At 29.5% G+C, this 144179-nt stretch overlaps 7 protein-coding genes across 8 annotated transcripts; 6 read left to right on the forward strand and 1 right to left on the reverse strand.

Annotated features, from left to right (window-relative positions):
• Window positions 1-2303: 2303 nt before the first annotated feature.
• LOC145842560 (E3 ubiquitin-protein ligase XIAP-like) lies at window positions 2304-11045 on the reverse strand. Of its 2 annotated transcripts, none has more exons than XM_082950021.1 (14): window positions 10947-11045; window positions 10151-10313; window positions 9684-9865; window positions 9109-9265; window positions 8640-8800; window positions 8186-8343; window positions 8045-8127; window positions 7710-7895; window positions 5885-6135; window positions 5267-5366; window positions 4741-4922; window positions 4228-4441; window positions 3722-3846; window positions 2304-3210 (listed from the first exon to the last, which is right to left on the reverse strand). In XM_082950021.1, the coding sequence occupies exons 1-14, from the start codon at window positions 10999-11001 to the stop codon at window positions 3008-3010; spliced, it is 2220 nt and encodes a 739-aa protein (XP_082806147.1). In that variant the 5' UTR covers window positions 11002-11045; the 3' UTR covers window positions 2304-3007. The 2 variants fall into 2 exon arrangements, with proteins under 2 accessions (XP_082806147.1, XP_082806146.1); XM_082950020.1 differs by having other exon boundaries at window positions 8186-8346.
• Window positions 11046-23564: 12519 nt separating this feature from the next.
• On the forward strand, window positions 23565-24456 carry LOC145842465 (thiosulfate sulfurtransferase/rhodanese-like domain-containing protein 3). Its single transcript, XM_082949919.1, has one exon. It carries the CDS (start codon window positions 23582-23584, stop codon window positions 24095-24097), a length of 516 nt encoding a protein of 171 aa, XP_082806045.1. The 5' UTR covers window positions 23565-23581; the 3' UTR covers window positions 24098-24456.
• A 413-nt stretch (window positions 24457-24869) lies between these two features.
• Window positions 24870-33960, forward strand: LOC145842648 (cytosolic non-specific dipeptidase-like). The gene is made up of 10 exons (XM_082950121.1): window positions 24870-25099; window positions 25674-25840; window positions 26107-26285; window positions 26573-26723; window positions 27014-27127; window positions 27373-27532; window positions 28003-28109; window positions 28781-28922; window positions 31773-31920; window positions 33557-33960. The coding sequence occupies exons 1-10, from the start codon at window positions 24904-24906 to the stop codon at window positions 33615-33617; spliced, it is 1425 nt and encodes a 474-aa protein (XP_082806247.1). The 5' UTR covers window positions 24870-24903; the 3' UTR covers window positions 33618-33960.
• Window positions 33961-52618: 18658 nt separating this feature from the next.
• LOC145842388 (beta-glucuronidase-like) lies at window positions 52619-66805 on the forward strand. Its single transcript, XM_082949817.1, has 9 exons — window positions 52619-52899; window positions 53451-53562; window positions 54568-54744; window positions 54857-55627; window positions 56761-56958; window positions 62938-63071; window positions 64954-65096; window positions 65659-66220; window positions 66301-66805. The coding sequence occupies exons 1-9, from the start codon at window positions 52619-52621 to the stop codon at window positions 66803-66805; spliced, it is 2883 nt and encodes a 960-aa protein (XP_082805943.1).
• A 14639-nt stretch (window positions 66806-81444) lies between these two features.
• On the forward strand, window positions 81445-87068 carry LOC145842392 (beta-glucuronidase-like). The gene is made up of 6 exons (XM_082949821.1): window positions 81445-81729; window positions 82287-82398; window positions 83833-84009; window positions 84222-84992; window positions 86126-86323; window positions 86664-87068. Exons 1-6 carry the CDS (start codon window positions 81449-81451, stop codon window positions 87066-87068), a joined length of 1944 nt encoding a protein of 647 aa, XP_082805947.1. The 5' UTR covers window positions 81445-81448.
• An 8543-nt stretch (window positions 87069-95611) lies between these two features.
• On the forward strand, window positions 95612-99041 carry LOC145842394 (beta-glucuronidase-like). Its single transcript, XM_082949823.1, has 4 exons — window positions 95612-95634; window positions 96426-96948; window positions 98084-98281; window positions 98637-99041. Exons 1-4 carry the CDS (start codon window positions 95612-95614, stop codon window positions 99039-99041), a joined length of 1149 nt encoding a protein of 382 aa, XP_082805949.1.
• Window positions 99042-106404: 7363 nt separating this feature from the next.
• On the forward strand, window positions 106405-108934 carry LOC145842396 (beta-glucuronidase-like). Its single transcript, XM_082949827.1, has 3 exons — window positions 106405-106878; window positions 107974-108171; window positions 108530-108934. The coding sequence occupies exons 1-3, from the start codon at window positions 106405-106407 to the stop codon at window positions 108932-108934; spliced, it is 1077 nt and encodes a 358-aa protein (XP_082805953.1).
• Window positions 108935-144179: the final 35245 nt, after the last annotated feature.

Genomic DNA, 144179 nt, shown 5'->3' on the forward strand with positions numbered 1-144179 from the left:
TATTGTTTTAAAGTTAGCTCAAAGAATTAGTTACAAGTAAATGGTGTGCAGCTCGATGACCGAAAGGTCTTTCTCCACACCAATCCATTGACCTTAGTTGTGAGCGTTCACATTTTTCTTTCTTTCTACTGTGCAAAACAACAAAGCAAACTAAAAAAGTTAAATAATGAATTAAGCCTTGAGTGACTGATTTTTCTCACAAAACCATTTTTTATTTTTTATACACAACTAATATAACTTTTTCATGCTAAATGTGTATACTAAAAGCTAAACAAAAACATTATAAGCTAACAATGAAAGTAGTTCTTTCAAAGTATTAAATACACATTAAAAATCTTTCTAGGGTAAATTCTTAAGACATACAACATCAAACAATGTTTTGTTTAAATCAGGGGTCGGTAGTGTTTTATACCGAAAACCGGTTTTCACCAAAAGTCATCTGTGGGCAGCACTTGTTTGAGATAAATGTAATAATTCTTAAATAAATTACTGTTTTAAATCACAATGGGTCAGCAAAATTAAAGCGCTAGTAATCAACAGTTATTAGAATAAAGTTGTAAGTTTATACGACAAAAATACTTTTTATTTTGTTTAAAAAGGTATGTTTTCAGTTTGAAAGTACAAACCGCAAATTTGTCCTTTTCGGGCCGAATTTGGTTCGTGGGTTGCAAACGACTCATGGCTTAAATTTTAGTTGCATTTGTAATTTTTATTTATCTGTATCGATATGTACTATACTCAAAAATTTAAAATTTTCTATTTTTGTTGACCATATACTGTTTATTGCGAGACAAAAAAAGCTCTCAAAAAGTTTAATAAAAAAACCTCGTTTGCAAAAATATTTAGATAACTGAGTCTTGTTCCATGAAAAAAGTTAAATTTTTCTCCAGCACATTAAAAACAAATGTGTCTAATTATAGTTGTGCATAGGTTGAAGTAAGATGATCTAAAACATAAATTATAACTTTTTGAGTTAGTATCTAATTTTTACGATCGTTTCTATACTTTCTTTACAAGTAGTTTAATTATTTTGTTCTAGAAAAACTGGAGATTTTAGCTATCATTTTTGTATTTTTTTTATAAAATAACTATTATTAAATTTTTTTTTTAATTAAATGTTTCCACTTTAAGAAAACTTTCTATTTAATTAGATTTTAGTACAAATTATATTTGTCAACTTTGAACACAAATGCTCTTTCTATATTTCTCAATTCTTATATTCAAACATTTTAAAAATTAAGTGTGTTCGAAAACACATTTTGTACAAAATATTTTTCTTGGAATTCCCCAATTTTAATGAAAAAATAAATTCTAAACTTTATGAGAAAAAAAATTAAATAGTTTAGTTTCTAAGGAGAATATGACTTACAAACATCGTAAATAATACTGTTACTATTTTCAAAATTTCGCAAATTTTATAACTTTTGATATGTAAAAATATTTGCATATTTCGTAAAAAAATTGAACTTTGAGTAATTAAAAGTTAGATTCATTTAAACTTACGTACAATTTGATCAATAGAACTTATTATTACAAACATATCAAATTTTTTTAACAAGAACTTAGGAAAATTTATTTGTTGGAACCTACAAGATTTAGTTCGTAGGTTTAGACTTTTAATAAACTACTATAAACTTTTACTAAAGAACGGACTTTTATCTGAAAATCTTTTGAAGTATGCAATAAATTTGTGGATTTTTCAAAACTATCTATTGATTTTTTATAATTATTGACGCAGAAGAAAAATCACAAATAAAAAATTGACTGTGTCCTGGGACTGATTTAAGAATTTTTATATAAATCCCATCCAGAGAATATATGTGTCATAAAATATCTGGTCTGTCATCATATCATAATGAATCATAAAATCATTATCATAAAACCATCTCATAAAAATATCATAAAATGGTCTGTACAGTCCACTAACAAGCAAAAATAGATAATATTTGCAAACTGAAGAAATATTATTGAAATAATAAAAAACTTATTTTTCTGCAACTTTTATCATGAAGTAACGTGGCAGGCCACAGTGTATCGGTTTTTTCATTAACACTTTTTTTATATATACAGCGCTCTTGTGGTAATTTTAATAATACTTTTTTTTTCGAAATATTTAAACAAAAAGAGTTAACTTACTAAAAAGTAAACCTAAAATTTTTTTCTCTTATTGAGAATAAAATATACTTATTTTGCTCTTTAAAGCGTTAAGCAGTTATGAAGATTTGTACATGATTAATATTAAAATATAGATAACTATTTTTTCTTATAAATACTTTAAATTTCAACAAAACAGAAAATAATACAAGCTATAGTTTATTCACAAAAAAAAAACAGTTGGAAGACAGCACTGTGAAGTACATTTATCATTAAAACTTCAGTTGACAAGCGGCATAGCTTGAAAATTGCTTTTGAGATAATACATTGTTGTTTCTACAAATTTAATCAGCCTTAAGGTTTATGAAAATGCACGTGGTATGTGATGTTTTCTATAACTCTCATCAGTTGCGCAGTTCAATGACTTAAAAGTGCCGATATTGAATGTATGAAGCGCCGATTGACCAAAAGAAAGTGCATTGAAAGTGCAGTTGAGTCATTGAACTGCACAACTGATAAAAGTTATGGAAAGCATCACATACCAGGTGCATTGTGATGGGTTTTACAAAACCTCCTTCGAATCCGATTATATTTTATAGAAACAACAATCATCTTTTAAATGACCCAGATGAACTTGTAATAACTTGATTGAGATGAATGTAGGATAAAAGTTCACAAAAAGTCATAGAAAAATATTTATGTTGAGACTATTTTACAACATTATAAATTCACACCGATCGAAATTTTTTAAATTGAATAATAAAAAGTAAAAAAAAAACGGTTTTCAACGTTAAAAAGTTACTTTTGCTGTTTGAAAGGTCGAATTTAAGAGTAAAAGTGAATAACTTTACAAACAAACACGACTTGACAGGATTTACAATGTTACTATTTTTTATTAGAACTACCAATGAATTCAAGCACTGAATGTTTTAATGATCTGGTTGATTTTCTTACCGCACAGCGGGCACTTGTCGGGGTTTTCACCGGCGCAGTTTCCGCAGAAAACAAGATGTCCGCAAGGTAGCGCCAGGTGGTCTGCCTCGACTTTCTTGCACTTCTTGCACATCCTCTCCTGCTGAAGCTTCAGTATCTTCAACTTCGTTTCCTCCGTCGCTTCTGTGTGAGAGTTTTGGAGGTTTTTAACATGAGAATATAGAATATGACAATAAAATACTTTAGATTTTTAATTACATGTTTTACTTGAAAAAGGGCTGAGAGTTGTCTTACTAATCTTTGTATGAAGAGCTTGTAAAAATTTGCACTAAAGTACTCCCAGGGAAACTTTATTGTTTAACTTAACATGAACTTAATGTTTGAAAAAAATACAACAAACTGTCTCTGAATTACTCGGGTCTAGTGGTTAATTGTAAATTTAAAAAAACAAATAACTTTTCAAAAATTATTGGAAGTAACATTAAAGCCATAAGAATAATATGTTTAATAACTTTTTCATTAGTACTATTTATTTTGTAGCAAAAAAAAACAACTTAATTAGAAAAGTTATATTACATTTGATCACATTCACAGTTATTAAAAAAGTTTGTAAAAATTATGTGGTAAGAAGAAAAAAGTAAAAATTAATCTTTTTTAGAGCGAAATAATTTCAACAAAATATTAATAAACTGACCAGGTTTATTGTTATTTTCATTTTCCTCTTCGGGTTTAACTTCTACTTGTGGACATTCTGTTTTTTCTTCTTTGTTGTTTTCCAAAAGAGCATCTAGCAACTCCCCAAATGTAAAGTTTTCCTTCCTAAAGTTTTCAATAAATAAAATAATGTATACTGTAATCTACTTTGAAGCTTTGAAACTATATTAAAACTATGCCGTTTTTAAGAATAGATTGTTTTATTTAAAGTAAAAAATTATGGAAATTAAAAAACTCAGTAAAAAGTTAAACATTTTTAAATGGAAATTTGAAACAGATTTTCGCCTCAATGAAACAGTTAATATACATCAAATATTGTAACTAAATAAAGACTGCGGACTTCAATAGACTTTTGATTTATTTTAGAGTAATTTTATATTAAATCATATACAATATTTTAAATATGGCTGAGCTTTGAGATTCAGTATTTGTTATTGTTTGCTAATACTACTTAATCATAAAGTTTAAAACAAATATGCAACCAACTTGAGCAGTGTGGACGAAATGACCATTTCGCTGAATCCCAACTGCTTGGCTTGCTCCCTCATCTGCGATATGTTTGGCTTGTGCTTCTTGATTGGTACTTCGCTGGAGCTTCCGGCTTCGTGATTGGTCGATTCACTCGGTTGGTTTGTTGGTTCGCTTGTTTGATTTGTTGAGCTCGGCAGGTTGCTCGGAGATGTTGACATCAGAAGTTCACCTATTAATTTTTTTTTTAATTTTAAGTTTGAAAGGATAAAAACATATTAGGTATAAGTAATCAAAATATATGTTTTGAAATTAAAATCTTAATTTTTTATATATTCATCTTTGAAAAAAAATGCACAATAACTATGCTTCACTAAATGCAACCAACGAACTAAATTTATGTCTTTCAGGCAACATATAAAAAATAAACTAAAGTTATTTATCTAGTGAAATTTTGTATTAAGAAATGTAACTATTTATATAGAACTAAAAATATGGACATGTAATCAAATTAAACTCAACAAATCAAACCTGCAGACGGCTGCCTCTCCAAATTTCTTCTCTCGTTGAGCTTGCTGCTGATCTTCTGCTGGTCCCTCATCATCTTGTTCATGGAGTGCGCTCCCTGTATGCTGGGTCGGTGGGAACCCGGGTTCTGGCGGACCAGGGACACCACGAAACTCGGTCCGTAGTTCTTCAGCACGTGCTCGCAACTGGAAGAAATTTTATATTTATTTATAATTTGATATATATAAATTAAAAATAAATATTGTACAAAATAGTGTATTAACAAAAATATTATATGGTTTTACATGCTGAACGAAGATATAACTGAAATACTAATGACTTATGTATTTATTAAACTAAATAACTAAAGGTTAAAATTGCTTGTTCAAAAAAAAAGAAGATTTTGTAACACTTGTTAATTGGATATTAATTGAAATATTTTGATACAATCATATCAAATATAATAAACTATTTTAATAATCAAAAATCCTACTATAGTATATAGTGTGATTTGTTTATGTTAGAAAACAATTTAAATATTAAAACAAACCCAGGAAACCACTTTGCGTGTTCTGTCCACGGTTCGTCTTCGAAATCCCAGTTTTGCAATCCTCCGTTGCAATAATAACATTTCGCTTTGTCGCTTGTACCTTTTATTGTTTCGTTGTTGAGAAAATGTTTACCAAATACTATGAAGAACAGCTATAATACTTATAGTTTAGGCAAAACTCCTAAACTTATACATTTTTATAACTTTAATATATGTAACTAATTACTTTAAGAAAAAGATATGTTTCTTTTAAAAAAGTTTATAAAAAAATGGTATGAGAAGTAAATTTATTCAACTGACAAAATTGTTGTTAGCTCACATGAGACTATAAAATTTAATTGCAGTGAAGCAAAAAAGTAAGTAAATAAAATAGGTGATATAAAATTTTATTTTGACACGCAATGTTAGTTCTGCTGGAAAATATCATGTGAACTAATTAAAATTAAAACATACAGATAAGTTTAAACTTATTAAAAAACTTGTGTAATAAATGATATACAAGGTTATAAACTCGGAAAATTAAAACAAAATACAGATCACAACTTTCTAGGTATGCAAAAACTATTTTACAAAAACCAATTAATAAAAACACTGCAAAATTCACTTAATCACACCAACCGAGACTGTAGAATCCGGCTCTGGCGATTTGTTCGGGAGTGGCCTTGGTCTTACTCAATGGCCACCTGCCGATGAAACTCCGCAACCTCCTCTCGTATGCCCCCATCTCAGGGTTGTGCGGTTCGCGGCACTTGTACATGTCGCACAGTATGCTGCGAGTTTCCTGGTTCGGTTGCACGGGAGGGGTTTTACCTGATGTGATTCCCCTGCTCCATCCGGGCTTGTTGCGCGTGTCGTTTCCTCTCACCATCCTGTATATTATTCATTGTTTTATTAATTTTTGTTTATGTTTATTTCCAAAAAAAAATTAACTGATATTTTGTTGTGTTAACAAACTAACATATATTGTTTGAAAACTGTCCTAATATTATAATTACTTTACTATTTTTTTGTTTATGTTTGTTTCCAAACAAATAAATATTATATACAAAAAAATCACCATTAGATTTAACATTCAATATGTTGTATATTAGTTGCGTAACTGATATTAAGATGGTATTAAGTTGTGTTAACTAAAATAAATTGTTTGAAGACATTAACAAGTTTGATGAGTATTAACTTAGCAATTACAATGAATATCCAAGATCAAAAGATACTTAGTATAAACTAAAATGCGTAGTAAAACGCTGGGAAACTTTAAAAAAGAATTAAAATGCATAGGAAAAATAGTATATACATTATTTATTTTTCAAAAACAGTATCTTGTAACAATATAATACGTAGTTAGTAACGATAGCTGTTCTTCTCTTATGTTTTTTAAGAAGATAAATACAATAAGTATCATTGTTGAATTTTGACATGTTGAGAAAATATGTTTACTAAATTACCTTTTAAAACTAATATTTAATTTGTATTTTATGAAATATTTCAAAATGGGTAACAAAAAAACATTGAAATTACAAAATAAAATAAAATCTAATAAACGAAAATCTTTAATTATATTTAGATATTGTATAAGATAATGTTTTGTAAGTTTTTGTGTATTTAAAAAAATTTCAAAAGAAAAGCAATTTAGGGTCATTTAAAAAGTACAAAAAACAAAGTAAACAGTGTTAAAAAGTAAATTTTAAAGAGAAAAATATCAAAAATAAGTAACTAAGGAAAAAAAAATATGTAGAAAACAATATGTATCACACAAAATAATATTTGTTTTCAAAGGGAGAAATAAACTTTAATTTCAACTTTTTTATAAAGTTTGACTTTGAACATACAATATAAGTAAATAAAACAGAGTTTACAGTAAATTTATTAATATTTAACAGAACGGTGTAAATAATGTTTATTTACATAGCAAAAAACTTAAACTTTAACAATTTGAATTAAACTTAAAAATTTTTAGCAACATACACTAACAAAAAACATTTTTTTTAATATACGTTCATCAAATAACAATTGTTCAGTAAAAATATGATATTTATAAATTGTTGAAATACTATTTAAACAACTCTTATAATCAAAAATACCTATTGCACACTAATTATTACAAAAGACTAATTATGGCATAAAAAATTTGTAAACTGTAAAACACAGCGAATAATTTTATTATCAACAAACAATGAATCATACAACTTTATTCTTTACCAGAAAAATTATACTGAATATATTGTATCATGATAACTAATACTTCAAACAAAAGTTTAAACAGTTAAGACTAACAATTGTAAAATACTGTAAACATAACTTTAAATTATGAAAACTGATCCAAAATTCATATAACTTTATTCTCGCCAAGTAAGTCATAAAACTTTATACTGTTCACACCGTTGAAATAAAACTAATTTTGCAAAACAGCAAAATATGATCTTAAAAAAAAAAAACAACTCACGAGCATTCAGAGAAGTTGGATCTGTGCTCGAAGTAAGGGCTGTCCGCTCCCCCCCAACTTCTCAGCACCCCCTGACACGAGAAACACTGCGTTCTGTCCTTGTCTCCCAAGTAGAAGAAACCGTTGGCCGCCAGATTGTTGAAGCCCACTTGTGTGAGAGGGTGGCCAGCGTTGCGAAAAGTTTTCCTGGATTTATAAATGTTGTTTTATTTAGAAATGCTTCAATGCTATTATGAGGTACTAAGATAACTTTAACAATTATAAAATTGAAAAATAATAATTTAGAGTTAAAATTAGATTTCACAAGCTAATAAAATATTAATTATAATATAAACCTCCTATCTTCTTCTTTGCAAAGATCCAAAGTTTTCAAAAATCTCAGATGATCTTTATTGACTACCTTTGCAAGGCGCACTCCCTGTAAATTACAAACATTTAATTTCTTTGCATATTTTGTTTTATTAATAATATCTTACGGAAACAACAATGGGCTCCTGAATGGAAACAGCAACGTGGTTGCAGTAGTGAGGTTGCCTTGGTGGATCATTAGTTGGTGGGTTGGTGAAGACTGCAGTTTGCAGCGAAGCGTTGTTGTGGTTCTCAGTTTCATCATCTACTTCCATCTCCTCTTCATCTACTGCAAGAAAAAATTCAAATATTGTTGCTGTACAAATACAAGTATTTACACTAAAAACAACAAACAACAATATGTAAGAAAACAAAAGCAAATATAATTTAACTTATAAGAACACAAAACAGCTTAAGAATGTTTAAAACTTTTAGTTACAACACTTATTTTCAAAATGTATCAACAACACTTAGTATTCATATTTATCAAGTAAAAAGGAAGCAAAAACTAATCTTGTTGAAATTGTAAAATTAATAAAGATAATTAAACTATTTTTTACTAGATTAAAATAAAATAAAAACCTTGTTCATTTTTGTAATCAATGTACTGATTTCTGAAACTCATCAAGTTGTTCAAAGGAATGTTGGCTTTGTGCAGCCCTCTTGCATGCTCACATCTTGGTTTGTGAAAAATTCTATTCCCTGATTGGTATGGTGCAATGCCGTGTTTTGTCACTCCACAACTGTAAAAATTTATTTAAATATAGTTTAAGTAAAATATGATTCATAGCTTTAGTTAAAATAATCTACTGTATATAAAATGTTAATATTCTTAAACATAAATTATAAATAAATATAAACAACTATTATTTTGATTATTAAAAAGTCTTTAATTTTTTTAAAATTAAAGCAAGAAATTAAGTCAACTGTAAAAACTTGTAGTTTCAATATAAAACTTTATTTATATTGTAAATCATTTAATAATTAGTAAACATCAAGCGAATTTAATTACAAAAGATTAATATTTTCATTTTTATTTAATTGAACCAACCTAAAACATCTTATTTTAGATTTATCTCCAGTGTAGTAAAATCCATTCATGGCAAGTATGGAAGCCTCAATAGTTTTTGCAGGAAACTTTGCAAAAGTTGCTAATCTGTATTTTTCACAGCACAAATTTCCAGGTGGAATGTACACCTTATAGTCAGCTGTTGAAATAAATTGACAGTTTATAGTTATTAAACTGACATTGTTATACATTAAATTTTGAAAGTTAAATTAACAATGTTTATAATGAATAACGTTTTTAAATTAGATTATAACTTGTGACTTATTATTAGTCTTTGCTGAAGATAAAGTGTAGATTTTCTCTCAGCATTTTATTCCTTTTATTGTTAAAATTTTTTAAAGTCTTTTAAAACCAAATAGCACCTAAGATTTCATCTAAAAACAAAAAAAGTAAAAGAAAAAAAAGTTATGCTGAAAATTTGTTATCAATGCTCATTTTTTATTGTTTTCCAAAACTTAATCAGTTAAATCAACATGATGAAACAGTAACTATAAAATTAAAAAAAATATATAATAATCAAAGTTTTGTATCTGTAACTATCCAAACACACAACTAACAAAAATCGACTTTAGATCCATTAAAAAAGTTTTTCATTTTCAAAAACTTCAAGCTTTTTTCAATATGGCTTCTTTTCAAGTTTCTAGTATCTTTTCCTTTTAAATGAAGACAATTTGTATAATGAAAATCTGAGTGGGCCGGATCATCGGTTTCATTCCAACTTTCAACATACATTCCACAACTAAATATTTGTTTCATACTTGTAAAATGTGTACAATTACATATATTATCAAGAATAAATAAAAAGTAAAATCGAAAAACATACCTAAAAATTTTATTTATACTTATGTTTAAATATGAACACTAAAGTTGTTGAATGGGTCTAACTGTTATTAGATTTATAATTATAATAATTTATAACTTAAAAAATATCAATAAATACAAGTTCTGCATCTTATTGAATTATGTATTTATTATGTTAAATAAGTAAAATAAAACTCTAGTGATGGTTAAATAATTAATTTACCTGTAGCATTTGAGTCTATCCTTGTATCCAGTGTAACTAAAACCACATTTAGCAAAGTAAGTTAAATTTAAATTTTGTTTTTGATATGGGAAATGTTCAAAAGTTGATAGCCTATATCTTTCATCATAGTCATCTCCTGGTAATATGTAAATGCTTTTTTGACCTGTGTAAATATTATTCTTATTATATGAAAATAACGCATATAGTACAGGAATATAAACACCATGACAGAAAAAGCTCTACTTTTTTTATTTTATTTTGTAATAAAATTTACTAATACAATATAATTTTCAATTTTATATGGAACAGAAGTACATGTAGTACAATTAAGATTAAACAACTAAAATGAATTAATTTACAATAAAATTCATTTCATTCTCTGATTTATTTTATGAAACTTTATTAAAGTTTTTGGTTTTACAATATATAGTAACAACTTTATAAGTTTATACATTTTTTCTAATATTACTAAATAGTTAAATAAAATGTGATTTAGATTTTTTATAAACATTTAAGTTTAATTTTAGAGTGGCTTTTGAACTTGTATGCTTACAGAAATATAAATCTAAATATGAATTTAATTTATAACAAACGTAGTAAAAACTATATAAAACTTTGATATAAAATAATTACTGCAAAAAAAAGGCTTAAAGTATCGCTTAGAAGATAATAAACTAAAATAAACAGTTTTAATTATAAATCAAACCTAACCATTACTATAATATTTTACTTAAAATATTTAACATATCATTAAAGAACTATGAAAAAATTAGAGTAAGTAAAGAAATTTAATAACCAGGAGGATCTCTGTGTTTTTTGTACAATTGACCATCATGTTCTACATCTATCATATCTTTATTGTAATTATTTTTTTTTAATTTTTATTGATTCCACTGTTGAAATATTAAACTAAATTATAGCTCAAAAGTTATTTATGTAAATGTTTGTAAGATAAAAGGTATAATTTTAAATATGAGTATATTAAAAGTTAACATTTTAGCTGAAGTGAAAACAAAAAACAACTACAACCAACTTGTACAAGAATTCACTCTTAAAAAAAATATTAACTATCTAAAATTAAATTTTTTGTGAAAAAAACCTAGAAAGTTTATTTTTTCTAGGTGACTTATTTTATAAATGAGAGAAAACATGATTTCATTTACTGTTAACTGAAAGAATAGGGTATGTTGTAATGTAAAAAACAAGCTTCTTCACTGAGAAAAAATAGTCAAAAACATGAAACAAATATATTAAGCAATATTTTACATTCTTTTTATTCAACTACAATAGCATTTTTACATAAGTGAAATCATTATGTAGACTTTCCCCTTCGGAAATTCCCATGGTAATAGTATAAGAAAAATTTTGTAAAAGAAAGTTTTTAGTAAAACTAAAAACAAACAAATGACGTTTATTAGACTAAATATTTTTATAACGGGTTGTGAACTTAAGTATAAAGCTTTTGTATTATTAAAAAAAAAGCTTAGTTAAAGAAGAGTAGTTAAAAAAAACTAGTATTCCTTGAAACTTTTGTACCCAAAATTTTTAACTTAAACTTTTTGTCGCAAAAAACACATCACAAAAATATATATTAAGCATAGCAATACTGCATTACTATTGAACAAGGTAGCTAGAAACACAGAACTCTTTAAAAACATAATAAACCTTTGTATGTATAAACTTGAAATATTGTGTTTAAGTAAAAATGGTAATAGGCTTTTTATTAAACTTAAATTTGATTGGAATTATGTTTAAAGTCCAATTTTAAGAAGAATTCAATTTTTATTCAACAATATAGACAACTACATATATCGACGCACTACTGCATTTAAAACAATTAAAGAATTGTTATTAAAGGTGTAAAAACTAATTATATTAAAAGCATTTAGTTAGTTAGTTTTGCACTGAGGCGCTACATATAATCACTTAGAAATACACAGTTTATAGTTACTGTGATAATTAAAACGAGACTTGGCAGAATGAATTAATTTTATTATTTCTAAAACTTTTTTCTAAGTTGGCTAAAACAACTTAATACTTTCAATTATTTAATAAAATGTACATACAGAAAAAAAACATGCTAAATTGAACAGTTATAAACAATTTATTTTAAGCAAAGCTTTCTAAAAAAATTTACTCAAAATTAATGCTAATAGTTTGTTAGTAGAGGTCCTAACGAAACAAATTTGTTGGAATAAACAAAATTATAGCATTTTGAACATTACTTTTATTTTCTACTGAAATATGTTCTCTGTATTAAACAAATAATGTTTAACCTAGCTACACGAAGTTCTGTGAAAAAAGTACTGTAAAAAATATGATGAATCTGTAAATTTACTAAAAAATAAAAACCTCACCTTGTAAGAATGTTGGCTCTATTCAGACCTCACCTTTTTTAGTAGAAGGCATTACTTAATATATTAATTACTAAAGCTACTTTTTTTTCTTATTTAAAAAAAAACGTAAATTTTCATCTTATTTATCTTTTTATTACTTTTTGCAGTACTTATTTTTAGATAACTCCGTAAAACTGTTTTAACAGACAAAACGTCACTTAAATAGAGAAAGTATTGTTGCAAAATGTTTTTGTTAATGAGTTATTATGTTGTTTAAAGTAAATATAGTTTTAAATTATTTACGATTGAAAAAGGCTATGATGCTCTAAATATTAAATAAAAGATTTATAAGTTAGTCAGTTTTTTATAATAATAAAGACTTTCTTGTTTACTTCTTTTAGAAATTTTGTTTTTTCGAATGATTGTAGTAAAACCTATATTTTTTTATAATGAAGAAATAAACCTTTTAAAAAGTTCTTAGTAAAAATTACAGCTAATTAAGTATATGGTATTAATAAGTAAACTTAATTAATTTTTTTTAAATTTACCCTTAGCTTTATATTTTTTTGTAAAACTCAAACGTATAGCCTTTAGTAATATTTCTTTTTTTTCTAGCGTAGTTGATAAAAACAAACTTAATTCTTAAAACTCTTGTTATTTTATTTTATTGATAGAAGTAAAACATTTTATATAATTTTTAAAATCATTAGTTGTTTAATTATAAAGTGTTTAATTAGGTATAAGTGTATGTGATAACTTCTTCCCTAAAAAATGCAAAAATATTTATACTTTATAGTAACATGAAAAAAAGAAAGGCTTTATAAACTAAAAAAACCTGTTAACTAACAATCATAACACATAAAATTTGTTTTACACAACACTGTATATTTTAAAAAGGCATTATTCTGTATTTTGATTTATGAAAATAAAAAAATAAACCTTTTGACCAAGTATAAACTTGAACCTAAAGCTATTTTAATTCAGTAGTATAAATAAGTAAACAAACAAATTTTTAAGGTCCTAAGAGTCTTGACTCAAATTCATAAAGTGCAGAAGAGAATGACTTTAAGTTTAAGTTAAACATCATCAAATCGAATAAATAAAGTTTCAAATTCAGTTTAAAATTGTTAAGTAAAGCTATCATTTCAAGTTTATTATGCAAAAAAATTTGCTAATAGTTTATTAATTAAACCTTAAAATGTTTATACTACTGTAGAGTAGATAGTTTTCAGACTTCAAAATCTTGCTTTTTCGCTTTTGAACAAAAATATTATTGGGCAGCAAAGCAAAAAAATATTATAAAAAAGTTTGTATCGATCCTTAAAACTTTCATTTGTTTAATGAAATTACTTTTTTTAAACTGTTTTACTTTTAGTCTCAGTAAACTTATACTGTCTATTACTCGTTGTCTTTATTGTATCTAATAAGTAATCAGTTTTAAAACTTAGATACTAATTTTTTATTAAAGTTTATTTATTGTATATTTATACATTTTTGCTATAGCAAAAACTTATAAGCTTTTTAAAAGAAATATCAAGAAAATTGTTATAATATTTCCTTAAATTTAGGTATTTTAATTATATTAACTTATAAAAAACGTGGAAATTTTAATTGAGAAAATATTCAAATTTTCATTTATCTGAAAAATTGAGGCTACACCGTACTCATACACATTAGTTATAAATCAAATACTTGCAGCTTACTTTTATTATAAAATCTTAAAAGTGATAAAATTATATTGTTATAGACTCCTTGAATTTTTGTAATTTATTTTAAAAATAAATGAAAAATTTAAAATAAACTACAATGTGCTTAGAGACTTTATACTCTTATTCGTTTAGCAAAGTTACTGCAACACAATATTTTTTATTAACTCGTTAAGGCCTTTGAGCGATGTATTTGTAAAATGTTAAAACTTAACTTCAAGTCGAAATGAACTTTCTTTTTAGATGTTAATTGTTTGAAATAATAATTCAATGTTTTTCTTAGAAATATACTTCTAAAAAATCAACTTATTATATGATATTTATATGTATTAAATTAACATAATTTAAAAAAAATATATATATAAAATATCTTTCATTAAATTAAAATTTTTCTTTTTAAATTTAGTCACGTTTATTAATCAATTTAAAAATTAAAATTTTATTAACAAAACAATGTTTCACTCGTTTTAACTACATCAAATGAGATCATTAGTTGAATAAAGTATGTAAGATTTGTTTTACATAAACATGCAAGAAGATATAGGCCAAACTTAAAACAAAACTGGCATATATGCGTAAAAATACAAACAAAATACAAAATAAAACTTATAGATTAAAGCTATAAATTTAGGAAAATCATAATGCTACCAGGTTAGTTTATGTTAACGTTTGAAAAATGTAAGCTATTTAATAATATTATAATTCTAAAAATTTAACAAGTAAATAAATAAACTTACTATTAGCAGGCTTGTAAAACTTGAGAACAAAAAAAAAACTCTTGTAATTAAAGCATTATACTGAACAACTGTATTTACTGTTTGAAAAAATCAACTATCGTATTGTAAAGTAATTACAATTTAGGCTTATAAAATCTAATAGCGCTATGAATTTGGACTTTTAAAGTTGGTTACACTTGTTTGTTTTAATATTTGCTTGTGCAAGTTAAATTAGTAATGTATTTATCAAATTTTCTTAAGTTTTAAAATAAAGCTTTTTAAATTCAACACATGAACATATTAACTTGTTCCTTTTATTTAAAGAAGTTCTCCCGTCAGCGTTTGCTATATAATGAACTACTGCTATACTTGCATTGTTCATTATTTAAACGTTAAGATCAAGAGAGTGTTTAGAGCTTGATACGGTTGAATGCACGAGCCAGACAACAAACGACCATATTCTTACACTGACGTAATGTTTCAAATTAAATACTGATGCAATGAAACATCAACATAACGATACAAATTTCATGAGAGCAGTTAGTCAGTTAGTTTTGTGTGCAGCTGGAAGCAACAACTTATTTTGAACTTATCTGTGAATGTTTATTGTAAGTATTGTTTTGTTATAAAGTTAACATTTCAACTGGTGTTTAATTGCTTAAATATTTTAGCCAGATTTATATGTTTAATAGTTTATTAAACCTTTTACAGTTTATTTCTCACTAAAGTTTTGTTTAATTTTTAGTTTATTGTTTCAAGTCTTTTAATATAGATTTGAATAGCTACAAGCTCATAAAGTGTTTATGATAGTAATTTATATTTTAATGTTTGGTTTGTTTTGTTTTGTGGTTCTTTATATAATAGAATTATCACTTCAAAATATCTTGTCTGATTATATAAAGTAGTTTAAAATAGAATTTAGTATTTATTAGATAGTAATTAAATAAGGTAGGATTTAATTATGATGGGTAGTACTAGTAAGTTAAGTGCACCACAATCCATACCGCCTAGCTATTTCCATCTTCTAGTAGTACAAGTCAAGCAGATTCTCTGCGGATTTCTTATTTGTCCGATGTGATAAAAATTTTCCAGTTAATGTAGGAATCAGTATTTTTTTTTTATTTACAGATGTATTTTAATAGTTCGGTGGTGAAGTTTTTAATATGGCTATAGTATAGCCGCTATACCACCTTGTTTTAAAAGGTCCCCCAGTGCTTCCTACGTATTTCTTTATTTATTTTTTTGTGGTAACCGTAGCTTTATAATTTACGTTCTTGGTGAGGCATTCTCTTTGATTGGACATTAGTTTTTGCTTCTGCAATTGCAGAGTGACTCTTTTGTGTTAGTGCTTTCAGTTTTCTACATTATTCAAAGTTTTTTTTTATTGTTTCCTTGAATTAGAATTTTTATGTTACACATACAACTATACGACAACTTGCAATTGTTTTTATTTATTAAGTTGTTTATACCGTTGTTTTGTTTAAAATACTTTTTTATTAATTTAAAAAATGTTTTTCTACATTTGTTTTTACTGTTTCGCAAAGTGGAAGATTAAAATAATTTATTTTTGGTCTGTTTCTTCTGTTTTTATGTTTGTTAAAATCTTCCTTATAAGTCAGTTTGTGTTTAAAGTTTGTTTTGTCTAACGCTTTTGGTATGTGCATACATTGTCGTCAAAAATAATTTGGTTTATAGATATTATAATCAGTGTATTTTCTAACATTGCTAGTAGGTTTTTTTTTCAATAATTTTAGGTTGATAGGAATTTTTATTGATTTATGTAATTTCAATATTTTCTTTTTTGTACGGTTTAAATACATTGTTTGTAAAGTCAAATTTTATTTCCAAAAAGTTACATATAGTTGCATCGGTACCTATCTTTATTTTGAAACCAATGTCTTTAAATATTTTATTATTTTCTGTTTGTTTTCTAAATCTTAGTTGTTTTTTAGTTGGATAATTGCAAGGCTGTCGTTTCTGTATAAGCCTATCTCTTTAGGATCATATAGCTATAGCCCGATTAGATCGCACAACTCGGAACTGAAGAAGCAGCCCATAGGAACGTTGTAGATTGCTGTTACGTTTTAGATCCAGGTTTTTTCGTTCAATATTAAATTATTTTTATTAATTAAGTTAGGCTTAATTAATTTAATGTCCCTGTCCTCTATTGTAGTGCATTTTTTTTGCAAAGTTTATAGCGTTTATCAAATGGTTTTCAAAAATTAAACTATTAAGCAGCTTACATTTTCAAACTAAAACATTATTATATTCCTAAAATGATATTTTTAAACTATAAGTTTAAAAAGTACACGTTTATAAAATTACTAAAACTTTCAAACTTAAAGTAGGTTTGGGCAACTTTAAAATTCTTTTTAGAGTTGTAGTAGCAATACAGGTTTAACCTCATTATTTTCTAAGACATAAAGTAGATGTTGTAAGTTAGACCTGCATTCTTCATTGTGTTTTTCGTTGCAAGAATGAAGCAGTACAATTTCTTATTATATCCTTTTATGTTTTATTTTTATTTCATTGTAGTTTTGACGAACTTATACAGTGTTAAAACAACAACTAAACAAAGCTTGTATAAAAAATCAAATTAAGAATATTATTATTTTAAGCATGATAGGGCTTAAATTATTGAAAATTATTACTAACTGTTTAAATTTTTAATTAGTATATAGGTTATAGAGAGCAAGTAAACACTCAATTAAAAAAATAAATAAGAAAATAACTACAAACTAATTTTAACAAATACATATTAAAAGAATAAACAGTTATCAATTTAATTAAATACTCTTAAATCGGTTAGACTATTAGAATTAGAAGAACTATTTTGTTAAACTTATAAATTTGTAAGTACTCATCAACGATTAATTTTACCGATTATCTTAATAAGCAGTTTTGTTTAATATATGATATTTTAATTCTATTAAAATAATTCATTTGTCTTGAACAAAAGTGTACTATAGACTCAGGTAATGTTCAAAATGACAACTTTTTATCGTTTTTAATTTGTGTTAATAGAATTTTTTTAGCAGATAGCTTAAAGTCCATTCAAAGAAAACGTAAGATAAATTGTTCACCGTACAATAAAGAAATTACTTTTAAATATTTAGCTTATAATATGCTTTCTGTATAAGCATTTTCTTCCATAATTATAAAATATTTACTCAGCTTACAAATATTGCAAAATTTAGAATATTTACGTCATATTAGTCTATCAAGTTTTTTGCAATTTAATTTATAATGTATCTGACTATTCTGCTTTTCTGTTAAGGTTTTAATTTGTTATATGATCAAGTTCATTTTTATCAAGTTTTAAATTATCAAGCTGATAAAGTAAATTATTGCAAGTTAAAAATTATCGGCTCTTGTCATTAAAAATACTGTCCTGGAAAATACGCTAAACTGTATTCAAGTAGTATACAACTCGGTAACCGAACGGTTATACACACAGAAGGTCATAACTCATAGAACCTATTTTATTGAGCGCTTGTCTTGTGGTTCAAAAAATAATTAATTCATTAACAGATAAAAAGTTTAAATAAAATTGTTAACTATTGTTCGAAACTAACGTTTATAAGTATGTGACCTACGAAGTGTTTTTAGCTGAAAAGAAAAAAATTCAAATCAAAAAAAATTCATTAAAAAAAATTGTTTTTATTTGATCTAAAATAGATTTAATTCCAGATTGCTTTCTAAATTGAAAAAAAAAAATTTCTTTTAACTTTTCTAATGTATAAATTTGTAAACTTTATTTAAAATAACGGGGTCTGCACTCTACAAAATCTTTAATAATAAGCCTTTTGTAGACCAAACTATAATAATTTAAATACAAACAAAGTTAAAAATGTTTTATTAAATTCGAAGGTTTAAACTTTGTTAAGGCAATGGTATAACTATTAATTACCAATTATAACTGCTGGGAAGTCCCTAAGTACTGAACATTTCATTTGACAAAATTGACAACAACTAGTTTTTTTAACAGAATTTCTGCTGTATTATAATATGCTCAAAAGGTTTGGTCCAAGGACCTGGTGTAAAAAAAACCTTTCGGTTATCGAGTCAGTTTAACGTCATGCCCAGGACTGTCCATAGTTTAGGATCTTGGCTTGAAAATAAAACAGCTTAACTTGAGAAAAAAAGCTAAATCTAAAGAATTTACAATCTTAAAACTATAAAAGAATGTATGACCTCTGGTTATATAATCTAAATAACTTAATTTTTTTCACAAATTTTCATATAAGTTTTTTAAATGATCATAAACATCAAAATATAAGGGAGGAGACGGTGTGAAGCCCATGGTAGATTGTGGTTTTCGTAGTCAATTTTAGCCTAAACAGATAAAAAAGAGTGCTTACAATTGTTTTAACATAAAATTATTTCTTAATTAGTTAAAAATTGTATATATAATTACATTAAATTTTGTTTTATATATTTATTGTTTATTTTTTAAAAATTCATTCCAACAAAATTTTCTGAAAATATCAAGGAACACTTCCTGAAATTTTGAGGTAGTTATCTCAAAAAACCTAGGAAAAGATAGATTTTTAGTGAAATAGTCTATCTTTGCTGTTTTAGTTTGATCCTCCCACAAGGATCCTATTGCTTTCTCTGACTTTGACCAGCTATATCTCAAAAATTACTATGAATTTTTATAATCTGTAAAAAGCATCTTGTAGCTTAGTAAGAACTATATAAAACAATATCAAATTTCAAAAAAAAAAGGGGTTTACCTATGCCCTTAATCTTGTCTTGTTCAATTTCCATTTTTTGATAACTTGTTATTCTTGTTAAATAATCAATATATTATATCAATAAAAAGTAAATCACTCAAGGGCATAGGGGGGAAGGTAAATACCTTTTTTTGAAATTTGATCTTGTTTTGTATAGGTTTTACTAAGCTACAAGATGCTTTTTACAGATTTTAAAAGTTCAAAATAATTTTTGAGATATAGCTGGTCAAAGTCGGAGGCATTCTTATTGGAGGTGCAAACTAAAACAGCAAATAACTATAAATCACTAAAATCTATCTCCTCCTACGTTTTTTGAGAAAACTACCTCAAATTTTCAGGTAATATTCCTTGCAATATTAAGAAAATTCTGTCAGAACAAAATTTAAAAAATTTAAAAAATAAAACTTTATTATAAAAAAAAAAAACTATTTTTATTGTTTATTTTTTATTTAAAATTTTAATTTTTAAGAATACTTTTGGACAGAACTTTCTAAATATATCAAGGAACATTTCCTAAAAGTTTGAGGTAGTTATCTCAAAAAACTTAGGAGAGGATAGATTTTTAGTGAAATAGTCTATTTTTGTTGTTTTAGTTTGCGCCTCCTACAAGGAACCTATTGTTGCCTCCAACTTTGACTGGCTATATCTCAAAAATTATTTTAAATTTATCAAATCTGTAAAAAGCATTTTGTAGCTTAGTAAAAACTGTATATATTAGGACTAAATTTCAAAAAAGGTGTTCACCCCCTTATGCCCTTAAATATTCCACCAAGCATCTTCCATTATGTCAAACTTTTAACATATTAGTTTTTAAAAGTAAGTTTATACATTTACTAAATCAAACTAGTTGCATTAAGAAATTTACAGTTATATTAGGTTAAGTTTTGAACTTTAATTAACAGATACATTTTAAGTAATTTGTCTATCAACTGAAATAATGTCTTTCAATCAATATCCTAAAACACACAGTCAGAATAACAATTAAAAATAGAATTTACACTAAGATCAAAGGTACACTAGCAAAATGTATCCAGCCTACACCTACCCTCTATTTAAAACACACAAACTGGAAAATTCTAAGATAATTAAAACAAGAATATTTGACATACCCATACACACCTAGTACAATCTGCAGGTAAAATAACAACCACCAAAGTAACCAGTTTTTAAAAATTTGTTTTAGACCAATTTCAACAATTTTTTTTTTGAAAACAACTTTAATAAATATCTTAAAGATTGTAAACCATATTTAGAAGTACTAGCTAACTGGAAAATTATTTAACTACCACAAAAAAAATCCTTGCTTAGTATCTGCAGACGTTTAAGGTTTTTACCCTTACTTATGTTGAGAACTATTAAAAACTATTTCTAATGCTCTTCAAAAATACACAAATAAAAACTTAAAATTTCTAATCATCTCACAATTTTTGGTCTTGAACATATTGTAATTCAAAACAGCAATACCTTATACACACAATCTAAAGGAACTCTAACTGGTGTCAACAACTCAGTATTCATTGCAAATATTGTACTGCACCACATTATAATGCCAATTGTAACTACAATAAAAACTCTCCAAACGCTAAATTGATGATGTTGTATTTTTATCTTAGACATTAGAAGTTACAGATAATGTTAAAAGCAAGTTAAAATGTGTGTTTGAAGAACACAATCTAAAACTTGTTTCAAGATAAATTTCAACTGAAAACTTTGTTGACCAACTGGAGTTTATTGATGTCAACCACGTTGTTGAAAACACAGAAAAAATTGCTTTTATGTAAAAAATTAAATATGACCAACAGCAGATGTTTTCGTCAAACCATTGACAAATGTCATCACATTTTCACATTCTGACATTTCCAAATGGAAAGCTACACTATTCACGCTCCATTTACAAATAAATTGTATTCGGATGTCAATTAGACTAAGGATATTATGCAAATGTGACTTGATTATTGAGAAGCAATAAAGGCATTAAAAGATAAATGTTTAAATTCTGCAAAGTCTTTATAGTTGACAATATGGTTAAAATTACAGCAGATTGGGGAGATTGGTTTGGAAGAAGGCAAGAGAAGTTAACAAGAATCTAACTTTTAAAACTTTTAAAACTAACAAAGAAAAAAAGACAACTGAACCTAAATGTAATAGTAGAATATAAATGTCCACATACAATTGCAACTATAAGATCCAAGCCCATGAAGACAGTGTTGTAATTGGTGGTTCACACCCTTGTTGAAAATGTTTACAACTGAGGGAGAGAAGATGGAACGGTCAAAAAAAACTAGTTTCAAAAAATAAAAAATTGTAAAAAAATTAATTAAAAAGAAAAAAAAGTTGCAAAAACTTTGCAGTTTATGCGGCAAAGTGAAATGTCTGTGATAAGCACTACGTGGGACAGACACCTTTTTCCAAAGATGGTGCTCTCACAGACATAACTAAAATAATATAACCATCATTGAGAAAAATAATCAAGGTGCACTTAAACTACACTATGCCAACAAACATCTAACATCGAGCAAAAACTTTTAAGAAGCATATTCAATCATTTTTACAGACGAAACAAACAACCATACGAACTTGGATTATTTAGGAAGCAAATGTGTTAACTTGTTACAAGCAAGCATAAATGAAATAACATTTCCTATTTATAAATAGAAGTAAACTTATAAAAACACTAATTTACAACAACCAGTTTTTTATTAAGATATATTTATTTAGTTTTGTTACAGAAAAGATTTTAATTGTTTGTTTATTTTATAATAGTATTACCATAATACTAATAGTTTAGAAAAAGATAGTTTCTTGTTAAAATTTTTATTTCATTTTTATTTAAAGTTTTGTTTCAAACAAGATATTTTTATTCATCAATAATACTCAAATTTTAAGATGAGAAGTTTGTAACAGACAGCTTATTATTAAGATAGCTTTTTATACTTAATTTATGTTTTTTTTAGAAGTGATTTTCATCTTTATTTCATTGATAACAGTAAGTTTTTATTAACAAAAATTTACATCAGATAGTTAATTACTAAAATATTTTTTTAAGCTTATATGGGAAAAGTTTTTGTTTTTATTTCAATTTCATTTAAATTTACTTTTACATACCGTTGTATTATACTAAAAACCTTCTACCTTTTTACAAATTAAGTTTTTACACAGTTTTGAATTACTATGTCATGATATATTTTTTCATTATTTATAACTTATTTGGAAAAATATGTTTTATTTCTAAATGTTTATTGACAAAGCATTTTAAACTTATAGGTGCATTAAAGATTTGTATATTTTTTTAAACAATCATTTGATTATTTAATCTTGACATGCTTAAAAATATTTATGCTGGTGTATTGAGATAAATACACCTGTTTCACACAATCTTCAATTAAAGTTTTAAAAAGATTCAATTTTTATATTTTAAATGTTTAACAGAGTTAAGTTTTTAGATGGTTTAAAAAAGTACTTACATAATGTCAGTCTTGTTTGAAACAGTTTTGAAAAAGTTTTATTTAAAAGATAATTGCAATCAAAGTATTAAGCATTTGAAAAACTATAAAATACTATACTTGTATCCTAAGAAGTAAACATAGTTGATAGTTCAGTTTTTTTCAAATAAAGAACATTTTTATAACTCTTGAAAGAAAAGCTATTCTCGCAAAAATATAATTAAGTTTAAATTACTTAATTTGTTCTAGCTTAAAATTTACAATGCACATATTTTTTAATATCTTTTCAAAAAACATTAAATATTACTAAAAAACTTGTAATTTTTTATTCACTGCAAATTAGCTCTAAAATTTGATCATTCTAACCTTAATAATTTTACATGATAATATTGTTCTATAATTACAAAGCTGTTAAGTTTTATAAAATTTGATAATATTTAAGTTGGTTGATTTTTAATAATTTTTACTAATAGGTATCAAAAATTAAAATTAAAATGATTCGTTTAACAAAGCTTACTTCTTCCCTAACAAACACAAATCTGAGTAAAGTGAGCAAAACTTTCAAAGCAAGATCACCTTTGGCCAGTTTCCAATTTAACTTTACATCTGCCAGCGACGATCCACCCAAGATTGAACGCGACATGAGAGCAGAATGGACCGTCGACACTCCCGATGAATTGAAAGAACTGATCAAAAACAACAAAGTGTACATAGTCGACGTGAGGGAACCGTTCGAAGTGTCTCAGGGCAGAGTGAACTCTGAAAAGTACGTGAACGTGCCGATTGGTCAGGTCTTTCAAAGCATGAGGTTGAGTGACGAGGAGTTTTTGGAAAAGTACGGGGCACCGAGACCGGACAAGGACAGTGAGGAGATAGTTGCCATGTGCCTCGGGGGAGTCAGGTCCACCTGGGCCATGCAGACGTTTCACCATTTCGGGTTCAGCAAAACGAGACACTACCCTGGTGGCTGGAGCGAGTGGAGAAAAGTTTTTCCAAAAGAAAAAGTGTAAACTATGTATGTGTGAAACTAAAAACTATAAAGTTTTAGAAGTTGATAAACAAGTAATTATTGTTTTGTAATTGTACTTAAGGTAATTTTTTTAACTTTAAAGATTTTTAGGCTTTTAATTGAATTGTACTATGTTTTAATAACTTAGTGATTTGTTTTTTAGCTTTTCAATATTATTAATCACTTATGTGACTTAGGTTAGCACAATTTTATAAAAGTTTTACTAAACTAGTCTATTATTTACACAAATAGATCTAGTGTTTAGTATTACTTATGTTTTTAAATTACTGAATCATTAATTTGTTTAAATATATAATATTAAATTATATTAAATTTTTTTAAATTTTGTTAACAATTGATAGCAGCATATATTTAATTTTGTTTAATTTTATTAGTAAACTAGTTATGTTCTACAGTTTTAATTGTTAGTTTGTTTCCATATATATTTTTATCTTAGTTAAAATATTATGAACATGTATATTTTAATTTAGAATTTTTTTTATAAATATTTAAAGTTTGACTTCCTTTAAATTATAACTTCTACTTTTTTTACTATAAAACCAGATTAATGATCATATCAATAATTTTAGCTTGTCTAAAAGAAATTAAAAGATGTTGCACAAAATAATGTATTAATTATTTGTATTTTTGATCAAATTTTGTAAATTTTAAGTAAAAATAATTTTTAAACCATTATTTTAAAGCTTTAAACATTACTTTAAAGTTGACTTACACGCGTTTTAAAAACTAAAAATATACATTTTTTAGGTGTTTTGATAAACAAACTTTAATTAACAAAAAGAAGTCATGTCAGTATTGGAGAAAATTTTCAAATACGTCGACGACCACCAGGACTTGTACATCAAGAGGCTTTCCGACTCTGTTGCCATCCAGAGTGTGAGTGCCATCCCGGAGAAGCGCGGAGAGTGCAAGAGAATGATGGAGGTGACCGCCGATCAGCTGAGGGATCAACTCGGATGCACTGTTGAACTTCGTGATCTTGGTAAGCAATTTTTATGTAAAAAATCTAGTGTTAATATGTTTATTAGTAATTTATTAAAGTTTACACTACGATTTTAGGTAAATATTTTTATTATCAGTTTGTGTTTTTAATCTACAGAAATCCGATTTTTTAGACTTTTTGATGTTTTTCTATTTATCTACTTTATTACTCATAATTCTTTAAATAAATCTAGGCCTTTACTTTTAAATTTACTCGTTTGTGAAGTGTAAAATAACATAATTAAATAACTCTCAAACTTATAGAATTAAACTAAAAAAAAATCATCAGTATTTTTTTTTTTGATAATTTGCAATATCTATAAATTCTAAAATTTTTATGATAAGTATTAAAAGTTTACTTCTGTAAGATAAAAGTAAAGTGTATAAAGGAGATTTGACAATCCCATTAAAATTTTTGAAGTCTTTTAAGTTTATGTAAAAGTAATATGTTCCAAACCTTAAAAACATAAAAAATCTAAAGGGCATAATACTACTGAAGAAAATCGTAAAGTGTTAGTTAGACCTACTTATAATTAATAAAATCATTCGTGTAATTGCAAAACTTGAATTCACAGGAGACGAAACACTGCCGAATGGTACCAAGCAGCCTCTACCGCCTGCAATACTAGCATCGCTGGGAAACGATCCGAACAAACCCACGTTGTGCGTGTACGGGCATTTGGACGTTCAACCGGCCGCCATTGAGGATGGGTGGGACACCGAACCGTTCGTTCTCACTGAAGTAAGTGGTTTTCAATTACTTTGCTTTGGTTTGTAAAGTGAAAAGAAATCCAGTTTTGGAATGAAGTTAAATCATGTATTAAAATAATAAATTTATTTGATAGAAAATAACACAATTTATGTTTAATTTGATTGAAAAAACAATTGTAATTAGTGTAAAGTTTAAGTTACAGATACTTATGAATTTATAAAATATTTCAAAGTGTTTATATTTTTTAAAACAAAAAAAAAATAATTGATGTATTTCTATAAAAAATTACATTTTAGGTGGATGGTAAGCTTTATGGTCGAGGATCGACGGACGACAAAGGGCCGGTTTTGTGCTGGTTCAACTGTATCGAGGCTTACCAGAAACTAGGCATAGACCTCCCGTGCAACATGAAGTTCATATTTGAAGGCATGGAGGAATCAGGTTCAGTTGGGCTCGATGAACTCGTGATGAGCCTGTAAGTATAATTTTGAATAATATTTATTTAGAATAATATTGTATATCCGCTGTAAAAATGTTTCTACATTTAGTATTATCTATGTTTAAATATGTTAGTTTAATATAGAAAGAGTACTGTGAAAATTTGTTTGTATTATATATTCTAGTTAAATCTAGTGAATTTGCTTCGTTAGAATCTTTATTAACAAACAATTAGCTTGAAGTTTTGAGTATTTAAATTAACTTTTATCTATGTCCACCAGTTAGTTTTATGGTTTGTGTAACTTATCAAAATGTTCTTACCAGCAAAGACACGTGGTTGAAAGGAACGGATTACGTGTGCATATCCGACAACTACTGGCTCGGAAAGAAGAAGCCGTGCATCACGTACGGACTGCGCGGGTTGACCTACTTCATGGTCGAAATTGAGTGCTCCACTAAAGACTTGCATTCCGGAGTGAGTGTTTGATGCCCTCTAAGTTTTAACATTGAAACTTAATTGTCGTTTTTTCCTTATGGATTAGTCTTTATACGTAGCATCTTGTTTGTATGTTTTAAATGTATCATATGTTTCCTTTCATGTTAGTACTTAGTTTTTTTTAAGTCTGATATGTGTATGGTATAATTTTAGTAAAAAGTTTGAACCACAAACAGGTCTATGAAGATTTCTAAATTTTGATAACAACTTAATTGTCGTGTGTTTCCTTTTGTTTTAGTCTTTATATGTTTTATTAAAATTAATAACAGGTATACGGAGGCAGCGTGTTTGAAGCGATGAACGATCTGGTGTACCTGATGAGCAAGCTTGCCGATGTTAACGGAAAAATTCTCATTCCTGGCGTTAATGATTCCGTAGCAAAGGTAGGTATTTTGTTTATAGTGTAAATAAACGCAAGTTCAAAAATATTGATATTAATTTTTCATTCTCACACCTTTAGTTTTATTAAAAGTTGTATTCGATTTAAAAAGCAATTAATTTACTTTTTAAGTTTTACTTGGTGAAAAAGTTTATACAGTACGATATAAACGTTTTCCAAAGTTATACAAAATTCTAGCATTTCTTTCTTCCCATTCTTTGATTATAATTACTTGTACAATTATTGTAGGTAACAGAGGAAGAGTTGAAGACGTATGAGAAGATAGATTTCGATCCGGAAGAATACAAGAAGGACATTGGCGTTAAATCGAGGATGCTCAGCGACACGAAAGCGGGGCTTCTCATGAACAGGTGGAGATTCCCCTCGCTCAGCCTGCACGGTATTGAAGGTATATATAGTTACTTGTCTTAACTTGAAAAATATTTTTCAATTTACTGTAATGTAAAGAGCTTATTTAAACAATAATCTACCAGGTTTCAGTAAGAAAAAATGTCAAGTATAATAAAATAGTAAACTGCACTTAACAATCTTCCTTATCTATAATTTCAAAATTAATTCATGAATGAAAATATGAACATAACTAAATTGTATCATTTTTAAAAACTAAAATGTTGCAAATGTTTCATATTCAAACTTGTAAGTGTATAATTGGGTAAAACTTGTACTAATTTTAAAGCAAATTAAATTAGTGTAACGAGTCAAAATTTAAGTGGCATTAAGGAAGGTATTTGTTATAAATAATCAACTGAGTCTTAAAACTATGTCGTTATATTGCTATTGTATGTACTAATAAATATTTATTTGTATATTTTCATTTTAAGTGCTTATGACATTTTTTAAAGTTACCAATAATTCTAGGTGCGTTTTCTGGATCAGGAGCGAAGACTGTCATTCCTCGCAAAGTGATTGGCAAGTTTTCAATAAGACTTGTGCCAAATCAGCAACCAGAAGAAATTAAGAAGCATGTAAGTAAAATTGAAATACATATAAAACTAATTCTGCTGTTTCTATGGTGCTTATTGATGAATTTTTGTGTTCAAAGTTATAAATTTAATAAAACTTTTTTGTAAGCAATTTTAAAGGATATTGTGGTGGATTTACTAGGTTGTTTCAAATTTAACTTATTAAAATTTAATTATTATATTTACATTTAGAATGTCTACTTTCATATAACTTGAGCAAGATGAAAACAAATAGTTATAAAAAACTTAATGAGCTAGTAGACAACCAATTAATATTTTTTTCTAACAAAAGTTGAAATATTTTTTTTCAATATTTAATGAAAACATGTACTTCTTCTTTTTGTCATTAGAATTCAATAAGTGTGTATTATATTCATTCAGAACGTGTAGTTACCATTTAACTTGAACTTGTATAAAGCTTAACGAACCGGTAAACAACCAATTACAAGTAATTATATCATAACAAAAATAAGTTGTTGCCAAGATAAACATATATATTTTAAACTTTTATTATTGTATTTACATTTAGAATGTCTACTTTCATATAACTTGAGCAAAATAAAAACAACTAGTTATAAAAAAATTAATGAGCTAGCAAACAACCAATTAAAAAAAAAATCTAACAAAAGTAAATTTTTTTTTTCAAGCCTTTATAAGCATATCAATACTTGTAGGTAGAAGATTACTTGAACAAGCTGCACAAGGATCGAGGCACCCCGAACCAGCTGAAAATTTCCATGGAGCACGCCGGAAAACCGTGGGTTTCCGATTTCAACAACAAGAACTACCTCGCCGGACGGAACGCCATGAAAAAAGGTTTCTATTTAAGTTTGAACCGAAATGATAATTGCTAGTATAATTAGGATTTTACTAGATTTTTAAAGCACTTGAGTTTCACATTTTTTATAAAAAGTAGTTTATTTTAAAGTAGATTATTTGTAAATAAAGTTGTTTTTATGTAGTAATATACCTTTTTTTATAATCAGAACTTTTAGTTTTATAAGAATCAAAAAGGGTAAGTTTTGATTTAAAAGATTTAGTTTTCGGTATCAAAAGCAGTGTGTTTTTTTTTGACTGATAAAAACGAACTTTGGTTATTCTAAAACAATCAAGTTTTTAACTGTAAAAACTTAATTTTTTATTTGAGCTTTCAAAATTTATTAAATGATCATTACCTTTATACTTATTTTTATGTTTTTAACGCTTCCTAATAGTTCTATATACAATTTTTCGTCACAAATATTGCTACTACTAACATTAAGTGTTTAGTTGATAAATAAACAACTTATGAAGCTGTTAATTTTATTGTAAATATTTATACTTTCTGTTGTTCAACGTTTAAAGTTAATTATTTACAACTTTTGCGCAATGTTTGTTAAGTATTTTCATTAATAATACGGTAGAAGGTCATTATTGCAGTACAGTGCTCAGTAACTTTAAAACATAATATATTTATTATGGTATTATATGGTTTTTAGTGTGTAAAACTTAAACGTTTAGTTAATACTAGTAGCGTTAAAGAAATCTTAAAGTTATATATTTAAAAAATTAATTATTAATATTCAAAATCAAAAGCTTTAAAGAGCTTTTTTACTTATACCATATTACCTAAAAGCAAACTATTTTATTTGAACTTTAAAACAATTAACACGACCAATTAGTTTTCTAGTTTTTAATATAAATATAACCATATGTAGTGATTTTATTGTAACTGACGGGCACTGGTAGTACTACCACTATTTGCGAAACTATGGTTTTGCAAATTAACGTAGAATTACTGACTTGTTCAAGATTAAATATTATTGAAAATTTGTAATTAACTCCTTTTAAATATAGAACTTGAATAGTATAATAATTATCTTACTTTAAAATAACTATTATAAAAATACTTTATTATACTGACGACGTTTCGCTGCCAAAAATAAAATATGAACATGATAAACAGAAAGAAAAATTGAAATAAAGTTTGCAATTTTTTTTTATTTTTGTTTACCTTTTTATAATAAAATTTTTTAAAATGAATGAAAACTAATATCTATAGGATTTCAATAAAAAACTATTAGTATAAATCTTTTTAACCTACAAAACTGTTTTCTCAACTGAAAACATATTAAATAATAATGTATCGTACACATAGTAGACATCACTTAAGTTTGTCAAGTAGTTGTTACGTTTATGTAATAAATTATACTATAAAATCTAAAAATATAGTTTAATAGTTGAAATTTTGTACAAACATGTTTCATCGTAAAAGTGTTTCAATTACCATTTAAAAGTTATAATTAGGTCCGCAAGTATTTTGTATACAACATTTAATGTATCGTGCGAAAATTATTAAAAAGTTATTTTTGTCTTATAAAGGTTTTTTATGATGAGGTTGTAAAAATTTTTTGTTGTTATTTGCACTGTTTCAACAAATAATAAAAATTATTTTGAATTTTTTTTTATGTAGTGACAAGAAACTGCTTGCTATTGATGTTAGATTTTAAAATATTGTTAATTTTTTATGTTGATTGCAACAAGCTAGTTTGTTATTTTTATTGAAGAAGTCTCGTTAAAAATATTATAGTATACAACAATTCACAAGCAAAATAGTTTTTTCAGTTTTTCACTTGCAGAAAAGCAATTTAATTTGAACAAAAGTATGATCTTTTTCCGTCATGCCCATATTTTAGGAATTTGTACTTTAAGACCTTAAGCGAACGATTTATTTTAAGCATTTTTTAATGCGTTATACATTTTTATTCATGCATTAGTATTTTAAACTTTTATATGTACATATATATTATACATGATAAGTTACCTAAGTAAAAGAAAAAAAAAATTCTCAAATATTATTTTAAATTTTTTATATTCTACATATGCCTTTTATATTTTTAAATGGATTTATTTTAATTAAAGTCTTTTAATAGTATAACTTTCAATACAACTTTTATAAGCTCTTAAGTTTTTTAAACTTAAGAGATATTTTTAAAGTTTTATAATATATTTTATTCAGTATACATAGGAAATATTTTTTTTTTGTTTAAAGCAATTTCAACCAAAATATGTTAACGTTTTAGTGTATGTTTTTTGTTTAGGTATTTTATTACGCCCATCACACCATATTCAATAATATAGTTTCCTTCTCAAAATGTGAATATGACGAAATACTGTTGTAAATTACTGAGTGCTGATTATTACATAAATTAAGATAATAACTGACAAACAGTGGTCGAAGTTCTTTATTTCTTATTCATAAATATTCATCGGATTCGATGTAACTTTTACATAAAATATTCAAAACTTTTTTAAAACTGAAAGTTTTACAAAAATAAAAACTATTATCAACAATCAATACATAAATAGTAAAAGTGGATGGTTTCTTTTTAATTAACTCTGTACTTTTTTGACTCGATGTAGTTTTTACATAATATATTCAAAACTTTTATGTTTCAACAATTCAAACTGTAAATTTAACACTATTAATGTATTGTTTATTACAACCAACAAGCAAAAAAAACTCTCATGATTATTTTTATTTTATAAACTTTTATTTTTTTCTAACTTAGGTGATATGATTATAATTTATAATTCTTTTATTTCTTTTTATTGAGTATGCATAGGAAATAAATTTTTTTTCAAGCATTAAATCATTGAATACTGTTTATTACAACCAACATTCAGTGTTCGGAGTGGAGCCTGATTTAACGCGGGAAGGCGGCAGCATTCCGTTCACACTGACCTTTCAGAACGCCACCGGTTGCTCCGTCATGCTGCTGCCTGTTGGCGCTTGCGACGACGGCGCTCACTCCCAGAACGAGAAGTTCGACAGGTACAGAAATATTACTTAATTTATTAAATTTTCTAAGTTTAAAGAATACAGTACAAGTTTCTTGTAAAATATTACACGATTTTACAAAAAAAACTTTGGTATGATATGTAGATGTATTTTATTTTGTCTAAAACTACTTTTTACTTATTTCAGGGTTGCCACTTTACCTGGAAACATGGAATTTGCAATTTAAGCAAACATAACCTGGAAATACCTGTAATTTTAAACAATTTTAACATTTTCAGTACTAAAATTTCAATTTGACAAAAAAAATCTATCATATAAATAAGATTTTTTTGTCATCATCAAAAATTTTTTTTATTAAAAAACACATTTAAAGTAACTTTACAGCATCTTTTAATAGATTTTGTACTATTTAACACAGTTTCTTTTATAGAAATTAACTTAAACTAAAAATAGACCCAAAAGTGTTTACTTTTAAAAACCTGGAAGAAGTTTGGAAAACCTGGAAAAAATTTAGAAAAAAACGAATGGCAACCCTGAAGTATGAAGAGTACTGTACAATTATCAAGTAAAATATTACACGATTTTACAAAGAAACTATAGAGATATGTAGATGTACTTTTTTTGTCTAAAATTACTTATTACTTATTTGCTATGTCTTGAACAAGTGCTATTAAGTTGTAAGTTTATTATTAAAAAAATTTTTGTAGTTACTTTAAGTTTACACGTTGGAATCGTTAGTTAATTAAGTAATCCAAACAAGAAAAAAATTATATTCTACATATGATTATTTTTTTAGACATATACATAACGTTTTCAATTTAATACATAGAACTTACTAAAAAATACATATTTAAAGTTTTAATAGTAAAAAGTACTAAATATTAATTAATTTTAAATAATGTACATATTCTTTTCTGAATTTTTCAACTAAGTTTAGTTTGAACTTTCATAAACATTTGTTTAACCAATAATGCTTTTTTGTATAAAGAATAAAATAATTGTTTGCACACGCTACAAGTGAAGATGCCGCACATCTATTCTTTGTTTGCAAACTTTCGCAAACAAATAACAAGAAATCACGTATATTGTACAATCTCTTGACTGATACTAATGTTCTTTAAATTAGAAAATTAAAATTTATAGCAGAATAAAACGAATAATAACCAAATTAAACTAATAAGGTTAAACAAAGATTTGTTTTTTAGTAGTTCACTTTAATTTTTTAAATGTGTATAGGCTGTATAGTGACTTTGTTTCTTGTTATGATCCAATAAGTACAAGTCTCTTAATCGAAAAAAGTTTTAGACTTAGAGATTAAACATGTCTTCAACGCGATTTTAATTGTTTAATACATTTGCAATGTGGTAATACGTTGAATAAGCAGGTCAAATATTCACGGGGGTCATTATTGCACTTTTGTGGACTTTTGGGAAAGTAAATTAGAATGACCCTTGAGCGCTCGTTCCTGTATTTACCCGAAGTTACCTGGTCTTTTAACTGGTCTGGAAGTATGTAGTCACTAAGGGACGGTTTTCAACGAGCTCTGATCCGCCCTGATACATTAAGACATATACCCGTCTCATAGGCTAAGATAAATTTAGAATCTCCAAGATAACTGTATTAAACCTATTAAGTTTACAATTATCTACATTGTTTGATATACTTTTAGATTGAACTACATGAACGGAATCAAAGTGATGGCTGCCTATTTGGAAGAACTTAAGAAGTAAGAATAAAACATTTTATTTTTATTAGCTTTCTTCGTTTGTTCTTATTTTTTAAAGCAAAGTGCAATTAGCCAGCTAGATTGAAAGAATTAATTTTTCATCATTTTTTTTGATTTAAATAAAAGCGTTTTTTCTCTTCGATCTTAAACATAAATGCATTTCCTAGAAGCTTAAAACAAAGCAGTTATACTTTTCATGAAATTCTTTATTAATTTTTTTAATGACAAAGCAATCTTTCTATTGTGTCTTTCAATATTAACTCCCAATGAAAATGTATATGTCTATACTTATATAAGTCGAAAACTGTTGTCATTTAAGTTTAACCTTAATAAACTTTTTAATAGTTTGTTAGTTGTTATATACTCAAATTTGTTGTGAAAAATTTGAAACCATACTTAATGTCGTTACTAAAAGCAATTTGAAGGATAGGCTAAAAATCACACATGTTCTGTTTTTATTTTAATTAAAACTAAAAAACAAAAAAATATTAAGTTGAAAATATTCATGAATGTTAAAAAGTATTTAATTGTTATCTACATAATTATTATTGTTTTTATAAAAATGATTCTGCTTACAAAACAGTCAAGTTTAAACCTTTAAGTATATATTTAAATTTTACTAGCTTTAAATTAAATACATTTTTTATTATTTTTAAAACTAAGTTTACAGCTTTTTAACTAAAAGTAAAATAAAATTGCCTATTATAAATGTTTTATAAGTCATCTAAAATTTTCCAATTTATAAAACATTTTTAATCGACCTTAAAATAACTTATTCGACAAAAGACTTGTTATTTAATAATAACTTGTTTCTAAAATGTGTGAACTAAACAATATTGAACATTTTTATGATCTTGAGGAGTTTTCAATATAATATTTCTTGGCGTTACAAAGTAAAACAATTACAGTCAAAAACTAAGTTGGTCTATTTTTGAATTCAATAGTCTAAAAATGTTGTTATTATAAAAATAATATAAGTATGTGTATGTAATTTTATAAAAAAAGTTTTAGTAAAATTTTAGTTTGGCAGAATATGGTAGATTCCGAAATTAAATTATTTCTTACTTTTTGTGAAATAACAGTTTGTTAGTTTTTATAGTTATAAGGTATATAACATAGTTTGATAATAAAAAGTTAATAATTTAATAACAATTTTAGAATGATTATTTTAGTGCTTAAAACTACAACTGCGGCCTGCGAATACTTTTGTTTTTGAAATTTGATTCGCCTGCCGATCCTTGTTTAATATAACAAATAGTTTTATAAAATATAAAAAGTAAAACAAATTTGTTTTTTGAAGAAACGGAGTCCATCAAAAATGTTAGACTTTAAAAGCAACTATTTAAAACTATGGTGTTCCATTTTTTAAACTCTTAGTATTTTCGTCTTAAACAATTTAGGGATAAGCAAGTTCAGTTCATTGATAATAATTGCTTACTTATTCATTTTACAGCTCGTAATAAAATGTTTCAAATAAACTTTAAAAAATATTGCTCTTCTCTTCATTAGAGTTGCTGCAAATTTTGCTATATATTGATGTCAAATAACTCTTTGAACAAAAAGCAATCTTGTGCTTAATTTCAAATTTGAAGATACTTTTCTGATAGATGGTTTTTCTGGTCTCAATCATATGATGTTCTTACAATATTTTATATCTTGTTGACTAAAGTTAGCTTATTTATTTATGTAGGGTTTCATTATAAGTAAGTATTTATATAAATGTTTTTTTTCTTTCACGCAATAAATTTAGACTCTTAAGTGTTTGCATACGTTCTACAATTGAAGTAATTTAAACTGTAGCATGTTTAGTATGAAAGAGAACGTTTTTACATGTTTTAGAAATAACTTTTTTTTTTGTAGTTATAAGATGTAAAACTGCTTAAAACTACTTTACCTTTGTTAGATTATACGAAACAAAAAGAATATTATAACTAGTGATGTACCGGACTCACTATCCGGGTCCGGCCGGATATTGCCATTTTTGTCTGATATCCGGATCCGGCCGGATTCTAATTTGAAAAAAAAGTCCGGGTCCGGTTCCGGCCGGATTCTAATTTTAAAAAAAGTCCGGATCCGGGTCCGGCCGGATCTCTGTTAGGATCCGGCCAGATTAAAAATTTTACAGTTTCTTGTTTACTAAAAGTGTTATTTAATTTTTATTTTTTTGTTTTAAGTCTTTTGATATAGATTTAAATAGCTTCCAGTTTTTAAAGTGTTACCAAAGTAAATAATAATTTTGTATATGCTAGTATTTCTTGTTGTGTTTTATATAAAAGACTCATCACTCAAAACTATCGTGTCTGATTATAGAAAGTAGTCTCAGTTAGAATTTAGTATTTGTTGGATATTAGTTAAATTAGGTAGGATTTAATTATGATGGGTAGTAATAATAAGTTAAGTGTACCACAATCAGTCCACAACTTTACTACCAAATTGTCAACCTTTCCTAGCTGTTCTACTGATTATTAGATTAAAGTAATTTTTTCAGTTTTTAAAAACCTCATTCTGACTCAGGCTTGTTTATACTCACTCTAGCTAGTTTTATTGACTTAAACAGTGGCAACCCTGCTAGTTTGAAAATTTTTGGGAATTTTAGAAAATCTTGGACTGCATCAGGCTAGTTTAGTTTTTTATTAAAACTCAGGCTAGTTTTCTTTTAGATTTTGAATGAGTTTGAGCTGATCCAGTTTTCAATATTTTGTTATTTTCTAGTGTATTTTGTTTAAGAACTTGATTTCAGATTTTTAATTGTAAATAACACCTAAATTTGTAAACCTTGTGGCTAGCTGTTCTACTTATTACTAGATCAAGGTTCTTTTTTTCAGTTTTTAAAAACCTCATTCTGACTCAGGCTAGTTTATTCTAGTGATGTACCGGACTCACTATCCGGGTCCGGGTTCGGCCGGATATTGCCATTTTTGTCTGATATCCGGATCCGGCCGAATTCTAATTTGAAAAAAAAAGTCCGGATCCGGTTCCGGCCGGACTCTAATTTGAAAAAAAAGTCCGGTTCCGGCCGGATTCTAATTTGAAAAAAAAGTCCGGATCCGGGTCCGGCCGGACCCGAAATTGTGGGTCCGGTACATCACTAATTATAACTGAGTAAACAGTTTTGGATCATATTTAAAAATATAAGCAAACTTAAGCATAGAAACAAACAAAACTAATTGAAAATTCTTATGTATATTTTTTCGTTTACCAAGTTTTACATAATTTCTTGTGTAAAGTAACTGACATAAAAATTACTACGCAATACACCTATATATAAGTTCACAATGGACACTTTGATTATTACTTTCAATAATAAAAAGTTACATAAATTTATAAGCTCCTAATTTTTTTTAATTCAAAATTTCAGATCAAATGGCAACACTGCATTGTATTACTAATAATCAAAATATCTTGACACAGTGTATATAAACCTAATTTATTTTAGACTGATGATAGAAACGTCTTTATACCAACTAACCTTGACACTTTTTGTACGCATACACAACTTTTCAGAGTTTAAAACAATGAAAAGAAAATTAAACATTCTTGTGAAAAGCACACACCTTTAAGAGTTAAAGGAACATGTTAGTATTATATGACTACTGGGTTTGATTCTAAAAATTTAACTCAGAAAGTTTTTAAAATATACGCCATTAAACCACACGATTTTTTTTAGAAAATGACTTTATGAAGAAAAATACTTTCAAAAATAGTTGTGATGTATATCTTAAACTGTTTTTTCTTCAGTTTTCAGATGTTTTTGTAGAGTTATTGTAGCTCATTGTATTGTATTTTATCATACACTACTAACTTTAGAAATATTTCATTAGCTAAAGATAAATAAACTTAACAATTTAAATAAGGAGCTACTCTTAATACTTAAAGTACTCTTTTTTTTTTAATAACCATAACAGTTTTATATGTAAAAAGTCTGTGTCGAACATTCACATAATTTTTCTAAGTAATTTACACAGATCACAAATTTTGAGAGTCACTGGTGTGTACAACTTTTCTGAAGATTTATCATAGAAATTTGAGTTATGCTTAATTTAATTATGGAAATTATTAAAATTAGCAAAAGAAGAGTTATGCATTTATACAAGTTTATTAACTTTTACTCGAGGTTTTAATCTTAAAACGTTTTTGAACAAAATTATTCAAACTTTTACCATAATAAAAAATTACCTTTAAATTAAGTTTTGTAGTTGTTTTATTGCTCTTAAATATATTACTTGATAGGTTGCATAAAATTAAGCGTTTTCGAAGTTCAAAAATAAATTCTTAAAAACATTCACCAGTAAGGATTCTTTAATTTTTTAGCAATCATTTTATTTTAAGTTATTATTTACGTAAATAAAGCATAAGATAATCTTAATAAAAAATAAACGCATCGTCACAAAGATTTTATTTAAAGTATAAATATTAAAGTGTCTGCCAGCGGTATTGTTGCAGCTGCTTACTCAAGCGTGGTTTGTTTTATTTTTATCGAAACTTTTTTGGTCAGTTAATGAGTAACTTTAAAAACTTTAATGCTTTCTGGCAACATCAGTCGGCAGGCATTTATTGGCCGAAAAGACAAAATTGAAAAAGAAATGCGGGAAACAGATATAGTTTTACTTTTTATAAAAGACCCCGAAACATCTAGTGCAAGTTTCAAATTTTCAGCAAATTGCACCTGAGAACTTTTTTTTTTATTCGAATGCTTTTTCAAACCCCAGAACATAGGTATACTTAAAGATCATTTTTGTTTATTGAACGATGAAAAAAATGCTCAAAAAGTTTGGTTCAAGGAGACTTGGTGCACGAAAAAAACCTTTCGGTTCTCGAGTCATGCACCAAAACAGTTTAACGTCATGTTCAGGTGGATAAGTCTGAGTTGTAAAAAAACAAAAAAGTTTTTATTTTATTCTAATCTATACCCTTATCCCTAACCGACCTTACGCGATTATATTAAAAAATAATCAAAACATAAAGTTTAAATAATTAATATTATAATAACTAGAAAAAAACTTCTTTTCACCTTTTGTTGCGCCGCAAGTCCATTTAAAACTAAAACATACTTGCGGTTGAACTTTACTACTGTATTCAAACTTGAAGAACTGATTATTAAAGTAGTAATTAATTATTTAATTATAAGATAATTTAACATCAACGCTAAATTTGTGACCCGTGAGGTAATTTTCAGATCAAAAAACTGTTTTTAAAAACAGTAATAAGAGAATATTATGTGGTTAAAGCTTACCATTAAGGGTCTTAATTTAATAATTGTTCATAAATAGTGCTGTACTATTGCTTATTTAATCACTTTTTGGTTTAAAATAGCATTTCTATGTTGGTTAAAACAAATATTTTTAAATAACAGTAGTAATTAATAACAAAATTGGCAGTTTAATCAACCCCAAAAAATGGTATCAATATTTAAGTTTGATTGTAAGGCTATAATGTGTAGAAACATTGTCGGTTCTGAAATAAATAAAAAGAACATTTAAAATGTTTTAACATTTAAAAAGTCTAGATTTCATTTAGCGTAGGATAACTCTCTATATATTGTAAATTTGACACCTTAACTTCTGTTTTAGTTGTTAAAAATATATAAATAGTGTCAGTTTAGTTCAAAGAGAAGGTTTGTAAATTATTATTTTTAAGTTATTGTTAGGCAAAACTTAGTTGTCTGCAATATCAGTCTAACCTCTAGAACTACCTAACGATACTTAATTGTTGAACAATTCTTGTTTTTAAACAGTTAACGGAGTTTCATACATAAAAATAAAACTGTATTTTAGTTTTTTATTCTAACTGCTACTGCTTATGATGTCTCAGCGTGTCACCAACAAACGGAAACCGGTGAACTTGGACGAGCCTCGCAACCGCGGTGCTGACGGCGAAGTGTCTCAAGCCACAGGCGGCAGGGCATCACGTGAAAGGTTGAGAGCAGAAAAAGAGCTCGTTCGCGAAATCCGATCAAAGTTTTACGGCGAGGAGAAACTCGCGGTGAGTTCGAAAGCTTTCAAAGAAGAATTTACCGACGTGGCTTCAACTGTTGAAATGTTTGCGGATATGACAAGCTATTGGTTCGACCAATATTCTGAAAGTTTTCACAAACTGTGTGAGGCTGTTGAACGCTCGAGTGAAGAAGAAACCGAAGTTACGAGATCAGTTGGCTGCTCTAAAGATCATGTAGATCGGGGAGAATCGAAAAGTTCAAAAGATTTAGAGAGTTCAGACAATAATAAAAAGCGTTTTAGTTTTAATATCGATGTGGACGGTATTATTGATTCAGAAAAGATCCGAAATTTAGCTCGATACTGCCGTGCAATGGCCTATGAACTTATTCAATTCAAACAAATGTTCTGTTTCTCGCTGCCTTCAAACTACAGTTTGAATCGGTACAAACGTTTGAGGAGGCTGGTATTGAAAACCTATTACGGGAAAATCCAAACATACCCCAGTTACTACAAGCTCGTAGACCAGCTGGCAAATTCAGAAAAATTGGAAATATTTCTGAAAAGCTCCTTTGATTTGTTTTCAAATCTTGTTAGTGATCTTACTTCTGCGAATTCGGAGAACGCTGATGAAGCTATAAAGAATCGGGCTGTTAACTTTTTAAGCACTTCTAGAGGCATGGGATTTTTTCTACTTAAAGTTTGCCTATCCTTGAAACAGCTTGCGCGTGTGGTTACAGCTGGAAGTAAAAACGCTGATGATCATAAAGATGCCTTGAAAAAATGTTTGATGGACATCTTCAATACGGTGCCCTACTTCCAAACTGTTCTCCACGGTGACCTGCCTTATTATGACGATCTGATCAAGTGGGCTTGTGATCTGCGAAAATATGCGTTTGAGTTGTGCCGTTGCGAACCCTGCTATTATTCTTAAGTTATTGCTTAACTTTCAAAGTTGTTGTAAAATTTTCATGTAGAATTTAAGTTGCCTGTCTTCATCTAAGTTTAATTGTAACGTTACTCGTTTAATCTTGTTCGCGTTTAGTTGCTAATAAAATTAAAAAAAAGTTCTTTGTTGTTGTATAGAATGTAATTTCAAGTTATTATAAAAATATAAACAATAAATTATTTATGTTCGTAGTTTTAAGAAGGGCTTATATAACATAAAATAAAATATTGTGATATATACTTCAGTTGGTTTGATTCTAACTAAAGTTACTAAATTTAAATTCCTTAAAAATATCTAATTGACTGTAGTTCGCAGACCCCTTAAGATAGTACCTAATATAAGAAAACAAACTACTAAGAATTTAACTTATAATAATCAAATTAAAAATTTTTTACCAACTGAATTCAGAAATCCAAGTTTGCGGGTTTTAAATCAGCTTTAAATATCGAAACTGATGTATTAATATACTAACCGAAAAAAAAAATGTGTAAGTACATACTTTTTCCAAATAACTAGAAACGTTAGCAACTAATGAGTATATAGAGATGCGGAAACAAATTAAACTTCAATAAGTATCATAATTCCAACAGCGCTAAAAATATTGATGTTTTTGTGTAGCTTATTATTCTGCCAAATTAATGTGCTAGTTGTTTATAAATTTTAGATTATGAAACCTACCAATTAAATTTTATAGACATGGTAGCAAAATTTAGAAAAACACTGTTAACACATTTATAGTAAAAACTTACATGTTATAATAACATTAATTTAGAAGTTTTACGAAGATGAATTTTTCATCATGTCATTTTACATTATTAACATTCTTTTAAAGTTTAATACTTAAAGTTTGGTAAATTTTTTCTAGATGGAACGCCATGCTCCATTTTCTGTAGTTTGTTTTGACATATACTGTAAACGATAAGATAAGACTTTAAATTTTTAAATAAAAACTAGCAAAATATGTTTGGTATTATAGAAATCTTATACAAAGCTCAGTGGTATAACGGCCTAATGACGACACTGAAACAATACTTATTGTTGTAAGTTCGCCGCTATTCGGCTATAAAAAAATCAAGTTTCAAACGGTTTGTAATAATAAGTTACGCATGCATAGATAGATCACTAAAACATATACTTTTTATTAAACTTAGTAGAGTTTGACCGTATCAAGCAAAATCAAAGATATTTTAAAACAATAACTTTATTTATTTTTCAATTTTTTCTTAATTTATAATAAAGTATGTTAAGAAAAAAAAGAAAATTTGCTGTGTTAATAATATATTTACCTAATAAATTGTTATGAGGGCTTTATATAAACGTAATATTTTTGTTATTTCATATATTATAAAGCAATATTATTTTAACAATTTATTTAACTTACCTGGATAGATACCAATACTTATCTTATTTATTAGAATTAACTTTCAATTTTTTATTTTTAGAAAAGTGGGGTTTATTAGAATTTGTTAGTATATTATATTGTACATTTTAAGAACAAACATATTAAAGTGAAGCATTACTTTATTAATTTTTAAAAGCAATGCTAATTAAATATAAACAAGTGTTTATAGAAGAAGTTTGTAAACTTTGGTATACTTTTCAACAAATTTTGAACAAAAAGACCAGTGCGAACTACAACTTTCGATGAAAGTAATAATTTACTCAACCTGGTATCTAATGAAACATCATTAAGTTTTAAATTTTCAACATCAACATTTTTAACTCTTTACTCATCCCAAGGTGCTTTGTGACTAAACAAAGCTCGAATATGGTCAGAAAAACAAGTGCTCTCTCCAAAACGTTCAATGAAGTTACTTATTTTTTGTACCATGCCGGGTACATCATCAAAATTTTTTTTTCCAATTAGGATTTATAAATTATTGAACTCAACTCCTCCTCTGTATAGGATGATCTGTATAGGTCAAGGTTAGAGTTAGTTTAGGATTAGTTAATGCTAATACGTAGATCAAAAGTGACCTTGTTCCTCCGAGCAAACACCTTTTAGGGGTCTGCTGCATTCATTATGTTCTTTTAGGGGTCAAATGTTTTCATTCGTAACATTGTGCAATGAAGTAAAGTGATAATACAGCAGAATATTGAAAGCGCCCTTATCCCTAACCCACCTTACCTAAATATATAAAAAATGCTCCAGAAAAAAGTTTTATACCTTGAAACAAAAACAAGTAAAATATTCGCCAATCGGAAGCTACCTTAGAAAAGCAGCCTACGCCCTTTTAGGGACTTTGAAATTGTTATCAATGTTGTAGTTTTGGCACTGTAAATAATGATGTACGTGTTCAAAAATAGCACTGTGTTTGTCCTGTATGATCAGCAACTCTTATTCACAAATATCTAAAAAAAATCAAAAAAACAAATTTTATTTAAATTAAAGTAAACGGTATACAGTTTTAAGGTTATATGTACTATTAAATACTAAAAAAGTAAAGTAAAAAGTAAAAACTATTAATATATAAATTGTAAAGAACATACTGTAAACATACTAAGTCGAATCAAAGTATAAGTTTTAAGTTTGTAGATTAAAAAATACTTCGAAAAAAAACAAAATTTATTTTAAATAATCAAAAAATTTTTTTTTTAATTTGCAATGCTTAGGTTGTATTGTGTTATGTAAAGTTTGTAAACGAAACAGGCGAATTCAATAACTTGCTTGTAAAAATAAAGAAAGGTCACAACCACAAGTACTTTATTTTTATAAAGGCCGGATGAAACCTAATAACTTTTTTTTGTAAAAGCTGCATAAGTAAATAAATCTAAATCAAGTTTTACATAAAGTTTCATTTTTTGAGATAAATTTAAAAGCAGATACTAGTAAAGTAACAAAGCTGATACTTTTAAAAACAAATTATCATTTTATCTGTAAAGGATATGTAAAAGACAATAATTCATTTTGCAGTATATTTTATTTTTGTTAACTAAAAATTTTTCAATCTACCCTTTTCAATAGTTTTTGTAGATAACTAAATAGATTTTTCTAAAATAGTAAAATTAATAAAATTGTAAGATTATGCGTCATAATAGGTAAATAAAATTACATGTACTAGACGATGCTATTTAAAGTTGTTTAACAAAATTTAAAGTATAAAGCTTAAGTACTAGAAATTGAAAGTATTAATAGCAATTTTAATAAGAGGAAACCGACTTATTTAAACTTTCTTAAAATAAAATTAAACAACAAAAACAAAACTTAGTAGCGAATTTACAATAATTTAAACAAATTAGAGTTATAAACAAAAATTTGTTTATAACTCTAATTTGTTTAAATTATTGTAAATTCGCTACTAAGTTTTGTTTTTGTTGTTTAATTTTATTTTAAGAAAGTTTAAATAAGTCGGTTTCCTCTTATTAAAATTGCTATTAATACTTTCAATTTCTAGTACTTAAGCTTTATACTTTAAATTTTGTTAAACAACTTTAAATAGCATCGTCTAGTACATGTAATTTTATTTACCTATTATGACGCATAATCTTACAATTTTATTAATTTTACTATTTTAGAAAAATCTATTTAGTTATCTACAAAAACTATTGAAAAGGGTAGATTGAAAAATTTTTAGTTAACAAAAATAAAATATACTGCAAAATGAATTATTGTCTTAAATTTTTATATATGTAAAAGAATTAATAAAAAGTTCGAAATTTTTTTATTTGTCATGTAACATAAGTAAAAAAATTTAAGAACTCGAATGAAAAATTGTTATTTAAAAATCTAAATGGTTACTAAAAGAAATTTATATATTTTTTCACTTCTTTATTTCATTTTTAGAAACTTTCTTTTTTAACTGGTCTGTAATAGTTTGACACCATTAAGTTACTTCATCAAGGTAAAAAATGTATATTTTAGTTAAACTTACAAGCAAAATTGCAGACTTAAAAATATTTTTTACTTGTTGGTTTCATTTTAATTCTCTTTCTTTTAGTTATAGTTCCTTTTACCTTTTTTTATTATTATAAAGTTAGCTTTCGAAATAAAAAGTACAACGTTAAATGGTTTGTTAGGTTTCTTCTGAAAAAGCTAAATTATAAATTGAAAACAATCTTTCCATTTAAAGTATTTCTTCCTTTACACTTTTTGAGCATGCGTTCTTAATATTTTTTAGTCTAATACTTTTTTATAAATTTTGTAAAAAAAAAAGATCGTAGGAATTTTAAAAGTTTCAAAAAAAAAAATGTAACTTTTCTTTCTTAATTTATAAAATTCTTATTTTGAACTTTCAAATATCATTAAGTTGAAATGAATTCTTAAATTGCATTTCCCGAAAATTAAGGTTAAATGTTTAAAAATAGAAAAGAAGACAAATACTAAGATTTTTTTTCAATTTTGAGAAACTTTATATATTAAATTACGATTTGTATATATGTATCTCTATTTTTTAAATTGATTGGATGTAATTCAGAACCTACTAAACTAAAGTAAAACTTTATTCAAAAAAATCTAACCTGTAGTTTTTATTTTAAGCTCTAATATCAGAGCACTACTTTTAATTTTCTTATAAAAATTTCTTTTACCTCATATTCCTTTAAATAAAACTAAGTACAAAATTAATGATAAAGCACAAATTTTTAACAGGTACCTTAAAAAACTTTTGTTGACTCAGTAAACATGGTTTGCTACTTTTGTTCAAATATTTGCGAGTTTTTCAAGCTACCCTTTTTAACAAGTAATTGTTTTTAATAGGGGTATTAACCTATTAAGAAACTAAAAAGCTTGTTTAAACAGAAAAATTTTCAATGGTCTTAAAAATAAAAAAAATAAAAACAAATTTAGCACTTTCAAATAATATATGACAAAAATAATTTTTTCTACATATGATTTTTTTTCGAAAAAAAAAGGGATAAAGAAAAATAAGATTTTTTTTTCAGTTTGTTTACTAGCTTAAGTTGTAGTTTTTGAAAAAAGTATTCTTTCTCTTCATAAAGCTTTGTTTTTTCTAATTCTATTGTTATAGCTAAACCAAAAATAATGACTAGAAAAGTACTAAAAAACTAAATAAAATGCTTGTTGATGTAACTTCTTATAAATATTTGTTAAGAGTATGAATGTAATATTCAGGGTGCCACTCGGTCAAGAAAAGTCAGGAAATCAGGAAAAGTCAGGAAAAAATGGGGGGTTTTGAAAAAAAGTCAGGAAAAGTCAGGAAATTTGATAAAATAAAAAAAAAAAGTCATATTTTGTCAGTTAAAATTTACAAAATTCCTTGTTTTCCAAAGCCTTCAAATGGTAAAAATTAATTAAAAGTCCTTTAAAGTCAGAAAAAAATTCCAAAATTTTCATATAAATTTACAAAAATATTTAATTTTATTTCCAATGCATTCATTTGGGATAAATAAGTAAAATATCCTTTATAAAACTGCAAAAATTTTCTATTATCATATTGAACAAGTACCCTCCTTGGACAAGCAGATTTTGTAAGCTTTTTAGTATTGATGATCTTTAGCTTTCATAGTGAAAATGTGATATATACACAAAAGTTAATCTAGCATAATTTTAGAATCAAAGTGTTTTTTGCTTAAGTAAATAACTGAGTTCTTTATTATTACTAAGCAGTTAGTTTAGTATTTTATGTAATAAGTTAATGTGTATACTGAAGCGGAAAGCAGACCAGGTGAAAAAAACCATATCTTCATTAGATGAAGAGGTTGAAGTGCTAATAACAAACAGAGAAAATAAATTTTAGTACATGCATTTAAAAAAACAGTATTTGATTAAGTTCTTTATTGTTTTAATGTTTAAACTGTAAAAGTTCGTTATTGTTTTAAGGTTTGAGTTGTGAAAGTTCCTTATTGATTTAAGGTTTTAATTGTAAAAGTTCCTTATATGTTGTTTTGTTTATTTAGATACATTTATGCTAGGAAATTCTAAAAAAATGTGTTCTTTATTGTTTAAAGGTTTCAACTGTAAAAATTTGTTATTGTTTTAAGATTTTAGTTGTGATAGTTTGTTATTAATTCAATGTTTTAATTGTAAAAGTTTTTATATATCTAGATACATTTATGCTAGGAAATGCTAAAAGATTGTGTCTTTTTATAGACAAGCTGTGTTTAGTAATAAAACAAGTATTTTGCTGATAGAGCTGTTTATTACAAACATCAATCATACACAAATGATTTAAGTGATGTACTGGAAGTTTGATGATAGAATTCAGCAAAAAACTGTTATTTTCAACCAAATTTGATTGAAAGCTTTATGTTTATATAGTTTCAAGTGTTAGATTATGTATTTTAGAATTAAGTTTAATTTAAAAGTTTGATTTAGAAAAGTCAGGAAAATTTTGGTAAAAAGTCAGGAAAAGTCAGGAAATTTTTCTCAGCTTGATCAGTGGCAACTATGAATATTTGAGCTTTAATTCAAAAAAGTAAATCATTATAAACTCATTTTAGATTTTGTTTTGAAAATATGGATAAATTGAGTTTTAAAATTATTATGTAAATTGATTATTATGGAAATTATGTTGTAACATTATTATGTAAATTGAGTATTTAATTACAATTTTCCATTTTTAAATTAGAAACACTTTGTTGTTGGGCAAGCTATAAACAAATGAGATATTGACAAGTTATACTACAATAAGTTTTAAATTGTTGCTACAACAACTGTTATCACTCTGAGGAATTACTACTGTGAGCTTAGGATTGTCAAGAGAGGAGTCTAAGTTCTGAGGAAAGAATTGGAGTGGAGTTGATTGTCATCAAGTAGATTCACCTTTTCCTGTGTGCTAGTTAAAATTTTATAACACTATCTATTAAATTTTATTGACTTTTAAAAACCAAGTTACTTAAATTGACATTAGACAAGTTTAAGTGTTTTCTTGATTTTTGATAATATTGTTTTAAAATCTTATAACAGTTTATAAAATTTTAAAACAATGTTATCAAAAATCAAGAAAACACTTAATTTTGTTTAATTTTAGCTACTTTATTCATTTTAAGTTTTTTATATTTAGTTGCAAACTGGTTTACTTTTGAGTTTTTAGAATATAAATTTATCCCAACTGCTTTGTGTTTGAAATTATTAAATAGTTTTTGTTAAAGTAAATTTAAGTTATGTCACGAGTCAGTCTAAATCCAGAGTGTCTTCCAGACACTTTGATTCAAACTCGGGCTAAGAGTGCTTGATTCAGAGCCTAAGACCTTTTAGCTGTGATTCAACCATTAAACCCCCTACCCTTCTAAACAAACCCTTGGAAGTTGGTGTGCCAACCTCCTCTGGTTTCAGAGAAACTAAAATCTTAAATTTTTTTATTTTATTTTTTGGTTGTAAATCTCTTCTACCTATTGAGTTTAAATTTTATATTGTTTAAACTTCTGTGTTATATGTAGCTCAAATCAGTTAAAACTAGTGATGTACCGGAACCACAATTTCGGGTCCGGCCGGACCCGGATCCGGACTTTTTTTTCAAATTAGAATCCGGCCGGAACCGGATCCGGACTTTTTTTTTCAAATTAGAATCCGGCCGGAACCGGATCCGGACTTTTTTTTCAAATTAGAGTCCGGCCGGAACCGGATCCGGACTTTTTTTTAAAATTAGAATCCGGCCGGATCCGGATATCAGACAAAAATGGCAATATCCGGCCGGACCCGGACAGTGAGTCCGGTACATCACTAGAATAAACTAGCCTGAGTCAGAATGAGGTTTTTAAAAACTGAAAAAAAAGAACTTTTATCTTATAATAAGTAGAACAGCTAGCCACAAGGTTTACAAATTTAGGAGTTATTTACAATTAAAAATCTGAAATCAAGTTCTTGAACAAAATACACTAGAAAATTACAAAATATTGAAAACTGGATCAGCTCAAACTCTTTTAAAATCTAAAAAACTAGCCTGAGTTTTTATAAAAAACCAAACTAGCCTGAGGCAGTCCAAGATTTTCTAAAATTCCCAAAAATTTTCAAACTAGCAGGGTTGCCACTGTTTAAGTAAATAAAACTAGCTAGAGTGAGTATAAACAAGCCTGAGTCAGAATGAGGTTTTCAAAAACTGAAAAATTACTTTAATCTAATAATCAGTAGAACAGCTAGCAAAGGTTAACAATTTGGTAGTAAAGTTGTGGACTGATTGTGGTACACTTAACTTATTAGTACTACCCATCATAATTAAATCCTACCTTATTTAATTAATATATAACAAATACTGAATTCTAACTGAGACTACTTTCTATAATCAGACACGTCAGTTTTGAGTGATGGATCTTTTATATAAAACACAACAAGAAGTACTAGCATGTACAAAATTATTAATTACTTTGGTAACACTTTAAAAACTGGAAGGTATTTAAATCTATATCAAAAGACTTAAAACAAAAAACTAAAAATTAAATAAAACTTTTAGTAAACAAGAAACTGTAAAATTTTTAACAAACTATTAAACTATAAACCTGGCTTAAATGTTTAAACAATTAAACACCTGTTGAAATATTCACTTTTAAGACAAAACACTACTTACAATAAGCATTTACAAAAACGTTCAAGATATTTTGTTGCTTTAAGCTACACACTAAACTAACTAACTGCTTACATATAAACTGCCTGTCATGTTCTGATGTTTTGTTGCATCAGTATTTAGTTTGAAACATTTCGTCATATGATTCTCATTGGCTCGTACATTCAACCGTATCAACTCTAAATATTCTCTGAGCTCAATTTTAAACAATAAATAATGCAAGTATTCATTCCAAAGTTTTCAATTTTACAACATATGTAAAGAGTTGCATTTCATGAAATGTTTATTTCATAGTTTAAATGTAAACAAATGTAAGTTAGTCACGTGTAAAAAATGAGCCAATCACGGTAGGTGTTTAATTTTAACTGACGAAAATGACTCTTATTAATTTACACAGGGTTTGTTTTTGAAAAAATACTTTTCAGTATGCTCTTTTTTATTAACTAGATCCGGGTCCGGACTTTTTTCTCAAATTAGAATCCGGCCGGAACCGGACCCGGACTTTTTTTTCAAATTAGAATCCGGCCGGAACCGGATCCGGACTTTTTTTTCAAATTAGAGTCCGGCCGGATCCGGATATCAGACAAAAATGGCAATATCCGGCCGGACCCGGATAGTGAGTCCGGTACATCACTAGTTAAAACTGATAATAAATGACCATAAGATCTTTCTCAACACTAGTCCTTTGACCATGTTTATGATTGTTGTTTTATTTTTTAATTTTTATGATTATTAGTACAGATCATTTTAAGTATTTAACAAACTATCAAACCTATAAACTTAATTCAGAGCTCTAAACAATAAAAACAATAGATTTCTCTGAATTTAACTTCTTTTTGGCTAGTTGTCCACCAAATTTTTATTAGATGTAGATCTGTTTATAATAAAACTATTTAGTTTTTAAAGTTTAAAATAACACCAAGTTTCATAAATAGCATTTGTCAGATAAAAAAATCAAATTTGTTAGTATTCAAAGCAAGCTTTTCTAATTGTGGAATATAAACATTTTTTTAGTAATAATAACTTGAGTCTATTGTAATTTAATCAAAACATATAAAAGAAATAAAATATTCTTTTATAAATGTTTTAATATATTTCCACTGCATATCATCAGAAAATTATTACAAAACAAAAAAAATTAAAACATTGTTTTTTATTATAACCAACAAAAGCTTTCAAAGCTAATTAGTCAATAATGAGAGTAACAGAAGTAAAAAAAAATTAATCAACGCAAAAACATATATTAAACTAAGCATCATACATACAAAACAAAATGGTCAATTTAAAACAAATTAAGACACTTTAAATCTAATAATTTCTTTTTTATTTACATTATTCTTTTTTTTTAATATTGGAATAGTATTTTATGTTATTAAACTAAATTAGTAAAGTTATTTATAATTTTAAATCTAGATAGCTTATAGTTATCTAGCAATCTATGTTATTAATCAAATGTTCCACTATCAAACATCTTTTTATAGCATTGGTGACTGCTTTTGTCTTACTGTAAGCCTTTTCTTTCACGAAGTTTAATAAACATTTAGGTAAGTGCTCTTTAACTTTAGTTTTAAGATGCCTGGAAGCCTGTCTAATATAATTACTTGTACAGAAGCAGTTTAACCTGTATACTACACAACTTTTTTCTAGGTGGGATATTGAGCTCCGATTTTATAACCTGGTTTGAAAAAATTACTACTCTAAGTTTTGTCTAATTGTAAATAGATTGCTCTTGCAATATTTTCTCAAATAACTCAGATACAATATCCTAATATGGTAGTTTAAAACGTTTATCTTGTCCAAACAACCTACAATTTTCATCATGCAATTTTAAAAATCTCTAAATCAATTTTAATAAGTTACTATTTTCACAAAAATTCCTTAATTTTCTTTGTTTTTTAGGAACATTTCAGGAGAACAAATCATACAACCTAGGTGGTATAAAGTTTCCAAAAAATTAACTTTTTGTCTTTTAGAACAAAATGACTGATAATGCAAGTTTTGTCCAGAGAGTGATTGTTTTCTAAAGACATTAGTAAGAAATTTTTCTTTACCCTTAGTTATTAGTATATCAAAACTGGGAACTAACAATATTGCTTTAATTCTAATTTTAAACGTTTTTAACAAACATAAAATTTAATCTAGTTAAAATTTCTTATTAGGGTTTTAAAAAAAGTGAGCGTAGTTAAATATGTTACATACTATTGAAATGAAGTAGAACTGTTAGATTTAAATATTAATAAACTGTTATCTCCCATCTAAGTTGTTTGAAATCTAATTAGTTTCCATCTAAATCTAATTAGTCAGTTTTGAAAACTATTCAAAGAATTTTGAATAGAGGTACTAGAAAGCAAATTAAAAATAGTTTGGGGTTGACTTTGACAGATACTGGTTGCAAATAAGAAATATAAAATTTCTTTAAATTACCCAGTTTTTCTAGTGATAAGTCAAGTGCAGTAATATTTATAAAAATAAGACCAAAAGGTTAAAAATAAGGTAACTTTGAAATAAGTGTTTGAAATTGTACAACAGGCCTTTGATACTTGTTACTTATTTGGTCCTATAAAGAACTAAAAAGACCTTTAAAACGAGAATAAAATATAATGTTTTTTGATCCTTTTATGATATATTTAAACTACCATTGATAAGAAGTTGAAAAAAATTAAATTATAAAATGTTTCTTGTAATGTTAATAAATAAGTAGTGTAAGAAAGCTTTTACATCAAATTTCACCCATACTTCTACTAATCAATGTACACTAGAATGGGAACATAAATAAAGTTTTGTCACGTATTTACCTTGAAAGAAACTTAGTTATAATAAAACATGAAATACTTATTAATATTACATTTTAAATAAGTTTTCTTAGTAATGTTATTAAAATAAACAAATTAGTTTTTAGTTAAAATTATACTTATTTGTTAAATATTTCAGCAATATAATAAAACACCTAACTGTACTAATATTTTGATTATTATGAGTACAAAAGTACATATTTTAAATAAAATTATTTTTTTTAAAAAAGTTAACAATAATAATAACTTGGATAAAAAAAGCTAAACAAAAATAACTCATATTTATTTAAGATAATTAATATAGAAAATCACTATGTACTTGAAATACAAATATAATATTCTGAAAAGAACTTGCTATTTTGAACTGATGTTTGATTGAACTGAACCGTTTTTCTGTGTTAGACTTATAAGACTTCCACAAACAAAGTTATTAAAATTTTCATGAAAAACTTTGTAGATCAGTAGTTATCCATTATTAAACAAAAAAGTTTATCACAAATTTATGCTTTTCTGATTGTAGTTAGTGATTTATAACAGAAAAGAAATTTGTTTGTTGTTCTTAATAATACTTTCTTTAAACATGCCTGCAAATTTACTTAAATAATATGTTTGAAAAACATCTTCAACAACAATAAAAATAAGCAGCAGTCTAGTACAAGTTTTTGTTAACTTATTAACATACATTATGAACATATAATAACCTAGTACTATTGATATTTGTGTTACACTAATGTTATGTAGCAGAATATGCTGCTAAATTTTATATTTAACCATAATTGAATACATATAACAAATCTGTACTGTTATAATATTTGTAGTTTAATTTATCAAGTTTTTTTTTGTCACTTGCAGATACCTTAAAGTTATGAGAAATGATAATAAAACTAAGTTACACACTTTTAATATTCTGCTGTGTAAAAGTAGATGCCATTCTTTTTCCAATTGAAACTTCGTCAAGAGAAGTAAAAGACATTAGTGGCAGATGGAAGTTCGCAGTTGATAATTCTACATCACGAAATGAAAGTTTCGCAAACAAATGGTGGAGCAAGCCATTGGTGCAATCATCTGGCTGGACAATTGACATGCCTGTTCCTGCTAGCTACAATGACATTACTCAGAGTAAGAGCATCCGTGATTTTGTCGGCTGGGCATGGTTAGTTGATTTAAGTTTTATTTTAACAGTAACAAACTATGTGATATATTTATATTTTAAAAGTATGTATTAAGAAATGTTATTCTTTTGTTATTTTACCCTAATATAAAATTATTCTTGTAAATACTTGATAGTATTTGTTAATCATAACTATTTAACTATGGACATGCAAAAAAATATTTATTTATCACTTTTAATTTTAATTTTCGTTTACTTGTGTTTGTGAAACGTTTTTAATATTGCAAGGTTGATTCAGGACTTATACAATGAAATATCTAACTGAGAGTATTTTTAAAGTTACTAGTCTATCACAAAAAAAAAGTTATACTTTTGAAATAAAGTTTTTATGATGTTTTAATCAAACAATAAGAGCTTAACAGTATAAATAAAATATTATGCTTGACAATATATCTACCAAATACTGTTAAAAAAATCTTTGTTAATATATGTACCTAAACTATATTTTGTGTTGGGATGATTAACTTTAATTATTAAGAGAAAATGAAAAACATAAAAAATGAATTCACATATCACCAGTTTCACCTGATCAGGTATGAAACCAACTTTCGGGTATCCAGGTCATGGTTAAATGATGAGACGCTGACATGGTTGAGAGTGGGAAGTGCTCATTATTATGCTGTAGTGTGGATTAATGGAATAAAGGTTGTTTGTCCATTTGTGAAGTTTAAAGGTAGTTTTTTTAAATAAACAGTTCAATTTAATTTTTTTTCTTTTTTATAACCAATTTTACTTAGTTATAAATTTTTTGTGTCATTACCAAATTTTTATTCTTTAATAGCTTTAATCTAAATATGTTATACTTTTACTTTTCCAGGGCTAAATAATTTCTTTTGAAAAAAATTGCTAAATATTAGTTTTTTTCAGTTTTTTGCTTGAAAATTTTAGAATTTCAGTTTATGTTATTTCAATGCTTGAAAACTTCTGAATTAAAAAAAATTGAGAACATTTATTATTTTTTTTGAGTAAATCTTGTTAAGGTATGAATTTACTTTTAAATATAAATTTGGTTATTAAAGGCAAAATCAGTCAGTTTTTGTAAAAATTAATGCTTAAAACCTTTTGTTGAATCTATAAAAAAAAATTAAGAATCTTAATTATTTTGTTTGAGTAGGTTATATACGTCATGATTATGAAAATTCATAAAAAAATACAGTTTAAACATTAAAGTTTAATTCAACTTAGCTGTTTGTTTAAATTTGTTCACATTAGTTATGTTTTTAGAGCTTGGTTGGATTATTTTATAATTTTGAAGTTTTTTACCAATTACTTTTTAGATTAAAAATTTTAGCAGTTCGTTCACATATTTTATTGTTTGTTTATTTAAAGTTATTAGAGATTTTCACAAGACTAAAACTTAGCTTAAAGCTATAAGTTACTATCCTTATATTCATAGTATAATTATGTTTTACAAGTTATTGAGTTGGTAATAACTTTTATTTTACAATTTTTAAATATTTTAGTGTATTATAACACTAAGTAGTGTAAATGATTACTAAAGGGAATTTTCCTTACTTTGAATAAATATCACGCTAAATCGGTCAAAATTAGTCTAAGTTAAAAAAAAATTCGCGCACCAACCCTGCTTATAGTTTCAATGGAAAAGAACATTAGAAAAAAAATATTGATTAAATGTATCAAAAATTTCAGGTTTTAGAACATGAGGGAGGTCATCTGCCATTTGAAGGCGCAATCAGCAATCATTTGAAAGTTGGGATGGTGAACAGAATAACCGTTGCTGTTAACAACACGCTAACATACAACACCCTCCCGCCTGGCTTCACAAAAACTTATGAACATCCGTATCCAGCTGGCTACTTCACTTTGGTTGGTATGTTTGTTACCGCTGAAAAATATACTTATTATTACAGCTTTTTTTTTGAACAACAGAGTTACAAGTACCTATGTTAAAAAATAGCTTAAATTATTCAATTTACAGAACTACCACTTCGATTTTTTCAACTATGCTGGGATCCACCGTCCAGTCTTGCTGTACACAACTCCAAGGTGCTACATCCACTCAATAAAAACGCGTTCTGACGTCACAAACGAAAACCTGGCGACTGTCGCGTACAACGTAACACACCGTGGGAGCTGCAGCGAAAACATGAAGACGGAAGTCAAGCTGCTTGAAGGAGAATCACTGGTCGGCGAGTCGGCTGGTGAAATCGGCCGGATCGAGGTTGTTCGGCCGAAACTGTGGTGGCCGGTGGGGATGAACAGAAGCGTGGGGCACATGTACGACCTCCACGTGAAATTGTCGGATGGTGACGAGTACCAGCTGCTGGTTGGTATCAGGTCGGTGCGGGTGGACGGCACCAGGTTCCTCATTAACAACCGGCCCTTCTACTTCCTGGGCGTCGGCAAGCACGAGGACTGGGTGACGAGGGGGAAGGGTTTCGATTGGTCCTCCGTCGTCAAGGACTTCAACCTGCTGGAGTGGTTGGGGGCCAACTCGTTCAGGACCTCCCACTACCCGTACAGCGAGGAGGTGATGCGGATGTGCGACGAACGGGGCGTTGTCGTCATCGATGAGTGCCCCGCCGTCGGCATGAAGTACGAAGAAACGTTCAGTGACGTCACCATGCTGCACCACAAGGCGGTCATGCGTGAAATGACGTCACGGGACTACAACCACCCGTTGGTTGTCATGTGGTCGGTTGCCAACGAGCCCAAGTCGAACACTGAAGCGACTGCTAATTATTTTAAAGTTTGTTGAAACTTTCTATTTTGTTAACATCACGTAATAAAATTATTTTAATTCATTTGTTTGGCTCATTTGTTTTTACATAATGAATGTAATAAAAACTTTTTTTTGTGTTAGTAGGTTTAGTATGAGTATTATTTGTACTTTGATTTGATGAGTTAGGTTTAGAATAATTTTTGTAAAATATGTTCGTTCATAGTATATGTTTAAAAGTTCCCTAATTTATAGTTAATAGTTGTCAATTTTGAAATGTTTTTTTTTGGTTCTGAGGTTTGCTGTTTTAAAAAAACTTAAATAGTAAACTTGTTAATTTACTTTCAATAACTATTTTTATAATTTAATGTTTAACTTTTTTTTGTTAATAATAATTACTTCAGCTCAAATAAGAAAATTTTTTCACAATTGTATTAAAGAAAATGTTATATCTTCATGTTCTGAAGAAGAAGAGTAAAAGTAACATTGTTGTTTTCAATATATGTTGTTTGTTAATCTTACCTAAATAGTTCATAGTATATTGAAAAAGTTCTAAAAGTTTGTTAAATTTTTTTCTCCACTATATGAGTAAAAAAAAGTAATTTGTCATTTAATTTAGCAACCTTTTAAAGAACTCAATTGAAGTATGTTATCAACTTAATAGAGATAAACATTGTTAGACGTCATAATTTAATATTTAAGTCCTATTTAAACTGTTTTTATTTAAACTCGTAATGTTTTCAAAACTGTATTTTACACATTTAAATATTTTAGTATTTCAAAAATATTAATCTGAAACTTTAAAGATTATAAGATAATTTATATTCAATTATTTAAAAAGTGCTTACTTGTGCATATTTTAAAATTTATTCAAAATAAAACTATTTTTTTTCCAGGCATTAAAAGCACGGCATAACTTAGTAAAGTATTTAATTAAATTAGTTCACCTACTAAACTTTTGCTTTAAAAATTTTTACATCAATAGATTGTGTCAACAACTTGTTTATCTTGTTACTTTGTTCAAATATAATGTTAGTCGTTCTTGTTGTTGTTACACGCCTTTAGTCGACATCAACATCAAAGAAATAATTTCTTTACATATAAAACTAAAGAATATATTTAAAAAACTTGTGAGTTTAAAACAATTTTTTGTATTTCAATAGGAAGTGATGGAGTACACCCGCCAACTTGATAGCACGAGACCAGTGACGTTCGCTTGCAACGCCGGTTCAGATCACGACATGGCAAGTCAGTATTGTGACGTCATATCGGTGAACAACTACCAGTCATGGTACAACGATTACGGCCACACTGAGCTCATACAGGCGCGACTCACCGACTACTTTCAAAAATGGAATCAGGTTGGTATTCAAAGAATTAGAAACATTTATAATGACTTTAACTTGTTTAAATTTTTAGTATAGTTTTTTTTTTAAGTAGTGGGTATAGTTGTTAACAAACTTATCATATTTAAATTTTTAGTATTGTAATGCTACTGCATCACTTAAATCACATTATAGGTTAATAATTCTTTAAATATGTTTGATACATAGTTTTAATAGCTTAATTGAAGCTGGAATATTATTTTAACAAAGTTGTTAAAAAAAAGAGTTAGAACAAACCACTAAAAATGTCAGTTTATCAACAATTTTGATATTTTATAAAGTAAAAGTTTCTACTTAACTATTTGTAAAGATTTATAATCCTTATTCATAATCAAATTTTCCATTCTATTTGTCATTTAGAAATAAAATATGTTTTCACTGTATATTAGTTTTGAATTAGCTGTAAAGAAAAAGATTATTAAAGTTAAACAAAAGTATTTAGATAGCAAGTTATATATTTTCTTAGAGTGGTGGTTTTCAGGTTAAATATAGCTATGAAGTAAACTACAAAACAATTAGGAGGTACTTTAAATTAAAAACAGATTTTAATAAATAGCCACGAGCATCGCACACCGCGCGCAAAGCGCGCTTTTGTGCTAGCCGAATAAGGCAGACAAATAATGTTAAAAGTAAAAAAAAAATATTAATTAGAAATTTTTTAAATTTATGATAATTTTAAAAAACTAACAAAAACTCTTAAAACTTTAGATAACTTATGTTTAAACTAAGGATTAGAACAAATTAGTTTGAAACAGATAATGCAAAAAGAAGAAAAAGATTAATATATCTATTCACTTAAATATAAAACAAAAAGAACTACATAAATAAGAAAACAGTTTGTAATAAGTAGCCAAAAGTATCGCACACCGCGCGCAGAGCGCGCTTTTGTGCTGGCCAAATAAAGCAAATACTAATAATAATAATAAATAATAAAGTAAAAAAAAGTTATAATTAAAATGTTTCTACTAATTTTTAAATACTATTACTTTAAGTTTTCAAAAACTGCCCTTTAAACTAAGTATCAAAACATAATTACTCAACTAATTTTAACTTTAAACAAATCTAAATTCGTTAGCCTAAATTCCTGCCTTAAAAACTTAAATTCCTGCTTTAAAAACTGTTGTTTTAACTAAGCAATAAAAGATAATTACTCTACTAAAAAGAATAATAGTATTTTAACTTTAAAGAAATTTAAATTCGTTAGCCCAAATTTCTGCCTCATAAAGATCGCTTTCTTACGGTTTTGTTTCGCAAAAAAAGGCACGCTTCGCGCGCGATCTTGCTTTAACTTTTATGCCTCAAAATCTTCGTTTTCTTTGTATGTCCCAACCTCAGAAAGCTCCGCTTTCTTTCGGTTTTGCTTCGCAAAAAAAAGCACAACAGCGCGCTTCGCGCGCGATTGTGCGATCTTGCTTTGACTTTCATGCCTCAAAGGCTTTGCTTTCTTTGTGCGTCCCAACCTCAGAAAGCTCCGCTTTCTTTCGGTTTTGCTACGCAGAGATAGCACAACAGCGCGCGATTGTGCGATATTGCTTTGGGCCTCTCTTCGTACTGCTGTTTTCGATTTTAATATCCATCCCACCCACCTGAAAAATTATATTCAATATATATTTTATATAATTTTATAATTAACTAAAAATTTTATGTTACGTCACTAACCCACCCACCCGAAAAATTATATTCAATATATATTTTATATAATTTTATAATTAACTAAAAATTTTATGTTACGTCACTAACTCTTTCAGATGTCCTGTTTTAGTCGACATAAAATCGTTTAAAAATATGTATAAAAAATTTGCATAAAATTAGCATAACTTGTTTTTTTGAGTTGATTATCAAATTTAATATCTTTGGAACTTTACTTTGAAATTACTGGAATAACGTTAATTCTTAATAAATAAAAGTGTTATACGTTTAAGAAATAAATAAAACATTACACAACTGTAGTAACTAATAAATAAAACAAAGAAGGTCAATGTGCTATAAAAAAAACATCACTTGTTTACTTTTGTATTATGTTTTTGTTTACGAACAGGACAGGCTTAAACCTAACTGAAACTTTAAAAGAGCTTTTTGTACTTGAATATAGTTTTTGTTAACCATATGCAGTAATTAAGCTTAAAAGATAAATGGGTTACTTAAGAATGCACATTTACAAAATAAAGGTTAAGCTACAGATATACATGACATAATGTTAAAACGGCTAAAATACAATTCGTTCATTTCGAGAAGTACAAAAACCTATTTATAAGCAAGAAAAGAATTTATCTGCTTTTGTTTACGTATAAACATAATGAAACTTAATATAAATTTCAAGAATTTTAAGGGGACGAAAGACTTTTATTATGACATTGATATTTTATTCAAGTTATAATACTGCCGTGTACGTCTTATTAGGAACCAAATATTTATAAGAAAATGGCTTTAAACTATTGAGTAGCTCATTTTAGTTCTAACAAATTTTAAAACACTTAAGTTGACAACGTTATGTCAACCCTGTGAAATGACTTTTGTTTTAATACAATGCATCTGGAGTTAGGCACAAGCGTTGGAAAAAAGTTATAACCTTTTATTATAGTTAAAAAATAATAAATAAATCAAATCTTAATAATCTGTAAAATACAAGTAGTTTAAATTATTTAATTGTCGAATTCAAATAAAGTTCAGATTTTCTCAAGTGGGGAAAAACTCAATCCTTTACTACCAATTGTTATGCGATTTCATATGCTTTCAAAAACAACTACTAACTGAAATTGTTTGAATAATCTAATTCAGATTCTAAAAAAAAATACCAATTAAAATAACCCTCTTTATTCTTGTCAATTATCATTATTAATGAGAAATTTAAGACGCGCTTTGAAACAACAATTTGTGTTCAAACCTTCTACCCAAATGAGTTAAGCTAAAAGCTAAGGCTTAGCATTCTACAAAATAATCTGAATAATTTTTTGTTGTTGTAGTTTTAAACCAATTAATTATAATTTAAAAAAAAAACAACTAACAATTTAAACGAGCATTTATTGATTACATTACACAATTAGTAACATAGCATGATCTAATAACTTTCATTTATTTTAATTTTACATGATCAGTAAATTTTAATTTATTCCCACCCAGTGATCAAATGTGTTGCGCTCTTCAACAATTAGAAAGAATTATGATGATTGTTATTCTGTGAATTATTACAATACTTTAAAAAAAAAACAACTTAAGTCAACTTTATTTCGTATTATTTATTTTATCAACTAAAACAACTTATAAAGACTTCTTAAGTAAAATTATTACGAATAAAAAGTATACGTTTACAATTACTATTACGACAATAAATTATATCTAAACCCAAGTAAAAGTCACAAAAGATTTGTTTAATTTAATTCCAATAGTGTTTCATGTAAAATTGTATAAAGCTAAACATTTAACAGAAGGAGACTTAAAGATTGTTGTTATTAAAAATACATCTAAAATATCAAAGTAAAAAACTGTACATGTTATAGGAATTAAAATATAACACTAAACTTTTTTTCATATATTGTACAGTAAACATATATTTCATACTTAACCCAACTATAAAAATGATAAAACATTTGTTTTTACTTATTTGTGACAATAATTTAAGACAATATATATACGAAATTTTCGTTGTGAAAATTTGCATAATACTACAGAGAGCCAAAAGAAATAGTATTGATAAAAACTTACATAAAATTGACGGATTATTTTGTACAGAATTAAGTTACATTGGCTTAAATTAATCATTTATATCTATTTAAATATATTCCTAAAATCAAGTTAAACACAAAACTTACTTGAATTAGATTCTAAGGTGAAAGTAGGAAATGTATCAAGTTATAGTTCTTAAATTAAGTTTTAGAAAAAGCAATAAGTTTACAACTTAGTTCATATCACTCAAATTATTACTTAAATATTGATTCTATACAACTTTATTTAAATGAAAGAAAAGTTTAAACATTTTATCTACCGAACTGTTCAAAATTATCAAGAGATTACAATGAAATCTCATTTCGTTAATAGGACACATTTTCAGCTTTTCAATTACTTTGTTTTGTAATGTAAAATCACTTATTGATTTAGTTATAAAAAAGAATTAACTAAATATATAGTTCATAAAAATCAAATCTTGGTAATTTAATTAAGTTTCAAACCTTGTCAATAACACGTTCCAAAGTATTCAAGCTTCTTACTTCAAAAATATCCAGTATTCACACCTGAATTGTTGTTTGTAGTTCAGGTATATTTGTAATTAAAATTATCAAAAAACTTTCAAATAGATGGAAGTAATTTCAGAAAAGGTTAATTTGTAAATAGAATTTATTCATTGTATAGATGTGTTTATATGTAAAAACTATTTAATATTTTTCAAACAACGTTCATTGTACATTGCATGTGGAGTTTGTTAACTAATTTAAAAAATAGGTTTAGTATCAAGACAAAATTAGTATTCATAAGAAATTTAAGATTTGTAGTATTTACATAATAATACCGTATGCACTTAATTCTATTATCATCTACTGTGCATGGTTGTGAAAAGTTTAAGAAAAAAAGTATTTTTTATAACACCTACATTGCTTATAGATGAAGTAAATTTGTGGATTTACATTTCAGAATATCCACGCAAGATGTGCGGAGTCATAGTTGTTTGGAATCATGTGTTGGCTTCACTAGCTGTTTGTTAACAACAAGAAAAGCGGTGAACAGGTGGTGACGAGAAAGTACTAAAACCATGAATAAGATGTAAGCTAGTAAATTTATCTGATCAGATTCAGAGATCTTCCTCGAACCAACTAACAGACAATCTTTTGCTAAGAAATTTTAACCAATTTATAATAGTTAATAAATGCACACGCAAGAAAAGAACGATGTAAACAGCTATGCTGTTGAATGATGAAACGGCCTTGGTTATCTGGCTTACACGGATGATCTAGCTTTTGCCAACAGCTCGCTCAGTAGCTTGGCGTAGAAAGCTTGAAAGGACTACTAAATGAAAAGAAGAGTTTCTCCTTGCGAGCAGCAGTTCTGCTTCCAGATGCGTGATCAGAGGAAAGGAGATTAAGATGATAAGAAAGGTCCCTATAACTATCTTGGTGTTGATGTAAAATAAACAAAAAGTAGAACTCTTCAAGGGTGAGATGAGCACATCTCAGCCATGCAACGAGTTCAAAGCACAAAACTTTATGAAAATTAAAACCATTATAAGTAACTTGGCGTTGCTGTAAGCGCCACGGGTGATCTTGACAGGAGCAGAATAAATACTGCTAAAATACGAACAAAGAGTGGTCGCATTGGTTGGCTTGAACAAAAAAACTAAATTTGTATTTTACGTATTGTAAGAAAAACGTTTGGAGATCAAAAATAAATGAAGCACTGTAGCGGTGACAGCAGACTGGGAAGAGTTTAAGTTAACAAGAATGGCCAAGTGCTGATTTATAGTCAGAGAATAATTTATTGAGTAAACTTCTCCAGGAAACAAAAATGATTTGAAAATCAGGTTTGAAGGTGAAAAGAAGTTTCCTGTAGAACCAGGTAATCGGAAATCTATGCAAATCTTTGAGAAACGACCAGAATACTAGCTTAATTCCATTCTCAATAAAAAAAAACGGTTATCACTTAAAAATGTTTTTAATAAACGAAAGTGAAACAAAAGCGTGTATTTGTTCATTTGTTCAAAGACAGTAGAAGCAATATCGTATTTTTACAATAATTTTAATGTTAATAGCTTAATAAATATTTGGTCTTAACGTTTTAGAATAGTTTGAAGTTCACCTTTATTTCAATTTTCTTTAGATATTCAGCTTTTAAATTTATAAAAACTTTAAAAATGACAAACTTTTCTGGTAAGAAATTATTACAAGTTACCTTTAAAATGGTAGGGATGACAGCACCGTTGACGAGATCTGCGGGGCCCTAAAAAGACTATCCTGACTATAACTGAAGGAAGCACATGTGCTTTTGGAAAAAGCTAAGTTTGAATACGAAGATCACAACAAACCCCTAATATCGTCATTGGACGCCACTGAAACTAATGTTGGGGCGGCCCTAGAGCTGGAGAAAGAAGACGGGAAAGTCCTGTTATGCTACTAGCATTTTCTCCTTTTCGAGAGAGCTACCTTGTATTCAAACTAAAGCTACGCTTGAAACAGGCTTGAGCTGCTTTTAGTTTGGACGCGACTTACAGCCATGGGTCGCATTTATTTTAGTACTGAAATTTCTTTATAAAAAATGATGTATTTCATGCAACTATTTTTATCTTGACTTTTAAGTAGTTGACGTTGTATATTTTTTAGCAGTTTGTTATATTATGTCGCACTTTTATTCATTGTTAATGTACCTTTTTGTTTTTAGACTCTATTTCATTATATAAGTAGTTGAGCATTTTAACAATCTTACTACTTAACAATTAGTCTAAGTTTAAGTATTCAACTGCTTATAACCCTATCTCAATAAACAGCATCTTAGGTTTAATCAACACTTATAATATATTAGAATGATAGTATAAGCTTAGTATACATTTGATAAATAGTTTTTATTAATTAGAAAGTCATTCTAAACATTAGCTTAAATAGCTATCAACAATATTGTTATAATATCGCGTCAAGTCAGTAATTGCCAGGCCCGCGTATATATTAACAATATTGTGAGATCGGTTCAGTCCCTCTTGCCTTTTTGAATGTGTGTGGCAGGAGTATAAGCCAAAAATAACAAAAATAAAACCTGCTTAGTAATAAGAAAAGTAGATTATTCTACAATTAGTATGTTTAGAAAAAAATGTTTTTGCTCATTAGGTATTTTTTTAAAGAAAGCATGAAAAAGTTGCTGCTAAGCGAATTTAAAGACGAGAAGCAAACTAAAATATAAACCCTGTTTCCTTAAAAGAACAGTTTTTTAGAACTATACATTTATGAAAAAGTCTTGTGTTCATTAATAGCAAAATATATTTTCATATTTACCAAATATCAACATTATGTGAACAAACGAACACTAGTTGCACAGTGGGCTGGCAAGTGGCCATTGACTATTTTCGCGACTAAACAGTTAAAGCAAGATTTTTATTTAATTGTTTAGAGCGGGGTTTCGTCTTTTAAAAACTGGGTTTATTTCTGTTCTGCTTAAAGTATACTAAAAGTTATGTAAGCTTAAATATAGCCAAAATTTTTATATTGTCAAAATTAAGCTCTACATCTAATGTTAAAAAACTCCTTATAAGCTTTTATACAAATACTTTTTTCAAAGTTTTTTCATTTCTTTGGTTTAATGTTAATTGAAAAAAGTCAAAATTCTTTGAATATTTAAATGTAAAAGTATATTATTTTTCATTTAAAAAATCTTCTATTCTCGCCGAAAATTCATTGATGATTTTCTGGCAATTTAGGGTATTCTTCAGGGTTATTTTTCTCTATTTGCCACCGTAGAACCAACATAATTTTTTTAAATAGTTTAGTAAAAATGACAAGTAATCTATATACAAATTTACAGACAAATCTATCATGTGGAATATAATTATTTTTTTAGGTTTTGACAAGTAATATTTCTGTTAAAAAAATTGATATAATATCCTATCCCTGGTTTTTCACTGTGACAAAAAAGACCATTTTGTATATTTTAGAAGGTTCTCAATGTGTATAGATTCACTTACTTTTGTTTACAGATCATTTAAGCTCTAAGAATGATGAGAACAGTTAGTATTGGTCAAAACATGGTAGCTTAGTATATGCTTTAGTCATTGAAATAGTTTTTTTTTTTACTATTTTAGCAAATTAAAGGTTTTCTTGAAAAACCGTATCCCACAGGCCATGGTGGAACTTCTACAACAGGTAGCGTAGTCAAAACTTTGCTTAACACCAATAATAGGACTCTGCTGACTAAGCATATTTCTGATGTTAGTTTAAAAGAAAACATTAACAAAATTATTTTGTATGTTTCCATTATTTTATGGCCTATAAATTCTAACAGAAAGATTAATGTAGAGAAATACTCAGTTTTATTTCAAAAAACAATGATGCTGGTCATGTCGGTTAAATGGATTCGCTTTACACCAACTGCGCATACTGTTCTTGCACATAGTGCTGAACTAATTGAGCAAAACAATGGTAGAGGTTTGCTAAATTACACCAAAAGTGGATTGGAAGCTAACAACAAGTTTCTAAGACAGTACAGAATGAACTTTTCAAGGAAAACTTCTCAGTATGAAAATTTAACAAACTGTTTAAATCGATTATGGGACAAGAATGACTACGATGTTTAACAACACTTTAGACAGACTGAATTGCACTTATTATAAAGAAGTCGGACATACTGCGCGAAGTTGTTTGCAGCTAAATGAAAAAATTTCATCATGTAGTTCAGAATGGGAAACGTTGTTACATAAGCTTTGTACTACTGAATAGAGTGTTTTATTTATTTGAGAAACTTAATTTCAAAGAAGTTTTAAGAACTTACTGTTTGACTTATATTTTCTAGTAACTTTAAAGTGCTTTTTTTTTAACACAGGCTAAATTATTTTGTTTTTTGCACTGTTTTGCAACGAATAAATGTTTTTATTGTTCAAAATGTTTACGGTTTTCTTCTTTTGATAAACTAGTACAAATGTAACATTATTGTTAATTCAAACTTTGATATACAAAGATCAGCCTTAAATTAAAAATATACTTTATTTAGAGTATAGTTTCACCCGGCTTGAAAGCGGCTCGAAACCGCTTAAAAGATTCAACATGGTTCTGATTCCAAAGAAAGAGAAAGCAGTTCACCCGAAAGATTTTAGACCTCTATCCATAGGTTCAATAATTAGGAGAGTGTTTTCAGGCATAATTAACGGGAGGATTGCAGCGATTAAGACTGATGACGCACAGCGTGGATTTAAACCAGGAATAGAAGGATGTGTCATTAATCTTAGGATACTATCGGAAATAGTAAAGAAAGCTACGAAAGAACTAAGAGGAATGTCAATAGCATGGATAGACCTAAAGAAAGCATTTGACTCAGTCAACCACTTGAAACTTATTGAAGTTCTGAATTCATCTGGAATACCGAGGAAGATTACTAGAATGATTACTAATATGTACAGAGGCAACACCTCATACCTGAACACTGGAGAACGTATCCCGATAGAAAAAGGAGTGCTACAAGGAGATCCAATGTCGCCCACACTCTTCAATCTAGTCCAAAATGAGGCACTCAGAAACTTTACAGGAGGAGTACAATACGGACAAAGAAATCTACCGTATCTGACCTTGCAGATGATTTGGTGATATTAGCAAATGACCCAAAGGAGCTTCAGGAACAACTTAATCATTTAAACAGAAGATTGACCACATTTGGATTAGAAATAAACCCGGACAAGTGCAAATGTGCACATGTCCAAATAAACAGGAAAATAACAACATACTGTATAGCAGTTAAGCCGAGGATCGTGATCAATAATTCAACAATACCGAACTTAAATTCCGATGAAAATTATCTGGGTATACAATTCAAGGCAAACGGTACGAGGGAATGTAAAACTGATTGGAGTATCGAGCTTGAGCGCATTGGAAAATCACGTTTAAAGTCATACCAGAAGTTGGAGGTATTAAGAACACATCTTATCCCAAAGATACTTTACGGAACTACAAATGCGCCCATATCCATCACTGCAATGAGAGATATTGATAAACTTATCAGAACATGGGTAAGAGCATGGTTGCATCTACCTAAAGACTTCCCGTCAGCAATGATTCACTCAGATATTATAGCTGGTGGTTTAGGAATCAGCAGGATTGAAGACACGACTATTAAAAGAAGAAACAAAGTCTTATTTAAAGGATGAAAGGAAGATATATGGATGATCGGGATGTGCAAACACTTTAGCAGTCAATGGAAGAGGATACTACTATTTTGAAAGATGACAGCGAGACGATGTACAACACAAAAGATGGAAAAGGATTGAGGTCACATTTGAATAAGAGCGGTTACAAAAGTAGCTGGGTAAGGAAACCACCAGAAAACATGAAAGGAAGATATTGGAATGAGCTAATTCGAACTAGAGCAGGAGTGTTACTTAATCCAGCAAGGAAAGCGAGAATGAACAAAACTGAAGTTCAACCATGTGCGATTGGATGCGCAAGTAAGAAAACAAAACAAGTATATAGGGGCACACTAAACCATCTTATGAGTATCTGTGATATATCAAAGGCTCTAAGACGACATAGACATGACAAAATTGTTAAGAAAATAGCGGAACACCTCAAGAATAATGGATATAAAGTAATACTGGAACCACTAATACCTAGTAAGCCGAAAAACAAGAAACCTGACATAGTAGCATACCACAAGGAGAAACATAAAGTGCTAGTTTGGGATCCAACAGTTGTAGGGGATCTTAGAGATGTTGAAGAGGCAGAAAATGCAAAACAGGAAAAGTATGATGTTGAAGATGTTCATAGTCGGTTGGGAGGTGAATTCCCGAGTAATCCAAAATATGGTTCCAGGCTGTTAGAAATGAGTTTTGGAGGAATTGCTTTAAACTGGAGAGGAGCTTGGAGTTACCATAGTTATCATCTGTTAGGAATGACGAAAAAGAACATCGAGCTACTGTCAATAATTGCATTGGAGGAAAGCCATAGGTTATGGCGTATATGCTATAGGGATTAATCATTACATTATAATTTGTATATATTATTGTTATTGATGAATAAATTAAGGTATCGTATTTCGCCTAGTTGTCAATTAGTGAAAAAGTAGACCACGTTGACAATTAGTATGTGAAGAAAAAGTAGTTTTTGCTCAGTAATGTAGTATTATTTTTGACCAAACTGTTTTCAAGCAAATGAAAAGACGAGGCAATTTGGAAGGTGAGAAGCAAATGATGATTGGTGTTTGAAGGAAATAGACCAAACAGAGGTTTGGTTAAGTTTTACCAAATGGCCATGGAGTTACAAATAATACCAAGGACTTTTAAAACATGAGATAATATAAATAACTAGTTTGCTTCATTATAAAACCTTTTTTAAAACTATAAACTTAAAAAAATTTTTTTTGTTCATTGTGGCAATATTTTTTAATGTCTATTAATTTTCAGTTTATTGTAAAAGAATCAATATCAGTTTTACAAGTTGAACAAGCTACAATGTGACAGACAAATATTAAGTATAATATTAAATTTTATGATGAAAAAAATTCGTATTGTTAACTTTCAGGTTCAATTAGTTCAGTTCTAACGATGGATTTCTGAATTGAACATAACAAAGCAATATCCAGAATGAAACCTTGAGTGTGAAGAATTTTCAACCTCAAACAATTTAATTCTGATTTTCTGCTAAACAGAAAGATGTAAAATGCAATATTGTGAAAAGTTCTTTATAAATTTGATATTTCAAAAATAATTTGTGAATAAAAAGTAGGTAATTTTGGCAATTTGATTTTGAAGAAAAAGTTGTTGTTGGTAGAAATGTTTTTCTGTTCTAAAAGTATGAATTTTTTTTTAAGCTATGTAAAATGCTTTTATTCACTCGCTAAAAAATTAGCGAGAAAATTTTGCTTATGATCAAAGAATAAATATTGAATATTTTATATGGTTATCCTTAAATGGTTTTTGTTATGAAATAGTAGAACAATGTATTAGGTATAAGTATGAGTAAAAAGTTTAAGAAACAAACTTTTAACAAATAATCAACAGAAGAAAATATTTGCAACAGATTGGAAGCGAGAGCTTCAGGCCCGTTAGACCCCCCAACGAGGAAGCGCAGCAGGGGAGCCGCGTCAAACCTAGCACGCGTCAACAAACGGAAGTTGGAGGCAAATAAGAAAAAGCGTGCCACGCCGAACCAGCGTGTCTAGCGTGGCTGATGAATAGATTCATGGAGCTGGAAAGGGTACCAGAATCGCTGAAAAACTACAAGCTGCACCTGATCGCTAAAAAAGAAAGGGACTTAGAAGAAAGTTACCAGGTATTCTGGAAACGAATCGGCGCCGATGCGGAAGCGCGGTAAGGGGGCTGCGTCCAATCTGACCCGGGTCGACAAGCGACGTTTGGAGCAAAAGCGCTGGTGGAAAGCGTTCGAACAACTGCCACGGGATACCGCCAAGCGGATCCTGCAAAACAAGCCGTTGGCCAGGGATGGTTTCCTGCCGGAGGGCGCGTACGCCTTCTGGAAGGGTGTACGAGGGCAACGAAGAAGCCGTCGACCTGGTGAGCTTTGCAAGGAGCCTGGTGTGCAGGGAAAGACCAGCGCTGAGTTGTTTCGGGGATGAGATCAAAGCGGGCGAGACCTACATCCAGTGGAAACGGCTGAGGGAAAAGGTCCCGATATTCAATCTGGTATTGAAGCAGATCCTGCGAGAAGCTCTCGGAAGATAAGGTGATGCTGACGGGTGTGAGACACCGGGACGCGCTGAGCCACACCGCCTACGCGGATGACATAGCGTTGTTTGCGGGCTGCAGATGAAGATCGATCGTCTGACGTTTTTGACGGCCAGAATGTCGGCATGAGGCTCAAGCCGTCAAAGTGTGCAGCCGCGCACTTGCGGAGACACCCGGAGAACGGCCTCTGGTATGAGAACAGCATGTTCGTAATTTTAAGAAGGACTTTTAAAACATAAAATAAAATAATGTGTTGTATACTTCAGTTAGTTTGATTCTAACTTTAGTTACTAAATTAAAATTCCCTAAAAATATCTAATTGACTGTGGATCGCAGACCCCTTAAGCTAAAACGTTATATTAGGAAAAAGACTACTAAGAATTTAGATTTCTGAATTCAGTTGTTAAAATATTTTTTATTCGATAATTATAACAACTGAATTCAGAAATCCAAGTTCGCGGATTTAAAATGTGCGTGGTTCAAATAATAACTAAACAAAATTAGCTTTAAATATCGAAACCGATGTACTCAAATACTAACCGAAAAAAAAAACAAGTTTGTGTAAGGACATACTTTTTCCAAATAACTAGAAACGTTAGCAACTAATGAGTATATAGAGATGCGGAAACAAATTAAACTTCAATAAGTATCATAATTCCAACAGCGCTAAAAATATTGTTGTTTTTGTGTTGCTTACTATTCTGCCAAATTTATGTGCTAGTTGTTTATACTTTTTTGATTAAGTAACCTACCAATTAGATATTATACATGTTAGCAAGATTTATAAAAACCTTGTTAACACATTTATAATTGTAAAAACTTGCATGTTTAATTCACATTAATTTAAAAGTTTTACGAAGATGAATTTTTCATCATGTCATTTTACATTATTAACATTCTTTTAAAATTTAATATTTAAAGTTTGGTAAATGATTAAAAAAAACTAGTTATTTCATAGTTAGTTTAATAAACTGTTTTTAATTAGATAGCAGGTCATGGCTCCATATTCAGTAGTTTGTTTTGACATATACTGTAAATGATTAGAAATTTTTAATTAAAAACCAGCAAAATATGTGGAGTATTATTGAAATCTTATACAAAGTGGTATAAAGGCCTAATGACGACACTGAAACAATACTTATTGTTGTAAGTTTTCCAGCTATTCGTATTTAAATTAAGTATTAAACGGTTTGTAATTATAAGTTACGCATGCATAGATAGATCACTAAAACATATACTTTTTATTAAACTTAGTAGAGTTTGACCATATCAAGCAAAATCAAAGATATTTTAAGACAATAACTAAATTAATTTTTCAATTTTATCTTATTTTGTAATCAACTATGTTAAGAAAAAAAAGAATAATCGCTGTTTTAATCATATATTTACCTAATAAATTGTTATAAGAGCTTTATATAAACGTAATATTTTTGTTATCACATGTACTATAAAGCAATATTATTTTAACAATTTATTTAACTTAACTGGATAGATACCAATACTTACCTTATTTATTAGAATTTATTTATAATTTTTTTATTTTTAGATAAGTGGGGTTTGTTAGAATTTGTTAGTACATTGTATTGTACATTTCTAAAATTCTATAAAAGAACAAACATATTAAAGTGAAGCATTACTTTAATAATTTTTAAAAGCAATGCTAATTAAATATAAACAAGTGTTTATAGAAGAAGTTTGTAAACTTTGGTATACTTTTCAACAAATTTTGAACAAAAAGACCAGTGCGAACTACAACTTTCGATGAAGGTAGTAATTTTCTCAACCTGGTATCTAATGAAACATCGTAAAGTTTTAAATTTTCAACATCAACATTTTCAACTCTTTACTCATCCCAAGGTGCTTTGTGACTAAACAAAGCTCGAATATGGTCAGAAAAACAAGTACTCTCTCCAAAACGTTCAATGAAGTTACTTTTTTTTCTACTCTGCCGGGTACATCATAAAAATTTTTATTTCCAATTAGGATTTATAAATTATTGAACTCAACTCTTCCTCTAAATCTTTTTATTCGAATTTACTAAACTACCGCCTCTTTTAAAAATTTCATCAATAAGTTTTTATTTTAATTTTCTGTCGCTTTTCTTAATTCTTTTTTATCAGATCACGCTCGACTACTTTCTTAGCAATACAAACATCAACGGACTATTTCAAAGCAAATTCATTATCTGCTACAATGCTTGTAACAATTTTAAATAATCAAATAGTGTGATCATAACATTTTTATATTTTAAAATACATCTAATTAAAGCTTTAAAAAGTTTCAGCTCTAGTTTTGTAGAAACATGTGCATCTGTATAGGAAAATCTGTAGTTTTTCAGACAAAAATAAGCTGCAACTTTTTAAGTATACAGTACAGTTTCTAATTGTTTACATTTACTGTCCGTTTTCCTGAGTACGAGCTTTATCGTACATTTTCTTTTGAAACCAAAAGTTTTTATCTTTTGTTCCTGGGGAGTAATATTTTCATCATAATCTACTTGTTCCAGTCTTGAACAGCCTTCTTTTTTTATAAAACTTAAATGAGTTTCAAGCATTTTTTCTAACTCAATAAGTTCAGATGAAGTTTTCTTTTTCACCATGGAATTTTCCAACTCTTCTTTGTATCATCAACTGATTACTGAGGTTAATTTTTTTGTTATTTTTTCAATATCCATATTGGTTTGTAAAAATACATGTTAAAACTTCAGTTGATTATATTTAAAATATCATTAAGAATTTAACTACAACTTAGTTGTATTCAATAAGTATAACTGAAACTAAACTAATATTTTAAATATTCAAAAAAAAAAAAAAGAGAAAACTCTGAAAATTATTAGAAAAAAAATGGAAGAATATTTTTTAAAGTATAAAGAAATTCTAAGAACTTAAAAAATCCTGCACGATAAAAAAGGATTGAGAACTTTAAAATTTTTATTTTAGATCCAACATAATGTCTACTTTATATTTAAAAACGATAAGATTTTGCACGAAGCGCCACTTTCGCATTAAGGGTCACTTTCGCACAGAGTTAGGGTTAGTTGCTGCAGTTGTAAGGTTTTTCATTCGTAACATTGTGCATTGAAGTAAAGTGATAATGCAGCAGAATATTGAAAACGCCCTTATCCCTAACCCACCTTACCTAAGTATATAAAAAATGAACCGAAAAAGTTTTATACCTTGAAATAAAAACAAGTAAAATGTTCGCCAATCGGAAGCGACCTTAGAAAAGCAGCCTACGCCCTTTTAGGGACTTTGAAATTGTTATCAATGTTGTAGTTTTGGCACTGTAAATAATGATGTATGTGATTAAAAATAGCACTGTGTTTGTCCTGTATGATCAGCAACTCTTATTAACAAATATCTAAAAACAATTCAAACAACGTTCATTTAAATTAAAGTAAACAGTATACAATTTTAAGGTTAGATGTAATATTAAATAGTAAAAAGTAAAGTAAAAACTATTAATATATAAATTATAAAGAACATACTGTAAACATACTAAGTCGAATCAAAGTATGAGTTTTAAGTTTGTAGATTAAAAAATACTTCGAACAAAAACAAATTTATTTTAATTAATCAAAAAACTTTTTTTTTTAATTTGCAATGCTTAGGTTGTATTGTGTTATGTAAAATTTACAAACGAGACAGGCGAGTTAAATAACTTGTAAAAATAAAGGAAGGTCACAAGTACTTTATTTTTATAAAGGCCGGATGAAACCTAACAACTTTTTTTGTAAAAGCTGCATGAGTAAATAAATCTAAATCAAGTTTTGCATTAAGTTTCATTTTTTGAGTTAAATCTAAAAACAAATACTAGTAAAGTAACAAAGCTGATACTTTTAAAAACAAATTATCATTTTATCTGTAAAGGATATGTAAAAGAATTAATAAAAAGTTCAAAATTTTTCTCAGTTTTCATGTAACACAAGTTAAAAAATTTAAGAACCTGAATGAAAAATTGTTATTTAAAAATCTAAATGGTTACTATGAGAAATTTATATATTTTTTCACTTCTTTATTTCATTAAAAAAATTTTTTTTTTAACTAGTCTGTAATAGTTTGACATCATTAAGTTACTTCATCAGGGTAAAAAATGTATATTTTAGTTAAACTTACAAGCAAAATTGCAGAGTTAAAAATATTTTTTACGTGTTGGTTTCATTTTAATTCTCATTCTTTTAGTTATAGTTGCTTTTACCGTTTTTTATTTTTATAAAGTTAGCTTTCGAAATAAAAAGTACAACGTTAAATGGTTTGTTAGGTTTCTTCTGAAAAAGCTAAATTAAAAACTGAATACAATCTTTTCATCTAAAGTATTTCTTCCTTTACAGTTTTGAGCATTCGTTCTTGATATTTTTAGTCTAATACTTTGTTATAAATTTTGTAAAAAAATAAAGTATCGTAGGAATTTTAACAGTTTCAAGAAAAAAATGTAACTTTTTTTTTTTAATTTATGAAATTCTTATTTTGAATTTTCAAATATCATTAAGTTGAAATGAATTCTTATACTGCATTTCCCGAAAATTAAGGTTAAATGTTTAAAAATAGAAAAGAAGACAAATACTAAGATTTTTTTTTTAATTTTGAGAAATTTTATATATATAAATTACGATTTGTATAGATGTATCTCCATTTTTAAATTGATTGGCTTTAATTCAGAGCCTACTAAACTAAAGTAAAACTTTGTTCAAAAAAATCTAACTTGTAGTTTTTATTTTAAGCTTTAATATCAGAGCACTACTTTTAATTTTCTTATAAAAAATTTTCTTACCTTATATTCCTTTAAAAAAAACTAAGTACAAAACTAATTATAAAGCACAAATTTTTAACAGGTAGCTTAAAAAACTTTTGTTGACTCAGTTAACATGGTTTGCTACTTTTGCTCAAATATTTGCGAGTTTTTCAAGCTACCCTTTTTAGCAACTAATTGTTTTAAATAGGGGTATTAACCAATTAAGAAACTAAAAAGCTTGTTTAAACTGAAAAACTTTCAATGGTCTTAAAAATTAAAAAAATAAAAACAAATTTAACACTTTCAAATAATATATGACAAAATATTTTTTTCTACTTATGATTTTTTTCAAAAAAAAAGGGATAATAATAATAGTTTATTGAACAAAAAGCAAAAAAAAAAAAATTTTTTGCTCTTAAATGTTTTGGTTCAATGACCTGGATAGCAAAAAGACCTCTAGGTCATCGAGTTGCATACCCAAACTTAATCAATATTATAATGAGCTATAAAATGAAAAAAAATGAAAAATTTAAACTCTAAAACAAAAAGCTCTATGGAAAAAGACACTATTAAACTTTACAAAATTAAATATTTTTCTTAAAAAAAAATAAATAGAAAAAAAAAAAAGAATTTTCCAAAAAAATTAAAGAATTTTTACACACACACATATCTAACACTATATACACATAAATATATATCTAACTTTACGTTAAAAGGTTAAGTTTTTATCTGAAATTTCAATTTTAACATTAATCTAGAACTTTGCAAATAAATTACCCTTTTATATGATTTAAAAAGAGAAAAAAAAAAAAAATTAAGTTATTTCCTTTTTTTTTTTTGTGTGTTTAAGAATTTCGACTCTACTACCAACTTATTTTAACCTATCAAAAAGTAAGTAACAGTAAAATATAACTATAACATTAGAAAAAAATAAATATAACGTAAAACTGCAATATTCAAACAAAGTAAAATAAAGCTGTATCCATAAAAAAAAATTGCTTAAACTAGATAAAAAGTATAGAATAAATATATCATTATAATTAAGTATTTTGTCCTACAAAGGTTTTTTTTTTTTTTGATAATTTAAGTTGAAAATAAAAATATTTCACATTTGAATAGCTACATAAACTATTGTAATTTTTTTTTTAGAATATTAAAGAAGTGATTTTTACAATAACTGAACTTAACTTTTATAAATAAAAATATAAAGATACGTTATAAAAAAAAAAAAAAAAAGGAAAAAACTCTTTTCTCTTTGAAAAACTTGTCTAAGTCTTAACTGAAATAATAGAAAGAAAACAACATTTGTAAACATAAAAAAGAATAATTTTGCTTTGCTCAAAAAGAGATTTTTCTTTAATATAAATTTGCTTGAAACAGTTATCTCAGCTTGCTTTTTAAATACTTTATTTTCTGCTCAAATATAAACATCTATAACTATTCTTTTTACATTTTCATGCAATAAAAAATATATAATAATAAAGTATATATTAAAAAAAAGTTTGTAAGTAGAAGAAAGATAAAAAAAAAATTTTTGTAAGTATTCTGAACTTAATTAAAAAGTAATCTTAAGGAATAGTCTTAAAAATAACTGGACAGAAAATGCTAAAATCTCAACTAAACCAATGTTAATGTAACCAAACAAATCTACTTTCCAACAAAAAAATTAAAAAAATAAACAAAAAATTGGATATTAAATGAATTACTAAATAGTAAACTTTAAGTACAATCTTAGAAATAATTAGATAGAAAATGATAAAATCCAGTCTAAACCAATGTTAGTGTGACCAATCAAATCAACTTTCGGACAAAAAAAAACTAAAATACAAAAAGAATTAATAAAAATTTGGATATTAAATGACAAGTACTATTAACTCCTTTAACAAAGTAAGTAGGGAGTAGGAATGATCACTAATGACCTTGAGAATCACTATTTAAAAGATAACTTTTAAATTCATGCTGGAACTTTCCAAAATGACTTATACTTTTTAAACTTAATGGTAACTTACTACCTTGGAAGGATAGTGATTTATGACCTATTTTGCTGTTGAATCTAGGTAGGAAAAAATTAGTTTCTGAAGACCTGGTATGATAATTATGTACATTTTTTACACTTTTATAGTAATTTTTTAAGTTATCTGGTAACAAATTGTTGTTAAACTTAAACATAAAAAGACCTAATTCATATAAATACAGACTCTCAACATTTAATATTTTTTTCTGAGATTTTAATTCTCTTACACTGTCATCATATTTCTTATAATGTATGCATCTAAGTGCTCTGTTTATGAGAATATTAATATCATTTATACATTTTTTATTTGCTCTTCCCCAGCACAACAAGCCATATCTAACATTGCTCATAAGCAAAGAATTAAAGATCAAGTATAATGCTTTTTCATTTAAGAAGTGTCTGGTTTTATATAATATACCTGATGTTTTTTGTAATTTTGTTTTTATAGTTTCTATGTGTTCTGACCATTTTAAATTTCTGTTTATAATTATTCCCAAATATCTATAGCTATTTGTGTTTGATATAACTGTTTTACCTATTTTTACATTAGGATCTTTATTTTTCCAAAAAATATTTTTTGATTGATATAAAATCATGCTTCTGGTTTTATTAAGATTTAATTTAAGTTTATTTTCCATTAGCCAATCTGATACCTTTTTAAGTTCTATGTTAAATTTTTTACTGTCATTTAGATATGTGTCTTTTGTATATGTTTTGTATAACATTGTGTCATCTGCGAAGTTGAGGATGTTAAGACCAGTGTTTACAGGATAAAGAAAAACAAGAATTTTTTTTCAGTTTGTTTACTAGCTTTAGTTGTAGTTTTTGAAAAAAGTATTCTTTCTTTTCATAAAGCTTTGTTTTTTCTAATTCTATTGTTATAGCTAAACCAAAAATAATGACTGTAAAAGTACTGAAAATCTAATTAAAATGCTTGTTGATGTAGCTTCTAATAAATATTTGTTAAGAGTATGAATATAATATTTGAGCTTTAATTCAAAAAAGTAAATCATTATAAATTATTTTTAGATTTTGTTTTGAAAATATGGATAATATGAGTTGTAACATTATTATGTAAATTGATTATTATGTAAATTATGTTGTAACATTATTATGTAAATTGAGTATTTAATTACAATTTTCCATTTTTAAATTAGAAACACTTTGTTGTTGGGCAAGCTATAAACAAATGAGATGTTGACAAGTTATACTACGAAATTGTTGCTACAACAACTGTTATCACTCTGAGGAATTACTACTGTGAGCTTAGGATTGTCAAGAGAGGAGTCTAAGTTCTGAGGAAAGAATTGGAGTGGAGTTGATTGTCGTCAAGTAGATTCACCTTTTTTTGTGTGCTAGTTAAACCTTTATAACACAATTTATTAAATTTTATTAACTTTTAAAAACCAAGTTACTTAAATTGACATTAGACAAGTTTAAGTATTTTCTTGATTTTTGATAATATTGTTTTGAAATTTTATAACAGTTTATAAAATTTTAAAACAATATTATCAAAAATCAAGAAAACACTTAATTTTGTTTAATTTTAGCTACTTTATTCATTTTAAGTTTTTTATATTTAGTTGCAAACTGGTTTACTTTTGAGTTTTTAGAATATAAATTTATCCCAACTGCTTTGTGTTTGAAATTATTAAATAGTTTTTGTTAAAGTAAATTTAAGTTATGTCACGAGTCAGTCTAAATCCAGAGTGTCTTCCAGACACTATGATTCAAACTCGGGCTAAGATTGCTTGATTCAGAGCCTAAGACCTTTTAGCTGTGATTCAACCATTAAACCCCCTACCCTTCTAAACAAACTCTTGGAAGTTGGTGTGCCAACCTCCTTTGGTTTCAGAGTAACTAAAATCTTAAAATTTTTTATTTTATTTTTTGGTTGTAAATCTCTTCTACCTATTGAGTTTAAATTTTATATTGTTTAAACTTCTGTGTTATATGCAGCTCAAATCAGTTAAAACTGATAATAAATGACCATAAGATCTTTCTCAACACTAGCCCTTTGACCATGTTTATGATTGTTGTTTTATTTTTTTCATTTTATGATTATTAGTATAGATCATTTTGAGTATTTAACAAACTATCAAACCTATAAACTTATTTCAGAGCTCTGAACAATAAAAACAATAGATTTCTCTGAATTTAACTTCTTTTTTGCTAGCTGTCAACCAAATTTTTATTAGAGGTAGATCTGTTTATAATATGTTTAGTTTTTAAAGTTTAAAATAACACCAAGTTTCATAAATAGCATTTGTCAGATAAAAAAATCAAATTTGTTAGTATTCAAAGCAAGCTTTTCTAATTATGGAATATAAACATTTTTTAGTATTAATAACTTGAATCTATTGTAATTTAATCAAAATATATAAAAGAAATAAAAGGTTCTTTTATAAACGTTTTAATATATTTCTACTGCATATCATCAGAAACTTATTACACAACAAAAAAAAATAAAACATTGTTTTTTTATTAAAAGCAACAAAAGCTTTCAAAGCTAATTAGTCATTAATGAGAGTAACAGAAGTAAAAAAAAAGTAATCAACGCAAAAACATATATTAAACTAAGCATCATACATACAAAACAAAATGGTCAATTTAAAACAAATTAAGACACTTAAAATCTAATAATTTTTATTTATTTACATTATTCTGTTTTTTTAAATATTGAAATAGTATTTTATATTATTAAATTGAATTAGTAAAATTATTTATAATTCTAAATCTAAATAGCTTATGGTTATCTAGCAATCTATGTTATTAATCAAATGTTCCACTATCAAACATTATTTTATAGCATTGGTGACTGCTTTTGTCTTACTGTAAGCCTTTTCTTTCACGAAGTTTAATAAACATTTAGGTAAGTGCTCTTTAACTTTAGTTTTAAGATGCCTGGAAGCCTGTCTAATATAATTACTTGTACAGAAGCAGTTTAACCTGTATACTACACAACTTTTTTCTAGGTGGGATATTCAGCTCCGGTTTTATAACCTGGTTTGAAAAAATTACTACTCTGAGTTTTATCTGATTGTAAATAGATTGCTCTTGCAATATTTTCTCAAATAACTCAGATACAATATCCTAGTATGGTAATTTAAAACGTTTATCTTGTCCAAACAACCTACAATTTTCATCATGCAATTTTAAAAATCTCTAAATCAATTTTAATAAGTTACTGTTTTCACAAAAATTCCTTAATTTTCTTTGTTTTTTAGGAACATTTCAGGAGAACAAATCATACAACCTCGGTGGTATAAAGTTTCCAACAAAATTAACTTTTTGTCTTTTAGTACAAAATGACTGATAATGCAAGTTTTGTCCAGAGAGTGATTGTTTTCTAAAGACATTAGTAAGAAATTTTTCTTTACCTTTGGTTATTAGTTTATCAAAAAACGGGAACTGACTATATTGCTTTATTTCTAATTTTAAACGTTTTTAACAAACATAAAATTTAGTCTAGTTAAAATTTCTTATTAGGGTTTAAAAAAAGTGAGCGTATTTAAATAATTTACATACTGTTGAAATGAAGTAGAACTGTTAGATTTAAATATTAATAAACTGTTATCTCCCATATAAGTCGTTTGAAATCTAATTAGTTTCCATCTAAATCAACAAAAAATATCGGCAAAAGTCAGCAAAGCAGAAGCCTGGACTTTTGTTTGCCGTGAGACAAGCTCAAGTTTAACAAAAGGGTTGATCACGCCAATTTGATCATCAGACCACAAGTTTCGGTAGACTGAGACCGGTTTTGTCCTTATTAGGACTCATCAGTCAGTCACAAACGAAAAACTTGCAGTCGTCGATCTACTAGCGGTTTATCATGCTTACACATGAAGCAACCATTTGCTGACAATGAATCATTTTATTAATGACATTGACTGAAAGTTTTTTGGTTGTGACTGACTGATAAGTCATAATAAGGACGAAATTGGTCTCAGTCTACCAAAATTTGTGGTCTGATGATCGAATTGGCGTGATCAACCCTTTTGTTTTCCATCTAAATCTAATTAGTCAATTTTGAAAAGTATTCAAAGAATTTTTAATAGAGGTATTAGAAAGTAAATTAAAAATAGTTGGGGTTGACTTTGACAGATACTGGTTGCAAATAAGAAATATAAAATTTCTTTAAATTACCCAGTTTTTCTAGTGATAAGTCAAGTGCAGTAATATTTATACAAATAAGACCAAAAGGTTAAGAATAAGGTAACTTTGAAATAAGTGTTTGAAATTGTACAACACACCTATGATACTTGTTACTTATTTTGTCCTATAAAGAACTAAAAAGACCTTTAAAACGAGAATAAAATATAATGTTTTTTGATCCTTTTATGATATATTTAAACTACTATTGATAAGAAGTTGAAAAAAGTTAAATTATAAAATGTTTCTTGTAATATTAATAAATAAGCTTTTACATCAAATTTCACCCATACTTCTACTAATCAATGTACACTGTGCACTAGAATGGGAACATAAATAAAGTTTTGTCAAGTATTTACCTTGAAAGAAACTTAGTTATAATAAAAATTCAATACTTATTAAGATTACATTTTAAATAAGTTTTCTTAGTAGTGTTATTAAAAAAAGAAATTTGTTTTTACGAAAAATTTTACTTACTCGTTAAATATTTCAGCAATATAATAAAACACCTAACTGTACTAATATTTTGATTATTATGAGTACAAACTACATATTTTAAATAAAATTAAATTTTTTAAAAAGATAAAAATAATAATAACTTGGATAAAAAAAGCTAAACAAAAATAACTCATATTTATTTAAGATAATTAATTTAAAAAATCATTATGTACTTGAAATACAAATATAATATTCTGAAAAGTACTTGCTATTTTGAACTGATGTTTGATTGAACTGAACCGATTTTCTGTGTTAAACTAATAAGACTTACACAAACTAAGTCATTAAAATTTTCATGAAAAACTTTGTAGATCAGTAGTTATCCATTATTAAACAAAAAAGTTTATCATAAATTTATGCTTTTCTGATTGTAGTTAGTGATTTATAACAGAAAAGAAATTTGTTTGTAGTTCTTAATAATACTTTCTTTAAACATGCCTGCAATTTTACTTAAATAATATGTTTGAAAAACATCTTAAACAACAATAAAAATAAGCAGCAGTCTAGTACAAGTTTTTGTTAACTTATTAACGTATATAATAACTAAGTACTATTGATATTTGTATTACACTAATGTTATGTAGCAGAACATGCTGCTAAATTTTATATTTAATTATGATTAAATACATATAACAGATCTGTACCGTTATAATATTTGTAGTATAATTTTATCAAGTATTTTTTTGTCACTTGCAGATACCTTAAAGTTATGAGAAATGATAATAAAACTAAGTTACACACTTTTAATATTCTGCTGTGTAAAAGTAGATGCCATTCTTTTTCCAATTGAAACTTCGTCAAGAGAAGTAAAAGACATTAGTGGCAGATGGAAGTTCGCAGTTGACAATTCTACATCACGAAATGAAAGTTTCGCAAACAAATGGTGGAGCAAGTCGTTGGTGCAATCATCTGGCTGGACAATTGACATGCCTGTTCCTGCTAGCTACAATGACATTACTCAGAGCAAGAGCATCCGTGATTTTGTCGGCTGGGCATGGTTAGTTGATTTGAGTTTTGTTTTAACAGTAACAAAATATGTGATATATTTATATTTTAAAAGTATGTATTAAGAAATGTTATTCTTTTGTTATTTTACCCTAACATAAAATTATTCTTGTAAATACTTGATAGTATTTGTTAATCATAACTATTTAACTATGGACATGCAAAAAAATATTTATTTATCACTTTTAATTTTAATTTTCGTTTACTTGTATTTGTGAAACGTTTTTTATATTGCAAGGTTGATTCAGGACTTATACAATGAAATATCTAACTGAGAGTATTTTTTAAGTTACTAGTCTATCACAAAAAAAAAAGTTATACTTTTGAAATAAAGTTTTTATGATGTTTTAATCAAACAATAAGAGCTTAACAGTATAAATAAAATATTATTCTTGACAATATCTACCAAATACTGTTAAAAAAATTTATGTTAATATATGTACTTATAAAAAACTATATTTTGTGTTGGGATCATTAACTTTATTTATTAAAAGAAAATGAAAAAAACATAAAAAATACTTTTACATATCACCAGTTTCACCTGATCAGGTATGAAACCAACTTTCGGGTATCCAGGTCATGGTTGAATGATGAGACGCTGACATGGTTGAAAGTGGGAAGTGCTCATTATTATGCTGTAGTGTGGATTAATGGAATAAAGGTTGTTTGTCAATTTGTGAAGTTTAAAGGTAGTTTTTTTAAATACACAGTTCAATTTATTTTTTTTTCTTTTCTGTTAAAACTAATTTTAAAAATTAGTTAAAAAGCTTTTTAAATAGACTAATGCTTCTAATAATGCATTTAAGTTAACATTATAATAATGCAGAATAAAAAGTATTTGAATAATAACTAAACCACAATAATTCTTTTAGTATATGAATCTCCTTTTTTTTTGCTTTTTAATATATAAAAGTATAATTTTGTTTTAGTATTATAGATATAAATAAGTGTTTGATAATAGCTTTTAGAAAACAAAGCTTTTTAAAACCTATGATTTCAAAACTTAAAAACTTGTTCACGGAAACATTTATAATTATAGGTTTAGTAATTAGTTTTTCTTATAGTCTTTTATACTCTTTAGACTTTCAGAACACATTTTATGTATTTTTACTGAAAAAAAAACATATGAATTTATTTTTAACATTTTAATTTAGTACCAAGTTTACTTAGTTATAATTATTTTGTGTCATTACCAAATTTTTATTCTTTAATAGCTTTAATCTAAATATGTATTACTTTTACCTATACAGGGCTAAATCATTTCTTTTGATAAAAATTGCTAAATATCAGTTTTTTCAGTTTTTTGCTTGAAAATTTTAGAATTTCAGTTTATGTTATTTCAATGCTTGAAAACTTCTGAATTAAAAAAAATTGAGAATATTTTTTTTTAGTAAATCTTATTAAGGTATGAATTTATTTTAAATATAAATTTGGTTATTAATCAGGTTTTTGTAAAAATGTATGCTTAAAACCTTTTGTTGAATCTAAAAAAAAAATTAAGAATCTTAATTATTTTGTTTGAGTAGATTATATACGTCATGATTATGAAAATTCATTAAAAAAAAAAACAGTTTAAACATTAAAGTTTAATTCAACTTAGCTGTTCGTTTAAATTTGTTCACATTAGTTATGTTTTTAGAGCTTGGTTGGATTATTTTATAATTTTGAAGTTTTTTACCAATTACTTTTTAGATTAAAAAATTTAGCAGTTTGTTCACATATTTTATTGTTTGTTTATTTAAAGTTTATATAAATTTTCTCATGAATAAAACTTAGCTTTAAGCTATAAGTTACTATCCATATATTTATAGTATAATTATGTTTTACAAGTTATTGAGCTGATAATAACTTTTATTTTACAATTTTAAAATATTTTTATTTATTATAACATTCAATACCCTAAATGATTTCTTGGATTTACTGATAGTTGATAGTTGATAGTTGGATTTACTTTGAAAAAATATCACGCTAAATCGGTCAAAATTAGTCTAAATCAGGTTAAGTTAAAAAAAATTCGCGCACCAACCCTGCTTATAGTTTCAATGGAAAAGAACATTAGAAAAAAAATATTGATTAAATATATCAAAAATTTCAGGTTTTAGAACATGAGGGAGGTCATCTGCCATTTGAAGGCGCAATCAGCGATCATTTGAAAGTTGGAAAGGTGAACAGAATAACCGTTGCTGTTAACAACACGCTAACATACAACACCCTCCCGCCTGGCTTCACAAAAACTTATGAACATCCGTATCCAGCCAACTACTTCACTTTGGTTGGTATGTTTGTTACCGCTGAAAGATATACTTATTTTTACAGCCTTTTTTTCTGAACAACAGAGTTACATTGTACTGAATCTTGATATCAGTAATAATTTTTAAGAAATGAATCTACATGAATTCAAAACAAAGCAGTTTGTTCAAAGAGAGATGTTATTTTATTACAAGTACCTATGTTAAAAAATAGCTTAAATTATTTAATTTATAGAGCTACAAGTTCGATTTTTTCAACTATGCTGGGATCCACCGTCCAGTCTTGCTGTACACAACTCCGAAGTGCTACATCCACTCAATAAAAACGCGTTCTGACGTCACAAACGAAAACCTGGCGACTGTCGCGTACAACGTAACACACCGTGGGAGCTGCAGCGAAAACATGAAGACGGAAGTCAAGTTGTTTGACGGAGAATCGTTGGTCGGCGAGTCGGCTGGTGAAATTGGACGGATCGAAGTTGTTCGACCGAAACTGTGGTGGTCGGTGGGGATGAACAGAAGCGTGGGGCACATGTACGACCTCCACGTGAAATTGTTGGATGGTGACGAGTACCAGCTGTCGGTTGGTATCAGGTCGGTGCGGGTGGACGGCACCAGGTTCCTCATTAACAACCGGCCCTTCTACTTCCTGGGCGTCGGCAGGCACGAGGACTGGGTGACGAGGGGGAAGGGTTTCGATTGGTCCTCCGTCGTCAAGGACTTCAACCTGCTGGAGTGGTTGGGGGCCAACTCGTTCAGAACCTCCCACTACCCGTACAGCGAGGAGGTGATGCGGATGTGCGACGAGCGAGGCGTCGTCGTCATCGATGAGTGCCCCGCCGTCGGCATGAAGTACGAAGAAACGTTCAGTGACGTCACCATGCTGCACCACAAGGCGGTCATGCGTGAAATGACGTCACGGGACTACAACCACCCGTCCGTTGTCATGTGGTCGGTTGCCAACGAGCCCAAGTCCAACACTGAAGCGACTGCTAATTATTTTAAAGTTTGTTGAAACTTTTTATTTTGTTAACATCACGTAATATAATTTTTGAAAATCATTTTTTCGGCTCATTTGTTTTTACATGTAATAAAAACTTTTTTTTGTGTTAGTAGGTTTAGTATGAGTATTATTTGTACTTTGGTTTGATGAGTTAGGTTTAGAATAATTTTTGTAAAATATGTTCGTTCATAGTATATGTTTAAAAGTTCCCTGAGTTAGTAGTTGTCAATTTTGAAATGTTTTTATTTTATTTTTTGGTTCTGAGGTTTGCTGTTTTAAAAAAACTTAAATAGTAAACTTGTTAATTTACTTTAAATATTTTTTTTATAATTTAATGCTTAACTTTTTTTTTTTGTAAATAAATAATAATTACTTCAGTTCAAATAAGAAAATATTTTCATAATTGTATTAAAGAAAATGTTATATCTTTATGTTCTGAAGAAGAAGAGTAAAAGTAACGTTGTTGTTTTTCAATATATGTTTTTTGTTATTCTTACCTATATATATTCATAGAATATTGAAAAAATTTTAAAAATTTGTTCAACTTTATTTCTCCACTATATGACTAAAAAAAATAATCTGTCATTTAATCTAGCAACCTTTTAAAGAACTCAATTGAACTATTTTAACATATTATAGATAAACATTGTAAGACGTTAGTTTTCAATATTTAAGTCCTATTTAAACTGTTTTTATTTAACCTTGTAATATTTTAAAACTACATTTTACACATTTAAATATTTTAATTTTACAAAATTATTAATCTAAAACTTTAAACATTATAAGAAAATTTGTATTTAATTATTTAAAAAGTGCTTACTTGTGCATTTTTAAAAAGTTATTCAAAATAAAACTAGTTTTTTTTCCAGGCATTGAAAGCACGGCATAAGTTTGAAAAAGGTTTAATTAAATTAGTTCACCTACTAAACTTTTGCTTTGAAAATTTTTACATCAATAGATTGTGTCAACAACTTGTTTATCTTGTTACTTTGTTCAAATATAATGTTAGTTGTTCTTGTTGTAATTACACGCCTTTAGTCGACATCAACATCAAAGAAACAACTACTTTACATAAAAAACTAAAGAATATATTTAAAAAGCTTGTGAGTTTCAAACAATTTTTGTATTTTCAATAGGAAGTGATGGAGTACACCCGCCAGCTTGACAGCACGAGACCAGTGACGTTCGCTTGCAACGCCGGTTCAGATCACGACATGGCAAGTCAGTATTGTGACGTCATATCGGTGAACAACTACCAGTCATGGTACAACGATTACGGCCACACTGAGCTCATACAGGCGCGACTCACCGACTACTTTCAAAAATGGAATCAAGTTTGTTTTTGAAGGAATTAGAAACATTTATAATGGCTTTTACTTATTTAAATTTTTAGCATAGTTTTTTTTAAGTAGTGGGTATAGTTGTTAACAAACTTATCATATTTAAATCTTTAGTATTGTAATGCTATTGCAGCACTTAAATCACATTATAGTTTAATAATTCTTTAAATATGTTTGATACATAGTTTAATAGCTTAATTGAAGCTGGAATATTACTTTAACAAAGTTGTTCAAAAAAAGAATTAGAACAAACCACTAAAAATTTATTATTTATCAAGAACAAATGCTACATTTATTATGCCTGGTCAACACATCAAACAGTTTAATTTTGCAGAAATTGAAGAAACCGATAATCCTCACCGAGTTCGGAGCCGGATCCGTCTCAGGGTTCCACGCAAGCCCGCCACTCATGTACAGCGAGGACTACCAACACGAGCTGATCCAGCAACACTTCGGCGTGTTCAAGCGACTGTGCACAATACAACACCCCTACCTAACAGGTTCCATGGTGTGGAACTTCGCCGACTTCCACACCGCCCAAGGACCCAAGAGGGCGCAGGGCAACCGCAAGGGGCTGTTTACCAGGGACAGGCAGCCGAAAAGGTCAGTGCACTTGGTCAGGAGGCAGTACTTGGTGTGGAGGAATCAGTCCATTTGGGAGAAAACTACGGACAAGACTGATGATAAAAACTTCAATTTGAAGTACGAATTCGAGCGTGAAATTTCTATAATCAACTAACTTTTACTTTTAATATTAAATAATTTTGTTTTGAATATTTAATCATGTCTAATAACAACTTAAAAATTTTATACAGTCATTTTTTAGATTTTTTTTATTACCTTATGTATTTTCTTAAAAATGTTGAGGTAAAGTCCACCGTGTTATATGATTTTAAGCTTACAATTTTCTGTTGTCACTGTTTTTTTCTATCATTTTGAATAACCTTCTGTAGTTACATTTTTTAATGATTAAAACTTCCTAGGTTGTTTTATGTAATTGATTTATTGTAAACTAGTTTTATAGTTTTTTATTTAAAACTAAATAAGCTTCGTAAAAGTTTTAAACGCTTTTTTTTCTGTGAATAATTATAAAAACGACTGAAATAAAAGTGACATTTTGTATTATTCAAATCATTTTTGTTACGAAACTTAATAATAAAAGTCACTTATCGCTTCATTAACTTAATTAAGTTTTATCTTTTGTTTCGATTAAACAGACAGTACTTCAATAGTTCTGTAATACTTAATTACTGTAATAGATATTCGATAACACAGAGATTCCTTCAACTGACAATGTTTCTTCAACTGTCAATGTTACATCAACTGACAAAACGTCATAAATTGTCAATATGTAATCAACTGTTAATATGTCATTGTCACTTGCCAACATGTCATCGATGTATTCAAAAACTAATTAATTCCTTTTTTTTTCTGTGATACAACTTGAGTTATTTTTATAATTTTCGATCTTTAAGTTTTTTTGAAAGTCTGAGTTGTATGTTAAATATTATCTAATATGTTCATATGCTAATAAACACGCAACTTGAATTGCTATGTGTTATTATCTGGACTAAAGAGTTTTTTTTATCTAACAAAAATTGTACATGTAGTTCTAAGAACAGAAAATAAAAATAAGTTTTGAGGTTATATAAATTTAAAGCTTGCTTAATACTTTTTTATTTACTTAGCAAGATAAGCGTAAGTTTTTAACAGCAGTTATAAGACTTAGTCTGTATGTTATCAAATATATTGGGTAGGAAATGTGATTAAATGTCTTTTTTATTTCATATTCAAAGGGAGTAATTGTATTTTTGAAACATCATATTATGTTTTCAAATTTCACAAATAGTTAACACCAATATTTAGAACATCAAATTAGTTATAAGGGAAAATATAAATTTTTGTTTAGAAATTGAAACTAGATCATTTAATAAATTTTAAACTATTTCGTAAATGACAAACATAGTAAAGGCATCTTTTATATATAATCAGATACTAAAATACTCTTACAGCGAAAATAAACTATTAGAAAATTTTAACTGTTTTCGGAAACTTAGAATTAAAACGCCTTTCATATTTTAAAACTTGTATCAGAAAATTACCAAATTTACTGATTAAATTTATTTTAACTTGAAGCATTATAACCGGTTTAAAATTTTATTTTGCAAATTTACAAGTTTGCCGGTCGTATTTCATTTAAATTAAGAACATGCTTGCGGTCAATTTTAATCTTGTTTGTCTCGTGGGCGCCCTTATACCTGTTCTTCTACTATTTTTGCATCTTTACAGTTAAAATTGAAAACAAATTTCATATACTAGGTTCGTCAATTTAGTTTTTGTATAAGTTAACTTTGATAAATTATCTCATCCTACGTTTTAACATTTAAAAAAATTTTTATTATGTCAAAAATTTATGTCTTAATGTTTTTTAAAATATTAATTTAAAGTTTGTATTTGTTGCATATACAATATATATTTAAATAATAAATCTTGAACTTTCTATTATCTGTAGAATATATCTTATTTTAATGAAAACATATATACACCTACTTTATCCTATGCTTCTATTCTCTCATTACAGTAATTATTTTTTTACAGAACCCAGTTGAAGTGTGTTGATTCGTTGTCACACAGAAACATATGTTGGTAGAATAAAGAAAGATTACTGTATAATTAGTTTTTATTTATATTCCAGTGAACTTGTTTCACTAGGACATTTTGTTAACAAAAACTTAAATTTATATTTTGAATAGTCGTACAAAAATATATGCTTTTTAAGTTGATAACAAAGTAAATAAGTTTTACTTATTAATAAATATAAGTTTTAATTATAATCTTTATTATTTTTATAAGTTAATATAACATTGAAAACATTGTTTTGTGCAGTTTTGCTTTATAAATAAAAAGATTGCTATTCATTTGTTGTGTCTTGTTTAATTAAAGTATACTTATCTATTTGTATATACTCCAAGAAGTCAAATAATACCCAGTGCTTTTTTTACTGTCAAACAGTTTTCCCATAGAAAGTTCCCTCATTTGTATTAAAAGACAACCTGGTCTCAAGTAGTCAACTACTCCGAACTTATCTTGTAGTACGAACCATACAAAAAATATAGGCTTCAAGGGCTCCTTTTTTTATTCAGCAAGATCAAAAGTTGTTTAATCGAATAGAATACTTTAAAATTCTTTTTTTAGCGCATACATAACGGCATTAAACTCTTTTAAGCACTGCCTACAGACAGGGTTTTAAACAGCTAAATTCAAAGTAATATATGTTTTGTTGCTCTCCAAACAGTTGATCCAGAAATTGTTTCTTTTATAGACTGAATTTTTGCACTTCAAGAAAAGTTCAGGGATTGAAATTTATTTCTGTTAAAAATAAATTAAAGTTTTAATAATATTTTCTTATGACATACTACATCTTATATATAACATCTTACATATAACTACTATATTTTAAAGTTTTAAGTGGGCTTAGTAGTTTTATTTAGAGCTTGTCACTCTTTCAAACAAAAAAGCAATGCTGATTGAACAAAATTCAGTATTGAATTTTTTAAGCTAGTTTAAATTAAAAACATATAATTATGTTGGCTAAAAGCTAATTAAGAAAATAATAAAGTATAATGTTATGCTTATGTATAAGTTTATAATGTAAATGTGGTGAAAAAGAGTATGGCCTGCTAGGGACTTAAATGTTATTAATATGGGCTACAAATAAAACAATAGTATAAATTTAAAAGAAATGATAGTTATAGTTTGCATAGTAACAAAAAAAAAAAAATGTTGCAAATTGTAGAAAATTGATAAAAATGCATTTGAAAGGGTATATTACGTACATAGGTGTTTAAAGTGAAAAAAATAATTTGGCTAAGTAAGAGTCAAGGCTAAATTTGAGGGGTCGGTTGGTGGGGGATAGGGACGGCATGGTCGCAGAGACACCGTGTGGTGAAAAAACAAGTAAATTTTTTTAATTTAAATTTTTTTAGAACGGTTATGGTGCAATCTCTGGAGAAGTCTGTGACTCGGTGGCGCCACCTAGCGGTTGAAAGTTTTAATTCTTAATTTATGTGTAATCAAGCAGCACGTAGATATTTTTTTCTTCAAGTTAGAGCTTTAAAAACCTCAACATTTCGTCTACTAATTTGAAGTAATCTGTTTTAAATATATTTTACTTGATATACCGCATGTAATAAAAGTTAAGTCTTAAAAAATTTCGGTTTAAATTTTAATAAAAAATAAGTAATAAAACAAAATAAAACAAACTTCGTTTAGTTTGAGCTTAAAAAACCTGAGAATTTCATAACATTTGTTTTAAATTAAGTTTAAATTAAATGGTTTTTACTATTTATTACTAGAAAGAAAAGTATAAGCAAAGTTTAGTTTTTAATTTTCTTACTTAAGAACCAAAATAGGTGTTTGATAAATAACTTTGAAAGCATGTAATTTTCTAAGATATAAAAGTAATTGTAGTATTTTTCGTGTAAAAAATATGTGTGATATTTATATGAACTTATTGACTTACTGACAGTTTCATCTAGTTGACGTTTAGCCTATAAACCGTTTGTTCAACATATTTGTTTGATAACAGGTCAAAAATTGTCAATAAGTTGTATATTACTAAAAGCTATCTGTTTTCTCTTTTTGTAGTATTGCTTAGTTTCACTAATACTAGCAACCTAAAAAGTCATTATATCAGTTAGTTTACATTATATTAGATTTCGTTGCAGTTTTCAAATACATTTTAAAAGTTTTTTTTAAGACTCGAACGCATTAAACCAAAGCAAGATAAGGAATAAACTTTCTTTTTGCATTTAATTTTTTTCAAGTTGTTTTTGTATGCTTAAATGAAGTTAGAAATAAGTAGTATTTCCTTACTTAAGAAGAGCTGAACAGTAAACTAGTCAGTAGTATATTGCTGAGTTGAGAAAATAACTACGAAAACTAGTATTCTTAAATTTAAGAAGAAATTTTGAAAAGTTGTCTTTTTGATTATAAATAGAATAAAAAATTAAGGTTATAGCAACACAGCAAACACAGCTTAATTAATTTTGAACAGTTGTAGATCATTTAGTTTTATACAAAGCTAACTTATGAAAGAAAGTTTTATATCCAAAGTATTAAAACTGGCATGAGCTTATTTAGAATCAATTAACGAAATAAATTTGCTATTTTTACAGTATATTTTTAAAACATTAAATTTAGATAATCAAGTATATTAAGTCAAAATCAGTTGCGATGATAAGAACGCAAATGGCTCTGTCGGTAGAGCGTCAGGTTGGGACTGCACACGTTATTGGTTCGAATCTTGGTAGTAGCTCTTTTTATTTCCTTCTTGTTAAATTTAGTTTTTACGTTGATTAGTTGAACAATACCTGTTAGATGATTATAACATAATTCATAATGTTAACCATATAACTTTGTTCATTTTAATTCACGAGAGTACTATTTTATTAAAGAAGCAAACCTACTAAGATTGACATTTGAAGATCGTCGTTGTCTTTTGCCGTACTTAACAATAAAACTTTTTGAAGTTTTGCTAAGCATGTCCGCTTTAGGAAGATACTATATTACTAATTAAAGTAAAAAATATAATATAAAAACAAGCAAAAAAGATATACAATACAATATATGTAATTAAATTAAGCACCGTTATCAAAAGTCTTTGTAGCACAGCAGTAGGAAGGTGCATCATGTAATCTTTTAGTACTAGGTTCGAATCCCATGTTGGTCACATTTTTTGTTAGTTGTGTTTACTCTTAAATTTAGTTATTATGCAACATAAAGAGTTAAGACTATTTTTTGAAACTTTACAAAAATAAAACTTTAGTTAATGTGTTTTCATGCAGTATAAAAGCTGTATAAGTTTTAAACTCCAAACTAACAGAAACTTTTTAAACATGTTAATGAACTTATAATCACTTTTAAAACAATAAAAACAAGTTTTGAACATAAAAAGATAGTTGAGTTTATATTTTAGAAGTTAGTAGATGCGACTGTGGAACGGTAGTGTAGCGGTTGAAGTCTGTGCGTTGAAAGTTAGCGATTTGGGTTACTTGTTGCTCATTTTTATTTAACTTGATATACTATACAAGTAATTTATAAAATTTACGCTTTCAAAAAGTTTCAATCAGAACTAAAATACAATTGTAATTATATTAAAATATACCAACTAGATCATTATTATTTATTAGTACTATATTCAGTCTTTATCAAAATAGATTCTTAAAACTAGTTTGCGCATTTTATCAGTAACCTACAAAGATATATAAGAATATTAAGCAAAAAACAATACTTATCATCCATCTTTAGGTTTTTCGCTGTAAAATTTAAACTTTAAGTTTCTGTACTATTATTTTCATCATATTAGTTTAATATGTCGATTTTTACTTGAAATATGCAAAAATGACAACCTTAACTCTTATTTACTTTAATATTTCCAAAAGTACTTTTAAATTACTGTCGTTATGACTTAAAGTAAATATTTTAAAAATGACTTATATTTATAAGCATTTTATAACAAAAAGTAGTAAAATTTACACGTACTTTGTTATTAAAGTTAATTAAAGCTTGGTAAATCCAAATTTTGCTTAATAAAAAAAATTAAAACTTTTGATAAGCAAAACATTAAATAAGTACTTTTTTACTATTTGTTTTAAACAAAAAAAAATCAAGTATTAAAAAGTATATTTGAGCTTCTTATGCAGCTTTTGAAAGGAAATTTTTCTCAAATATCAATATTTGCGTTAATGTTTTATGTAAAATGAGCAGCTTTATCTTCCTTCTAAGCTTATTTGAATGAAAAGTATAGTAGCCTTGTGTTAATAAACTAGTTTTAGAAACTTTCAAAAATATAAATATAATCAAAAAAAGTTAAAAATTATAGTACATAAATTTAAATTAAGATCTTAATTAAAACTCTAGTATATATCTGCTATTGATGACTGTGTTTCACGGTCTTTTAGCACCCTTCAAGCGCACATTTTAGTTTACTTTGTTTACTCTGAAAGTAAGTTGTTTACTCTGAAAGTAAGTTTAAAGTATGAAATTTTACGTGTAAAACAATAGTATCATAGTTTAATAATCATTGTTCAAATCCGGGGACTCGGGTTGGACTTACTTGTTGCCAGTTTTTTTTTTGGTAACCTAAATTACCACACTAGTAACTTAAAATAAATTATTATTTCACAAAGTTTCTATCAGAACTGAAATCTCTTTTGATAATACTTAAGTTTATAAATAATTTAAGTTTGTATAAAACTTTTCTTAAAGCTTATTCAATAAACTAACTAAAAGTTTTAAACTTGAAATATTTTAGTAATATAAATAATAGTAAAAAGTATTTTACTGTACGTGCGCTAGTAACCTTGTAAACTTTATATATTCAGTTTAAACATCAAGCTAAACGAGTTATGAGAAACCCCATAATCAAGCATAGAAAATATACTAGAAATTTAGATTAAATTGCAAATGAGATTAATTCAAATTGAATAACGCAATTTTTTTTTGATAAAAATAAACTAATCATTAAAAGTAAAAAGTTCTGTTTAAACTAAAATGATTGTTTTTTCACATTGTTAAAAAATGAAGAATTATAAAAGATAAAATAAAACTTGCTGTTTTATTCCTAAAACTGTTAAATGTTTAACTAAAACTATTTATCATAGTTAAATTTAATTTTGGTAAAAACCATAATATAAATGTAATGTTTGAAATAATCAATTATTAAATAAAAAGGCTAACAACTTTTTAACAATGTAGTGATTTTATTTAAACTAAGACTAAAATTAACTTATTATGCAAAACGTGTATAACTATAAAGTTTAAAGTTGTATATTGTTTTATTATATTTGGTCTTATTATCTTTATATGTTACAGTGGTAAAATTTCAAAATAATTTATATGTCAACTGAATGTTTTTTAAGTGCCATTGTTAGAAAAAACTCCAGCAAGCAATATTTAATAAAATTGGAAAAAAAAAGCAAACATTGAAAATTAGAATCATTTATTCATTTATGCACCAAACTATTTAGTTTATATTATCCACTTGAGCATTACTAAACTAAAAATTAAGCAGGGGTCGGCAATCCTTTATAAGTAAAAAAAATCTTACTACAAAAATGCTCGATGGCTGCACTATGTAAAAAAAAAAGTCTTGAATTTCACAACATTTTACTTTTTCCTTGTTCTATAAAAGTAAAAACAAATAAATTTTTTGTACATATTAATTAAATCTACTTACACATTTAGTTCTTTTTTTGAATATTTATTATTTTTTGAGTTCTGGCATTTAATTAAGTTTTTTTTTTGTTAATTTGAGTTGTTTTCGGTATTTGAATTGCCATAAAACCAAAAGTTTTATTTAAGTAAACAATTCTAAATAAATGTTAGACAAAAATTTACAAATTTTTTAAATTAAGTATTACGGTGTGTTACAAAACCTTTTTTGTTCTTATAAGTATTTAAGTTAAAAAAAACTATATGCTAAAAAGCGCAACACTTCAATTTTTTAAAATCGCATTTATGTGCAGTTTTTTATATTTGTTAATGATGCTTACGTTTTATATATATTTTAGAAAAAAATATTTCTAAAACTTCAGTTTAAAGTTTTGTTCAAATTATTATTTCGAGTTAAACTATAAGCTTTAATCCCTGATATGTAAAAATTAAAAATTTTAGGTGGTTTCCCTATTATTATTTACAAGCTAATTTTGGTGAAAATAAAGCATAATTTAATATTTACTAGCAATTCATAGCATATTACTTATTATTTATTAAATTAACTAATAGTTACTACTAATCTTAATTAAATTCAGTACACATATAAGAGTATATTTTTAATTACTTTTATTTTATTTTTTAAATTCAAAGTTTACTTGTTTTTACCAAGTTATAAAAAGAAAAAAGTCATGGTGGTCCATATCTTCAATTATTTTAGTTGTGACACAAAATAAGTTTATTTCTAAAGCATTAAAAAAATAATTAGTGGAAATTATATTTACTTTAACTTCATTGTTATTAAATAGAATTTGTTTTTATATTTTACACATTCATTGTTAAAGGCCATGGGTGGGGAATTGACAGTTTTAATTAAAATTTGTCTTAGTTTAAAAACTAGCTGCTAGTTGTTTTTATTGCATCCTGATATTCAAAATAACTTTTGAAAAATATGAGTTTAAATTTGATAAGTTCAATAGGTGTCTTCTGGAAGGCCATGCTTAAAAATGCTAAAAATACTGAGTACTTTGATATATGTTTCCTTTTACAGCTTTTTACATAATCATTATGAAACCTTCGCAGTCTAATCTGTATTTCTCATGGAAAAATCTTATTTAGGAAATGTTTTTACCTTAAAAAAATTTTAGTCTTTTGAAAAAAATCAATAATTTAAAACTTCATTGTGAATTGCTTACTTTTTATTCATCAAACTGTTAATCATGCAAGGAACATATCTTTAAAAATTTAGTTCTCTAGAGTAAAATCCTTAGATGCAAGAGATATTTTTTAAGTTTAAAAAAATTAGTCACGACAAGTTGTTCTCTAAAATCTGTATTACAAAAATTTTTTATAACTGACTGAAGCGTGGGGCACATGTACGACCTCCACGTGAAATTCATTAAAAAAAAAACAGTTTAAACATTAAAGTTTAATTCAACTTAGCTGTTTGTTTAAATTTGTTCACATTAGCTATGTTTTTAGAGCTTAGTTGGTTTATTTTATAATTTTGAAGTTTTTTACCAATTACTTTTTAGATTAAAAAATTTAGCAGTTTGTTCACATATTTTATTGTTTGTTTATTTAAAGTTAATTCAAATTTTCTCATGACTAAAACTTAGCTTTAAGCTATAAGTTACTATCCATATATTCATAGTAGAATTATGTTTTACAAGTTATTGAGTTGATAATAACTTTTATTTTACAAGTTATTGAGTTGATTATAACTTTTATTTTACAATTTTTATATATTATTTCCTCGCTGCACTAAACATAATAACACTTAATACCCTAAATGATTTCTAAAGGAAATTTCCTTACTTTAAAAAAGTGTCACGCTAAATCGGTAAAAATTAGTCTAAATCTGAAATTGGCCGGATCGAAGTTGTTCGACCGAAGCTGTGGTGGTCGGTGGGGATGAACAGAAGCGTGGGGCACATGTACAACCTTCACGTGAAATTGTCAGATGGCGACGAGTACCAGCTGCTGGTTGGTATCAGGTGCGGGTGGACGGCACCAGGTTCCTCATTAACAACCGGCCCTTCTACTTTCTGGGCGTCGGCAAGCACGAGGACTGGGTGACGAGGGGGAAGGGTTTCGATTGGTCCTCCGTCGTCAAGGACTTCAACCTGCTGGAGTGGTTGGGGGTCAACTCGTTCAGGACCTCCCACTACCCGTACAGCGAGGAGGTGATGCGGATGTGCGACAAACGGGGCGTCGTCGTCATCAATGAGTGTCCCGCCGTCGGCATGAAGTACGAAGAAACGTTCAGTGACGTCACCATGCTGCACCACAAGGCGGTCATGCGTGAAATGACGTCACGGGACTACAACCACCCGTCCGTTGTCATGTGGTCGGTTGCCAACGAGCCCAAGTCGAACACTGAAGCGACTGCTAATTATTTTAAAGTTTGTTGAACTTTTTATTTTGTTAACATCACGTAATATAATTATTTTAATTCATTTGTTTGGCTCATTCGTTTTTACATGTTAATAAAAACTTTTTTTTGTGTTAGTAGGTTTAGTATGAGTATTATTTGTACTTTGATTTGATGAGTTAGGTTTAGAATAATTTTTGTAAAATATGTTCGTTCTTAGTATATGTTTAAAAGTTCCCTAATTTATAGTTAGTAGTTGTCAATTTTATAATGTTTTTATTTTATTTTTTGGTTCTGAGGTTTGCTGTTTTAAAAAAACTTAAATAGTAAACTTGTTAATTTACTTTAAATATTTTTTTTATAATTTAATGTTTAACTTTTTTTTTGTAAATAAATAATAAGTACTTCAGTTCAAATAAGAAAATATTTTCATAATTGTATTAAAGAAAATGTTATATCTTTATGTTCTGAAGAAGAAGAGTAAAAGTAACGTTGTTGTTTTTCAATATATGTTTTTTGTTAATCTTACCTATATATATTCATAGAATATTGAAAAAATTCTAAAAATTTGTTAAACTTTATTTCTCCACTATATGACTAAAAAAAATAATCTGTCATTTAATCTAGCAACCTTTTAAAGAACTCAATTGAACTATTTTAACATATTATAGATAAACATTGTAAGACGTTAGTTTTCAATATTTAAGTCCTATTTAAGCTGTTTTTATTTAACCTTGTAATATTTCAAAACTACATTTTACACATTTAAATATTTTAATTTAACAAAATTATTAATCTAAAACTTTAAACATTATAAGAAAATTTATATTTAATTATTTAAAAAGTGCTTACTTGTGCATTTTTAAAAAGTTATTCAAAATAAAACTAGTTTTTTCAGGCATTGAAAGCACGGCATAAGTTTGAAAAAGGTTTAATTAAATTAGTTCACCTACTAAACTTTTGCTTTGAAAATTTTTACATCAATAGATTGTGTCAACAACTTGTTTATCTTGTTACTTTGTTCAAATATAATGTTAGTTTTTCTTGTTGTAATTACACGCCTTTAGTCGACATCAACATCAAAGAAACGATTACTTTACATAAAAAACTAAAGAATATATTTAAAAAGCTTGTGAGTTAAAAACAATTTTTTGTATTTTCCATAGGAAGTGATGGAGTACACCCGCCAACTTGACAGCACAAGACCAGTGACGTTCGCTTGCAACGCCGGTTCAGATCACGACATGGCAAGTCAGTATTGTGACGTCATATCGGTGAACAACTACCAGTCATGGTACAACGATTACGGCCACACTGAGCTCATACAGGCGCGACTCACCGACTACTTTCAAAAATGGAATCAGGTTGGTTTTCAAAGAATTAGAAACATTTATAATGGCTTCAACTTGTTTAAATTTTTAGTATAGTTTTTTTTTAAGTAGTGGGTATAGTTGTTAACAAACTTATCATATTTAAATCTTTAGTATTGTAATGCTACTGCATCACTTAAATCACATTATAGTTTAATAATTCTTTAAATATGTTTGATACATAGTTTAATAGCTTAATTGAAGCTGGAATATTACTTTAACAAAGTTGTTCAAAAAAAGAATTAGAACAAACCACTGAAAATGTATTATTTTCCAAGAACAAACGCATAAACTACATTTATTATGCCTGAGCAACACACCAAACCCTACATACAGTTTTATTTTGCAGAAATTGAAGAAACCGATAATCCTCACCGAATTCGGAGCCGGATCCGTCTCAGGATTCCACGCAAACCCGCCACTCATGTACAGCGAGGACTACCAACACGAGCTGATCCAGCAACACTTCGGCGTGTTCAAGCGACTGTGCACAATACAACACCCCTACCTAACAGGATCCATGGTGTGGAACTTCGCCGACTTCCAGACCGCCCAAGGACCCAAGAGGGCGCAGGGTAACCGCAAGGGGCTGTTTACCAGGGACAGGCAGCCGAAAAGTTCAGCGCACTTGGTGAGGAGGCAGTACTTGGAGTGGAGGAATCAGTCCATTTGGGAGAAAACTACAGACAAGATTAATTATAAAAACTTCAATTTGAAATACGAATTCGAGCGTGAAGTTTCTGTTATCAACTAACTTTTACTTTAAATATTAAATAATTTTGTTTTGAATATTTAATCATATCTGTTAACAACTTAAAATAATTTATACAGTCATTTTTTAGATTTTTTTTTATTACCTTATGTATTTTCTTAAAAATGTTGAGGTAAAGTCCACCGTGTTATATTATGATTTTAAGTTTACAATTTTCTGTTGTCACTTTTTTTTTCTATCATTTGAGTAACCTTCTGTAGTTACATTTTTTAAACTACTTGTTACAACTTCCTAGGTTGTTTTATGTAATTGATTTATTGTAAACTAGTTTTATAGTTTTTTATGTTAAACTAAATAAGCTTCGTAAAAGTTTTAAAGGTTTTTTTTCTGTGAATAATTATAAAAACGACTGAAATAAAAGTGACATTTTGTATTATTCAAATCATTTTTGTTACGATACTTAATAATAAAAGTCACTTATCGCTTCATTAACTTAATTAAGTTTTATCTTTTGTTTCGATTAAACAAACAGTACTTCAATAATTCTGTAATACCTGTTGTAACAACTTTTGAAGTAAGTTAATTTTCTTCAAACATGGGCTTACTTGGATTGGAGTAATTAAAGAGACAATTTTATTGTCTTGTGCAGTTTTGTGCAGTTTTGCTTTAAAAATAAAAAGATTGCTATTCATTTGTTGTGTCTTGTTTAATTAAAGTATACTTATCTATTTGTATATACTCCAAGAAGTCAAATAATACCCAGTGCTTTTTTTACTGTCAAACAGTTTCCCCATAGAAAGTTCCCTCATTTGTATTAAAAGACAACCTGGTCTCAAGTAGTCAACTACTCCGAACTTATCTTGTAGTACGAACCATACATGGTTCAATAATATAGGCTTCAAGGGCTCCTTTTTTTATTCAGCAAGATCAAAAGTTGTTTAATCGAATAGAATACTTTAAAATTTATTTAAATTCTTTTTTTAGCGCATACATAACGGCATTAAACTCTTTTAAGCACTGCCTACAGACAGGGTTTTAAACAGCTAAATTCAAAGTAATATATATTTTGTTGCTCTCCAAACAGTTGATCCAGAAATTGTTTCTTTTATAGACTGAATTTTTGCACTTCAAGAAAAGTTCAGGGATTGAAATTTATTTCTGTTAAAAATAAATTAAAGTTTTAATAATATTTTCTTATGACATACTACATCTTATATATAACATCTTACATATAACTACTATATTTTAAAGTTTTAAGTGGGCTTAGTAATTTTATTTAGAGCTTGTCACTCTTTCAAACAAAAAAGCAATGCTGATTGAGCAAAATTCAGTATTGAATTTTTTAAGCTAGTTTAAATTAAAAACATATAATTATGTTGGCTAAAAGCTAATTAAGAAAATAATAAAGTATAATGTTATGCTTATGTATAAGTTTATAATGTAAATGTGGTGAAAAAGAGTATGGCCTGCTAGGGACTTAAATGTTATTAATATGGGCTACAAATAAAACAATAGTATAAATTAAAAAGAAATGATAGTTATAGTTTGCATAGTAACAAAAAAAAAAAAATGTTGCAAATTGTAGAAAATTGATAAAAATGCATTTGAAAGGGTATATTACGTACATAGGTGTTTTAAGTGAAAAAAATAATTTGGCTAAGTATGAGTCAAGGCTAAATTTAAGGGGTTGGTGGGTGGGGGATAGGGACGGCATGGTCGCAGAGACACCGTGTGGTGAAAAAACAAGCAAATTTTTTTAATTTAAATTTTTTTAGAACGGTTATGGTGCAATCTCTGGAGAAGTCTGTGATTCGGTGGCGCCACCTAGCGGTTGAAAGTTTTAATTCTTAATTTATGTGTAATCAAGCAGCACGTAGATATTTTTTCTTCAAGTTAGAGCTTTAAAAACCTCAACATTTCGTCTACTAATTTGAAGTAAACTGTTTTAAATATATTTTACTTGATATACCGCATGTAATAAAAGTTAAGTCTTAAAAAATTTCGGTTTAAATTTTAATAAAAAATAAGTAATAAAACAAAATAAAACAAACTTCGTTTAGTTTGAGCTTAAAAAACCTGAGAATTTCATAACATTTGTTTTAAATTAAGTTTAAATTAAATGGTTTTTACTATTTATTACTAGAAAGAAAAGTATAAGCAAAGTTTAGTTTTTAATTTTCTTACTTAAGAACCAAAATAGGTGTTTGATAAATAACTTCGAAAGCATGTAATTTTCTAAGATATAAAAGTAATTGTAGTATTTTTCGTGTAAAAAACATGTGTGATATTTATATGAACTTATTGACTTACTGACAGTTTCATCTAGTTGACGTTTAGCCTATAAACCGTTTGTTCAACATATTTGTTTGATAACAGGTCAAAAATTGTCAATAAGTTGTATATTACTAAAAGCTATCTGTTTTCTCTTTTTGTAGTATTGCTTAGTTTCACTAATACTAGCAACCTAAAAAGTCATTATATCAGTTAGTTTACATTATATTAGATTTCGTTGCAGTTTTCAAATACATTTTAAAAGTTTTTTTTTAAGATTCGAACGCATTAAAATAAAGCAAGATAAGGAATAAACTTTCTTTTTGCATTTAATTTTTTTCAAGTTGTTTTTGTATGCTTAAATGAAGTTAGAAATAAGTAGTATTTCCTTACTTAAGAAGAGCTGAACAGTAAACTAGTCAGTAGTATATTGCTGAGTTGAGAAAATAACTACGAAAACTAGTATTCTTAAATTTAAGAAGAAATTATAAAAAGTTGTCTTTTTGATTATAAATAGAATAAAAAATTAAGGTTATAGCAACACAGCAAACACAGCTTAATTAATTTTGAACAGTTGTAGATCATTTAGTTTTATACAAAGCTAATTTATGAAAGAAAGTTTTATATCCAAAGTATTAAAACTGGCATGAGCTTATTTAGAATCAATTAACGAAATAAATTTGCTATTTTTACAGTATATTTTTAAAACATTAAATTTAGATAATCAAGTTTATTAAGTCAAAATCAGTTGCGATGATAAGAACGCAAATGGCTCTGTCGGTAGAGCGTCAGGTTGGAACTGCAGACGTTATTGGTTCGAATCTTGGTAGTAACTTTTTTTTTTTCCTTCTTGTTAAATTTAGTTTTTACGTTGATTAGTTGAACAATACCTGTTAGATGATTATAACATAATTCATAATGTTAACCATATAACTTTGTTCATTTTAATTCACGAGAGTACTATTTTATTAAAGAAGCAAACCTACTAAGATTGACATTTGAAGATCGTCGTTGTCTTTTGCCGTACTTAACAATAAAACTTTTTGAAGTTTTGCTAAGCATGTCCGCTTTAGGAAGATACTATATTACTAATTAAAGTAAAAAATATAATATAAAAACAAGCAAAAAAGATATACAATACAAGATATGTAATTAAATTAAGCACCGTAATCAAAAGTCTTCGTAGCACAGCAGTAGGAAGGTGCATCATGTAGTCTTTTAGTACTAGGTTCGAATCCCATGTTGGTCACATTTTTTGTTAGTTGTGTTTACTCTTAAATTTAGTTATTATGCAACATAAAGAGTTAAGACTATTTTTTGAAACTTTACAAAAATAAAACTTTAGTTAATGTGTTTTCATGCAGTATAAAAGCTGTATAAGTTTTAAACTCCAAACTAACAGAAACTTTTTAAACATGTTAATGAACTTATAATCACTTTTAAAACAATAAAAACAAGTTTTGAACATAAAAAGATAGAAAATATCAGATAGTTGAGTTTATATTTTAGAAGTTAGTAGATGCGACTGTGGAACGGTAGTGTAGCGGTTGAAGTCTGTGCGTTGAAAGCTAGCGATTTGGGTTACTTGTTGCTCATTTTTATTTAACTTGATATACTATACAAGTAATTTATAAAATTTACGCTTTCAAAAAGTTTCAATCAGAACTAAAATACAATTGTAATTATATTAAAATATACCAACTAGATCATTATTATTTATTAGTACTATATTCAGTCTTTATCAAAATAGATTCTTAAAACTAGTTTGCGCATTTTATCAGTAACCTACAAAGATATATAAGAATATTAAGCAAAAAACAATACTTATCATCCATCTTTAGGTTTTTCGCTGTAAAATTTAAACTTTAAGTTTCTGTACTATTATTTTCATCTTAAAAAGAAGGATTAGTTTAATATGTCGATTTTTACTTGAAATATGCAAAAATGACAACCTTAACTCTTATTTACTTTAATATTTCCAAAAGTACTTTTAAATTACTGTCGTTATGACTTAAAGTAAATATTTTAAAAATGACTTATATTTATAAGCATTTTATAACAAAAAGTAGTAAAATTTACACGTACTTTGTTATTAAAGTTAATTAAAGCTTGGTAAATCCAAATTTTGCTTAATAAAAAAAATTAAAACTTTTGATAAGCAAAACATTAAATAAGTACTTTTTTACTATTTGTTTTAAACAAAAAAAAAATCAAGTATTAAAAAGTATATTTGAGCTTCTTATGCAGCTTTTGAAAGGAAATTTTTCTCAAATATCAATATTTGCGTTAATGTTTTATGTAAAATGAGCAGCTTTATCTTCCTTCTAAGCTTATTTGAATGAAAAGTATAGTAGCCTTGTGTTAATAAACTAGTAATAGAAACTTTCAAAAATATAAATATAATCAAAAAAAGTTAAAAATTATAGTACATAAATTTAAATTAAGATCTTAATTAAAACTCTAGTATATATCTGCTATTGATGACTGTGTTTCACGGTCTTTTAGCACCCTTCAAGCGCACATTTTAGTTTACTTTGTTTACTCTGAAAGTAAGTTGTTTACTCTGAAAGTAAGTTTAAAGTATGAAATTTTACGTGTAAAACAATAGTATCATCATAGTTTAATAATCATTGTTCAAATCCGGGGACTCGGGTTGGACTTACTTGTTGCCAGTTTTTTTTTGGTAACCTAAATTACCACACTAGTAACTTAAAATAAATTATTATTTCACAAAGTTTCTATCAGAACTGAAATCTCTTTTGATAATACTTAAGTTTATAAATAATTTAAGTTTGTATAAACTTTTTCTTAAAGCTTATTCAATAAACTAACTAAAAGTTTTAAACTTGAAATATTTTAGTAATATAAATAATAGTAAAAAGTATTTTACTGTACGTGCGCTAGTAACCTTGTAAACTTTATATATTCAGTTTAAACATCAAGCTAAACGAGTTATGAGAAACCCCATAATCAAGCATAGAAAATATACTAGAAATTTAGATTAAATTGCAAATGAGATTAATTCAAATTGAATAACGCAATTTTTTTTTGATAAAAATAAACTAATCATTAAAAGTAAAAAGTTCTGTTTAAACTAAAATGATTGTTTTTTCACATTGTTAAAAAATGAAGAATTATAAAAGATAAAATAAAACTTGCTGTTTTATTCCTAAAACTGTTAAATGTTTAACTAAAACTATTTATCATAGTTAAATTTAATTTTGGTAAAAACCATAATATAAATGTAATGTTTGAAATAATCAATTATTAAATAAAAAGGCTAACAACTTTTTAACAATGTAGTGATTTTATTTAAACTAAGACTAAAATTAACTTATTATGCAAAACGTGTATAACTATAAAGTTTAAAGTTGTATATTGTTTTATTATATTTGGTCTTATTATCTTTATATGTTACAGTGGTAAAATTTCAAAATAATTTATATGTCAACTGAATGTTTTTTAAGTGCCATTGTTAGAAAAAACTCCAGCAAGCAATATTTAATAAAATTGGAAAAAAAAAGCAAACATTGAAAATTAGAATCATTTATTCATTTATGCACCAAACTATTTAGTTTATATTATCCACTTGAGCATTACTAAACTAAAAATTAAGCAGGGGTCGGCAATCCTTTATAAGTAAAAAAAATCTTACTACAAAGTGCAGCTCGATGGCTGCACTATGTAAAAAAAAAAGTCTTGAATTTCACAACATTTTACTTTTTCCTTGTTCTATAAAAGTAAAAACAAATAAATTTTTTGTACATATTAATTAAATCTACTTACACATTTAGTTCTTTTTTTGAATATTTATTATTTTTTGAGTTCTGGCATTTAATTAAGTTTTTTTTTTGTTAATTTGAGTTGTTTTCGGTATTTGAATTGCCATAAAACCAAAAGTTTTATTTAAGTAAACAATTCTAAATAAATGTTAGACAAAAATTTACAAATTTTTTAAATTAAGTATTACGGTGTGTTACAAAACCTTTTTTGTTCTTATAAGTATTTAAGTTAAAAAAAACTATATGCTAAAAAGCGCAACACTTCAATTTTTTAAAATCGCATTTATGTGGAGTTTTTTATATTTGTTAATGATGCTTAAGTTTTATATATATTTTAGAAAAAAATATTTCTAAAACTTCAGTTTAAAGTTTTGTACAAATTATTATTTCGAGTTAAACTATAAGCTTTAATTCCTGATATGTAAAAATTAAAAATTTTAGGTGGTTTCCCTATTATTATTTACAAGCTAATTTTGGTGAAAATAAAGCATAATTTAATATTTACTAGCAATTCATAGCATATTACTTATTATTTATTAAATTAACTAATAGTTACTACTAATCTTAATTAAATTCAGTACACATATAAGAGTATATTTTTAATTACTTTTATTTTATTTTTTAAATTCAAAGTTTACTTGTTTTTACCAAGTTATAAAAAGAAAAAAGTCATGGTGGTCCATATCTTCAATTATTTTAGTTGTGACACAAAATAAGTTTATTTCTAAAGCATTAAAAAATTATTGGTGGAAATTATATTTACTTTAACTTCATTGTTATTAAATAGAATTTGTTTTTATATTTTACACATTCATTGTTAAAGGCCATGGGTGGGGAATTGACAGTTTTAATTAAAATTTGTCTTAGTTTAAAAACTAGCTGCTAGTTGTTTTTATTGCATCCTGATATTCAAAATAACTTTTGAAAAATATGAGTTTAAATTTGATAAGTTCAATAGGTGTCTTCTGGAAGGCCATGCTTAAAAATGCTAAAAATACTGAGTACTTTGATATATGTTTCCTTTTACAGCTTTTTACATAATCATTATGAAACCTTCGCAGTCTAATCTGTATTTCTCATGGAAAAATCTTATTTAGGAAATGTTTTTACCTTAAAAAAATTTTAGTCTTTTGAAAAAAATCAATAATTTAAAACTTCATTGTGAATTGCTTACTTTTTATTCATCAAACTGTTAATCATGCAAGGAACATATCTTTAAAAATTTAGTTCTCTAGAGTAAAATCCTTAGATGCAAGAGATATTTTTTAAGTTTAAAAAAATTAGTCACGACAAGTTGTTCTCTAAAATCTGTATTACAAAAATTTTTTATAACTGACTGAAGCGTGGGGCACATGTACGACCTCCACGTGAAATTGTTGGATGGCGACGAGTACCAGCTGCCGGTTGGTATCAGGTCGGTGCGGGTGGACGGCACCAGGTTCCTCATAAACAACCGGCCCTTCTACTTCCTGGGCGTGGGCAAGCACGATGACTGGGTGACGAGGGGGAAGGGTTTCGATTGGTCCTCCGTCGTCAAGGACTTCAACCTGCTGGAGTGGTTGGGGGCCAACTCGTTCAGAACCTCCCACTACCCGTACAGCAAGGAGGTGATGCGGATGTGCGACGAGCGGGGCGTCGTCGTCATCGATGAGTGCCCCGCCGTCGGCATGAAGTACGAAGAAACGTTCAGTGACGTCACCATGCTGCACCACAAGGCGGTCATGCGTGAAATGACGTCACGGGACTACAACCACCCGTCCATTGTCATGTGGTCGGTTGCCAACGAGCCCAAGTCGAACACTGAAGCGACTGCAAATTATTTTAAAGTTTGTTGAACTTTTTATTTTTTTAACATCACGTAACATAATTATTTTAATTCATTTGTTCGGCTCATTTGTTTTATTTTTTTTTTGTTAGTATGTTTAGTATGAGTATAATTTGTACTTTGATTTGATGAGTTAAACTTAGAATAATTTTTGTAAATCATAGTATATTTTTGATAGTTCCCTAATTTATAGTTAGTAGTTGTCAGTTTTATAATGTTTTTATTTTATTTTTGGTTCTGAGGTTTGCTGTTTTAAAAAAACTTAAATAGTAAACTTGTTAATTTACTTTCAAATTTTTTTTATAATTTAATGTTTAACTTTTTTTTGTAAATAAATAATAATTACTTCAGTTCAAATAAGAAAATATTTTCATAATTGTATAAAAAAAATGTTATATCTTCATGTTCTGAAGAAGAAGAGTAAAAGTAACGTTGTTGTTTTTCAATATATGTTGTTTGTTAACCTTACCTATAGTTCATTGTATAATGAAAAAGTTCTAAAAATTTGTTAAACTTTATTTCTCCACTATATGATTAATAATCTGTCATTTAATCTAGCAACCTTTTAAAGAACTCAATTGAACTATTTTAACTTATTATAGATAAACATTGTTAGACGTTAGTTTTTAATATTTAAGTCCTATTTAAGCTGTTTTTATTTAACCTTGTAATATTTTCAAAACTACATTTTACACATTTAAATATTTTAATTTTACAAAATTATTAATCTAAAACTTTAAACATTATAAGAAAATTTATATTTTATTATTTAAAAAGTGCTTACTTGTGTTTTAAAAAGTTATTCAAATTAAAACTAGTTTTTTTCAGGTATTAAAAGCACGGCATAAGTTTGAAAAAGGTTTAATTAAATTAGTTCACCTACTAAACTTTTGCTTAGAAAATTTTTACATCAATAGATTGTGTCAACAACTTGTTTATCTTGTTACTTTGTTCAAATATAATGTTAGTTGTTCTTGTTGTAATTACACGCCTTTAGTCGACATCAACATCAAAGAAATAATTTCTTTACATATAAAACTAAAGAATATATTTAAAAAGCTTGTGAGTTAAAAACAATTTTTTGTATTTTCCATAGGAAGTGATGGAGTACACCCGCCAGCTTGACAGCACAAGACCAGTGACGTTCGCTTGCAACGCCGGTTCAGATCACGACATGGCAAGTCAGTATTGTGACGTCATATCGGTGAACAACTACCAGTCATGGTACAACGATTACGGCCACACTGAGCTCATACAGGCGCGACTCACCGACTACTTTCAAAAATGGAATCAGGTTGGTATTCAAAGAATTAGAAACATTTATAATGACTTTAACTTATTTAAATTTTTAGTATAGTTTTTTTTTTTAAGTAGTGGGTATAGTTGTTAACAAACTTATCATATTTAAATCTTTAGTATTGTAATGCTATTGCATCACTTAAATCACATTATAGGTTAATAGTTCTTTAAATATGTTTGATACATAGTTTAATAGCTTAATTGAAGCTGGATTATTACTTTAACAAAGTTGTTCAAAAAAAGAATTAGAACAAACCACTAAAAATGTATTATTTATCAAGAACAAACGCATAAACTATATTTATTATGCCTGAGCAACACATCAAACCCCTACACACAGTTTTATTTTGCAGAAGTTGAAGAAACCGATAATCCTCACCGAGTTCGGAGCCGGATCCGTCTCAGGGTTCCACGCAAGCCCGCCACTCATGTACAGCGAGGACTACCAACACGAGCTGATCCAGCAACACTTCGGCGTGTTCAAGCGACTGTGCACACTCCAACACCCCTACCTCACCGGATCCATGGTGTGGAACTTCGCCGACTTCCACACCGCCCAAGGACCCAAGAGGGCGCAGGGCAACCGCAAGGGGCTGTTTACCAGGGACAGGCAGCCGAAAAGGTCAGTGCACTTGGTCAGGAAGCAGTACTTGGAGTGGAGGAATCAGTCCATTTGGGAGAAAACTACAGACGAGACTGATGATAAAAACTTCAATTTGAAATACGAATTCGAGCGTGAAGTTTCTGTTATCAACTAACTTTTACTTTAAATATTAAATAATTTTGTTTTTGAATTGTTAATCATATCTAATAACAACTTAAAAAATTTTATACAGTCATTTTTTAGATTTTTTTTTATTACCTTATGTATTTTCTTAAAAATGCTGAAATAAAGTCCACCGTGTTATATGATTTTAAGTTTACAATTTTCTGTTGTCACTGTTTTTTTCTATCATTTTGAATAACCTTCTGTAATAACATTTTAAAATGATTAAAACTTCCTAGGTTGTTTTATGTAATTGATTTATTGTAAACTAGTTTTATAGTTTTTTATTTAAAACTAAATAAGCTTCGTAAAAGTTTTAAAGGTTTTTTTTTCTGTGAATAATTATAAAAACGACTGAAATAAAAGTGACATTTTGTATTATTCAAATCATTTTTGTTACGAAACTTAATAATAAAAGTCACTTATCGCTTCATTAACTTAATTAAGTTTTATCTTTTGTTTCGATTAAACAGACAGTACTACTAATTATGATACTGAAAATTTTACTAAAAAAGTTGACCCGTTACTTTTAAATGGGTGGCAACCCTAATACAAATAAACTAAATTTATAATAATTTTTTTACGTAATTTTTACTTTAAACTTAAAACTATTTTTTTTTAAATCAAAATAACATTCAAAAATCCGAGTAAGGACTTAGTTTAAACAAGTCTGAGGCCTTAAAATTTCACTTATTTTTTATATTTTTTTAGCTCTTAGTTTAAACTAAATTACTTTAAATAAAAAAAGTAAAATAAAATCACTATTTTTGGAAAATCGAAAAGCTGTACAATAATTAATTAGTAGTATTCCCGGATGAGTAATACTCGTCTTTATAAAAATTATTCGATTTTATCCACTTTTAGTGTTAGTTTATTTGTCACTAAAACTTTTGGATGGAGATAATACAAGTTTAAACTTTTCTTAACGAAGATTTTAAATTGTATATCTAAGGGTTCACAGTTTATCCATAACTGGAGAAAAATGCTTTAAATTTTTTTCTTAAGAATTTAAGATCAAAAGAACCAGCTTTAAAGGAATTTAGGTTTGTTGCTTCAATTTGTCTATTACGTTAAGTAAACTTTTATGAGGCCGTTTGAGGATTGCTTAAATGAAGTTTTGAAAGTAATCAAAAGTTAACCGTGTGAAAAATAAAAGATTATTAACAACCTTAATTTTTAAATGTTTAAACTTGTTTTAAATGGTTTAGAAAATTATATTTTAATTCTTTTTTAATAAATTGTTAGTTAAAAAGATACACTTTTAGCTCTTTTTTTTTTTAAACTACAAATGAATAAACTTATGTATATTTAGCACATTTTTCAGTCTCTTACTTGCCAAACTTTTGAACATTAAAAAACAATAGAATGTTTGAAATAAAACTGAGGATAATTTAATAAACCAAAATAACTTATAAGTTTTGTAGGTAATTATAAAATAACAGACAACTATCACCAGTTACTGTTTTTTTTGCAACTATGTTTTTCTGATATACTTATAGCCGGTTTACGGCAACCATATATTAATAGTTTTAATTTTATATAAAACATTTCATAATTCATCCACTAAAAAAAAACTCGCATCTACTAAACGTCAAAATCAAAAAAAAATAGTTGAAATAAAAAGTGAATTTGTTTTATATTTAAGTAAACTTTAAAAGAATAATTTTCGTAAGAAAAAAAAACGCATAAAGCAAAAACTTTTTAGAAAGCAACTACTTTTGATAACTTTGTCCTATATTTTTTGTTTAAATCAATTGATTTAGGTTTTGGCTGCATTAAAACTGTGTTTTAGAATTTATAAATATTGTTTTTTAATAGTTTCCTTTTTCTAGTTCCGCGCAATTTGCTTCATGTTCAGTTAGTGTAATAAATTTAATCAATAAAATGAACAAAAGTTTTCAAATACAAACTATTCATTAATCTACAAATTAATCAAACAATCATTCTATTTTCATTATTGTACCTTGAGTATAGTCTGCATGATTTATTAAGTTAGTACTGAATAAAAAACATAAGTTTATTAATACAGTAAAACACCAAAATGTTCTTAATTTCAGACACATTAATCATTTATATACAAACGTTAGCCTGTAAATGGATATTTATTTTTTGCTTGACTTTTACTTCTTCTGAAAATTATAAGTGATATAAGATAGGTATAAAAAAAAATTTAAGTATTGGTACATTTTGATTCAGTATTTATTTTTCAAAATTTATTACCTTAAGGTAATGCATTCTAAAATAGATATCAAAATGTTATGAATAAAAACTGAAGTTTTGAAAACTGTTAGTTTTTCACATAATTTTCAAAAATAACTGCTATACCACACTTTTTTGATATAACATGATAGTTGTTTGATAGACAAACTTATAAACTAAAAAAAAATGTTATTGTATGAGGTATTTGTCATATTTAACTTAAAGTACAAAAAAGCTTATCTACGCTGAAAATTAACACATTTCTATGAATACAAGTATTTTGATGATCTAAATGATGTAATAGTGTTCAATACATTTTATAACTTTACAGCGTTAGTTTATTACCTCACATTATGGATGTCAGATTGCAGATTGATTGCACCGTAGTTGCTAAGAAGGTTGACGGATCTGATTACGTATTTCATGGAAGTCGTTCGGTCCACACCAAGTCTGATCAGCAAAAATGGGATCATTTGAAAAATAAATTAGTGGGTGAAGAATGCAAAAGAATTTTGAAAAAAATCATCAAAAAGTCTGATTCTAAATACAAAGATTATTCCAAGAAAATGACTGAAGATGGATACACACATCACTGCATGGAAATGGGAGGTGGTTTTGTTCAACTCAAAGATAAAACTTTGCGCGGATCTTTGGGCAATTTAATCAACATGTTCTCAGTTGCTTGTCCGAAAGAAAAGGTGGCGAATATTTTTGTCAAATTGATATTCGATAACACAGAGATTCCTTCAACTGACAATGTTTCACTAACTGTCAATATGTCACCAACCGTCAATGTTTCATCATCTGACCATGTTACATCAACTGTCAATGTTACATCAACTGACAAAACGTCATAAATTGTTAATATGTCATTGTCACTTGCCAACATGTCATCGATGTATTCAAAAGCTAATCAATTCCTTTTTTTTTTCTGTGATACAACTTGAGTTATTTTAATAATTTTCGATCTTTAAGTTTTTTTTGAAAGTCTGAGTTGTATGTTAAATATTATCTAATGTGTTCATATGCTAATAAACACGCAACTTGAATTGCTATGTGTTATTATCTGGACTAAATAGTTTTTTTTATCTAACCAAAATTGTACATGTAGTTCTAAGAACAGAAAATAAAAATAAGTTTTGAGGTTATATAAATTTAAAGCTTGCTTAATACTTTTTTATTTTTTAGCAAGATAAGCGTAAGTTTTTAACAGCAGTTAGTTATAAGACTTAGTCTGTATGTTATCAAATATATTGGGTAGGAAATGTGATTAAATGTCTTTATTTCATATTCAAAGGGAGTAATTGTATTTTTGAAACACCATATTATGTTTTCAAATTTCACAAATAGTTAACACCTAATATTTAGAACATCAAATTAGTTATAAGGGAAAATATAAATTTTTGTTTAGAAATTGAAATTAGATCATTTAATAAAATTTAAACTATTTCGTAAATGACAAACATAGTAAAGGCATCTTTTATATATAATAAGATACTAAAATACTCTTACAACGAAAATAAACTATTAGAAAATTTAAACTGTTTTCGGAAACTTAGAATTAAAACGCCTTTCAATATTTTAAAACTTGTATCAGAAAATTACCAAATTCACTGATTAAATTTATTTTAACTTAAAGCATTATAACCGGTTTCAAATTTTATTTTGCAAATTTACAAGTTCGCCGGTCGTATTTCATTTAAATTAAGAACATGCCTGCGGACAATTAAATAAAATTGATAACAAGTTTCATATACTAGGTTCGTCAATTTAGTTTTTCTATAAGTTAACTTTGATAAATTATCTCATCCTACGTTTTAACAGTTTTAAATTTTTATTATGTCAAGAATTTATGTCTTAATGTTTTATAAAATGTTAATTTAAAGTTTGTATTTGTTGCATATAAAATATATATTTAAAAATAATAAACCGTGAACTTATTACTGCATATAAAAAGATAGTGAAGTAGAAGATAAGCTGCTTAACTTAACTAAACTGATGGTACTATAAAACTTATTTAAGGCTTAAAAATGAACAAATTTCTCAAAGTTTAAACGCATCAAAACTTATATTTACGAACTAAAAAATCTTAATATCCTTTTTCATACCAATATATACTTTTTTTTAAACAGAAATATTTTTTAATTATATTAGCTAAAAAGATTTTAATACAATAACACCATTGTACAAGTTTTATTACTTTATTATGGTAAGGTATGCACATTTCATTGCTTTTTAGGTGAATTTACTAATAGTTGTGTAAAAATAGCTAAACTAAAACAAGGTTCAAACTACACTCTATTTATTTTTTGCATTCATATTATCAAAAAGAATTGACTTGCTTTAAATAATTTATCTTTGTTTTTAAAAGTTACTTAGCACAGGTAAAGAGTAGTATGCTTTCAACAAGATTATTTTTAATTATTCTTTTATGAACAAATCAATTATAAAAAACAACAAAAAAAAAAGTCCTATCGAAAGCAAATTTTAGCACCTGCAAAAAAATTGTAGTCAGCGTTTTTTATAAATATAGCGTTTATGTAAAACTTTTTGTTTTCTTTCTTTTCAAAATTTCTTGTTTAGCGTGTTATGTGCTAAACACGTTGTATTTAAAATCTAAATTTATACTTTATTAGCTTTTTACAAACCGATAAAATGTTTTTATCAGTTTTCTGAAAACCAGAAAACAAAATAATGTCTATTCAGAGTAGTTACTGAAGAAAACTTATAAACTCATTTAATAAACTTTGCAGCACAATTGCCACAATAACCCAAGGAAAAGAGCCAAATAAATAAGAGAATAAGTCTTGTTAGTTGTTATGATTGTTATACATGTGATATTTTTCATTGCGAGCCTGCTCTGCAGAATAAATCATCTTAACGTATAACTTAATACTCTAGATATAAAATATTAGATACTTATTAACAAATTTATACTCCCCATCTAAATTTCAACAAAGATTTCATTAAAAGAACTTTTCTCGACCTAGCTAAACTTTTTTAATTCCTTCTTTAAATTATATTATTATAGAATAAGATGACAATGTTAAATGAACTTTTCTTGACCTACGTTTTTCATACTTTTAAACTCTGTAGTCCAATAGTTTGTACACTTGGTTTAATATCTTTAATTAAAACAAAAATTAAACGAGTATTTTTTAAAGTATAATGATAAAACACATAATTATTATTTATAAACTCGTTCTTTTTAAATTTATCGTGTTTTAGAATTAAATAAAACAAGTTTTGTAAACAGAACTGCATTTATGTATAAGTTTAGTTATTTAAAAAGGACATAATATTTAGACACCATGATAACTAGTGATCTACCGGATCCAGAACCCTGACCCGGCCTTGTTTAATTTAAATCCGGTTTTCGCTAGAAAAAAACTTCTGTGATGCGAAATACCTTTTAGCTCCAAAACAAATGACATTGAACTTTTTATAACAAATGTGGATATTTAATGTGTTTTTAGTTATATTCTCCGTACACAGTAATATTTTAGGTTAGCGAATTAACACAAATGTATAACGTTACTTGACCCACAAAAATTTATTTCTAGTACGTTCAGACTGTAAGGTTTTTATTGTAGATCTTTCTAATACACTTTATAAGTTTTTCAAAGTTAGGATAAAGGAAGAAATTTTTTGTTTTAAGTCAGGATCCTGATTCTTTTTGTAAAAACAAATCCAGATTCGGCCGGATCATAACTTGTGGATCCAGAGAATCACTAATTTAACGTACTAACAATTTATTTATACTAACCACAAAAACACCTATTATTTAAATTTTAAAAATATTTTCACTTACTATAAAACGTATACTTAGTTAATTCTACAAATTTTGAAGTTTGATAAGAAATTGTTTTAGTTATTAACTGTAAACTAGTTTTATTATAAGTGTCACATATTTTGAAAACAGCTTCAGTTAAAAGTTGCGGAATTGTGTTTGGCTTTAGAAACCGAAGTGATTTGTTTCTTAAAAGTTAAACTTTCAATTATTGCTATCTAAATTTTATCCAATAATGAATTGTCCTAATTCAGTTTGTCTGTAACATTCATATATTTAAGAAACATATGACTTTTGTTTTAATACAATGCATCTGGAGTTAGGCACAAGCGTTGGAAAAAAGTTATAACCTTTTATTACAGTTAAAAAATAATAAATAAATCTTAATAATCTGTAAAATACAAGTAGTTTAAATTATTTAATTGTCGAATTCAAATCAAGTTCAGATTTTCTCAAGTGGGGAAAAACTCAATCCTTTACTACCAATTGTTATGCGATTTCATATGCTTTCAAAAACAACTACTAACTGAAATTGTTTGAATAATCTAATTCAGATTCTAAAAAAAAATACCAATTAAAATAACCTTCTTTATTCTTGTCAATTATCATTATTAATGAGAAATTTAAGACACGCTTTGAAACAACAATTTGTGTTCAAACCTTCTACCCAAATGAGTTAAGCTAAAAGCTAAGGCTTAGCATTCTACAAAACAATCTAAATAATTTTTTGTTGTTGTAGTTTTAAACCAATTAATTTTAATTTAAAAGAAAAACAACTAACAATTTAAACGAGCATTTATTGATTACATTACACAATTAGTGACATAGCATGATCAGTTAACTTTAATTCATTCCCACCCAGTGATCACGTGTGCTGCGCTCTTCAACAATTGGAAAGTTTTATGATGATTGTTAATCTGTAAATTATGACAATACTTTAAAAAAAACCTACTTAAGTCAATTTATTTCGTTTTGTTTATTTTATCAACTGAAACCAACTTAGCATATTTTAAACAAAATAGACTTATAAAGACTTCTTAAGTAAAATTATTACGAATAAAAAGTACACGTTTACAATTACTATTACGACAATAAATTATATCTAAACCCAAGTAAAAGTCGCAAAAGATTTGTTTAATTTAATTCCAATAGTGTTTCATGTAAAATTGTATAAAGCTAAACATTTAACAGAAGGAGACTTAAAGATTGTTGTTATTAAAAATACATCTAAAATATCAAAGTAAAAAACTGTACATGTTATAGGAATTAAAATATAACACTTAACTTTTTTTCATATATTGTACAGTAAACATATATTTCATACTTAACCCAACTATAAAACTGATAAAACATTTGTTTTTACTTATTTGTGACAATAATTTTAGACAATATATATACGAAATTTTCGTGGTGAAAATTTGCATAATACTACAGAGAGCCAAAAGAAATAGTATTGATAAAAACTTACATAAAATTGACGGATTATTTTGTACAGAATTAAGTTACATTGGCTTAAATTAATCATTTATATCTATTTAAATATATTTCTATAATCAAGTTAAACACAAAACTTACTTAAATTACATTCTAAGGTGAAAGTAGGAAATGTATCAAGTTATAGTTCTTAAATTAAGTTTTAGAAAAAGCAATAAGTTTACAACTTAGTTCATATCAATACTTAAATATTGATTCTATACAACTTTATTTAAATGAAAGAAAAGTTTAAACATTTTATCTACCGAACTGTTCAAAATTATCAAGAGAGTACAATGAAATCTCATTTCGTTAATAGGACACATTTTCAGCTTTGCAATTACTTTGTTTTGTAATGTAAAATCACTTATTGATTTAGTTATAAAACAAGAGTTAACTAAATAAATAGTTCATAAAAATCAAATCTTGGTAATTTAAACAAGTTTCAAACCTTGTTAATAACACGTTCCAAAGTATTTAAGCTTCTTACTTCAAAAATATCCAGTATTCACACCTGAATTGTTGTTTGTAGTTCAAGTATATTTGTAATTAAAATTATCAAAAAACTTTTAAATAGATGGAAGTATTTTTAGAAAAGGTATATTTGTAAATAGAATTTATTCATTGTATAGTTGTGTTTATAAGTAAAAAATTACTTAATATTTTTCAAACAACGTTCATTGTTCATTGCATGTAGAGTTTGTTAACTAATTTAAAAAATAGGTTTGGTATCAAGACAAAATTAGTATTCATAAGAAATTTAAGATTTGTAGTATTTACATAATAATACCGTGTGCACATAATTTTATTATCATCTACTTTGCATGGTTGTGAAAAGTTTAAGAAAAAAAATAGTTTTTATAACACCTACATTGCTTATAGATGAAGTAAATTTGTTGATTTACATTTCAGGATATCCACGCAAGATGTGCGGAGTCATAGTTGTTTGGAATCATGTGTTGGCTTCACTAACTATTTTTTAACAACAAGAAAAGCGGTGAACAGGTGGTGACGAGAAAGTGATCTTCCTCCAACCAACTAACAGACAATCTTTTGCTAAGAAATTTTAACCAATTTATAATAGTTAATAAACGCACACGCAAGGACAAGAACGCTGTAAATAGCAATGCTGTTGAATGATGAAACGGCCTTGGTTATCTGGCTTACACGGATGATCTAATAGTTTTTAACCAGCTCGCTCAGTAGCTTGGCGTAGAAAGATTGAAAGGACTACTAAATGAAAAGAAAAGTTTCTCCTTGCGAACAGCAGCTCTGCTTCAAGATGCGTGATCAGAGGAAAGGAGATTAAGATGATAAGGAAGGTCCATATAACTATCTTGGTGTTGATGTAAAATAAACAAACAGTATAACTCTTCAAGGGAGAGATGAGCACATCTCAGCCATACTGTAAGCGCCACGGGTGATCTTGACAGGAGCAGAATAAATATTGCTAAAATACGAACAAAGAGTGGTCGCAGTGATTGGCTTGAACAAAAAAACTAAATTTGTATTTTACGTATTGTAAGAAAAACGTTTGGAGATAAAAACTAAATGAAGCACTATAGCGGTGACAGCAGACTGGGAAGAGTTTATGTTTACAAGAATGGCGCACGTGCTGATTTATAATCAGAGAATAATTTGAGTAAACTTTTTCAGGAAACAAAAACGATTTGAAAATCAGGTTTGAAGGTGAAAAGAAGTTTCCTGTAGAACCAGGTAATCGGAAATCCAATTAAATCTTTGAGAAACGACCAGAATACAAGCTTAATTCCATTCTCAATAAAAGAAAGCCCTTCATCACTTGAAAATGTTTTTAATAAACGAAAGTACTAGTGAAACAAAAGCGTGTATTTGTTCATTTTTTCAAAGACAGTAGAAGCAATATTGTATTTTTTACAATATTTTGTTGTTAGTAGCTTAAATAAATATTTCATTTTTAACGTTTTAGAATAGTTTGACGTTTACCTTTATTTAAATTTTCTTTGGATATTCAAGTTTTAAGTTTTAGAAAAACTGTTCTGATGACAAACTTTTCTGTTAAATATTAATACGACAAGTTTACCTTTAAGATGATAGGGATAACAGCACCATTGACGAGATCTCTGGGGCCCTAAAAAGACTATCCTGACTATAACTGAAGGAAGCACATGTGCTTTTGAAAAAAGCTAAGTTTGAATACGAAGATCACAACAAACCCCTAATATCGTCATTGGACGCCACTGAAACTAATGTTGGGGCGGCCCAAGAGCTGGAGAAAGAAGACGGGAAAGTCCTGTTATGCTATTGGAATTTTCTCCTTTTCGAGAGAGCTATCTTGTATTCAAACTAAAGCTACGCTTGAAACAGGATTGAGCTGCTTTTAGTTTGGACGCGACTTACAGCCATGGGTCGCATTTATTTCAGTACTGAAATTTCTTTATAAAAAATGATGTATTTCATGCGACTGTTTCCATCTTGACTTTTAAGTCAAAGTAGTTGATGTTGTGTATTTTTTAGCAGTTTGTTATATTATGTCGCACTTTTATTCATTGTTAATGCACCTTTTAGTTTTTAGACTCTGTTTCATTATACAAGTAGTTGAGCATTCTAACAATCTTACTACTTAACAATTAGTCTAAGTTCAAGTATTTAACTGCTTATAACCCTATCTTAATAAACAGCATCTTAGGTTTAATCAACACTTATAATATATCAGAATGATAGTATAAGCTTAGTATACATTTGATAAATAGACTTTATTAATTAGAAAGTCATTCTAAACATTAGCTTAGATAGCTATCAACAATATTGTTATGATATCGCGTCAAGTCAGTAATTACCAGGCCCGCGTATATATTAACAATATTGTTAGATCGGTTCAGTCCCTCTTGCCTTTTTGAATGTGTGTGGCAGGAGTATAAGCCAAAAATAACATAATAATAACAAAAATTAAATCTGCATAGTAATAAGAAAAGTAGAATATTCTACAATTTGTATGTTTAGAAAAAAATGTTTTTGCTCATTAGGTATTTTTCTTAAAGAAAGCATGAAAAAATTGCTGCTAAGCGAATTTAAAGACGAGAAGCAAACTAAAATATAAACCCTGTTTCATTAAAAGTACAGTTTTTTAGAACTACATATTTATAAAAAAGTCTTGTGTTCATTAATAGCAGTTGAAGCAAGATTTTAATTTTAAACAGTTAAAGCAAGATTTTTATTTAATTGTTTAGAGCGGGGTTTCGTCTTTTAAAAACTGGGTTTGCTTCTGTTCTGCTTAAAGTATACTAAAAGTTATGTAAGCTTAAATATGGCCAAAGTTGGCTTTTTTTAAGTTTAAAAAAGCCTCGAAAAATGCTTTTTTTAAAGTTTTTTCATTTCTTTGGTTTAATGTTAATTGAAAAAAGTCAAAATTATTTGAATATTTAAATGTTAAGGTATATTATTTTTCATTTAAAAAATCTTCTATTCTCGCCGAAAATTCATTGATGATTTTCTGGCAATTTAGGGTATTCTTCAGGGTTATTTTTCTCAATTTGCCACCGTAGAACCAACATAATTTTTTTTTAATAGTTTAGTAAAAATGACAAGGAATCTATATACAAATTTACAGACAAATCTATCATGTGGAATATAACTATTTTTTTTAGGTTTTGACAAGCAATATTTCTGTTAAAAAAATTGATATAATATCCTATCCCTGGTTTTTCACTGTGACAAAAAAGACCATTTTGTATGTTATAGAAGGTTCTTAATGTGTATAGATTCACTTACTTTTGTTTACAGATCATTTAAGCTCTAAGAATGATGAGAACAGTTAGTATTGGTCAAAACATGGTAGCTTAGTATATGTTTTAGTCATTGAAATAGTTTTTTTTTACTATTTTAGCAAATTAAAGGTTTTCTTGAAAAACCGTATCCCACAGGCCATGGTGGAACTTCTACAACAGGTAGCGTAGTCAAAACTTTGCTTAACACCAATAATAGAACTCTGCTGACTAAGCATATTTCTGATGTTAGTTTAAAAGAAAACATTAACAAAATTATTTTGTATGTTTCCATTATTTTATGGCCTATAAATTCTAACAGAAAAATTAATGTAGAGAAATACTCAGTTTTATTTCAAAAAACAATGATGCTGGTCATGTCGGTTAAATGGATTCGCTTTACACCAACTGCGCATACTGTTCTTGCACATAGTGCTGAACTAATTGAGCAAAACAATGGTAGAGGTTTGCTAAATTACACCAAAAGTGGATTGGAAGCTAACAACAAGTTTCTAAGACAGTACAGAATGAACTTTTCAAGGAAAACTTCTCAGTATGAAAATTTAACAGACTGTTTAAATCGATTATGGGACTAGAATGACTACGATGTTAACAACACTTTAGACAGACTGAATTGCACTTATTGTAAAGAAGTCGGACATACTGCGCGAAGTTGTTTGCAGCTAAATGAAAAAATTTCATCATGTAGTTCAGAATGGGAAACGTTGTTACATATGCTTTGTACTACTGAATAGAGTGTTTTTTTATTTGAGAAACTTAATTTCAAAGAAGTTTTAAAAACTTACTGTTTGACTTATATTTTCTAGTAACTTTAAAGTGCTTTTTTTTAACACAGGCTAAATTATTTTGTTTTTTGCACTGTTTTGCAACGAATAAATGTTTTTATTGTTTAAAATGTTTACGGTTTTGTTCTTTTGATAAACTAGTACAAATGTAACACTATTAATAATACAAACTTTGATATACAAAGATCAGCCTTAAATTAAAAATAAACTGTATTTAGAGTATAGTTTCACCCGGCTTGAAAGCGGCTCGAAACCGCTTAAAAGATTCAACATGGTTCTGATTCCAATGAAAGAGAAAGCAGTACACCCGAAAGATTTTAGACCTCTATACATAGGTTCAATAATTAGGAGAGTGTTTTAAGGCATACTTAACGGGAGGATTGCAGCGATTAAGACTGATGAAGCACAGCGTGGATTTAAACCAGGAATAGAAGGATGTGTCATTAATCTTAGGATACTAGCGGAAATTGTAAAGAAAGCCATGAAAGAACTAAGAGGAATGTCAATAGCATGGATAGACCTAAAGAAAGCATTTGACTCAGTCAACCACTTGAAACTTATTTAAGTTCTGAATTCATCTGGAATACCGAGGAAGATTACTAGAATGATTACTAATATGTACAGAGGCAACACCTCATACCTGAAAACTGGAGAACGTATCCCGATAGAAAAAGGAGTGCTACAAGGAGATCCAGTGTCGCCCACACTCTTCAATCTAGTTCTAAATGAGGCACTCAGAAACTTTACAGGAGGATTACAATACGGACAAAGAAATCTACCGTATCTAGCATTTGCAGATGATTTAGTGATATTAGCAAATGACCCAAAGGAGCTTCAGGAACAACTTAATCATTTAAACAGAAGATTGACCACATTTGGATTAGAAATAAACCCGGACAAGTGCAAATGTGCACATATCCAAATAAACAGGAAAACAAAAACATACTGTATAGCAGTTAAGCCGAGGATCGTGATCAATAATTCAACAATACCGAGCTTAAATTCCGATGAAAATTATAGGTACCTGGGTATACAATTCAAGGCAAACGGTACGAGGGAATGTAAAACTGAATGGAGTATCGAGCTTGAGCGCATTGGAAAATCACATTTGAAGTCATACCAAAAATTAGAGGTATTAAGAAGACATCTTATCCCAAATGCGCCCATCACTGCAATGAGAGATATTGATTAACTTATAAGAACATGGGTAAGAGCATGGTTGCATCTGCCTAAAGACTTCCCGCCAGCAATGATTCACTTAGATATTATAGCTGGTGGATTAGGAATCAACAGGATTGAAGATACGACTATTAAAAGAAGAAACAAAGTCTTATTTAAAGGATGAAAGGAAGATATATGGATGATCGGGATGTGCAAACACTTTTGCAGTCAACGGAAGAGGATACTACTATTTTGAAAGATGACAGCGAGACGATGTACAACACAAAAGATGGAAAAGGATTGAGGTCACATTTGAACAAGAGCGGTTACAAAAGTAGCTGGGTAAGGAAACCACCAGAAAACATGAAAGGAAGATATTGGAATGAGCTAATTCGAACTAGAGCAGGAGTGTTACTTATTCCAGCAAGGAAAGCGAGAATGAACAAAACTGAAGTTCCACCATGTGCGATTCGATGCGCAAGCAAGAAAACAAAACAAGTATATAGGGACACACTGAACCATCTTATGAGTAGTTGTGATATATCAAGGGCTCTAAGACAACAAAGACATGACAAAATCGTGAAGAAAATAGCGGAACACCTCAAGAATAATGGATATAAAGTAATACTGGAACCACTAATACCTAGTAAGCCGAAAAACAAGAAACCTGACATAGTAGCATACCACAAGGAGAAGCATAAAGTACTAGTTTGGGATCCAACAGTTGTAGGGGATCTTGGAGATCTTGAAGAGGCAGAAAATGCAAAACAGGAAAAGTATGATGTTGAAGATGTTCATAGTTGGTTGAGAGGTGAATTACCGAGTAATCCAAAATATGGTTCCAGGCTGTTAGAAATGAGCTTTGGAGGAATTGCCTTAAACTGGAGAGGAGCTTAGAGTTACTATAGTTATCATCTGTTACATAAAGTGGCAGGAATGACGAAAAAGAACATCGAGCTACTGTCAATAATTGCATTGGAGGAAAGCCACAGGTTATGGCGTATATGCTATAGGGATTAATCATTACATTATAATTAGTTATATATTACATTATAAATCTTACATTATAATTTGTATATATTATAATTTGTATATATTATTGTTATTGATGAATAAATTAAGGTATCGTATTTCGCATAGTTGTCAATTGGATCTCTTTGTTTAAACAGTGTTATGCTTAGGTAGTTTATATTAGCTTCATTAGAATAAATAGTAAGGAATAAGTAAGAATAGTGTTATAGGTATTGTTAGGTCCCCTAAACTAAAAGATCAATCGAGGAATGGAAGAATTTGAGTGGGAAACCAAAGAGTACAAGTGAATGGCTGTCCTAGGAAACAATTCAGAAGATGTGGAAAATCCTCGGGCGTGTCTTCACACGTGGAGACCTACGATATCAATTGTTTGATAGTGGGCGGATGCCGAGGTTCTTAATCTCTACACAGTCCGGGTTGGAAAGCTCAGGAAAAAACGTTTGTTCCGATTAACAGTTCTATTCCAAACGGATCGAAAACTTAACAGTTGTCAAAAGACACTGAGTTGTAAAGAATCTTCAAAACTTTCATAAAAATATTCTTCTGCTAATGATTCTACAAAACGGTGTTAGAACAATTGGAATTTCAAGGAAAAACACTTAGTGAAAAAGTAGACCACGTTGACAATTAGTATGTGAAGAAAAAGTAGTTTGTAGTTTTTGCTCAGTAATGTAGTATTATTTTTGACCAAACTGTTTTCAAGCAAATGAAAAGACGAGGCAATTTGGAAGGTGAGAAGCAAATGATGATTGGTGTTTGAAGGAAAAAGACCAAACAGAGGTTTGGTTAAGTTTTACCAAATGGCCATGGAGTTACAAATAATACCAAGGACTTTTAAAACATGAGATAATATAATTAACTAGTTTGCTTCATTATCAAACCTTTTTTAAAACTACAAACTTAAAAAAAATTTTTTTGTTCATTGTGGCAATATTTTTTAATGTCTATTAATTTTCAGTTTAATGTGAAAGAATCAATATCAGTTTTACAAGTTGAACAAGCTACAATGTGACAGACAAATATTAAGTATAATATTAAATTTTATGATGAAAAAAATTCGTATTGTTAACTTTCAGGTTCAATTAGTTCAGTTCTAACGATAGATTTCTGAATTGAACAAAACAAAGCAATATCCAGAATGAAACCTTGAGTGTGAAGAACTTTCAACCTCAAACAATTTAATTCTGATTTTCTGCTGAACAGAAAGATGTAAAATGCAATATTGTGAAAAGTTCTTTATAAATTTGATATTTCAAAATTAATTTGTGAATAAAAAGTAGGTAATTTTGGCAATTTGATTTTGAAGAAAAAGTTGTTGTTGGTCTGAAATGTTTTTCTGTTCTAAAAGTATGAAATTTTTTTTTAAGCTATGTAAAATGCTTTTATTCACTCGCTAAAAAATTAGCGAGAAAATTTTGCTTATGATCAAAGAAAAAATATTGAATATTTTAAATGGTTATCCTTAAATGGTTTTTGTTATGAAATAGTAGAACAATGTATTAGGTATAAGTATGAGTAAAAAGTTTAAGAAAAAACTTTTAACAAATTATCAACAGAAGAAAATATTTGCAACAGATTGGAAGCGAGAGCTTCAGGCCCGTAAGACCCCCCAACGAGGAAGCGCAGCAGGGGAGCCGCGTCAAATCTACCACGCGTCAACAAACGGAAGTTGGAGGCAAATAAGAAAACACGCCGAACCAGCGTATCTAGCGTGGCTGATGAATAGATTCATGGAGCTGGAAAGGGTACCAGAATCGCTGAAAAACTACAAGCTGCACCTGATCGCTAAAAAAGAAAGGGACTTAGAAGAAAGTTACCAGATATTCTGGAAACGAATCGGCGGCAATAGCGTGAGGCCTAAGAAGCCGCCGATGCGAAAGCGCGGTAAGGGGGCTGCGTCCAATCTGACCCGGGTCGACAAGCGACGTTTGGAGCAAAAGCGCTGGTGTAAAGCGTTCGAACAACTGCCACGGGATACCGCCAAGCTGATCCTGCAAAACAAGCCGTTGGCCAAGGATGGTTTCCTGCCGGAGGGCGCGTACGCCTTCTGGAAGGGTGTACTAGGGCAACGAAGAAGCCGTCGACCTGGTGAGCTTTGCAAGGAGCCTGGTGTGCAGGGAAAGACCAGCGCTGAGTTGTTTCGGGGATGAGATCAAAGCGGGCGAGACCTACATCCAGTGGAAACGGCTGAGGGAAAAGGCCGTGGATCAAGACGGTCTCAATCGGGAAATGGTTCGTGCGGTCGACGTACACACTTGGAAAAGCTGGTTCAACCAGTTTCTGGACTGCGGGCATCTGCCGAAGATGCTGCGTCGGTTCAGACTAACGCTCATTCCAAAGGTTGACAAGAAGTCGCCAGGGGACTACAGACCCATTGGCGTCGGCTCGGTGGCAAGGAAACTATACAGCATGGTAATGAACGCTAGATTAAGCAAGGTTGAACATGAGTTGGAGCAGCGCGGTTTCACCGCCTGTGTGGAAGAATGTCCAATCAACTTGGCCATAGTGCAGGAGGCCATTCAGAGCACCAAGATGCACGGCCGGGAAATGTCATACGCGTTCTTGGACGTTGCCAAGGCGTTCGATTCTGTCAATCATGTAAAGATTATTGAAACGTTGGCGTACAGGGGAGTGCCCAAACGCATGCTGGTGGCCGTAGCCAGCCTGTACCAAGGGAACCAAATCGCTCTGCAGGGCAGGCCGATGAACGTGAGGAGGGCGACCCTCTGTCCCGATATTCAATCTGGTATTGAACCAGATCCTCCGAGACGCTCTCGGAGGCACCGACAGGGTGATGATCACAGGAGTTAGGCATCGGGACGCGCTGAGCCACACCCCCTACGCGGATGACATAGCGTTGTTCGCGGACACGGGCTGCAGACGAAGATCAATCGTCGGCCAGAAAGTCAGCGTACGGCTTGAGGCTCCCGTCGAAGTGTGCAGCCGGAGGCACCCAGAGAGCGGCCTCTGGTACGTTGCCAGCCGAAAATCACGGTGTATGGCGAGCGGGTTGCCAATCTGACTGCAGAACAGCACTACCTGGGCATAGAGTTGCACCCGGAAGGGAGCACTCGAGTGAACCTCGATATAGACCGCCTTTTGGGCAGAACAGAGGCGTGCAAGCTTACCGTGCAGCAGAAGCTGCACATCGTCAGAAACAACAAGCTGGCAAAAGCGCGTTACGTCACCGACCTTGGCAAGGTCGGGGACGAATAAACCAATTACTGTGATGTCCGGGTGCGGGAGTGCGTCCGTAGGCTCTGCAATCTAGATCGGTCCGTTCCGGACGCTTACATCCATGCCAACGCCAGAGGTGGCGGCATGGAAATACCGCGTCTGGTCGAGACCACCAACCGAAGCAGGTCCCGCCGCAGGTCGCGGTTCGAACGAATATTCGACGACCCTCAGGCGCGGGCCATGGGCAGGTGGATAAGGCCAGGACACTGAGCAATCGGAGAGACGAAGCCTCTGGGTCACGGAGGGTGGAGCGAACCTGCGGAACCACTGAGGCCGGGAGCGGCTACCGCAGCCTATGGATTCGTACCTTGCCTTCCGGTGTGGAGGAAAGTACGTTCGTCGGTGAGAGCTCGAATTGGAGACGTCACACCCGAACCGTCGGGAGGAGACTGCCGACATTGCCCGAGCGAACCTGCAGAGCCATACTGGCGGTAGCATGATCGGAAGCGTCCCGTCCGGTTTGGAGGAGAGGAAGTTCGTCGAGCTGGTACGAATTCGAATTGGTGCTATCAGACCCGGACCGTCGGTCGGAAACTGCCGACACTGCCCGGGCGCAGCGACGTCAATCAGGCACGTTCTCAACGAGTGTCACCCAGGACATGGAGAACATTGGAGAGGTTGAGCCGATTCGGGGCCTGGAACAGCGATGTCTGTGTTAGAAGACAAAGAGAAGAGAGAAAAATAGAGTTTTTTCGAACTATATATTAAAAAACAGCTTTTAGTTTCAGTCTTAAAAAAAAAAAATCATATCTAATAAAAACCAATATTATGTATAAGAACCATTACTAGTTGTGCAAGATTAACAAGTTGCAATGGTAAAATTTTAATAAAAATGGTTTATTTCAAATGTCTAATAGTTTTATTTAAAATTTTAAATTTAATAAAATAGTTAGCAAAAGTTATTGTTTGTTATTACAAACATTATTATTTAAAAAAAACTGAGATACAGATGAAATAGCTCAGCTACTCGATATAAATGACAATATCAGCTATTTAGCTAGAAAAATGTGGCAGAATTGTGCAACAGAAAATTATGAAATTTAGATAAAACTATGCAATATGTATTATGTTTGTAAAAGTAACTTTTGACATCCAGTTTTAGTAGTATATGAGCACAGAGGCACGAGGCGGTGATGGAGAAGCTTTGGGACTGTTACGATCGTACCGGCGGGGAGCGTCAGGTGAGTACGGAGCAGACTTCATACTGTTCGACCCACAGGGGTTCGGACTGGCCGTGAGCGTCGCAATTGTGGATTTGGAAATGAACCTTTGTGAAGTTAGAGACCGCCTCTACGGAGAAGAGGAGTTGGTGTACGCGCACGGCGCCGATGAAGCTTTCTTCCTGGTCATGAATGATCGAGGAATATGGGCGAAAGACAGCCGGTCCGACTTGAAGAAGATCGGCTTGGAAAAGTCAGTTCACGATCTATTGTCAGTTGAGGTCTTGGCATGGACCGCCAAGATAGTTGCGTATTGGAATCGCAACCCGCGAACCCACAGGATGCCGACGGGAAAGTGGACGCTAACGTCAGTTTTGCTTCATTTTTTAAAATGCTTATTTAAAACGCTTTAGTGTTCATTGTGAAAAAGATATTTTTATACTTATCAATAGTAACACTATGTGAAAAGAATTACTTCAAGTTGTGCAACAGTTGTTTGCAGAAGCTGAAATAGTAAATTAAATAATGTACTGTTTGTTATAAAGCTGTAACCTTAGATACTATTTAAACATGGTGACACAGTAAAAGTGAATATAATAACTTTCAGATATTTCTTTGTCCGTAAATATACACAGCTATTTGTTGGAGAAAATTCCCGCTTTATTTCTGTTCTACTCTATTCAGAAGCACAACTAAAATTCCAAACAATATTTTTTTGCTGGAGATGATTTTGTGAATACTTGATACGTAACTACGTACAAAAAAAAACTATACAAAAGATTTAGTAAAATAATGACTGACTGTGGAGGAGCACTAATACTATCTCGGGACCGAACTGCATCCTGAGGGGAGCACGGTTCAAGTAAAAAATTAAAGGAAAGGAAAGTTACATATTTATTTAGACAAATCTAAAAGTCTTGACTATTGATTTATTTATGTAGGTAATTTCAGACAAGATACATGAATTATAATATTAACAAGTAAATTTATAGTTAAGAAACTATGTAATTATTATACTATCTTAAAAAAGATCTCTAAGCAGATTTAAATAATTAAGTTTGTTTCGTTAAAATAAGAGCATTTTAGAACTATATATACTATAAAAGCTTTATGTCAATTGTGGCAAAATATGTTTTCATATTTTAAAGCCTTTTAAAGCATATATTTTGAAAAAACAGCCAATACCATTTATACTATCTGCAATGATAGTATTAAAAAAAGTACCTTTTCAACGCTTTAACAAAGTGACAGAGTTATATTAAATTTAACTATGGATCATCTTAAGCTTTATACTTAAGGTTTAAAACAATTTTAATATGTTGCTTTTTATTTTACAATAAATATAATTAGCCCTACCTTGAACACTGTGTATTTTTAAAGTTGATAGTTGCTGTAAATGTAAAACAAAAAAAGACAACTCAGTTATATTAATAAACGATAGCGCAGACACAAGTTGCTTCTAGAACCATTGGGTTAAAGAATGATGAAAAAATTAATAATTTGTTCAAAACAGAAAAGACAATTGGGATAAAAGGTTTTAATAAAAATTTTCACCTTAAAAAAATTTGGACCAGGAAGGTGCCCCATAGTTGTTGGTAATACCAGAGGAAATGTGAAACCCGAGTACTGCCCATTCTAGAAAAATGATTAAGAAGAACTGACGCAATTAGCCATCCTGGACCACATAAACGCAAGCTGCGTCCAAACAAAAAGGACTACGCACGATGAGACACAACAAGCTGCTAGACATGATGTCGTGCTAGATCAATGATAAAAGCCGGAAGCAGTAAAGAGTGGATGCTGAAAAGATACGTCAGAGAGCCTAACATTAAAGGGGAAGGAGGCAAGGTGGAACTCAAGCCCGACATACCCAGCAATCAAAGATATTCATCAGCGTATCTAGCGTGGCTGATGAATAGACTCATAGAAATGAAGAGGGTACAAGAATCGCTGAAAAACTAAAAGCTGAACCTACATCCAATGGAAGCGGCTGAAGGAAAAAGCTGTGGGTTCCGACGGTCTCAATCGGGAAATGGTTCGTGCGGTCGACGTACACACTTGGAAAAGCTGGTTCAACCAGTTTCTGGACTGCAGGCATCCGGTTCAGACTAACACTCATTCCAAAGGTTGACAAGCCTAAGTCGCCCGGGGACTATAGGCCCATTAGCGTCGGCTTGGTGGCAAGGAAGTTGTACAGTATGGTACTGAACGCTAGACTGAGCAAGATCGAACATGAGTTGGAGCAGCGCGGTTTCACCGCCTGTGTGGAAGGATGTCCAATCAACTTGGCTGTAGTGCAGGAGGCCATTCAGAGCACCAAGATGCATGGCGGGGAAATGTCATACGCGTTTTTGGACGTCGCCAAGGCGTTCGATTCTGTCAATCATGTGAAGATAATTGAAACGTTGGCGCACAGGGGAATGCCCAAGCACATGTTGGTGGCAGTGGCCAATCTGTATCAGGGCAATCAGATCGCTCGCATGGAAGGCCAATGGAAGTGAGGAGAGGCGTTGTGCAGGGAGACCCGCTATCCCCTACGATTTTCAAACTTGTGTTGGATGAGATCCTCCGAGACGGAGGCACCGACAGGATGATGCTCACGGGTGTGAGACACCGGGACGCGCTGAGCCACACCGCCTACGCGGATGACATAGCGTTGTTCGCGGGCTGCAGACGAAGATCAATCGTCTGACGGCCAGAATGCTAGCGTACGGCTTGAAGCTCAAGCCGTCGAAATGTGCAGCCGCACACCTGAGAAGACACCCGGAGAACGGCCTGTGGTATGTCGCCAGCAGGCCGAAAATTATGATCTACGGCGGGCGCGTCGCCAACTTGAGTGCAGAACAGCACTACCGCTACCTGGGCATAGAGTTGCACCCGGAAGGGAGCACTCGAGTGACCCTCGACATAGACCGCCTTTTGGGCAGAACAAAGGCGTGCAAGCTTACCGTGCAGCAGAAGCTGCACATCGTCAGAAACAACAAGCTGGCAAAAGCGCGTTACGTCACCGACCTTGGCAAGGTCAGGGACGAATAAACCAATTACTGTGATGTCCGGGTGCGGGAGTGCGTCCGTAGGCTCTGCGATCTAGATCGGTCCGTTCCGGACGGTTACATCCATGCCAACGCCAGAGATGGCGGCATGGAAATAGCGCGTCTGGTCGAGACCACCAACCGAAGCAGGTCCCGCCGCAGGTCGCGGTTCAAACGAATATTTGACGACCCACAGGCGCGGGCCATGGGCAGGTGGATAAGGCCAGGACAGAGAGTTTCTGAGCATTCGGAGAGACGAAGCCTCTGGACCACGGAGGGTGGAACCTGCGGAACCACACGGTAGGAAGAGGCTACCGCAGCCTATGGATTCGTACCTTACCTCCCGGTGTGGAGGAGAGTACGTTCGTCGACATGGTGATGAAGACGTCAGACCCGAACCGTCGGGAGGAGACTGCCGACACTGCCCGGGCTTGGTGTCGTTGATAATGCACGTACTCAACGAGTGTCACACAGGACCTGGTCGCAAAAAGACACGAGGCGGTAATGGAGAAACTTTTGGGACTGTTACGATCGTATCGAGAGGATGTACCGGCGGGGAGCGTCAGGTGAGTACCGAGCAGACTTCATACTGTTCGACCCACAGGGGTTCGGACTGACCGTGAGCGTCGCTATTGTGGATTCGGGAATGAACCTTTGTGAAGTTAGAGACCGCCTCTGCGGAGAAGAGGAGTTGGTGTACGCGCACGCGAACGGCGCCGATGAAGCTTTCTTCCTGGTCATGGATGATCGAGGAGTATGGGCGAAAGACAGCCGGTCCGACTTGAAGAAGATCGGCTTGGAGAAGTCAGTTCACGATCTATTGTCAGTTGAGGTCTTGGCATGGACATCAATTCAAATTTCTAAATGTGTGAATTTTTTCTTGTTTATGAAGAAAGGGTGTTTTTTATCTTCCAACAAAAAGGCAGAGGAGAAGTAGAGTGACGATTCTCTTTCAACAGTGGAGAAGAGGAAGTGTAACAGGATATCAAGTTGCACTTGATTACTGTTTAAATTTGGTTGGAAGTTTTGAGCTAAAAGTTCATTCAAGCGTTAAGAGAAAGCTGGCAAGGTCAAGTTTTATACTGATGCAAGTTTAATACAGTTGACAAAAGGAGAAAATAAAGTGCAGACCAGAAACCCTGATGCAACATTGAGTTATGGAATGTTATATATAAGCTGATACAACAGACAGATGGGGAGATTCTAGCCACAGCCTGCTGCAGTAAACGTGATAATGAAGAATAGACATTTATATTGTTTTCTTGTGTTATATAAAGTGTTTTTTGATTAGTATTATTTTTATAAGTATTTCTTAGTTACTCCATATATATACTCAATATTAGCCCATCCGAGCCTTTCCAGAGATTACCGGACTACGTGACCTCACGCATTAGATCCGTATCTTTCCCCAGCGGCCCTGCAGAAAGTGAAAGAACCACGTTGCTTAGTCAAGCTCGAGCTATCTGTTCTTTCTCACAGGGTGTCTCAAGAAGCCTCACGGTCTACGAGGGGGAGTGCCCTCCTATTTACTTCCCATCTCAGATATCTATCACAGCAGAAGTGGTTCTGTTCGCCAATGGCAACTTACAACCAGACCTGGTGCCCTATTTGCTGGGATGTGTTATTATAGGTGAAGTGAGCGAGGAATCTGAGCTTTCCCCCATCATTTCCAAAGCCCTGGGGAATTGGATGTCCCTGCTCCCGATGACATGGGAGTTCCCCTACTGAAACGTCATCCTGAGATCAAAGAACAAGTAAAGGGAAAGTTTGAAGAAGCTCCCGAAGTCAGCTCCAATAGTGCCAGTTGGTGGGGGAAAGAAGCTCTTAAAGACATCGTTGAGTTTCTGATTTCCAACATAATCCTCCAAGATTCCATGATGGAAAGTAAGGTTTCGGCTCTTGATGATAGATTGAAGAAACTGGACATATCCGACAACATCAAGAAATTGGGCTCTAAGAGACCTAGGATTCAGCAGGAAGAGTTTGTGGCCCATTTCTTGATAGGATTAGTTTCAAAATCCCTTGGGGGGTTCACTGGAAAGTTGGCTTATTCCTTTGCGAAGAGGAAAGGCAATAAGGCTGTCAATGTCTCCAACATGACTGGAGATGAGAAGATGATTCTTTCATTGATGGCTGCAGCTCATGCAAAGATGCTCCCTGACTTCGGGAGGGTGAATGCCATTTTCAAGAAAGTTCTCGAAGAAATCAACAACTTTAAAGATAAGTTCGGAAATCCTTATTGGGATTACACAAGAGTGCATTACAAAGAAGGGGCTCCAGAGAAAGAGTACATAGATGCCTTCACTTATGTTATGGGAAATCTAGGGGAAACACGAGTGTTAGAGCAGACAAATTCTACTCGCCAAATAACCAATCTCAAAGTCTATTAGCTGAATCAGACTATCGATGAACCAAAATCAGTCAACTGCTTTCACATTGAACAATCCCAGTGCAACGATGGCAACTCCCGGTGGAAGCTTGTCCAAAAAAACCAACCAATCCCAAGTCAACTCGGCCCAAAGCAAGTTCGGAGGAACCGTTTCGCTCGCAAATCCCATCCCAAAACCGGTCTTCAATATTAGCCCACCCGAGGACGCCAATTGTAACCTACAGATGTAGGTACCTTTAATACTAAACTTAACTTATACTAAATAATGATACTAATAATACTTAGGCTACTCTATATAAAACTAGGCATGACATGAGTTAACATATTTTATATAAAGAACAATTGCAAACACTAACAAATATGTAAAGAACATCAAATTAAGAAAATACTTTAAATGTGGTCAAAACCTTTACACAAGTTTTAATCTAGCAAGAATATACTTTAAGAATGTATAAAACAAAATACGAGTTAACTATTTAGAATGTAACTAAGAAATACTTATAAAAATAATACTAATCAAAAAACACTTTATATAACACAAGAAAACAATATAAATGTCTATCCTTCATTATCACGTTTACTGCAGCAGGCTGTGGCTAGAATCTCCCCATCTGTCTGTTGTATCAGCTTATATATAACATTCCATAACTCAATGTTGCATCAGGGTTTCTGGTCTGCACTTTATTTTCTCCTTTTGTCAACTGTATTAAACTTGGATCAGTATAAAACTTGACCTTGCCAGCTTTCTCTTGACGCTTGAATGAACTTTTAGCTCAAAACTTCCAACCAAATTTAAACAGTAATCAAGTGCAACTTGATATCCTGTTACACCTTTTCAACGCTTTAACAAAGTGACAGAGTTATATTAAATTTAACTATGGATCATCTTAATCTTTATACTTAAGGTTTAAAACAATTTTAACATGTTGCTTTTTATTTTATAATAAATATAATTAGCCCTACCTTGAACACTGTGTACTTTTCAAGTTGATAGTTGCTGTAAATGTAAAACAAAAAAAAAGACAAATCATTTATAACGATTAATGATAGTGCAGACACAAGCTGCATCTAGAACCATTGGGTTAAAGAATGATGAAAAATATGAATGGTCTGTTCAAAACAGAAAAGACAATTGGGATAAATGGTTTCAATAACAATTTTCACTTTAAAAACAAATTGGATCAGGAAGGTGCCCCTTAGTTGTTGGTAATACCAGAGGAAATGTGAAACCAGAGTACTGTCCATTCTTCCAAAATGAAAAAAAATAACCGACGCAGTTAGCCATCCTGGACCACACAAACGCAAGATGCGTCCAAACAAAAAGACTACGCACGATGAGACACAACAAGCTGCTAGACATGATGTCGTGCTAGATCACATGATAAAAGCCTGAAGCAGCAAAGAGTGGATGCTGAAAAGATACGTCAGAGAGCCTAACATTAAAGGGGAAGGGGCAATTAGAAACTGAAGCCCGATATACCCAGCAATCAAAGATATCATCAGCGTATGTAGCGTGGCTAATGAATAGATTCATAGAAATAAAGAGGGTACAAGAATCGCTGAAAGACTTCAAGCTGCACCTACATCCAATGGAAGCGGCTGAAGGAAAAGGTCGTGGGTTCCCGACGGTCTCAATCGGGAAATGGTTCGTGCGGTCGACGTACACACTTGGAAAAGCTGGTTCAACCGGTTTCTAGACCGCGGGCTACTGCCAAAGATGCTGCGGCGGTTCAGGTTGACGCTTATCCTTAAAGTCGACGAGCCAAAGTCTCCCGGGGACTACAGACCCATCAGCGTCGGATCAATGGCGAGGAAGTTGTTCAGCATGGTGCTGAACGCCAGACTGAGTAGGATCTACAGACCGCGGGCTACCTGGGCATAGAGTTGCAATCCCGGAAGGGAGCACTCGAGTGACCCACGATATAGACCGCCTTTTGGGCAGAACAGAGGCGTGCAAGCTTACCGTGCAGCAGAAGCTGCACATCGTCAGAAACAACAAGATGGCAAAAGCGCGTTACGTCACCGACCTTGGCAAGGTCAGGGACGAGTAAACCAATTACTGTGATGTCCGGGGGCGGGAGTGCGTCCGTAGGCTCTGCGATCCAGATCGGTCCGTTCCGGACGCTTACATCCATGCCAACGCCAGAGATGGCGGCATGGAAATAGCGCGTCTGGTCGAGACCACCAACCAAAGCAGGTCCCGCCGCAGGTCGCGGTTCGAACGATTATTCGACGACTCTCAGGCGCGGGCCACGGGCAGGTGGATAAGGCCAGGACACTGAGCATTCGGAGATACGAAGCCTCTGGGCCACGGAGGGTGGAGCGAACCTGCGGAACCACACGGCCGGGAGCGGCTACCGCAGCCTATGGATTCGTACCTTGCCTTCCGGTGTGGAGGAGAGTACGTTCGTCGGTGAGAGCTCGAATTGGAGACGTCAGACCCGAACCGTCGGGAGGAGACTGCCAACACTGCCCGGGCTTGGTGACGTTGATAAGGCACGTTCTCAACGAGTGTCACCCAGGACATGGTCGCAAAAAGACACGAGGCGGTGGTGGAGAAGCTTTGGGACTGCTACGATCGTACCGGCGGGGAGCGTCAGGTGAGTACGGAGCAGACTTCATACTGTTCGACCCACAGGGGTTCGGACTGGCCGTGAGCGTCGCAATTGTGGATTCGGGAATGAACCTTTGTGAAGTTAGAGACCGCCTCTACGGAGAAGAGGAGTTGGTGTACGCGCACGCGAACGGCGCCGATGAAGCTTTCTTCCTGGTAATGGATGATCGAGGAGTATGGGCGAAAGACAGCCGGTCCGACTTGAAGAAGATCGGCTTGGAAAAGAAGAAGAAGAAGGCTTTGGGGTAGCTACGACCGAATAGAGAGAATGTATTGGAGAGGTTGAGCCGAGTCGGGGCCTGGAACAGCGATGTCTGTGTTAGAAGACAAAGAGAAGAGATAAAAATAGAGTTTTATCCAACTATATATTAAAAAACTGCTTTTAGTTTCATTCTGAAAAAAAATTTTCATATCTAATAAAAACCAATCTTATGTATAAGAACCATTACTAGTTGTGCAAGATTAACAAGTTGCAATGGTAAAATTTTAATAAATATGGTTTATTTCAAATGCATAATAGTTTTATTTAAAATTTTAAATTTAATAAAATAGTTAGCAAAAGTTATTGTTTGTTATTACTAACATTATTATTTAAAAAAACCTGAGATACAGATGAAATAGCTCGGCTACTCAATATATATGACAATATCAGCTATTTAGCTAGAAAAATGTGGCAGAATTGTGCAACTGAAAATTATGAAAGTTAGATAAAATTATGCAATATGTATTATGTTTGTAAAAGTAACTATTGACATTTAGTTTTAGTAGTATATGAGTAAAAAATATTTTTGTTTGCTAAAAGTTATTTAAATATTTTCAAAGGAGAACATTCTCGATTTACTAGTAATAAGCAAGTAAGAAAGGCGAATCAAGAATCACAATTGAAATAGGAAAAGACCTGAAGGACTACCTTGAAAAATTTTATTATTGGAAAATTAACTTAGTATGAAATACAAAGAGGGCGTTTTCTTGAATGTAGGTGCATTTGTGCATAAAAGGAGGAATCTCTCATACGCTTACTTGGACTTAAAAAAGGCGTTCGATTCCATGAGGCATTCCGAATTACTCTAGGTTATGGCTTTGAACGGTGTGCCTAGGCGGTTGGTAGCGTTGTTGGCCGACATGTACAACTTGGGTGTTGCAAACAGGTACTGCGCTTAGAAAAGGGCGTGTTGCAAGGTTTCTTTCGCCTTTACTTTCCAACTTGGCGTTGGACGAGGATCTCTGGAGCATACGGGGCAGGTCGGTTAGCAAAGGACGGTCCAAAGGTGGGTTTCGGTTATTCGGCTTGCGTCAACGATCTTGTTGTTTTCGCCAATTGTCCGGGCCAGCTGAAAATCATTATGTTGGTTATGAACGCCAACTGTTTGTGAGCAAGGAATACGTGGTCGTGGAGAACAGTTCCGGATTTCAATACGTTGTAGGATCATGTTTTATTAAACAATTAGCATCAAACAATGTACAATTATCTAAAGAGAAAGCGTACAAAACATATTTCCTGAAAAAAAAATCATCGCAACATTTGTTCTGCCGCAAGAAACTGTATAATAATACTACAAGATACCAAGATTGCGATTATTGTATGAACATAATAAATGATGCTCTAGAAAAGAACTACACAAAACTTCAATTAAATGAACCAAAGGTTAGGGAAATAATCATTAAGAATAAGGAAGAAATGAATGAAATTGTAATGAGTCTGTGTGAAAACTAGGCACGTCGGTGCGGAGGAGGCGTTCTTCCTAGTGATGGATGATCGAGGAGCCTGGGCAAGAGGCAGCCCGTTCGATTCGAAAAGGATCGGCTTGGAAAAGTCAGTTCACGATCTATTGTCAGTTGAGGTCTTGGCATGGACCGCCAAGATAGTTGCGTATTGGAACCGCAACCCGCGAACCCACAGGCCGCCTACTAGGCACTACGGAGAAGAGGCGACGGTGTACGCGCACGCGAACGGCGCCGATGAAGCTTTCTTCCTGGTAATGGATGATCGAGGAGTATGGGCGAAAGACAGCCGGTCCGACTTGAAGAAGATCGGCTTGGAAAAGTCAGTTCACGATCTATTGTCAGTTGATGTCTTGGCATGGACCGCCAAGATAGTTGCATATTGGAACCGCAACCCGCGAACCCACAGGATGCCGACGGGGAGGTGGACGCTAACGTCAGTTTTGCTTCATTTTTAAAAATGTTTATTTAAACGCTTTAGTATTCATAGTGAAAAAGATATTTTTATACTTATCAATAGTAACACTATGTAAAAAGAATTACTTCAAGTTGTGCAACAGTTGTGTGCAGAAGCTGAAATAGTAAATTGAAAAATGTATTGTTTTTTTATAAAGCTGTAACCTTAGATACTTTTTAAACATGGTGACACAGTTAAAGTGAATATAACAACTATAAATAATTTTTTGTCCGTTAAAAGACACAGCTATTTGTTGGAGAAAATTCCCGCTTTATTTCTGCTCTACTCTATTCAGAAGCACAACTAAAATACCAAACAATTTTTTTTTGCTGGAGATGATTTTGTGAATACTTGATAAATAAGGTACGTAACTATATACAAAAAAAATAGTATACAAAAGATTTAGTAAAATAAAACTGACTGTGGAGGAGCACTAATACTATCTCGGGATCGAACTGCATCCTGAGGGGAGCACGGTTCAAGTAAAAAATTGGAGGAAAAGAAAGTTATATATTTATTAAGACAAATCTTTAAGTCTTTTTTATTGATTTATTTATGTAGGCAATTTCAGACAAGATTCATGAATTATAATATTAATAAGTAAATTTATAGTTAAGAAACTATGTAATTATTATACTATCTTAAAAAATATCTCTAAGCAGATTTAAATAATTAAGTTTGTTTCGTTAAAATAAGAGCATTTTAGAACTATATATACTAAAAAAGCTTTATGTCAATTGTGGCAAAATATGTTTTCATATTTTAAAGCCTTTTAAAGCATATATTTTGAAAAAACAGCCAATACCATTTGTACTATCTGCAATGATAGTATTAAAAAAGTACCTTTTTCAACGCTTTAACAAAGTGACAGAGTTATATTAAATTTAACTATGGATCATCTTAAGCTTTATACTTAAGGTTTAAAACAATTTTAATATGTTGCTTTTTATTTTACAATAAATATATTTAGCCCTACCTTGAACACTGAGTATTTTTAAGTTGATAGTTGCTGTAAATGTAAAACAAAAAAAAAGACAAATCAGTTATAATAATCAAAGATAGCGTATATAAAAGTTGCATCTAGAACCATTGGGTAAAAGAATGATCGAAAAATGTCTGTTCAAAACAGAAAAGACAATTGGGATATATGGTTTCAATAAAACACCTGTGTGAATGTGAACCTTAGTTGGTGGTAATACCAGAGGAAATGTGAAACCTGAGTACTGCCCATTCTGCTAAAATGAGAAAAAATAACTGACGCAGTTAGCCATCCTGGACCACATCCAAACCATCCCGGAGAACGGCCTCTGGTATGTCGCCAGCAGGCCGAAAATTATGATCTACGGCGGGCGCGTCGCCAACTTGAGTGCAGAACAGCACTACCGCTACCTGGGCATAGAGTTGCAATCCCGGAAGGGAGCACTCGAGTGACCCTCGACATAGACCGCCTTTTGGGCAGAACAAAGGCGTGCAAGCTTACCGTGCAGCAGAAGCTGCACATCGTCAGAAACAACAAGCTGGCAAAAGCGCGTTACGTCACCGACCTTGGCAAGGTCAGGGACGAATAAACCAATTACTGTGATGTCCGGGTGCGGGAGTGCGTCCGTAGGCTCTGCGATCTAGATCGGTCCGTTCCGGACGCTTACATCCATGCCAACTCAGAGATGGCGGCATGGAAATACCGCGTCTGGTCGAGACCACCAACCGAAGCAGGTCCCGCCGCAGGTCGCGGTTCAAACGAATATTCGACGACCCTCAGGCGCGGGCCATGGGCAGGTGGATAAGGCCAGGACAGAGAGTTTCTGAGCATTCGGAGAGACGAAGCCTCTGGACCACGGAGGGTGGAACCTGCGGAACCACACGGTAGGAAGAGGCTACCGCAGCCTATGGATTCGTACCTTGCCTTCCGGTGTGGAAGAGAGTACGTTCGTCGGTGAGAGCTCGAATTGGAGACGTCAGACCCGAACCGTCGGGAGGAAACTGCCAACACTGCTAGGGCTTGGTGACGTCGGTGAGGCACGTACTCAACGAGTGTCACACAGGACCTGGTCGCAAAAAGACACGAGGCGGTGATGGAGAAGCTTTAGGACTGTTACGATCGTATCGAGAGGATGTACCGGCGGGGAGCGTCAGGTGAGTACGGAGCAGACTTCATACTGTTCGACCCACAGGGGTTCGGACTGGCCGTGAGCGTCGCAATTGTGGATTCGGGAATGAACCTTTGTGAAGTTAGAGACCGCCTCTACGGAGAAGAGGAGTTGGTGTACGCGCACGCGAACGGCGCCGATGAAGCTTTCTTCCTGGTCATGGATGATCGAGGAGCATGGGCGAAAGACAGCCGGTCCGACTTGAAGAAGGTCGGCTTGGAGAAGAAGAAGAAGAAGGCTTTGGGGTAGCTACGACCGAATAGAGAGAATGTATTGGAGAGGCGAGTTGGCCTGGAACAGCGATGTCTGTGTTGGAAGACAAAGAGAAGAGAGAAAAATAGAGTTTTTGAACTATATATTAAAAAACAGCTTTTAGTTTCAGTCTGAAAAAAAAAATTTTCATATCTAATAAAACCAATATTATGTATAAGAACCATTACTAGTTGTGCAAGATTAACAAGTTGCAATGGTAAAATTTTAATAAATATGGTTTATTTCAAATGTCTAATAGTTTTATTTAAAATTTTTAATTTAATAAAATAGTTAGCAAAAGTTATTGTTTGTTATTACAAATATTATTATTTTAAAAAACCTGAGATACAGATGAAATAGCTCGGCTACTCAATATATATGACAATATCAGCTATTTAGCTAGAAAAATGTGGAAGAATTGTGCAACAGAAAATTATGAAAGTTAGATTAAACTATGCAATATGTATTATGTTTGTAAAAGTAACTATTGACATTCAGTTTTAGTAGTATTTGGGTAAAAAATATTTTTGTTTGCTAAAGGTTATTTAAATATTTTCAAAGGAGAACATTTTCGATTTATTAGTAATAAGCAAGTAAGAAAGGTGAAACAAAGAATCACAATTGAAAGATGAAAAGACCTGAAGGATTACCTTGAAAAATTTTTATAGTGGAAAATTAAGTTTGTATGAAATACAAAGAGGGCGTTTTCTTGAATGTGGGTGCATTTGTGCATAAAAGAGATCACAAGGAGGAATCTCTCATACGCTTACTTGGACTTGAAAAAGGCTTTCGATTCCACAAGGCATTCCGAATTGTTCTAGGTTATGGCTTTGATCGGTGTGCCCAGGCGGTTGTTGGCGTTGTTGGCCGACATGTACAGTGGTAAAACTTAGGTGTTGCAAAAAGGTACTGCGCTTAGAAAAGGGGGTGTTGCAAGCTAGTCCTCTTTCGCCTTAACTTTCCAACTTGGCGTTGGACGAGGCTCTCAGGAGCATACGTCGGTTTTGTTAGCAAAGGACGGTCCAAAGGTGGTATTCGGTTTTTTGGCTTACGTCGACGATCTTGTTGTTTTCGCTTATTGTCCGGACCAGCTGAAAATCATTATGTTGGTTATGAACGCCAACTGTTTGTGAGCAAGGAATACGTGGTCGTGGAGAACAGTTCCGGATTTCAATACGTTGTAGGATCATGTTTTATTAATAGATTAGCATCAAACAATGTACAATTTTCCAAAAAGCGTACAAAACATATTTCCTGAAAAAAAAATCATCGCAACGTTTGCTCTGCCGCAAGAAACTGCATAAGAAAATAATGCTTTAAGGTATCAAGATTGCGATTATTATATAAAGATAATAAATGATGCTCTAGAAAAGAACTACACAAAACTTTAATTAAATGAACCAAAGGTTAGGGAAATAACCAATAAAAATAAAGAAGAAATGAATTAAATTGTAATGAGTCTGTGTGAAAATCAGGCACGTCGGTGCGGAGGAGCCGATCTTCCTAGTAATGGAAGATCGAGGAACAAAAGACAGCCAGACCGATTTGAGAAAGATCGGCTTGGAGAAGACGGTTCACGATCTATTGTCAGTTGATGTCTTGGCATGGACCGCCAAGATAGTTGCGTATTGAAATCGCAACCCGCGAACCCACAGGCCGCCGACGGGTAGGTGGACGCTAACGTCAGTTTTGCTTCATTTTTAGAAATGTATATTTAAAACGCTTTAAAGTTTATAGTGAAAAAGATATTTTTATACTTATCAATAATATACTATGTAAAAAGAATTAGTTCAAGTTGTGCATAAGTTGTTTGCAGAAGCTGAAATAGTAAGTTGAAAAATGTATTGTTTATTATAAACCTGTAACATTAGATACTTCTGAAACATGGTGACACAGTAAAAATGAATATAACAACTATAAAATATTTTTTTGTCCTTTAAAAGACACAGCTATTTGTTGGAGAAAATTCCCGCTTTATTTCTGCTCTACTCTATTCAGAAGCACAACTAAAAAAACAAACAATATTTTATTGCTGGAGATGATTTTGTGAATACTTGATAAATAAGGTACGTAACTGTATACAAAATAAAATAGTATACAAAAGAATTGATAAAATAAAACTGACTGTGGAGGAGCACTAATACTATCTCGGGATCGAACTGCATCCTTGGAGGAAAGAAATATATATTTATTTAAACAAATCTAAAAGTCTTGATTATTGTTTTATTTATGTAGGCAATTTCAGACAAGATTCATGAATTATAATATTAAAAAGTAAATTTATAGTTAAGAAACTATGTAATTATTATACTATCTTGAAAAAGATCCTTAAGCAGATTTAAATATATAAGTTTGTTTCATTAAAATAAGAGCATTTTAGAACTATATATACTAAAAAGGCTTTATGTTAATTATGGCAGAATATGTTTTCATATTTAAAAGCCATTAATATTTTGTAAAAAAAGTTTAACCATTTGTACTATCTGCAATGATAGTATTAAAAAACTACCTTTTTTAAAGCTTTAACAAAGTGACAGAGTTATATTAAATTAAACTATGGATCACCTTAGGCTTGATACTTGAGTTTTAAAACAATTATAACCTGTTGCTTTTTATTTTACAATAAATATAGTTAGCTCTACCCTGAACACTGCAGACAAAAATAGATCGTCTGACGGCCAGAATGCTAGCGTACGGCTTGAAGCTCAAGCCGTCGAAATGTGCAGCCGCACACCTGAGAAGACACCCGGAGAACGGCCTGTGGTATGTCGCCAGCAGGCCGAAAATTATGATCTACGGCGGGCGCGTCGCCAACTTGAGTGCAGATGAGCACTACCGCTACCTGGGCATAGAGTTGCAATCCCGGAAGGGAGCACTCGAGTGACCCTCGATATTCCTTTTGGGCAGAACAAAGGCGTGCAAGCTTACCGTGCAGCAGAAGTTGCACATCGTCAGAAACAACAAGCTGGAAAAAGCGCGTTACGTCATCGACCTTGGCAAGGTCGGGGACGAGTAAACCAATTACTGTGATGTTCGGGTGCGGGAGTGCGTCCGTAGGCTCTGCGATCTAGATCGGTCCGTTCCGGACGCTTACATCCATGCCGACGCCAGAGATGGCGGCATGGAAATACCACCAACCGAAGCAGGTCCCGCCGCAGGTCGCGGTTCGAACGAATATTCGACAACCCTCAGGCGCGGGCCACGGGCAGCGATAATGTAGTTTATATTATGTTATAATGTAGTTTATAGATAATGCCAGGACAGCGAGTTCCCGAGCATTCGAAGTTAGAGACCGCCTCTACGGAGAAGAGGAGTTGGTGCACGCGCACGGCGCCGATGAAGCTTTCTTCCTGGTCATGGATGATCGAAGATAATGGGCGAAAGACAGCCAATCCGACTTGAAGAATATCGGCTTGGAGAAGACGGTTCACGAGCGTCGCAATTGTGGATTCGGGAATGAACCTTTGTGAAGTTAGAGACCGCCTCTACGGAGAAGAGGAGTTGGTGTACGCGCACGCGAACGGCGCCGATGAAGCTTTCTTCCTGGTCATGGATGATCGAGGAGTATGGGCGAGAGGCAGCCGGTCCGACTTGGAGAAGATCGGCTTGGAGAAGAAGAAAAAGAAGGCTTTGGGGTAGCTACGACCGAATAGAGAGAATGTATTGGAGAGGTTGAGCCGATTCGGGGCCTGGAACAGCGATGTCTGTGTTAGAAGACAAAGAGAAGAGAGAAAAATAGAGTTTTTTCGAACTATATATTAAAAAACAGCTTTTAGTTTCAGTCTGAAAAAAATTATTTTAATATCTAAGAAAAACCAATATTATGTATAAGAACCATTACTAGTTGTGCAAGATTAACAATGAAATGGTTAAAATTTTAATAAATATGGTTTATTTCAAATGTCTAATAGTTTTATTTATTATTAAATTTAATAAAAAGTTACAAAAAGTTTTTGTTTGTTATTACAAATATAATTATTTTAAAAAACCTGAGATACAGATGAAATAGCTCGGCTACTCAAT

This window comes from Thalia democratica, chromosome 8 (assembly GCF_965202585.1).
Source record: "Thalia democratica chromosome 8, ktThaDemo2.hap1.1, whole genome shotgun sequence".
In the NCBI taxonomy this organism is placed as follows: Eukaryota; Metazoa; Chordata; class Thaliacea; order Salpida; family Salpidae; genus Thalia; species Thalia democratica.

Bases quoted from the DNA above. Each gene is read 5' to 3' on its own strand.
- LOC145842392 (XM_082949821.1), top strand. From the start codon at position 81,449: ATGATAATAAAACTAAGTTACACACTTTTAATATTCTGCTGTGTAAAA. The intron at 84,993-86,125 runs GTTTGTTGAAAC...TATTTTCAATAG, and splicing joins CGACTGCTAATTATTTTAAA to GAAGTGATGGAGTACACCCG. The intron at 86,324-86,663 runs GTTTGTTTTTGA...TTAATTTTGCAG, and splicing joins ACTTTCAAAAATGGAATCAA to AAATTGAAGAAACCGATAAT.
- LOC145842465 (XM_082949919.1), top strand. From the start codon at position 23,582: ATGATTCGTTTAACAAAGCTTACTTCTTCCCTAACAAACACAAATCTG.
- LOC145842560 (XM_082950020.1), bottom strand. From the start codon at position 11,001: ATGATAGATGTAGAACATGATGGTCAATTGTACAAAAAACACAGAGAT. The intron at 8,801-9,108 runs GTTGGTTCAATT...AAATTTTTACAG, and splicing joins TCTAAAATAAGATGTTTTAG to TTGTGGAGTGACAAAACACG. The intron at 4,442-4,740 runs GTTTGATTTGTT...AAAAATTAATAG, and splicing joins GGAGAGGCAGCCGTCTGCAG to GTGAACTTCTGATGTCAACA.
- LOC145842648 (XM_082950121.1), top strand. From the start codon at position 24,904: ATGTCAGTATTGGAGAAAATTTTCAAATACGTCGACGACCACCAGGAC. The intron at 27,533-28,002 runs GTATATATAGTT...CAATAATTCTAG, and splicing joins CAGCCTGCACGGTATTGAAG to GTGCGTTTTCTGGATCAGGA. The intron at 28,110-28,780 runs GTAAGTAAAATT...CAATACTTGTAG, and splicing joins CAGAAGAAATTAAGAAGCAT to GTAGAAGATTACTTGAACAA.
- LOC145842388 (XM_082949817.1), top strand. From the start codon at position 52,619: ATGATAATAAAACTAAGTTACACACTTTTAATATTCTGCTGTGTAAAA. The intron at 55,628-56,760 runs GTTTGTTGAAAC...GTATTTCAATAG, and splicing joins CGACTGCTAATTATTTTAAA to GAAGTGATGGAGTACACCCG. The intron at 56,959-62,937 runs GTTGGTATTCAA...CTATAACTGAAG, and splicing joins ACTTTCAAAAATGGAATCAG to GAAGCACATGTGCTTTTGGA.
- LOC145842394 (XM_082949823.1), top strand. From the start codon at position 95,612: ATGAAACCTTCGCAGTCTAATCT. The intron at 96,949-98,083 runs GTTTGTTGAACT...TATTTTCCATAG, and splicing joins CGACTGCTAATTATTTTAAA to GAAGTGATGGAGTACACCCG. The intron at 98,282-98,636 runs GTTGGTTTTCAA...TTTATTTTGCAG, and splicing joins ACTTTCAAAAATGGAATCAG to AAATTGAAGAAACCGATAAT.
- LOC145842396 (XM_082949827.1), top strand. From the start codon at position 106,405: ATGTACGACCTCCACGTGAAATTGTTGGATGGCGACGAGTACCAGCTG. The intron at 106,879-107,973 runs GTTTGTTGAACT...TATTTTCCATAG, and splicing joins CGACTGCAAATTATTTTAAA to GAAGTGATGGAGTACACCCG. The intron at 108,172-108,529 runs GTTGGTATTCAA...TTTATTTTGCAG, and splicing joins ACTTTCAAAAATGGAATCAG to AAGTTGAAGAAACCGATAAT.